The 144,179-nt window shown below is 45.1% G+C and overlaps 2 protein-coding genes and 1 long non-coding RNA gene across 3 annotated transcripts; 2 read left to right on the top strand and 1 right to left on the bottom strand.

Annotated features, from left to right (window-relative positions):
- The first annotated feature begins 34,284 nt into the window (after positions 1 to 34,284).
- On the top strand, positions 34,285 to 39,333 carry LOC122733354. Its single transcript, XR_006353819.1, has 4 exons — positions 34,285 to 34,607; positions 37,249 to 37,386; positions 38,077 to 38,198; positions 39,062 to 39,333. It is a non-coding gene; the product is annotated as an uncharacterized LOC122733354 (long non-coding RNA).
- Positions 39,334 to 39,344: 11 nt separating this feature from the next.
- On the top strand, positions 39,345 to 41,135 carry GPR101 (G protein-coupled receptor 101; the record flags this gene model as incomplete). The annotated part of the gene is made up of 1 exon (XM_043974647.1): positions 39,345 to 41,135. A coding segment is annotated over one exon (1,146 nt), but the record flags the coding sequence as incomplete, so codon positions are not given.
- A 9,404-nt stretch (positions 41,136 to 50,539) lies between these two features.
- On the bottom strand, positions 50,540 to 137,244 carry LOC122733672 (transmembrane 9 superfamily member 2-like). The gene is made up of 17 exons (XM_043974273.1): positions 137,059 to 137,244; positions 127,419 to 127,486; positions 124,917 to 125,010; positions 123,287 to 123,414; positions 122,956 to 123,085; positions 90,318 to 90,445; positions 88,053 to 88,164; positions 86,423 to 86,502; positions 84,271 to 84,379; positions 82,908 to 83,040; positions 80,992 to 81,111; positions 80,722 to 80,779; positions 69,037 to 69,196; positions 66,150 to 66,301; positions 59,855 to 59,966; positions 58,166 to 58,337; positions 50,540 to 51,141 (listed from the first exon to the last, which is right to left on the bottom strand). Exons 1-17 carry the CDS (start codon positions 137,242 to 137,244, stop codon positions 51,074 to 51,076), a joined length of 2,010 nt encoding a protein of 669 aa, XP_043830208.1. The 3' UTR covers positions 50,540 to 51,073.
- Positions 137,245 to 144,179: the final 6,935 nt, after the last annotated feature.

Here is a 144,179-nt window from a genome sequence, read left to right as displayed (position 1 = left end):
TGGGTGGGGCAGCTAGGTGGCGCAGTGGATAGAGCACCGGCCCTGGAGTCAGGAGGACCTGAGTTCAAATCCAGGCTCAGACACTTAACACTTACTAGCTGTGTGACCCTGGGCAAGTCACTTAACCCCAATTGCCTCACCAAAAAAAAAAAAAAGTCACTGGGTAGTTCAGTCTGGGGTCCACTATGAACCTTGGTTATTTTATTCCACTTCAAATAGCATCTGCAAGCTGTGAAAGACTTATTCTCTCTTTCCCCTTCTTGTACATGTATAAAGCATAATCTCGTGCTACTTATCTTCCTCTTTGCCCCCACCCCCAAGGATGCAGGATTGAATAAAAGAGAAATGATTCAGGGCTAGAGCATTATTCATTGAGGAAACACAAACTACATTTTGAGCTCTTCAGGAGTCACTGTGAGAACACACACATACACACACACACACACACACACACACACACACACACACAAGCCCTGCCTTCAACTAATGGGGGAAGAAAGACAAATAAATGAATGAATGAATATATACACATACATACATACATACATACATACCACATGGCTTGCAAAGAACATCTAAAAAGCAATAGTGGATTTGGGGGAGAGAGAGGATACTCAATGGCTAACACACTGTCTTCAGTAACCGAGTGCTTAAAGATAGCTGGAGTGAATGAACTGAATCTCAGTGGATGGAGGGCAGCCAGGTGGAGTGGGATGGGCTGGGCTGGATAGAGTGTTGGACCCAGAGTCAGGAAGAGCTGAGTTCAAATCCTACCTCAGGCACTTGACAGCTGTGTGGTCCTGGACAAATCATTTGACCATTCCCAGTCTCAGTTTCCTCAGTTATAAAAGGAGCATAATAATAGAGCTACCTCACAGAACTGTTGTGAAGATCAAGTAATAAGTTTTCTTTTTTTTTTGAGGGGCAATGAGGGTTAAGTGACTTGCCCAGGGTCACACAGCTAGTAAGTGTCAAGTGTCAGGTCCTTCTGAATCCAGGGCCAGTGCTCTATCCACTGCTCCACCTAGCTACCCCTGTTGTGAAGATCAAATGAGATAATCTATGGCTATATAAATATTAGAGATTAATAAAATTATGAGCACCGAAGGGGCTGGCTACAGGTGATGTTGGACTGCTCGACATTTCCTATGCTTTCCATGCACTCAGGGTAAGTGAAGACAGCTCTCCCTTTGCCCCAGGCCAGACCAGATGGCTGCAGAATGCCTTCTTGACTGTTTGCCAATATCTGGGAGCAGTACCCACCACAGAATTTGGCCCTGTTTCCTCCCCTAAGAACTTGGGGAGGTCTGGGGCAGCAAAGTCCACAGCCTTGGAGGTTCGAGCTGACACACCCCTGTTTGTACTCCCTCCCCAAAAGTATCCACACATCGAAGCCAAAAGATTTCGCATCCTATGGCAAGTAGTAGCTACTCTGTACCAGTCAGACTGTTGGACATGGTCCGAAGTACTTAATCACAGATCATTTTATGGACCTGTGGGAACCTAACGAGCCTGCAGGTATAAATTGGACTCTGTTTGTTTGTCTTTTCTTTTATAGACCCAGCAAATGGCCATAAAACCCTATTAACCAAGGTTTAGTGATGCTCCCAGACTCCCACTCCATGTTGCTCCTCACTTCCACCTTTCAAATAAAGAAACTGTGAAGCTTGGGCTCAATTCCATAAATATTCACTAATAATAGCCTTTTATTTTTATTAATATAGCTATTTATATAGCCCTTTAAAATTAGCACAGCATTGCACATTATCTCCTAGCTAAACCCATTTTTTCAGAGGAGGAAACTGAGGCCCAGGGTGGTGAAGTGAATTATCCAAGGTCACACAGGCAATAAGCATAAGAAATGGGATTTGAACCCAGGTCCTCTGACTTCAGAGCCAGTGTTCTTTCTGCTGATTTTCACAAAAACCCTGGGAGGTAGGTGCTATTATTATCCCTAGGTCATAGATGAGGAAACTGAGGCTAAGAGAAGTTAAATAACTTGCCCACGATCATGCAACTAGAAAGTCCCTGGGACTAGATTTGAACTCAGGTCTTCCTGACTGTAGGTCGGTGCTCTATCCACTGCACCACTTCAAGGCCTCTGTATTTGGGAATGATGTCCTACCACCTGCAATGGCAGCCAGGACCCCCACCCCCAACCAGGGACTCACTCCTCCCATCCAGAAATGGTATTACTATAGCTATACAACCCAGCACAGAGACTGCCTACCATATATGTGGTAGGTGGTATATATGCGGGGGGGCCCACAGGACATATATCACATCTGTTGTATGTCCAGGTCAGCATTACTTCCTTCTGGGTGTTCTCTGGTCCAAGTGAGCCCGAGTGGGGAAAAGAGAAATTGAAAATGAGTCCAGAGCTGATCAGATTATCAGGAGCACACTGGCCACTGATGAAAACAGGCCTGATGCTATACTGGCTGGACCTGCATTTGAGCACTGAGCATGGCTTCCTAACCTTTGCTGGATATCCAGACCCCTCTGGAAGTCCAATAAAGCTATGGACCCCTTCTCAGAAAGAATTCTTTCAATTCATCAAATATAAGAAACCAGATTACAAAGGAAATGGATAACATTAAAATACAGTTATCCAAAGGGGACAGGGACCCACGTGTACAAAAATAGTTATAGCTGCTCTTTACGTGGTGGCAAGGAATTGGAAGTTGAGGGGGTGCCCATCAATTGGGGAATGGCTGGACAAGCTGTGGTATATGAATGCAATGGAATACTATTGTGCTGTAAGAAACGATGAGCAGGAGGAGTTCAGAGAAACCTGGAGGGTCTTGCGTGGGCTGATGATGAGTGAGATGAGCAGAACCAGAAGAACATTGTACACAGTATCATCAACATTGAGTGTTGATCTACTGTGATGGACTAGATTTTTCTCACCAATGCAATGATACGGAAGAGTTCCAGGGAACTCATGATAGAAGAGGATCTCCAAATCCAGGAAAAAAAACTGTGGAGTATAGATGCTGAATGAACCATACTATTTCTTTTGTTTTGGGTGCTGTTGTTTTTCTTTTTTTTTTTTTTTTAGGCAATGGGGGTTAAGTGACTTGCCCAGGGTCACACAGCTAGTAAGTGTCAAGTGTCTGAGGCCGGATTTGAACCCAGGTACTCCTGAATCCAGGGCCAGTGCTTTAACCACTGCACCATCTAGTTGCCCCCTTTGTTTTTCTATTTTGAGGTTTTTCGTCATTGCTCTGACTTTTCTCTTAGAACATGACTAATGCAGAAATATGTTTAATGTTATTATGTGTGTGTGTACATATATATATATATATATATATATATATATATATATATATATATATATATCAGATTACCTGCTATCTAGGGGAGGGGGCAGGGAGGGGAGGGAGGGAGAAAAATCTGAAATTGGAAAGCTTGTATAAACAAAAGTTGAGAACTATCTTTACATGTAACAGGAAAAAAATAAAATACTTTATTAAAAAAATACAGTTATCCAAACATTCAAATAATAAATTCATGCACCCCACATTAAGAACTCCTGATCTAGAAGAAGCAACCAGGTAAAAGGTAGTCTTGTCTGCCATGATGGAAATTCAGTGAATCTTGGTGAAGTAAATGAGGGCAGGGGCAGCCATGGGAGGAACTTTCTAGAAGGTCTGGAAGAAGCTGGAGGACACATAAGCAATCAATAAACATTCATCAAGTGCCTACTATGTGCCAGGTATTCTCCTAGGATTGGGCCTAGATTCATGTGGCTGGGCTTGACTGGACTGAACATTTAAGCCTTCAATTCATCCTGACTATATCTTGTTTGTACATAGTTGTCTACATGTTCCCCACACCGCCCCCCCACCATGATACTATGCGCTCCTTTGAAAGCGAGGACTGTCTTATAGTGTTCTTTGTAACCCCAGCACTTAACACATGGCCTTGCACTTAGTAGGTACTTAACAAATACTCGGTGACTGATTGGCTAAAAATCCCTACTATGGTTAGGCCCTGTGCTACATGCTTGGACCCCCCATACACACACACACACACACACACACACACACACACACACACAGAGTCACATGACCCAATGAAATAGCAAATAATCTGGTACTGAGTCCTGTAGATTTCACCTTCTATTGGCTGCCCTGTACATGACTCTGCTCCTGGTTCTCGTTCATTTGTCTTCCCCTCTCCCCGTCACACACGCTCTTTGGGCATCCCTTCTGCCTCTAAGTATTGAGCTCTGCAATCAGTAATCCTAGCAACCAACCTCACCTCCCACTTTACACATCACTCCCACCTTGCCTGGAACTCTGGCCACCATACCTTTGCCCAACCATACTCTGAGCCTGCCTCCTACTTTGCTCCATGCCTTGTATACAGTAAGCACATAATGAATGCTTTTTGAATGAACATATGAATGTTTTGTACCAGAATATCCCAAATGAAACCTACTCTCCACCGGGAAGCTTTAGACGGTATCATGGAACACATGTGGCCATAGACCCTGTAGGAACCCTAAGAGTTGAGCTGAGGAACACATCATTGAGCTTCACACACAGCATGTTCAGGGGACAGTGAAGCCCACCACCAGAGGAGACTTTGGGTTGGAGAATGGAACTTAGAAAGCCAGGATGAGGAATTTGGACTTGATCCAAATTGGTAATAGGGAGCCATTACTGGTTCTTGAGCTGGGGAGTCTCAGGATAAAAACAGTGCTTTAAGAAGAGTTAATCTAGCAATAGGTGAAATGGAATAAGAAGAGACTAAGGGCAGAAAGAACATTTGGCTGAAGTATCAGAATAAATACTCACTTTTCTTCTCTTGGAGAATTTATCAGACATAATGGTCCAGGTGTTTTGTTTCTTTCTCTGTCTCTTCCATTCCAGCCAGAGGCTATAGAATCTAATTTTTTGAAGTCTTTAGAGGAGGGTATTTATAAAATTCTCCAGCAGTGAAGGCAATGTTATTGAGCATCCCAGGAAATAACCAAGTCAAAGGCCTCTGAGCTTATCCTGTTTTGGGGGGAGGGAGTTGGGGTTTGTTTTTTGTTTTTCATTTTGTGTTGGGTTGGTTGTTTGGGGTTTTGTTTTTTGGCTTCCTGCAAATCATTTCAATTCCCAGACAACTACTTGCTCATCTGCAATGTGTGCTCATTCCTGTCTCCCAATGCTCACTTATTTACTTGGGACCCTATCAAAGATATTTTCCCTTAAAGAGACTTAGCAAATTAATCTTTTTTATTTCATATTTCATATTAAATGCATGGGTACATTCCATGCATTATTAAATGTGGCAGGGATGGCGTCCATTAATATCTAATCAAAACCTACCATTGCGTGGCAGACAAGAACCGTACTCGCCTCTGTAAAAAATAGCAGCTCTCACACACAAAAAATGGGATTTGCTCAAGGGAATTGGAAAGGGAAGAGGACATTTTAGAAGATTGTGTAATATTTCATGCATCTCCAGTGCTGACTTTTTCTGGGCAACATTTGCAGCAGTCATTGAAATAGAAAGTTTGATAGAGAGTTTCAGAGGTCTGGCTGGGTCAGTTGACTTTATAGTCCAGCATTTCAATGGCTCTGTGGGTACTCTGATGGTGTGGGGACAGCCTCCATTGGTATGAGACACAGCCTGCCCACCCCTGCTCTTCCTGTCTGGTTCTTGCCAATATTCTTCCTCAGAGCCTCTCCATCCATCTCCCCCCCTACCCCCGCAGCTGGAGGTATTCATTTTGTGCGGGTTCCATGACAGCATTTGGGCTTCTCGTCTGTGATGTCTAACCTCACCACATGACCAGCCTACTTCTCCCACCTTATACCATACATTTCCAATGGTATGAACCACGGGCACCTCAACTTCACCATGACCAAAACAGACCTTTCCTCTCAAGCATGTCCTCCTGACTTCTCTCTCTACTGTGCCACAGAAACCTCCTCCCCAAGAAGTTCATTCCACTCTTGGCCTACTCCTATTAGAAGTACCCTCCCACCCCTGCTGCTTCTCCATCCGATTGGCTGCTTCATCTCCAAACCTCCATTTTGAGGAGACCCAGACCAACCAACTCTTTATTCCTCTCTAGGCTGTACTGCTGACTCGTATCCGTAAGACTTTCTCTACCATGCCCCTGGCATAGTACCTTCCAGCCCCACTCTCCTGCTCCCCAGTTCCCTTTTATGTGTTGCCTTCCCCCATCAAAATGTAAGCTACTGAGGGCAAAGATTATCTTTGGGGGGGGGGAACGAGGCAACGAGGGTTAAGTGACTTGCCCAGGGTCACTCAGGTAGTAAGTGTCAAGTGTCTGAGGCCAGATTTGAACTGAGGTCCTCCTGAATGCAGGGCTGGTGCTTTATCCACTGTGCTACCTAAGCTATCCCCAAAGATTATCTTTCTTTTACCTTGCATTTGTATTCTAGGTGCTTAGCTACCACCTAGAATACAGTAAGTACCTAATAAATGCTACTGACTCTCCCAATCTCAGTCTCTTTTCCCCAGAGCTCTCTTTTCTCCCAAACTTCCCTTTTCCCGTTAAGGGTACCACTACTATACTCTTCTAGTCAACCAGGTTTGCAACTTAAGAATCATTCTCAACTCTATGCTCTCACTCTCTGGACACATCCAATCCATTACCAAGTATTGTTATTTCTACCCCCATAACATCCCTTGCATCCATTCCCTTCTTCCCACCAACACAGGCCACTCTAGTTCAGGCCCTCATCACCTCTCACCTGGATTATTTCAATACCATCCTTTCCGGGGCTCCCTACAGCCAGTCTCTCCCTTCTCTAACTTGTCTTCTACCCAGCTAGGAAATTTATCACCAGAAGCATGGGCCTGACCATGTCTCCCTTTTACTCAAAAGTTTCCATGGGTCCCTATTGCATTTAGGATCAAATGCCAGCTTATCTGTTGGGCATTTAAAGGCCTTCACAATCTGGCTTCAGCCCGTGTGGCCAAGCTAATTCCCCATCACTCTCCTTCCCACAGTGGATGCACCAGCCAATACTGACCTCCTTGCTGTTCCATCTCCTGCCTTCATGCTTTGGTCCAAGTTATCCATGTTCTTCCTCTTCCTCTCTGGTCTCTTGGAGCCACTGACTCTATTCAAGCTAACTGAAGGTCAACCTCGTTCAAAAGGCCTTTCCTGCTTCCCCTAATTGTTAATGCCCTCCTTCCAAAATGACTAGTTATTTCTGTACCTGTCTTTCATTGGCTTATTTGTGCATGTTGTTTCCTCCCACAGAATGTAAGGTTCCTGAGGGCAAGGACTGTCTCATGTTTATCTCTGTATTGTTGGCACCCAGCCCACTACAGGACCAGCAAAAAGCAGATGCTCCATAAATGCTTGTGGAATAGCATTGAATTGGTCCACCTCCTTATCTGAATATACATCTCCTGGAGGATGTAATCCCTTACCCTCCCACTACTTGTGCACAGCTCGGCATTGGGAATAGGCAACCATCTACTTGCACCCACTATGTCCTCTGTCACACCTAGTGATGAAGAGGAAAGTGAGAGGAGGGGAAGTAGAGGCAATGAATGTAGACAGCCTTTTCCAGGAGTTTGGTTATGGGTATGGTAGGATCTAGCAAAGATTTTTCCAGAAAGGAGAGTCTTTGGGATATAAAACAGATAGAACAAAAAGAGGAGATAGAGAGGGACTCAGGGAAAATACTACAAAACTGACAGGAGGGATGGGAGCATCAAGCACATCTGCTGGAATCTCTCTCCTCTCCTCTCCTCTTTCTCTCCTCTCTCTCTCTCTCTCTCTCTCTCTCTCTCTCTCTCTCTCTCTCTCTCTCTCTCTCTCTCTTTCTCTCTCTCCCCTCTGTCTCTCTGTCTCTCCCTCTCTCCCCTCTGTCTCTCTGTCTCTCTCTCCCTCCCCCCAAAACTGAATCATTGATAACTTCTTGATTTGTCTAAATGACAATTTCATCCTTAAAAAGATAGAGGTACCAACAAGGTGAGATTCTTTGCTGGGTCCAATTCTCACCAATAAAGAGGAACTGGTTGCTAGGAGAAAAATGATGGCAACTTGGGGAGAAAGTAACCCCTCCACTTTAGAGTTGTGGGAAAAGTCCAGCAAAAGTATGCCAGGCATCCTACATTTGGAGAGGACCAATTTCAAGGAGTTCAGAGGAAGGATAAGCAGGATCCTGTAGACTGGGAGTCTTCAAGGCAAGTTAGATCAGTTGGGATGGGTAATTCTCAAGAACTGTGTTCTGAACAAAGAGAAATTATTCAAAGGAGGAGGAGGAGGAAAAGGGGAAGTTGTCTAAAGAGATGAATCAGTGTGAATGCCCAGGGAACATTATGTGGCTCTCTATCACCTCTAGGATAAAATGCAAACTCCTCTGTTGGGCATTATTTTAAATCCTTCACAATTTGGCTCCTGCCTACCTTTTTTCCCACCTGCCTTTCTTTTGTTTTTTGTTTTTTGGGGTTTTTTTTTAGTGAGGCAATTGGGGTTAAGTGACTTGCCCAGGGTCACACAGCTAGTAAGTGTTAAGTGTCTGAGGCCGGATTTGAACTCAGGAACTCCTGACTCCAGGACCAGTGCTCTATCCACTGTGCCACCTAGCTGCCCCCTGCCTACCTTTCAACACTAATTTCACCTTGCTCCCCCTCACGGACTCTAATTTCTAGCAAAACTGGCCTACTGACTATTGTTCCTCACACAGGATGTTTGATTTCCTGCTCCTATGCCCTTACCCAGGCTCTTCCCCATGCGTGGAATGCCTTGCTTGCCTTCATCCCTTGGAATTCCTGACTTACTTCAAGGCTCAGATCAAGTTCTCTTACCTAAGGCTTTTTCTTGTTGTTAGTTTCTCCACCCCCACCCCCCACCCCCACTATGAAATGGAGACTGGAGAGAAGAAAAACCTCAAACCTCAGCCACTCTTTGGGGGGGGGCAGGGCAATGGGGGTTAAGTGACTTGCCCAGGGTCACTCAGGTAGTAAGTGTCAAATGTCTGAGGCCGGATTTGAACTCAGGTCCTCCTGAATCCATGGCTGGTACTTTATCCACTGCGCCACCTAGCTGCCCCCTCAGCCACTCTTTTGATTGCTTTTTTTTTCTTTTGTCCCTTCCCTCAAGAAGCTTAAGTTCTATATCATACACAGTATCAACAACATTGTGAGACAGACTTGATAGACTTGACTCTTCTCAGCAATACAATGGTCCTAAATAATTCCAAAGGATTCATGATGGAAAATGCTCTCCAGGGGCAGCTAGGTGGCACAGTGGATAGAGCAGCGGCCCTGGATTCAGGAGGACATGAGCTCAAATCCAGCCTCAGACACTTAAGACTAGCTGTGTGACCCTGGGAAAGTCACTTAACCCCAATTGCCCAGAAAAAAAAAAGAAAATGCTCTCCAAATCCAGAAAAAAAGAACTGTGGAATCTAGATGCAGATTGAACCAGACTATTTCTACATTTTTGTTTGTTTGTTTTTGTTTTTTCTTTTTTGAGGTTTTCCCCTTTTGTTCTGATTCTTCTTTCACAACATGACTAATGCAGAAATCGGTTTAATGGGATTGTACATATATAACCTATATCAGATTGCTTTCTGTCTTGGGGAGGGAGGGAGAAAATTTTGGAACTAGAAATCTTACAAAAACAAAAGTTAAAAACTATTGGGAAAGCTAGGTGGTACAGTGGATAAAGCACCAGCCCTAGATTCAGGAGGACCTGAGTTCAAATGCAGCCTCAGACACTTGACACTTACTAGCTGTGTGACCCTGGGCAAGTCACTTAACCCTCATTGCCCCCCCCAAAAAAAACAAAAACAAATCCCAACTCTCTCTACATGTTACTAGAAAATAATAAAATACTTTTATGATTAAAAAAAAGAAGCTAAAGTTTGATTGTAAGGATACTGTATTTTTTTAAAAGGATACTGTATTTGACAAATCAATACAGAATACACTAAAGAGGGAGGGATCAATTGATTGTGTGATATTGAAAATCTAAATTGTGGTCGCCTTAAATTAGAAGCTTCAGCACCAGTCTTTGGGCATTAAACATTTATTAAAGCATACAGGTATTCACATGGAGTTCAGAAAGTTAAGAAAAAGCTTATCTAGCATAGAGTTCCAGTCTGGTTGGGTTCTTCCTTGAGTCCTTCTCCAGGAGCCTGCTTTAATCAGGAACTCTCCAGCAAGCTGATTGTGGAAGCTTTTTATAGGTCTGGAACAGAGTCAGTCCTTACACATTGCTTCAAGCTGATTGGTTGGCATCATCCAAATCCATTGGTTTTGAAGGTGTTCTCAAGTTGAGTTCACAGTCTAGCTTCTGAGACCAATACCTTCTTAAGGGATAGCCAGGTGTGGTTACAATCCAATTAACTTGAAGTAGGCTTAATCAGAGTCAAGCACTCTCACTTGATTCAATCAGTATAGCTTAATCTCCAGGTGGGTCTTTGAGTATCTGCTAAATCTCATTATTTCATCACAATTGTTTTGGGTTTTTTTCTTTTTTGTGGGGCAATAAGGGTTAAGTGACTGGCCCAGGGTCACACAGCTAGTAAGTGTCAAGTGTCTGAGGCTGAATTTGAACTCAGGTCCTACTGAATCCAGGGCCGGTGCTTTATCCACTGCACCACCCAGTTGCCCAGGAAGGATCACTTGAAAGGAGCCAAGGATCCTAAAGGGTAGAGGTCAGAGTAGAGAAGCCCATCCTAGGCAAGGCAGATAGCTTGTATGAAGGAGGAAATGCAGTGTCAGTTGGGGGAACAGCTAAAAGGAATCAGTCTGGCTGGACTGCAAAGTACATGAAGGGGAGTAATGTAAAATCAGCCTGGAAAGAAAGTTTGGGAACCAGACTGTATACAGCTTTCAATGGCAAAGCTGAAAAGTTTATAGTTTATCCTAGGGGCAATAGGGAACCAGGGAAGATGTTTGAGTAAGGGAGTAACCTGGGAGTTAGTGGATAGCAGGCTGTTTCATGCCTGCCTTTCTTATTCAGTTAACCTAATCCCTTCCATAGAGCTGACATCTTGTGGTTCTCTAGTATTCTAACAATATTCTATTTTTTAACCAGCACCAAATAGTTTCAAGAATTATTGCTCTAGGACATTATCTGCCACCCACACCACCACTGTTTTGGGTTCCTTTGGGGGTGGAGGGTTCTGCTCCCTCTCTCCAGCTATTCCTGAGGCCTGATGATGCTCTAGGCCACACTGCTCCCGGAAACAGGCCTTCCCTGCCCTGGTCTACTCTCTGCTAGCAAGGCATCCTCTCTTCTTTTTCAATCCAATAGACTAAGTCTAGGAACTCAGCATGGTCCAAGCCTCATGAAGAGAAAGCAAAGAACTCTCAGAATCACTGAGACTAGAGCTTAGGCAAAATAAATGCCAGTGTTAAAGATCCCCAGGGACCAAAATCGGAAACAAATCGCCTATTAAAGGGAATCTGGCAGTGACCCAGCTGCAGTCCAAGCCCAGGATATCCATTATCAATATCTACTTAGTCTGTGATTGGAGACAATGCCAAAGTAATGCTGCTGGCAGCAAGCACTAGGGCCCAGCCTGCCTGCCCCCCAAACTTTCCTGAGGCTCGGGTGATTTTAGGGCGCAGGGAGGATTAGTTTTCATGGGACAGCCTTCCCCTAAAGTCCACAGTGTAGGCTCTGCCAGCTGAGGGGGGCGAGGCCGGGGGAAAGGGGTGGGGGGGGTTGACTTTCCTCCCAGGAGGGTTGTTTTCCTTGTGTGGTAGCTGCCTCGCTATGAAGGTGTTAAACCAGCAGATGGCAGTGGTGTCAATGCTGAAGACCCCCAGGGCTGGCCCCGGGGAACGTAATGGCGGCTGCAAAAAAAAACCCCACGTCCCCCCAAATGATCAGAACGTTCCCTTGGAACGTTGGAGGGGCCGAGATTCCATGGGCCAGAGCAGGAGCACTAGGGCTCATCAAACTGCAGTGTCCCGAATCAAGGGCAGCGGGCAGAGGAGCGAGCTCGGGCGGGGTGCCCCCGCCCACATCCGCAGCCCGCCGCAGCCACTGCGGCTGTAGCTACAAAATGGAGGTTGGGCCCACGTGACCGGCTGGCAAAGGCGCGTCCCCGGGGAAAAACAAAGCGATCGTGCCCCCCACCCTCGCCAAACCGCCCACACTTCCCCTGCTCACCCCGCTCCCCTCCCATCCCGCGGCCAGGTCAACGTTCAATGCGAATTGATTTGCCCTTTTGTTTTTAATGGCAGCCTTCTCGTGAAAGTGACCTGGTAGACCCTACTCGCCCCCCCACCCCCGCACGTAACTAAGCAGCCATGTTGTGCTGGTACCAGGATGGCCGACTGCATTCGTCAATAGAGGGCGAGGGCTGCAGCGACGTGTCGTGGACACCAGATGGTGCTGTGTCCACAGAATTGGCGCTCTTCCCTCCCCCTCCTCCTTCCAGTGCCGGCCTGGAGCCCAGGCTCCACCTGAGCCAGCCCAGGCACTGCGGGTGGGGGAGGGGCGAGGCCTGATTCTGGGGTTCGGGGTGGACCCTAGGCCCCCCGCTCTGCTTTAGGCTGCCCAGGTGAGCGAAAAAGCAAAGCCAGCTAAAGCTGGAAGGGAAAAAAAAACTGCACAGGAGAGACTGATGAGACAGCAACAAACCCCAAATCTGAAGAGGGTTCATAAGGGGAAGATTCCACTGCTAGCACCCCTACCAAACCACCGAGGCCATCTGGATTTCACTTATGAATCATCTCGCCCACCCTACCTAAAGCAAACTGGCCCAGATTTCATTCCCCACTCCCTCTTAAGACAAGAGGTGATTATTCTTTCTACCTCTCCCCTCCTCATCCTCCACCCCTCCCCCCAGTATCAGAATCACTCTCCCCTACATCCGGCTGGGGCATCTGTCTTCCAATGTTCACCACTCCTCCACCCCCTCCAGCATGAAACACTCCTGCAAACCCCCAAATTAGCCAATAGAGCCCTAGAATCCTCTTCCCCAAAGCTGAGACACTCAGGTATGCAAGGAGTTGGTCTAGGCCAGCCAAGCACATCCCAGGAAGTCACTGTTCAAACCACCTTATAAAGCAATATACCTTACCATCATTCCTGCTCATTGCCAAGTCAAGGAACTTACTAGGGACCACATGACTAATTAATGTCAGAGGCAACATTTGAACCCAGGCTTAGCACTCAATCTACTATACCCACCCCCCCTACCCACCCCCCCCTACCCCCCCTGGTCAGTAAAGAGCAGAGCTGGCACTTGAACCCAAGTCTTTTGATTGGAGATCCAGCAGTTTTTCCACTGTACCACACCGTCTCTCCAAGAAGAACACTGAATTGGGAGTCAAAAGATCCAAGTTCAAATTTTACTCTGCCACTTATGTGACTTTGGGCATATTACTTTAGCTTCTTAGTCTCCAGTTTCCTTATATGTAGAAAGGTGGCTTCTAGATGGCTCAGTGGATAGAGCACTGGCCCTGAAGATGAGAGGAGGAACTGAGTTCAAATCTCACCTCAGACACTTACTAGCTGTGTGAACCTGAGCAAATATCCGGAGCCATCTCCACTTATTTGGAGATATGTTGCCACTGGACCCAAATGGCTCTGGAGGAGAGAGTGAGGTTGAAAGATGTCATAGTCCTCTTCGAGAATGAAGAATCTATAGAAAAAGAAGGCTGGATTTTTGTTATTGCTCATTTGTTTTCAATCATAACCAAATCTTCCTGACCCCACTTGGAATTTTCTTGGCAGAGATACTGGAGTGGTTTGGTATTTCCTTCTCCAGCTCCTTTTACAGATGAGAAAACTGAGGTAAGCAGGGTGAAGTGACTTGCCCAGGGTCACACGGCTAGTAAGTGTCTGAGGCCAGATGTGAACTCACAAAGAGTCTTCCTGACTCCAGTCTCAGCACTCTATCTACTGCACCACCCAGCTGCCCCTAGTTGCTGGATATCACTGGGGAGGACATAGCCACCTGGCAGCTACAGGCACTTCAAACAACATGTCAAGAACTGAGAATCAAATCAACACTGCCATTATTTCTGGAATAGGTCAGCATCAATTGACTCCTCCTCTCAAATGTCCCTGAGACTTCCTAGACTCCTAGGACACCCCTGCCTGGCCAGCAGGCCCTTACATGTGTTGTCTTCTATTAGAATATAAGCTCTCAGGGGGCAGGGACAGTATCCCCTTTGTATTCATATCCCCAACACTTAGCACAGTGCTTGCTGCAAGGTAAGCTCTTAGTAAATGCTTTTCATTTATTCATTCATTCTTCCCTAACCTGCCCCCTTCCCATCTTCCCTCTCTGTTGAGAGCTACACCATCCTTCCACTCAATCAAGTTCCCAACCTCTGAGTCATCCTCACTTCTTCACTCTCCCTCACCCATCATATGCAATCAGTTGCCAAGTCTTTTCAAGTTTACCTCTGCATCTCCCACATCTGTCTCCTTTTCTCTATTCACACAGCTCAAACCAATATCACCTCTACCCCTAGGCTATTGGAGCAGCCTCCTGGTCTCTCTGCTTCCAGTCTCACCCTCTCCACTCCATCCTCCACATAGTTCTCAAAATAATTTTCTTAATGAAGTGCTCTATGTCACTCCCCTGTCCAAAAACCTGCCATAGCTCCCTATTGCCTCTGGGATAAGAAGTAAACACCTCTTTATGGTTCTTCACAGTTTGGCTCTAATCTGCCTTTCCTGGTTTAGTTTATACTACTCCCCTTCATCCAACCTATGTTCCAACCTCAATGAACTAACTCTTCCTCATTTCCCTCAAGCCCTCTCCCAGTTTGACATTCTCCCAGGCCCCCACCACATCTTTTCCTGGTGAATTCATTCACTTGGCCTTCAGGGTCTCATGAGCCATCTCCTCCCCTATGGCTTTTCTTCTCCCCTGCTCCTCCCAACTATATTTTCTCCCTCCTCAAATTCTTCCAACAGCTCTCAGGCACACCCCTTACCTCAATCATTTGAGTCAAGATTGGTCAAGTTCTGGTCCACCTCTGACAACCAAAGATGTAGAAGATTATCTATCATACACAGGAATAAGGGAGAATAGCACCCATAGAAAATGCTGTAGAAGGGGCAGCTAGGTGGCACAGTGGATAAAGCACTGGCTCTGGATTCAGGAGGACCTGAGTTCAAATCTGGCCTCAGACACTTGACACTTACTACTGTGTGACCTTAGGCAAGTCACTTAACCCTCATTGCCCTGCAAAAAAGGGGAAAAAAAGAAAATGCTGTAGGGGGTACTTCTCTATACCTCTCCAGATCCAAGCCCTCACCTCCCCTAGAGAGATGCTAGAGGATGGAGATAGAACTCCCAGCCATCTAAAATGAGAAACAGAGGTTGCCAAAGGGTCTTTGTGAAAGCAAAATAAAACCAAGCATGCTAATACACTGTTGGTGGAGCTGTGGATTGGTCCAACCATTCTGGAAAATCATTCGCAATTAATGTGAAGAAAGTGACTAATGCAACCATACCATTTAACTCAGAGATTCCAGTGCTAATCACCTACCTCCAAGGAAGTCAAGGACACAAAAAAGGTCCCACAAATGCCAAACTGTTTATGGTAGCACTTTTTGTCCCAGCAAATCTTTTTTATTTAAGTTATTCTGACATGACTTGTTCTTGACAAATCCATGCTAGCTCCTGGTGACTGACCATTGCTTCCTTTTCTTCATTTTAATTCAACATTCTTGAGTTTTGTCAACAATTAGAGTCAAGCTCACTGGCCCAGAGTAGGCAGACTCCATGTCACCCAATACCTTAAAATACGGTTCCCCCAGGACAGCTACTTGACTTCATCAAAATTGTCTAGGTGCTCTCTTACTCCCTCCCTAGTTATATTGGATGTTAGCTACCTGTTAGCCATTTTTGTCTGTCTTTTGTTCTAAGGAACATTCTACTTGACAGATAAGACAGAATTGATCAGCTTTACTTACTCTCTGTTGTCAGTTCTCATTGTCCCATCTACCCTAAACCCAAGCTGGATTGTTGGCATGGGTACAAGTGCCAAGAGAACTGGCTCTGACCCTCCTTACCCTTCTTGGAGCTCCTTAAGGAAACTATCTCAAGGTAATCTGTGGGAATTTTTCATTGAAATTAATTTTTAGTTTTAGTTTTCTTTTTTTTTTTCCTTTTTTAAGTTCTATTCATGCTTTTTTTCTTTTATCACAGCCATCCAAATACTCAAGATAACTACATAAACATGATGTCCACACAAATATGAGAGACCAAGAGCCAATCCCCAATGAATAAGTTGCGAAAGGATCTGAACAAACAATCCTCAAAAGAAAAATTGCAAACCATTAACAATCATATGAAAGACTGCTCCAAATTACTAATAAGAGCAATGCAAATGACAGCAACCTGGAGGCTTCATATCATACCCAGAAAATACCAAAGATGACAACAGATGAGAAGAGTTCATATTGGAAGGGCTGTGGAAAGACAGGCACTCTAAAATGATGTTTGGTAAAGCTGTGAATTGGTCCAGCCACTCGAAAGCAGTGTGCGATGATGTGAAGAAAGTGACTAACGTATCCATACCATTTAACCCAGATATCCCAGTAATCATTGTATACCCCAAGGAAATCACAGATAGAAAAAGAGGCTCCACATATGCCAAAATATTAATAGTAGCACTTTTTGTTACCAGGGATGGAGCACCGGATGAAGGACAGAAGAGGCATCCATTCAGGAATGACTGATATAAAGATGAAAAGCATCTGTAAAAGTAAGCTGAAATGGGGGCAGCTAGGTGGCGCAGTGGATAAAGCACCGGCCCTGGATTCAGGAGGACCTGAGTTCAAATCTGACCTCAGACACTTGACACTTACTAGCTGTGTGACCCTGGGCAAGTCACTTAACCCCAATTGCCCCACAAAAAAAAGTAAGCTGAAATGGTTTTAAGTTTTTATTGGTATCTTTTATTATAACCTCACAGTCATACCACTCCTCAAAGTGAGCCTTCCTCTGGAACAGAGAAAAAAGCAACTGAGAAAAACCAACCAATAGTTTGACCACATCTGCCATATTCCACACCCAGCACTCTGTCCAAATAGGGGAAATCTATGTCCTCATCTCTTCTGGCTCCAGGGTAATTTGAATAATTCCACCCAGGGGCTTCTTGGGAAGATAGAGGACACAGAAAGCCAAGTGGGGAGAGAAAGGGGGTGCCCCTCTGACCCCAAGACTGAGTGGGAGGTGCTGACACCACAGAGAGGCACTTATCATGAAGCTGGGGGAGAGGGGACTGACTCACCATGAGCGGGAAAGACTCACTCAAGGATAAAGGCACGGAGGCTCCAGTCCTGTCACTTCTGGAGAGACCTTTGTGGGGAAAGGTTAAGGGATGAGAAACTCCAGTGTAGAAAAGAGGATTGCCTTTGCTTAACTTTTTTGGTTCCCAAAGTGAATTTGCAAAGAAATGGAAGCAGTCAGACACCGATGTTGGCACTGAAGTATGCTTGTGAGCTGTAAACAGAGACCGAGACTCCCAAGTAGTTGCTCCATATGGGCCAGCAGCTAGAGAGCTGGTCCCCAGGGGAAGGCAATGAGTGCCATCTGCTAGAGAGTGGGAGAATTGGGAGAGTCAGCAAGGAAGCGGAGAGGAGAGAGCTTCCTTCTCATGGGGGAGCAGTGACTGGTGGCTCCTAGGGAGAGCTGTCTAGAGGGAAGAAAGACAGCATGGTGCCTGCAAAAGCTCCCTGGCACAGAGAGCCTGGAGGGGAATGCCAAAGTGGAATCACTAACCCCGGTGCTGCCACAGAGGTCATTGGAGGGAGGACGGGTGACCCACTGGGGACCACTCTATCTTCCATGGGCTCCTACGCCGCTACAATACCAATAAAAACTACCATTTACATAGGGCCTGAGTGTTTGCCTAGCACTTGACATATTATCTCATTGGAGCCTCACAACAAGCCTGTGAAGGAGGCATTGTGAAGATTCTTATCCTCGTTTTTCAGATGAGGAAATGGAAGCATAGAACAGCAGAGCAAAGTGCTCGTTGTTACACAGCTCATAACTCACGAGTAGGATTTGAACCCAAGTATTTCTGACCCTGGGTCCGACACTCTAGCCACTGTACCATATTGCCTCTCTAAAGACAACATTTCTGTGTTGAGTCTTATGAGGTTCCATTCTAATAAGGAGAACTAATGGTTCTCCTTGGGATGGGGGGGGCAGATAACAAAGTTCTGGGGTTCTACCTCAGTAGGGACAATGAGCCAGGGAAATGGCAGGGTCCCAAATGCCCCCCACCCCCACTTTGATGCTTCTGACACCAGGATTCTGGAGCCCTACAGTACATAAGAACAAAACATTCTCCCCATCAATAAGGATTGGGCATGGAGCCAGAAACTCAAGAAGGGGAAAACAACAGTGGGCAAGCATATTGGGCCTCCAGCTTATCAGGGAAACACACGAGTTGGGCCTAATGCAGCAAAAGCTGAAAAGAGAGTTACATTTAATTTCCTTTCATTTCATGTAATTAATTTAATAGCTGGCATTTATGCAGCACTTTACACACATTATCTCATTTGCACCTCACAAAAACCCGGAAGGGGAGGGAGGAGGGTACAGGTGCCATTAGCCCCATCTTCTGAATCCCTGGGAAGGAGCAGAATTGGAAGGGACCTTAGAAGGAGGCTATTTAATAGACCCTCATTTCATAGAGGAAGAAAGGAATGCTCAGAGAAGCTAAGAGACCCGTCCCAGGCCATGCAGCAAGTGCCAAGAACAGTAGAGATTCAAAGTCAAGACCTCTGACTCCAAGGAAATGCAGAATGAACCTGTGATTTCATTGACAGGAACTCACAGGTGCAAAAACTTCTCCCATCAATTCAGATCACACCTTTTGTGCCATTAGATTGAGAGCTCCTTGAGAGGCGCAACTGGTCTTGGCTGGATTTTGCTTTTCTTTGTGTCACCAGCCCTTGACACAGTGCCTGTGGCTTTAAAGTAGGCTCTTTAATAAATACTTATTGAGGGGCAGCTAGGTGGTGCTGCAGTGGATAGAGGACTGCCTCTGGAGTCAGGAGAACCTGAGTTCAAATCTGACCTCAGACACTTACTAGCTATGTGACCCTGGACAAGTCACTTCACTCCAATTGTCAATAAATAAATATTGAATAAGTAGATATAAATATGACTAGATAGAATAGAGATTGGACCTGTGATTTCATTGCAAACAAGGAGGTGAGGAAATTTCCTCCACCAAATCAGGTCTGTACCTTCTCTGCAATTTATAGTCTGAGGAGAATTGCCTAGAGCATAGGTGCCCAACACAGGGTCGCTGACCACAGGCTGCAAGCAGACCACAGCACTCCTGAGTCTGTCTTGGATCAGATTTAAATGTCATTGGAAAATATTTAACAAAATAAATAAAAGGGGGCAGCTAGGTGGCATAGTGGATAAAGCACAGGCCCTGGATTCAGGAGGATCTGAATTCAAATCTGGCCTCAGACACTTGACACTTACTAGTTGTATGACTCTGGGCAAGTCACTTAACCCTCGCTGCCCGGCCCAAAATAAATAAATAAGCAAACAAACAAATGAATGAATGAATGAATGAATAAAAGGACAACAAAAGATAGATAACATTACATTTTCAAACTAAGTCAGTATGCTGCCCCACAGGGATCCTTCTGTATGGTTTAGTGGCCCCTGTTTCTATTGGAGTTGGATCCCACTGGCCTAAGAGCACTGAGAGGTCACAAAGCCAGTCAGTATGTGTTGGAGGTAATAACCTAGAAAATACTTCTGGAGCCCAGAGTTGTCCATAGTGCACTGGGAAATGGACTGGGCTCAAATCCAGACTCTGCCATTTCTTAGCTTCATGGCCTCGGGCAAGCCACTTAACTTCTCTGGGTGTCAGTTTCCTCATTTGTAGAATGGTTTGAACTTGATAGCTGCTAAGGTTCCAACTCTAAATCTATGTCCTCTGGGTTATTTGTTTGGTTTTCTTTCATCATATGAACAAATACATACCATTTGTCCCAGTGCCTGTCTCTGTGGCTTCCTATTACTAACCCATCCCTGACCAGCTCCCCAAAATGGTACATTGCTCTAGAAAAGCAAAGTGCTTGACTTGGGTCAGCCAAGAACTTCCCCTGCCCCTGCCCCTGACCCAAGTCCCAGTGAGGGTTTTTACACTTGACACACCATAGCTCTTAATCTCTAGCCCATTCCCTCTATTTTTCAGGGTTAAGAACAAGGGGAGCGGGCGGCTAGGTGGCGCAGTGGATAAAGCACCGGCCCTGGATTCAGGAGTACCTGAGTTCAAATCCGGCCTCAGACACTTGACACTTACTAGCTGTGTGACCCTGGGCAAGTCACTTAACCCCCATTGCCCTGCAAAAAAAAAAAAAAAGAACAAGGGGAGATCTATTATACTAATGGTGCAGATGTGACATAATTAAGTCCAATTAGCCAAGCCCTTTCCTTGCAGTCTGTGGGCTCCCAAGGAGCTTTGACTTGAAAGGTTTGGGGGTTTCCCCCAATGGCCCTGGAAGAGCCAAAGCTCTCCCACTAGCCCAGTCTCCTAAAAGCTGCATCTCCTCAAGTGTTCTGTGTGGGCACCAGCAGTCACCCATGGTTAGCCTTCTAAAGAGCCTCCTTCTGAAGGCTAGGAAGGAGTCCAAACTAGGCCTCTGGGCCAGGCCCTACTTTGGCCTTAACTCCCAGAAGCCCAGGGCGACGCTAGGTTTTTCCACACGGTACTTATTTTATGTCTCTTGGCCTACAGTCACCCATAGTGCTAATGGGAGAATTTCCTTGGGGAAGAGAAAGAACTGTGTCTCTCCTTCCAACAAGAGGCAAGATGTGGAGAGCAATCCTCTCCTGCTTGCAGCCACTCCGTCATTTCTAGATCAACACCTTTTCCAAGCTGTTCTGAGCTCAGATCAGGTCTTCACCCTCACAAATGCCACCATGTTGCATCTGGACATACTTTCCCCCTCAATTGAGCCTTTGTCTTGCTTGCTCCTTTTCCTGGCTGCTCTCCATCGAATTTGGCCGGCCTAACAGAAAGCCATGGATTCTCCTCCCCATTTGCCAGCCAAAGAAGTATTTCCCAGCCACACCTCCCAGCAGCCCCTCCCCTCTCCCCCACCCCAAAAGAATGTTTTTGGCCTAGCATGCTGGGAGAGTAGGCCTGCTGGGAAGCCGGGGGGAAGCGGGAAGGGACCTTAGCCATCCCAACCCAGAGAAGGACAGGGACTTATCTTATTCTTCATTACTTTTTCAATTCGTCTGCTCTTGGGCTGATTCATAAAGGGAAATGTTCTTGCAGGTGAAAGCAAGTTTGGAGTTCAATTAGGTTGCTGGCTGATAACTTCATGCTGGAGGCAATTTGTAAACTCATAGGGCCAGAAGGAACCTGGAGGGATCATCTGGTTGGAGCCCCCAAACGCTTTCTTCCATGGAAAGGCTATGAGCCTCTGTGGTGGGTTCACACAGTGGCATCTTGGAGAAGAGAGAAAGAGAAATCACAGCTATAACCAGCCATGACTGCATTTGGGGCAAATTCCTCTGGGGGAGGGGGCCAGTGGCACCAAAGAGTCTGGCCCCCATAGCCACAAGTGCCATGAGGATGGAGAATGGGAAGGTGGGCCCAGAAAAGAGATGCCACGATGATGGGAGCTCGGAGGTGGTGGCCCACAGTTGGTCACATCACTCGGCACCAGAAAACAGCCGTGTGAGGCCTGAGGATAATAGTTGCCACGGGGAGCGAGCCAGCGTGCCTTGCCTCAAGTTTATCCAAACTCTGTCTGTCCTGGGCTAGTGATGACTCTGCCAGAGACTGGTAGACAGGGCTAAGTAAAAAGGAGAGCCTTATATCCCCCCTTTTCTTACTGGGCAATGGGGGTTAAGTGACTTGCCCAGGGTCACACAGCTAGTGTCATGTGTCTGAGGCCGGATTTGAACTCAGGTCCTCCTGAATCCAGGGCCGGTGCTTTATCCACTGTGCCAGCTAGCTGCCCCCTTACATCCCCTTATAACTGTTCCATCATGTCCTCCAACGTAGTACTTGGCTTCCCAACCCTGCCACTTAATCCCTACCCCAGAAATGGGGGACCGTTAAAAAAGGCTTTCGATTACACAATGGAAGGACTAAAATCCATCCTTATGGTAGGACTAGTCTGTCCTACCCCAGCACTTTTCCCACGACCAAGGGAACATGTTTGGCAGGACTTTGCTGATGGGAAAAGGTGGCCATCCAAGCTGGAGAACAGACCAAATCCTTTCCCAGTCCTTGACCTTGATCTGCCCCCCTCCAACCAAACAGCTGCTTGGCATCATTGAGTATGCCCAGAATCCTAGAATGTTGGAGTGGGAAAGGCCCCTTAGACCAGAGGATCATCTAGTCCAATCCCTTCCTTTTACAGGTGAGCAGACAGAGGTCCAGAGGGGAGAAAGCATTGCCCAAGGGGATGCAACTGCTTGTGGTAGAGTTAGACCTGTATGCCAGCTTCCTGCCTCTCAGCCCAGATCCCTTGCCCCTGCGCCATGCTGAAACTTGAGTTGGAGCGAGACAAACTCACCCAGAATTGGTCAAGTATGCAGGCCCCTCCTACCATGTGTTTCCTATCACTCACAGCTCCTCCCAGGAGCACCCACGGCCATTCCCAGAAACATCTGCAGGTTGGTGATGGGAGGCAGGCTGGGGCACTAAGTGGAGTTCTGGACTTAGAACTTAGACTTAGAACTGTTTGATCCTGGGCAAGTTACAACTTTTTGGAGTCTCTGTAAAATGGAGATCACAAGTCACAGGGTCATTGTGAAGAAAACAATTTGCAAGATTAAAAGTACTGTAGAAATTGGAGTTAGGATAATTATGGACCTTGACTCATCTGCTCCTGAGGGACGGCGTCATTTCTTTCCTTAGAAATCTTTTGTGGCACTCCCACACACAAGATTGTGTCTGCCCTACCTTCTTCCTGCCACCAACCTTAGAACTGGTAGAAGAGTCAACTGGAAGAAAAGAACCTGAAGGCAATGGTGACATTTCCTCCGCAAGATTGGGTGACATCGGCCAGCTCTGAGTGACTCATTTTGTTTCTGTGATTTCATCAGTGTGGAGAACTCCCATTGTGGAAACTCCTTCCACCAATGCAGCTGGTCATCTCCTCTGAAGTTAGTTCACTGGCTTTTGTTTTTTGGTTGTTTTTTTGTTTTTGTTTTTGTTTTTGTTTTGTGGGGCAATGGGGGTTAAGTGACTTGGCCAGGGTCACACAGCTAGTAAGTGTCAAGTGTCTGAGGTCAGATTTGAACTCGGGTCCTCCTGAATTCAGGCCTGGTACTTTATCCACTGCACCACCTAGCTGCCCCGATTCACTGGCTTTTGGATGCAGCGGAGAGAGCACTGGATTTGAAGAGACCCTGGGCTCTTATCCCAACACTACTTCTCTGTTACTTTCTATCTCTAGGACCTTGGACAAATCAATTCCACCTCCAGGGCTTCAACTGTGCCATCTGTCAAATGTAAAGGTTGGACTAGATGACCTCGGGGGTCACTCCCAGCTCTAGATTTCTGATGCTGTGGCCTGTTTGTTAGCTGTGTGGCCTACCTAGGGCCATAGGATTCTAGACCTACAGGTAGAAGAGGACCACAGAGGACATCTAGTCCACACTCCTCATTCTGCAGATGGGGAAACTGATGTGTCCAAAGCAAGACTGGAACTCCCTGATTCCAAGGCCAGCTTGTCATTGGCCATTGGCCATTTGCATCTGCCTCTTCTAGGAATACTGTCCCTAAGGTCCCGCCCTCCTTTTCATAGAAAGTCTTTTGTCGGGGCAGCTAGATGGCACAGTGGATAAAGCACTGGCCCTGGATTCAGGAGGACCTGAGTTCAAATCCAGACTCAGACACTTAACACTTACTAGCTGTGTGACCCTGGGCAAGTCACTTAACCCCCATTGCCTCACCAAAAAATTAAAAAAAAAAAAAGGCTTTTGTCTTTCTTATTTTTTTTGCAGGGCAATGAGGGTTAAGTGACTTGCCCAGGGTCACACAGCTGGTAAGTGTCAAGTGTTTGAAGCCGGATTTGAACTCAGGTCCTCCTGAAACCAGGGCCGGTGCTTTATCCACTTCACCACCTAGCTGCCTCAGTCTTTTGTCTTGAGAAGACTGAACACCCCCTAGATTTAGAATCAAGAGACATCTTGCCATCCATACTTACTAGCAGAACTGTGGACCTGGGGGGCAAATCACTTAACCTCTCTCTGCATCAAATCCATTTTCTCAGCTCTGAAGTAGAGATTATGTTGGTACTTACCAGCCAGGGTTGATATGAGCCTCAGGTAGGATAATATTTTTCATCACTTCAGGCTGAAACTTAGGACCTGAGAGAGGGCCCTGGGCCACTGAGCAGTTAAATCACTTGCCTGGGGTCACAGCCATTGTGTGGCCAAAGTTGGACTTAAACCCAGGTCTTCCTGGCTCCTGGGCCAGCCCTCTGTCCAAGGGTCTTTGCTGTCTCCAATCACTATCCTGCTCTTCTCTCAGTTCCTGAGTGAATCTGGGGGCCATAGAAACTGGTACTCTGATCAAGGTCCTTTTCCAATCTGCTCTCTCCATGTGGCCTTCCCAGACACCTTTTCTCATTTAGGTGGCAATAATATAAGACCTGGAAAAGAAAATGGCATACCTCTCCAATATCCTTGCCAAGAAAACCCCAAATGGGGTCACCAAGACACAACTGAAAAATGACTGAACCACCACAAATATATATGTGTGTGTGTGACCTTTCAGCACTTTAGAGGTTACAGACCACTCCTCTTTCAGTTGACACATTGAGGTGCCCAACACACATATTATTATTTATTCATTTCACAGATGAGGAAACTGAGGCTCAGAGAAGTCTGAAAACTTGCCCAGGGTCACAGAATCATAGCTTTGGAGCTGGAAAGGTCCTTTGAAGCCATGTGGTTATGAGTCAGCTAGGTGGCACAGTGGATAAAGCACTGGCCCTGGATTTAGGAGGACCTGAGTTCAAATCCGACCTCAGACACTTGATACTTACTAGATGTGTGACCCTGGGCAAGTCACTTAACCCTCATTGCCCCACCAAAAAAAAAGAAGAAGGCATCTGGTCCAACCCCCTCATTTTCCATATGAGAAAGTGACTTGCCCAGGGTCACACAACTAGTGACAGAGATACCATTTAAGCTCAGCTCTCCTGTCCCTAAATCATCATTCTTTCTCTTCTACCACAGCCAAGCAAGCTTTCTTCTTGTTCAAGTTTGGTTTTTAATCTCAAACAGTGATTTCAGCAGTGCAGGGAAGTCTCCCTGCCATGTGGGCATGCAAAGTCTCTCCATTGAGGCAGACTGACAGTAGTAATTTATAGTTTTAGAGAGCTGCCTTGAACTGAGAGAGGTTAGGGGACTTGCCCAAGGTCACACAGTCAGCATGTGTCAGAGCAGGACTTGACCTGGCCTCTCAGGCCCTCCCTGATCCCAGTGGCTGCCACTTGGGAATAGTCTCTCCTTGCTAGTTTTTTCCTATCGGGGAGGGGGAAAGAGTTACTAATCCAATTAAAATGTTTGAGCCGATAGGGATGGCTTTCTCTCTATTACTGCTATCAGAGCGTGACAGAAATATTTTCCTAGATGAAAAAAAAAGACATACACACAATCTCCTTTTCGGTAGAATCTATTTCAAGCCCCTTTATTCAGTTTCTTTCCAGCAAGTCAGCCCGCAACAGCAGAAATCTAAAGCAGGCACCTGGGAGCCGTTGATTAATCTGTCCTTGTATTGTAAACCAAGGGGCCCCAGGGCCCTATTCTGATTACTTCCACTGCTCTCTGATGTCAGCCAGCCCCGGTGTTCCTTATGGTGAGCAGAACATAAATTACCCTGGCTAAGAGCGCATTGAGTCTTCATGCCACCTCCACTATCCCAGGAAGGCGCCAAGGGGGGTCTGCATTAACCATTCAATACTAATTCGTATACATGAGCTGTTACAAAGCAATGCCTGAATCCAGAAAGGAGAATATTATCTGCTGGGGACTGGAGCTGTCGCCATCACTCCAGGTACCAGATGTTGAGCCGGGTCTCTGCTGCCAGATTTCTCAAAGGCAACTCATTCTACTTTTAGATGACTCTGACGACTGGGAACTTTCTCCTTCTATCAAGTCCTCAATCTGCCTCTCTGCAACTTCCGACCCATTATTTCTGGGTCTGCCCTCTAGGGCCAAGTCCGACAAATCAAAACGTCTTCTGCAGAGAGCTCTTCAGCTACTCTAAGACAGCATCCCTTCTTTCCACCCCCAGTCTTCTCTTCTCCAGCCCCTAAACATCTGCAGCCCCGTCAACACATGGCCTGGACTCAAGGACTTTCCTAACCCTGGCTGCTCTTCTCCAGACACCCTCCGGCTTCAAATTGGGCACCCAGGACCAAGCGCAATACCCCAGGCAACAAGACTGTGAGAAAAGCACGCTGCATTTGGAGGACCTATCCCAGTCCTGTACCTTCCTACCTTTGTGACCTCAAGCAAATCGCTTCCTCTCTCTCCATCCTTCAATCTGCTCATCTGTAAAGTGGGGAGGTTGGGGGAAGGGGGTGGGGGACCCAAAATAGCCTTTCCAGCTCAGATTTTCTGAGATGTGCTCTGTCTAGGGCAGACGATAGCAGAACTCTTAATTTCCTAATTCCTGGAAGCTATGCCTCCCTTCACCACATCACATTGATGACTGAGCTTCTGGTCCACTAAAACCCCCAGATCTCTTTCAGACAAACTGCCATCTAGCCCCTCCTTCCCATTGGTGATGGGGGACTTCCATTATCCAGACATCTACTGCAACTCTCTCTCTCTCTCTCTCTCTCTCTCTCTCTCTCTCTCTCTCTCTCTCTCTCTCTTTGGGGAACTTTGGAGGGACATTGGTGGCATTGGTGACTGCTTTTTCTGAACTAAAGTGTATCCCTCTTGTTATATCTTTTTTTTGGCCTTTTTTATTTTTTTTAAAGTAATAAACATTTTTATTTATAGTTTTGGGTTCCAATTTTTATCTCTCATTCCCTCCCTCCCCTCCCCCTTCCCTGAGGCAGTAAGCAATCAGATATAGGTTATAGATGTACAATTATGTAAAACATTGCCATATTAGTCATTTTGCATAAGAAAACTTGAATAAAAGAAAAATGAAAGAAAGTGAAAAATAGCCTGCTTCAGTCAGTTCCATCAATATCAGTTCTTTCTTTGGAGGTAGATAGTATGTTTCATCAGTAGTCCTTTGGGATTGTCTTGGATCATTGTATTGTTGAGAATAGTCAAGTCATTCACAGTTCTTCATCAAACAATATTGCTGTCTCTGTGCACAATGTTCTCTTGGTTCTGCTCTCTTCACTACACATCAGTTCATACAAGTTTTTCCAGGCCTTTCTGAAACCCTCCTGCTTGTCGTTTCTTACAGCACAATAACATTCTATCACCATCATGTACCACAGCTTGTTTAGCCATTCCCCAATCGATGGGCATTCCTTTGGTTTCCAATTCTTAGCCACCACAAAAAGAACTGCTAGAAATATTTTTGTACAAATAGGTCTTTTTCTCTTTTGGGGGGATGTCTTTGGGATATAAACCCAGCAGCAGGTATTCCTGGATCAAAGGGTATGCACATTTTTTTTGTTTGTTTGTTTGTTTTTTGTCTTTTTTTTTTAGGCAATGGGGGTTAAGTGACTTGCCCACGGTCACACAGCTAGTAAATGTCAAGTGTCTGAGGCCGGATTTGAACTCAGGTACTCCTGAGTCCAGGGCCGGTGCTTTAACCACTGCGCCATCTAGCTGCCCCTAGGTATGCACATTTTTATAGCCCTTTGGGCATAGTTCCAAATTGCTCTCCAGAATGGTTGGATCAGTTCACAACTCCACCAACAGTGGATTAGCGTCCCAGTTAAGTTATATCTTAATAGTTTCAGCCCAATGTATTAAGCTGGCTCTGACAACATGCATCCACTATATTAACTCTCCCTCCCAGTGTTTGTGTCATCTGCAACTTTTATAAACCTGGTCTTCATCCAATTTGTTGTTTCCCTCTGTGTCTTGAGCATCACCCATCCTTTCAGGGCTGCCTCCCTCTGTCCTATTAGAAATCTCCTTTCTCAAAGTCTAGGGTTCATGTCAGACTCTGCCCTGCTTTCCTCACCTCAATCACAAACTCTGGGAGGAAGTGGTCACTTGAGCAAAAAAGTTCCACTCCTTCCCACCCAGCAACCAGGTCCTCTAGGATTTTGTAGCATAGATTTTCCCCTTGTTGATTCCTCTCCCTTTTGAAAAATGAAATTATCACTAAGGCAAGTCAGAAAGTTATTAGCTGGCCTGCTTTTGGCAGAGAGAGAGAAAGAGAGAGTTCCAGCAGATGTCTAGATAATGGAAGTCCCCTATCACCAATATATCATACCTCTGTGCCAGGGTTGTGATGTGCTTCCTGACCTCATATATTTCCTTTCTGTCCAGGTGATCTGTAGCATGCCGGATGACAAAATTGCTTCTATTTCTCCTCCCACTGATATTCACCCAAGTGCTCTCTGCCATACTTCCAACCTTGTTCTGGTTACTAGATCTGCCCAGAAGTTTGCCTTCTTAATGTGTAATGCTTACTGTGCCTTCCCCATTCCCCAACACACACACACACACACACCACTGCCCACCCTGTCTCCTTTGAATAAGGAATACCCCATTCAGAGTCACATTCCAGTCCTGGGGCTCGTCCCACTCTGTCTCAGAGATACCCGTAAGTTCAAATAGCACGAAGACCTCTTCGTCTTGCTTATTGCCTAAACTTTGGCCATTGGCATGCAAACGTTTGCAGCCAGGGGTTTTACCACGGCTCCTTTCTTGGTTTATGTCTCCTCTGAACTGCTGGGTTTGTCTCCTGCAAACTGCTCCTTTTCTCAGTGGTTATTCTTCCTATGCTGCCGCTTCTCTCTATGGTAACTGGCTTGATGGACCGAGGACAGAGCTCCCTCCCTTTCTCCCTCCCTCCCCGCCCCCACTCTCTCCTTTTCAGTTGAAACCCCCTTAAGGAGGCAGGGTGATACCATGCCCCTTTGGAGGATGGAAATCCCCGAAACACAGGACCCCGGGGCATAGGGTCACCTACATCCAGCCAGGTACTCCACTGGATTCTTTCTCATCCCTCCCCAGTGTTGCTTCTTCCTGCAGTGCAGTAGGCTATGTGAGTGAGCTCTCCGCTTTGGTGTATGGTACACAGTTTCCTTCCTCCCTCTTCCTTTTCACTATCCACCACAGAGGGTAGCTACTGTGTCAGAGAATAAACACTGAGGATTGAGAGAAAATTGACTGCTTCGCCTGCTGATGAACGTATGTGTATGCTCGGAGATCCTGTCCCTCCGTGTACTTCCATCCTCATACAGGTTATGTCACTCCCTTGCCACCCTTCCTACACTGAACCACATCCAGCAGCATCTTTCTTTCTTTCTTTCTTTCTTTTTCTTTCTTTCTTTCTTTCTTTCTTTCTTTCTTTCTTTCTTTCTTTCTTTCTTTCTTTCTTTCTTTCTTTCTTTCTTTCCTTCCTTCCTTCCTTCCTTCTTTCTTTCTTTCTTTCTTTCTTTCTTTCTTTCTTTCTTTCTTTCTTTCTTTCTTTCTTTCCTTCCTTCCTTCTTTCTTTCTTTCTTTCTCTCTCACTCTCTCTTTCCTTCCTTCCTTCTTTCTTTCTTTCTTTCTTTCTTTCTTTCTCTCTCTCTGTCTCTCTCTTTCTTTCTTTCTTTCCTTCCTTCCTTCCTTCCTCTTTCAAGAGAAAATGTTTTCTTGGTGCCTTTTTTTCTCCTGCATCTTGGTCATGTCTGAAGATCATCGCCACTTCCCTCCTCACCCTAGAATCGAACCTTCCCTTGTAGCAAGGAATGATAGTTAAGCACACACACACACACACACACACACACACACACACTCGCACATACCAGCGCACACACAAAACAAGCAGTCACTATAGTGACTCTGATAACGTACATGGCATTTTGCTCTTGTAGCCTCCTAGCTCTCTGCTGTTTTGAAGAAGCTAGTTTTCATCATTTATTCTCTGGGTATGTCATTGGCTTTGGGGGTTTGGTTTGTCTTGCCTTACTTGGAACCTGATTTTCACTTAATGGTCCTTTATTTACATTGTTGTACTCATTTTGTCTCTTGTTCTTCTGATTTTGATTCTGATTAGTTCTGTCTTTTTTAATTATGGATAATTTTGGTCTTTATATCACCTTCATTTTGGAATGTCTCCTTCTCCCCCAACCAGTGAGTCACTCCTTGTAACAAAGAATAAAAAGGAGGAGGAGGGGGGAACAGTTCAGCAAAACTGGCCAACACATCCAATGAATCTGACAGAAGATACCATGTTCTGCATTCACAGTTCTTCCCCTCTGGAAAGAAGGGAGGAAGGTGCATTTTCTCATCTCTTCTCAGCCAGGCTGGGTCACAATAGAATGGGAGCTAGCTGAGGGCAGGCACTGTCCATGTTTGACTTTGTTTCCCCAGTGTCTAGCACACAGTGGATACTTAAATGCTCCTTGCTTGGGGGGCAGCTAGGTGGCGCTGCAGTAGATAAAGCACTGGCCTCGGATTCAGGAGGAACTGAGTTCAAATCCAACCTCAGACATTTGACACTTAACTAGCTGTGTGATCCTAGGCAAGTCATATAACCCTCATTGCCCTGCAAAAAAAAAATGCTCCTTGCTTGCTTGATCTATTATAAACATATCATTTTTCTTCTTTCCATTTCCACCCTTACCCATAATGCCCGTGTTATTTGCCTGTTTCTGGTTATTTTGCTTTGCATCCTTTCATATGCCTTGCCCTGCTTCTCTGTATTCATCATATTCATTGTTTCTTATGGCACAGTAATATTCCATTCCTTTCATGTACCACAATTTGTTTGGCCATTCCCCAGTCGATAGGCATCTACTTTGTTTCCAGTTCTTAGCAGTGAGAAGTGCTGCTATGAAGATTTCGGTATATCTGGTGCCTTTCTTTGCGTCTCTGATCTCCTTGGGGTATAGGACAGGCATGCTTTCACTCTGTTCTAGGAGGAAATGGCTGTCTATACAGTGTACTGCTTGCCCTAGCTCTCTGCTCCCTTCCCTGTAACCAGCATTATGGATTCTTTCCCTTCTCCCACGACTTGAGGACTGTTTCTCCTATAACAACTGCAGTGCCTCTTTGATTCTCAATATGACAATTGTTCAATGCAGGACCCCCCCCACACACACACACACACATACAACACAGACATACAACACCCCCCTCCCCACCCCCGGCTGCTCCTTGCTACAGCTTCCCCCTCTGGATTGCTGATACATTCTATGATTCTAGGAAATGAAGAAGTCAGTGTGCGTGTAGCATTTAAAGTACCACGGGGAAAAAACCAGTGTGTAAATGAATCCAGGATTTAAGCTGTGACCACATAATCAAACTAGCTTGGTTTTGTGATTTACATCACAGGATCCTAAGATCAGAGGTATCAAACTAGAAGGGACTTTGGAGGTCAGTTCACTGCAATGCAGAGAAAAGAGTACCAGATTTGATGTTGGACAACAGAAGCCATCTGGTCTAACCTGTACCTTCTTAAACTGGGCCACCCAGAATTGAACACCATCCTCCAGCTGGGATCTGACCAGGACAGAACAAAACAGGACCATCACATCCTTATTCCTAGAGGCTGGGCCTAAAATTCGTGTAGCTCAAGATCTCAGTTTACCTTTTTTTGGGGGGGAGGCTGCCATTGACTCTGATTGAGCTTGTAGTTCACCAAGACCCTCAGATCTTTTTCAGGAAAATGGTTGGCTGACCATATCTTCCCCATCTTGTAGCAGAGAAGCTCATTTATTGAAACCCTGCATAATACTTAATACTTACATTGATTGTTTGGGGTTTTTTTGTGGAGCAATGAGAGTTAAATGACTTACCCAGAGTCACACAGCTAGTAAGTATCAAGTGTCTGAGGTCAGATTTGAACTCAGGTCCTCCTGAATCTAGGGCCAGTGCTTTATCCACTGCACCACCTAGCTGCCCCTCACATTGATCATTATTGAGTTTCAAGTAAGTTATTCAAGAAGATGACTTTCTCCTCTGGTTCCTATGGAGTTAACCTGTTGCCATTCTGTAGCAGGGTTTATATACCATGCAGCCTGACTACTGCATATTTTTAAAAAATTTTTTGCATATTTTAAAATATAACATTTGAGTCAGCTCAAAACACAATTGGAAATGGAGAGGACTGACTTCCCAGGGTTTGGTTGTTTTTTTTTTTAATTCTTCTTTTTGTTGGTAATTTTTGTTTTTATATGATCTTTATTTTCAAATATATCCCTCTGCCCTCTCCTACCCAGAGAACCTTCCCTTGTAACAGATTTACAAAGAGAAAAAAAGCAGTTCAGCAATACCAACACATTAGTTATGCCTGCCTGTGTATATACTATTCTATACCCATAGACCACCACCTCAACTCTTCTCTTCTTTCCATAGGCACATGCTTAAGCACATGCTTGGAGGAAATGTTATCAAGTGGAAAGGGGAGTGGATCTGGAGTCGGGAGACTTGGGCTGGAATTCCAGCTCTACCACTTGCTGAATTTCTGACTATAGGCAAGTCATTTATTTGACTACTGTGAGCCTCCATTTTCTCATTTGCAAAATATGAAAAATAATAGACTCCATAAAGGAAGCAATGAGGACACAGGGGGGGAAGAGTGCTGGATGCAGAGTGAGAAGATCTGGGTTGGAATCCCTGTTAACAGCCTGTGTGACATTGAGCTCTGTGCCTCAGTTTCCTCCTCTGTCAAATGAGGGAGATGGCCGTGATGATCTCTGTTCTTTTTTTTTCTGGCGGGGCGGGGGTGGGGGGTGATGACGGTTAAGTGACTTACCCAGGGTCACACAGCTGGTAAGTATCAAGTGTCTGAGGCCGGATTTGAACTCAGGTCCTCCTGGATCCCAGGCTGGTGCTTTATCCACTGCACCACCCAGCCACCCCTGTAATGATCTTTGCATCCCTTCTTGCTCTCATCTATGATCCTGTGAGCCCAGCTCAAATGAGGAAAAATACTTTGTAAACTTTTAAAATGCTCCTGAAAAGCAAGCTATTATCAATAATAGCTTAATTATTGTTATTACAGATGATTATCATGGAGGTTAATAACAGCAATTAGCCCTCAAAATGTGGGTTGACAAAGGAATTACTAGGGGGACTCTCAGTCTAAGAATATTTTAGAAAATAACTATTGTAAGCTGGCCGAGGGTAGAGCCATAGGAACAGCCCAGATGTTCGGCTGGCCAACAGACCAGATGTTTTGCTGCTACTTGATAAAATGAGTCATGAAGTGGAACCTATTGGCATAGTGGGGCCACTCAGCAGAAACTGCAAAAACATACACCGAAAAAAATAAACAGGTTTGTCGATTAGCTGAGGAGCTCAAGGGACTGTGGAAACCAAAGAACATCAAAGAAAAGTCAGCAACTGGGATAGTCATCTTATGAAGCTGAGGCCCTTTCCTGGGTTGGTGGCAATTCCAGACACTTGCCATCTCTCCGAAGGTTGTCAGCAAATCAATTCGACACACACGTCTTAAGCACCTATGACACAGAAGTCCCCCCCACACACACACACACACATACACAGTTTCCTGGTGTCTGGGCTGGGGATACAAATGTGAAAAAAAGGCTGACCCTGCTCTCAGAGGATAGTACTGAGAGAGGGAGGGTACCACACGAGATCATCAGTTTAGAGCTAAAAGGGATTTGAGAGGCCATTTTGTTCCAGCCTCTCATTTTACAGGTGTGGAAACTGAGACCTGGGGAGGTGAAGTCACACATAGGTCACACAGCAGATCCTAGCTTGAGAGCTGGAAGGAGCCTCAGGAGGCTCTCTAGTCCAATGCCTTTATTTTACAGATGAGGAAACTGAGGCCAAGAGAGGTGAAGTGATTTGCCCAAGGTGACAAATAATGAATGCTAAAAGTGGGATCCGGATCTAGAACCTGTTTCCCTGAGTCCCCAGTTATTCCAGTATATATCACACTGACACCTAGATAGATAAAATACAAATACAAGGTCAGGAGGGATGAGCCAAGGAGAAAGCCAAAGGGCTTTCAGTCTTAGAGAAGGAATTCAGGGGAGGGCGGAGGGGAGTAGACCACAGTCATTGTTGAGTGATGATAACCCTAGGAAGAATCTGGTACGCCTCCTATAGGAAGCCTTTCCTGATCTCCTTAGTTCACAGAGCGCTCTGCTCACTCTCTCACTCTCTCTCTCTCTCTCTCTCTCTCTCTCTCTCTCTCTCTCTCTCTCTCTCTCTCTCTCCCTCTCTCCCTCTCTCTCCCTCTCTCTCCCTCCCCCCCAAATATCCTGAACCTAATTGTATCCGAGCCTCGCTCCTCACAGCCAGCTCTTGGAGGGCAAACGGTGTTTCTTCTTGTTGTTGTTGTTGTTGTTATTGTTGTCGTAGGCGCCGTCGTTGCTGTTGTTACCGCTGTGGGTGCCTATAAGAACAGAGCCGGAACTTCACTGCTTGTTGAGAGCAGGAAAATTGGAGGCGGGAGCTATCACTTTCAGTTGGGGGGTAAGCAGACAGAATCGGAGATGCCTTTGAGAGAGAGGTTAAACTCGAACTGAGCTGGGAAGGAAGCGCAGCTTTCAACAGGCAGAGGTAAGGAGGCGGCGAATTGGGGGTCTGGAGAGCGGGTTCTGGGTGGTGGTAGAGAGCGGGATGAGGGGTCGCAATGGGAATGCGCCGGGGCTTGGGGGAACAGCTGCTATGGCCAGTTCGGACTCTGTGTACAGGGAGTGAAGGGGAGCGATCTGAAATGAGGTTGGAAAAGGAGGATTGGAAGAGATTTCGGATGCTATCCGGCATCCGACTCGGGCACCTGGCTTGCCCCAAAGCGCTAACAATTTTGGCCACGGCGTCTCTCAAAAAGCAGCCGTTAAGTTAAAGAGGGACTGCAATCTGCTTCTGCAGAGGCAGCACCTGCAACGAGAGGCAGAGTATTGAGGTCTTTTAGCTGTGTGGCCACGGAGAAATCTCTTAACCTCTCTGAGCTGCCGACAATTTCTGAGACCAGAAATAGTGGATGGCTTGGAATCAGCCTCAGTGGAGGGAGTTTGTGTGCACTGGTGAAATCCAAGTTGCTTAATGTGTTGCTGTATATTCATAGGAACAGAGATCTAGAGCTGGAAGGAACTTCAGAGGCTATGTGGTGCAACCCCCTCATTTTACAGAGGGGGAAACTGAGGTCCAGTCAGAGGAAATGTCTTGCTCAAGGTCATATAGGTGGCAAGTGGTAGAGCTGAGGTTTCAATTGAGGTTCTCGGGCTCCTGGTTCAGTGTTCGTTGGTTTGTTTCTTTCCACTGCATTGTCTCCCTGTCTCTTAAAACCCCCCTCCCAGGTTGGAGATCGATCGGGCTCTGCCCTAGTGGAGGGGTTTGTTATACGGGAGAAGATATAGATGCTTGAGAGAGTGTGGTATTGTTGATAATCAATATGTATGAGACGGTATGTTATTTGGATATTGTCTGTAATAGAGTGATTGAAATGAGTAAATAATAATAGATCATCACTGGGCTAGAGTGATGGAAGGAGGTACAATGGAATGAGCCCCGGTCTGGAGGCAGAGGACCCTGGTTCAAATCCAGCCTCTGCCCCTAATTACTTGTGTGACCTTGGATAAGCCCCCTCACCTCCTTGGGTCTCAGTTTCCTTCCCTGTAAAATATGTGTATCTGAGTGTGTGTTCAATTAGATGGTCTCTGAGATGCCTTCCAGCCCTAAACCTGAGTCTTATCAGCATAAGATTTCCAGTCAAGAGAGACTTGCATTTAAATCTGTTTCTGCCCCTTATTACTTGTGTGACCTTGGATAAGCCCCCTCACCTCCTTGGGTCTCAGTTTCCTTCCCTGTAAAATGGGGGGTTTCCAACTAAATGGTCTCTGAGATGCCTTCCAGCCCTATACCTGGGAGTTGTATCAACATAAGATTTCAAGTCAAGAGAGACTTGCAAAAAATTAAATTTAATTAAATTTAAATTAAAATAGAATAAAAAATAAAAAAGAGACACTTGCATTTAAATCTGCTTCTGCCCCTTATTACCTGTGTGACCTTGGATAAGCCCCCTCACCTCCTTGGGTCTCAGTTTCCTTCCCTGTAAAATGGGGGGTTTCCAACTAAATGGTCTCTGAGATGCCTTCCAGCCCTATACCTGGGAGTTGTATCAACATAAGATTTCAAGTCAAGAGAGACTTGCCAAATAAAATAAAAATAAAAAGAGAATAAAAAATAAAAAGAGAGACTTGCATTTAAATCTGCTTCTGCCCCCTTATTACTTGTGTGACCTTGGATAAGCCCCCTCACCTCCTTGGGTCTCAGTTTCCTTCCCTGTAAAATGGGGGGTTTCCAACTAAATGGTCTCTGAGATGCCTTCCAGCCCTAAACCTGAATCTTATCAACGTAAGATTTTAAGTCAAGAGAGACTTGCAAAAAAAATTTTTAATTAAATTAAAACAAAATAAAATAAAATAAATAAAAAGAGAGACTTGCATTTAAATCTGCCTCTGCCCCCTTATTACTTGTGTGACCTTGGATAAGCCCCCTCACCTCTTTGGGCCTCAGTTTCCTTCCCCTTAAAATGGGGGGTTTCCAACTAGATGGTCTCTGAGGTGTCTTGCAGCCCTAAACCTGGGAGTCTTATCAACATAAGATCTCAAGTCAAGAGAGACTTGCATTTAAATCTGCTTCTGCCCCTTATTACTTGTGTGAACTTGGATAAGCCCCCTCACCTCTTTGGGCCTCAGTTTCCTTCCCTGTAAAATGGGGAGTTTCCAACTAGATAGTCTCTGAGATGCCTTCCAGCCCTAAACCTGGGAGTCTTATCAAAGTAAGATTTCAAGTCAAGAGAAACTTGCATTTAAATCTGCCCCTGTTCCTTATTACTTGTGTGACCTTGGATAAGCCCCTTCACCTCCTTGGGCCTCAGTTTCCTTCCCTGTAAAGTGGGGGCTTTTCCAAATAGATGGTCTCTGAGGTGTCTTGCAGCCCTAAAGCCGGGAGTTTTTTCAGCATAAGGTTTCAAGTCAGGAGAGACTCGAATTTAAATCTGCCTCTGCCCCTCTCTTGCTGTGTGACCACCGGCCAGTGTCCCCCTCTGAGCTGCAGTTCCCTTGCAGTACAAAACGGGGTCTGCGGTCCCTCCCTGGAAAGGCTATTGTGAGGTTCGAATGAGAAAATGACTGTAAAACATCCTGGAAACTGCGCTCCAAACAACGGCTGCCTTCTTTTCATCATCGGCTTTCAGGCTGCAAGGGACCTCGGAGCCCCTCGTCGTCTCGCGGCTGCGGCGGCGGGGACCCCCTGAGAGCCGGGGAGGAGAAGCCGGGATAGACGCCAGCTTGAGGTCGCCCGGGGAGCCGGTGCCCACTGATCTCCGGGAGAAGTGAGTAAAGTGACTTGCTGAAAATCGCACAGGTAGCGGGGGGAGGGGGAGAGGGGGAGGGGGGGCGAGGGGGGGATGACTCGCTCAAGGTCACTTAGGTAGTCAGTGGCAGAGGTAGGATTCTAAACGTAGGCAGGGATTGTCCCTTACGAGCCAGCTTCCCGTGTCTGTCACAATTGGTCTCTCCGGGTGGCAGGGGGGAAAGACGGGAAAATCTCCCCAAGCCCCGCTCTGTAAAAGGACATCTTTCCTGCACGTAAAGCCGGAGAAGACCCTCCTAACTCCCTCTTCCCCCTGCTCAGGACCCGAATCCTGGTAGGTCATTCCCCGCACTGACATCATGGGTTTAACTGCCAGGACCCAAATCTTGTCACTGCCACCGTGGGCTAGAGCCGAGGCTACCTCCCATTGAAGCATCGGCTCCCGCAGAAAGCCTGGGCAGCCGCGGGAGCCGCGTCTCCCCGAGCCAGGCTCCGGGATCGGCGAGAGCGAGCCGACAGCAGAGGCTACCTTCCCGCCTCGGAAGGCGGCTGGCATTTGCCCCGAGAGCGGGCCGGCCGGCCGATCAATCGCCCGGCGGCTCAGCCCCCTCGGTCGCTACGCGCATCTCCCCGGTAGCAAAGCAGATCCGCACACCCCAAGGAAGCTGCTTGCTACCGAGAGAGGACGTGACAGGATTTTCTCTCGCAGCCTGGAGCCCAACTGAAACGCTCGTGGGCTAAGTGAGGAGGACACAGAACGAGGGGTCGTCGCTCGCTCGCCCTTTCCCCAGCGTGCAGAGCTGAGGCGGTCGAACAGCGGGGCATCAACAGGTATTCCCATGTCTATTAATTCACGGTGGGGGGGGGGGATTTTGTTCTGGCGATCGTTAGTGCACGCTGAGGGAGGGTGAGGGCTGCTAGCGTCAGTTACACGGGAAAGCCACATTTCCGCGGAGAGCCTGCCGCGGGGGACTTCAAAGGGTTAACGGGAACTAGTCGCCTCTTTTATGATTGACCACTTGCCTCTTTCCCGACTAGCCTCTCTTAGCAGCTGGACTCGAAGTAGATATTGTTTGCGAACTCTTATTCCACTCCGTGATGTGACTGGGAACATTTTAGGGGGTACCTGATGGGTTTTTCCCCTTTTTTCCCACTTAGCCTTTTTACCCCCACTACAGGGTCCCGCCCCGCCACGCGGGGCACGGCCAGGGTCCTGGAGGTGCGTACCTCCCCCTCCCCAGCCCGCTAATTGCCCCAAAGGGGAAGAACAGCTGGTCCACAGCTGTCAGTGGCCACTTCTTCATTTTTACCAGTTTCCCCCTCCATTTGGCAGCCTGTCTTCTCCCTGCATTCTTCAGTTGGTGCTGTTATAATGAGAAACCAAGAAATCGATGTGAGCCAGTGTTACAGTTAGGGCTGGTCTCCATGGTAAACTGCAGTACTGTACCAGAAGAGAAAAAGGCGAGTTAAGGACGTTAAGTAGAGAGAGCATGGGTGGGGGGCTGCTGGGGTGTAACCACAGTGTCAATTGAATTTCTCTCAGAGGTTTGTCTCGGGTCTAGGGGTTTCGCGGCAGTGAAGTCCCCTCTCGGGAGAGGAGGCGATCAGAGAAGTAAAGGCTATTTCTCATGCATGGCTAACTCTTCCCACACATTTGTCTAGACCCGTGGAATGAACATTAACCTCTCCTTCAGACCCTAGATGAAAACGGACGTGGAAAAGGCCTCCTCTGGCATCTGACCGTCACCGGCCGCATCACGCTCCATCGGACAAAAACTCAGAAGAGTCACGTGAGACGAGGAAGAGTTGGGAACCATGTCTCTGTCCCAGGAAGTCGCTAATTCCACTCATCTCCCAGGAGATCCAGGCAACAGCAGTTATGACAGCGGCCACGGCTGCATCAGCAGCGGCAACGGCAGCGGCGGCGGCGACAGCAGCGGCGGCGGCGGCGGCGGCGGCGGCGGCAGCGGCAGCGACAGCGGCAGCGAGGGGCACTCGCTCCTCAGCCTTTTCCACTGCATCGTCCGGATCTCCCTCATCTCTTCCTTCATCTGCGTCTCCCTCCTGAGCAACACCCTGCTGCTGCTTGTGTTCCGGCGCAAGCCCCAGCTGCTGCAGGTTGCCAACCGCTTCATCCTCAACCTGCTCATTTCAGATCTGCTCCAGACGGCCGTGGTGATGCCCTGGGTAGTGGCAGGCTCCCTGCCTTCCTTCTGGCCCCTGAGTCAAAGCCTGTGCACGGCCATGGTTACCCTGATGCACCTCTTCGCCTACACCTCGATCAACACGATCATAGTGGTGTCCATCGACAGGTACCTGTCCATCATCTACCCTCTGTCCTATCCCAACAAGATGACAACCTCGTGGGGATGCATGTTCATCCTGGGCACTTGGGTCTTCAGTCTGATTCAGAGCGTCCCACCGGCCATGGGCTGGGGGGAGATCATCTTCGACAAGGATAGCTCTCTGTGCATGGTCCTCTGGAGCGCAAGCCCCTCTTACACCGCCATGAATATCCTGCTGTCCTTCCTGTGTCCGGCGGCCATCCTGGTGGGATGCTATGGGATGGTGTTCCGAGCAGCCCGAAGGCAGAATGCCCTAGTGCATCCCATGCGGCCCCGGAGCCTGGGGGAACCGATGCAGGACATCAGCATTGCTGTAGAAGAGCCGAGTGAGGAAGAGGAGGAGGAGGATGGCGATGCCATCGTGCCCACCCCTCGCCTGTTCCAGAACAGCCCCCGGAAGCGCCGGACCAAGCCCAAGCCCTACCACTGCAAGGCTGCCCGAGTGATCTTCGTCATCATCGCCTCCTTCACCGTGTGCATCGGCCCTTACTGCCTGCTGGCTGCCGTCTCTGCCGGGGTGGGAGTGGCCCCTCCGTGGGTCAACTCGTGCATCTTCCTGCTCTTCTTCATGCAGTGCTGCCTCCACCCTTACACCTACGGGTACATGCACAAGAGCATCAAGAAGGAGCTCACCATGGCCTTGCTCGGCCTCTTCTGCAGACGGCCACTCCGGCGCCGGAACTCCAGCACCGACAACAACTTCCCCATGACCATGACCATGACCGAGACCAGGACTTTGCCTTCGCACTTCTCCCTGACCTCGGCCTGGAAATCCTAGATGGGCAGCCATCACCGCGGCCCAGGCAAAGACAATTCCGAACAGTTCATTACCTCTGTAAAGTAAATTAGTTGATTAAGAATGGAGGAGGCCCCGGGGGGACTTGATGCTGTGAGCCAAGAACTTTGGGACTCTGAGCAGGACTTTGTCCCCCCCCTCCCCAACTCCTCCAACTTTCACCCCCCCCCAAGATATTTAAACACCAAATTATTAGAGATAGCTCCTCATAGACTGACTCTCCATCTCAGAACTGTGCTCAGCATTTGGGCCTACTCCTGCAGTTACATTGTGTCAGCCTGGGTTCCCCTAGGAGCACCTGGGAGAGAACACAAGGACTTCTAGTAACCAGGACCACAGTAGGCCCCTGACAATTACCTGCCAGATGAAAGATAGGTAAACTTACTCATCAGTCCAGGTGAACTTTCCTTTCCAGAGCTTTTGAAATGGGCCACATGGGCCCACCATGGAAGAAGGCCACTGCGTCATGACCAGAGGCTCAGCGTGAGGATGGAATCCCAGGAAGATCCCGTGAGGCTCTGGCAGCATCAGAAAGAGTGGACAAAGCTTGTCCACTGAACAGGGGGAGGGAGGGAAGCACACCATCACATCCCATTTGCTGTTGTCTTGTTTTTGTGGAACGGGTAAGGCGTAAAGCCATGCCCTAAAAAAAAAAAAAAAAAAAAAAAAAAAAAAAAAAAAAAGGGAAATCTGGAGACTTGCCCTAAAAGGGCTGCATTGAAAGATATCTCCTATTTCCTATTTGAATGAGGTCAGAGAGGGCAACACTTTCAGTGTTTCTCCCTTTGCCCCTCATGAGTGGACCGAGAGGCCCCAAACCTAAATGGTCAAATATGGCTAAGTTAAATCTTCTCTGGCGGTCCCTTTTGTTTCCAAAAACAGGCACTTCAGCTAAGACAGCCCTTGATGGGAACTGGAAGATAGGGCAAAAGTCCTGTGCTGTGTTCACTGCCCACCAGAGTGATGAGACTCTCATTAGGAAACGTGACAGGTGTGATTCCGGCACAGTCACAAATCTGAACTGAGAGAGGGAAAGTTCTGGGCAGCACTGGGAAACAAACTGTAAGGAGCCCACTGGCCACAAAGGGACCGCCCAGGCCTCTTCCATGCATCCCCAGCTGTCTTCTTCCTCCCGCAGAGTTCCTAATAGCCTCCAAGCTCCCAGCAGGTAAGGGAGAGAGAGAGAGAGGAGGAAGTCTGAAATGACATCGGAGGGGAAAGTATGACATTCCCTGGTGAGTAACTAATGTTATAGCACCACATAGATGGTATGCTTAGCAAATTTGCAGCTGGCACCGAACTCTGGGAACCAACATGTTGTATAGCAAAGTCAGGCGATAAAAAGCCCAAAAGATGGGTCAGAATCCAATCTGGGGAACCGGATTCGAGATTTCTAGCAAAGCTGACACCTGGAAAAGTCACCTATGAGTCCAAGAGGGTAGGGGAGGCTAACCAACAGTTCTTGGGGCAAAGACATGGGGATTTTAGTGGGAACTCTAAGCTCCACATGAGACAACGAATTACCTTAGGGGCCATGTTCAGGACTTGAAGAGTCATTGCACTCTCGTCCTCTGCCCCTCTGTCAAACCACATCTGGAGCAGTTTGGGTGGGTGGGTGGGGACACTAATACACAGGAAAGCAACCAAAAGATGGGAATTGGTTTCTAGATGATGCCATATCAAGCCTGCTTCAACCAGAATGACTGTTACCTGGCCTTGTTCTGCTCGTTTGCCAGAGAGGGAGCAAGTGGGCGGATGTTTACTGCCCCATGATGTTCTGCTCCCATCTCAAGCTGGAAATCAGACCTTTCCAGTCAAAATTAGCCTGGACATTTCTGTTAGAAAAGGAGAGAGCTTTGGGGAAACCTTGACAAAAATCTTGATTTTGCCTTGGGTTAATAAAGGAGAAGGTTGTGTTACATACAGCAGGGGTGGGAAACCTTTTGGCCAAGTCTGCGCATCACTGTCCCTAGTTCCGATCACAGAGGTCTGATCTCTCTGAGGTCAAGTGGCCCCCAAAAGGTCAACCTGATCATCTGGGTTCCCCAATGACCATGCCAAAGCGAATCAAATTGGGGGAGGGGGAGACAAAGACAAATCACGACAATTCGACTGGAAGATTATGGTCAATTTAGTGGCCACAAAATAGGGCAATATTGCCAACCTCCAGCCCCATCCTTACGGAATTCCCATATCTCATTAGAACTCATGCTTTATTGATATTAGACCTCCACTGGCTATGTTCTCAATCATTTGCATAGCCCTGTATCCATTCCTCCTCACTGATTCTGACAGGAGCTCCTCTGGGGAAAGAGGTAAACAGCCCTGGAGCTGGGCTGTGAACAGCTGGAGGGGCACTTTGCCAGTGGTCAGCATCTGGAGGGAAAGAAGGAAGTGGCATTTAGCTAGCTGGACCTGAGGATGTGGGATGGATCTGTCCAGGAAAGCTAGGGGAACTCGGGATCTGTGATCATACAGACAGGGCCAGGGAGAGACTGAAGTTTCCTCTTGGCTTTCTGAAGCTAAACAGCAAGGAAAGGTGCTGTATGGCTGCTTTGGTTGCTAATGTGTAGCCATCTTGTTCCTCAAGCTGCCTGTCCCCAGAAGGTAGCTGAGGAAACAAATGGTCCCACCCAATGACCCACCTTTTGATCAGAGGAGAAAAGGGCGGGATTTGGGCTCAAATCTCAGCTTCTCCTCTTTGGAGCGGTGTGACCTTGGGCAAGTCACTCAAGTTTTCTGAAGCCCCAGTTTCCTCATCTGTAAAATGGGGGGGTTGGACTGGATAACCTGGGAGGTCCCATCCAACCCAAGATAGGGATTCTGTGATTTGGAGCTGTTTATGGTATTGGAAGCTGTTCTAGATCGACTGTCTTTTGGCTAGAGAATACGCAGTTAGGTAGATTGTATTTTAATCACATTCTTAAGGCATTTGTTGAAATCGAACCACTTGTTATTTTAAAAACTCAACTGCCAAAAACCATTTCAGAAAAATGCTTTGCCTGCCTCCTTTCTGCCTCACCTTCTCTCTCTTACCTTTGCCTCTTTCTCTCCCCCTTCTCTCCCTCTCCTGATTTTTTCTGTCCCCTTCTTCTCTCATCTCCCCTGCCATTTTCTCTCTCCTTCCCCTCTCTCCCCTCCTTTCTATCCCCTGCCATTTTCTCTCCCCTCCTCTCTCTTCCCCTCCTCTCTCTTCTCCTGCCTTTCTCTGTCCCCCTCCTCTCCCCTTTCTCCCCCTCTTCTCTCTCCCCCTCCTCTCCCCCCTTTTCTCTCTCCCCTGCCTTTCTCTCTCCCTTCCTCTTTCTTCCCCTCCTCTCTCTTTTCCTGCCTTTCTCTCTCCCCCTCCTCTCCCCTTTCTCCCCCTCTTCTCTCTCCCCCTCCTCTCCCCCCTTTTCTCTCTCCCCTGCCTTTCTCTCTCCCCCGCCTCTTTCTTTCCCCCTCCTCTCTCCTGCTCCTCTCTCCTCTGCCTTTCTCTGTCCCCCTCCTCTCTCCCCTCCTCTCTCTCTCCCCCTCCTCTCTCCTCTTCTCTCTCCCCTGCCTCTTTCTCTCTCCCCCTCCTCTCACCTGCTTCTCTCTCTCCCCCTTCTCTCTCTCTTCTCTGCCCCTTCTCTTTCTTTTGCTCTCCCACCTCTCTCTTTCCATCCCCCTGCCCCCATCATACAACCAGTATATGTCAGAGGCATTTCTGATTTCAAGGCTGACCCTCTCTACCCATTAAGCCACACTGCTCATCTTGCTTTTCCACACCACCCTCAATTCAAAACCATATTTCCAACCCATCTACCCTTTTGGGTCCATTTAACAATGCACCTGACATTCTCAGCTGGTGTGGAAATCCAGTGATTTAATTTTAACATGCCTTTTTCCCCATAGTCTTATTCAGTTTTCATTCTTTTGGTAAATATAATTTTTAATTATGGGAAAGATGTACATCACAGATCTTTTGGTTGAAGCAGAGACCTTTTTCATGTGAGAAGCGAAGAAAAAGGACCTCAGATCTGATAAGATTCAGCTTTGCTGCCATTTTTTTATTACAGAACAATTATGTGCTAGATCCAATAAAATCACTAACAACATTAGGAAGTTTTTCTGCACACAATATTCTGTCATTTGAAAATAGGTGAGCACAAAAAAAGTTAGCTTAGCCTCCCAGGCTTTCACGGGGCAGCTAGTATAATGGAAGAGTTCTGAATCTGGAGGGCTGGGGACCCAGATTGAAATACAGGCTCTGCCAATTTACTAGCTGTGTGACCTTGGGCAAGTCACTGTACCTCGGTAGGCCTCAGTTTCCTCATCTGTAAAATGAGGGGGTTGGACTAGATGGCTTCTCAGATCTCTTCCAACCCTCAATCCATGATGCTATATGTCTTTTGATTTTCTATCATCGGAAGATTGGTTGAAGGATGTTTACCTTGGAGAAGTTAAGATTTGGGTGAAGGGGGTGTGCTCCCCACAATATGGCTGTCATGTGGAGGGCTTAGACGCAGTCTACTTGCCCCCCCACACACCCCGGGGTACTAGAAGCATTGGACAGTAACTGCAAAGAGGTAGATTTCCATTTGATGTCAGGGAGATTTTCCTGACAGAGCTGCCCCAAAGCAGACTGGCTTACCTCGGGAGGTAGTGAGCTCCCCTTTCCTGGAGGGCTTTGGCCAAGGCTAGCCACCCCCCGCCCATCGAGGGGATTTTCATGCGGAATGAGTGGGAATCGCTGGCCTCTGAGGCCCCTTCCAAGCCTCCTGATTCTTTGAGGCTGTCTGATGGCTTTCTATTTTTTCAAGCTTTTGTGAGGCTCTATAATGACTTTCTTTTATTTTTTTTAAAGGCTTTTGTGAGTCTATCCAACGCCTTTCTTTTTTGTTTAAGGCTTTTGTGAGTCTATAGAATAACTTTTTTAAGGCTTCATATTTTGGCCTCTTAGGACATTTAAGCATCTCATTAGTTCCAAATATAGGAAGTAGAATAGATGTTAAAACTATTTTATTTAGGATTCTGTATTTAATAACTAATAGTAGAGCTTCTAGTTTGCCTGGGTATGAGCCGCTTTGACGCACATGCTATTTGAAAAAGCTTAGAAAAACAGTCGTGTCCCCACTTAGAGTGATGAGGGGAGCTATGTTGGGGCTCTTAGAACCCCCAGGTTTCCTTTTCTTCCCTATCCCTGTAATAGCAGTGGCTGGTGCTTTTTTGCCTCTTTGGTCATCCTTATTGGCGACTTGCCTTCCCAAACATCACCTGCCTGCCCTCCCTTTCCCTGAACCCAGGACCAGCTGAGGTTCACCCCCAAGGGTGAGACGCTTCCCCAAGGGACCCAGGAGCTGAAGGAGCTACCCTCAAACTGACAGATCTGCAAATACCTGAAAGCCCATGACCTTTCCAGTAAGTGAGAAAGGAGAAGGGAGGAAGGAGGAGGAAATGTGAAGGCAATTAAGTGAGTGCAGTCTGGGAGGTGGAACAGCAGGATAGGTAGCATATACAAAGGCCAAGGGGGAGCCAGAGTTGGGAAGGTAGAGGGCTTCTCAGCAACCTACGTGTCCAGGTTGCCAGAAAAAAAGGGCAATTTTGCATACATATCTGGCCATCTATAGAGGTGGCAGGGGGAGGGTAGGCATGGCTTAGGAGTTTGAGAGAGTGAATTATGGTTCTTTTCATCAAATTCTGAGAATAATAATAATAATAATAATTCTATGGCATCCAGGGGCTTACAAAGCAGTCTCTTCACCACAAGCATGAGGCCCCTAATAGAAGTATTATACCCATTTTAGCGACTGGGAAAACTGAGACTCAGAGAGAAGGGCAGTGAACTGAAACTATTTGCCTTTGCTCAACCTAAAATGATGCTTCAGTCCAGATGTGTGTGATGCATTTAGTGTAGCTGGCTGGATTCTCTTTGGGTCCTGTTCAAATCCTGCTGTGATAGGCCTTAGAGGCTCTAACTCTCCCCATCTCCCCAACCCCAAATGAAATCAGACCACCTTTTTGGCCAAAGATTGGCTTACAAGGGTACAAACTGAGTTCTGCTCCCTTAGTTTATCTGAAAATGCTGTCTCTACAATTATAAAAGTCATCTCTAGATGACCAAGATATTTATTTGAATGATTGGACTAACTCTCTTTTTCCAGTGCTAGGTTTGGAGTCCAAGGCTCTGGGTTCCAATCTTGCCTCTCCTAAGGTCACCTCTGTGACTTTGGGCAGGTCATTTCTCTTCCCTGGGCCTCAGTTTCCTCATCTGTGAGATAAGGGGGTTGTATAAGATGCTAGCTACAATCTTTCCAGCTTTCTGATCCTTATAATTCAATAATTTGTCTCTGCCAAAAATCTCTGGGCAATGTTTCGATTGCTCCACCACCTGGGGTAGAAACATTATAGTGATTAGTGGGACAAAAGGCAACATTCTCAGCGATTCTTAGCATGAAGTAAAGATGGCATTTATACCACTATAGTTAAGGCTCAGTAGCTCCCCCCCCCAAAAAAAAAAGCACAAATATCAAGAAAGATTTCCCCTCATACTTAGGTTGTTGGGTTTGGTTTTGGTTTTTTTCTGCTTTGAAATAGCAGCCCTGCTGCTGAGGGAATATTCCAGAAAAACGTGTTTTCTTCTTTATTTGAGCAAAGGCTTGGAGGAGCTGAGGTGGGGGAGGAGGGAGCTAAACACTGGCTCCAACAGCCCCCTCCACTTTGGGCCAGTTCCCATTCAAGCCTGGGCCTGAGCAGTGGGTAGGCAGGTGGTGCTCCGGAACTCAGGGCTGCTTACCTGTTCTGTTCTGATGGGTTTATCAAAGCACTGGCCTTCCAAATCACTGGAGACAGACCTCCCTCCCCCCCCCACCCCCAGTCCCTGCCACCTTTTAGAATCACGGGGTCATGGGGAGACTCTACCCCAGGAAATCGGATAACTTCTAAAGTCACTAAAGGTTTGCTCAGTCCATTGACTACTAAATATCTCTCATTCTAGAAGGTTGAAGCCAACAAGATGGCTTATCATAGGGGCTTTACTGTTTACAGGAGGATGGCAGACTCGGAGGCAAAACCTGGGTTCAAATCCTGCTTCCCAATATCACTTACATCACTTGCTAGCTATATATCCTTAAGCACGTAGCTGCTCTGCTTTTGAGCCTGTTTCCTCCTGTGTACCACCTCTAGCACCTCCTTCCCAGGGGTGTTTGTGAAGCCCAAGCTAGCTAATGTATATAGCGCGCTTTGCAAACCTTAACACTATATAAATGTGAATTATTATTACTGTTATTATTCCTATTACTATCTATTATATTGTTACTATTATAAATGTTCTTTGACAATGAAGGTGCTAAATATTAGAATTTGTGTCCGTGTAGCTAGTTGCTTTCCTATGATGGACAACGTATATACACATCGTGCTAGGAGAGCTCTTGAAGGATGAGGGGGTCAATCATTTCTCAATTTCTGGAGTAGAACAGCTCAGTTGTTTCTTTAAAGATGTGTACAGAAGAGAGTACAAGGGGTTTCAAGTATGGCTGAGAGGCCAGTGTCATCTGAAGGCTAGCTCCAATGTTTATTTTGAAACTACTGGCCAAATATGGAGTCGAAACCCTATTCTAAGACAACTGGTTATCAACATGAGCTAACTGTCGGTTGAAGGCCTAGCCGGCATTGTCCACAGCACAATGGGCACCTGTCACCCACCATCCCTCTCCCATTGACTGCACAACAAAAAATGGACAGCCAAGTCCAATCTTTCCCTCCTGGGAAGGGCCTCTTGGGGGTACCTGAACAGGAGACAACTTGGCACTGCCTAGGCCCACTCAACATCTGTCCATCTAGCACTTGACCAGCACTGAGATGTGTCCAAAGTAAAGCTTGTCCAGTCAAGCCTAGATTTCGGAATCCTGGAAACAATTGGGCATGACAAATCAACAAATTCCCTAGGAATTCACTTTCTTAAACTTGTCCCCTGAAAAACTACACAAGTTGTTTGACTCTGCCCTTCTTCTTCCTACCCCAAGTCCTACCACAAGCCCTCTGGCCCAGCCCTGCACTGACCGTTCGCACCTCAATTTCTCTAGACTATTAAAACACACACACACCAAAACCCCCACACACACACACACAGAGGCATAATGTGAGGTGAACGGGGAGGTCCTGCGATTGAGGGTGGGCATGGCCGGCCTCTAGATCACTTGCATCACACAAGAAAAAAAAAGAGAATTCGATGATTTCTGCTACTGCTAGGTTTAAAAGAAAAAAATGACTTCTATCTCCATTGAGTCCTCCTCAATTTAAAATCCTGGGTTCAGAACCAAATTCCACATGAGGCTCTCTGAGCCAGAAAATAACAGACGTTTATGCTCTTTACTATGTGGATTTTTCATTTCCTTTTTTTTTTTTTTGTAATTTTTAAAGATGTTAAAATATGTTTGTAATAGAAGTGCCTTTTCACAAAATTCAGTCCAACTCGGGACAGAGCTCCCAAAGGCACAGTGTATCTTTAACGGCACAAATTGGGCAGTCCTTCCTTTCTTCCCTCCACTAGAAAAAATCCCTTCACACCCAAATCACCTTCTTACATAATAGCAACTCACATTTCTTGAGCACTAGGTTAGCCACGGGACAGGGCATGAACCGAGGCCAAATCCAGAGTGTTTTTCACTATGCCATGCTGCCCATTTTGCCGTTTTTTGCCTAGCTAAGTTGGCCCAGTAGGCAGGGGTACTCTGTCAAAGAGCAGTAGGCTTGCTTTAATTGAGTCATTTATAAAAGGTTTTCAGCACACTTTTCTTGGACAGAGAATGGAATCCTGCTTGAAGAATGTATTTAAAGTAGATTAAGTAATGCTTATGTCTTTAAATATACTATTACACTATCTTTGCTGTTTTCTTCTGTAAACTCAATAAAGTCTAATTTCACATCTGAATTGGAAGTGGCTGAGACTTTCATTTTGACTGTATTTGAAAAACAGATGCACAACATATACCACACTTACATAATGGGCATGCCTGATCAGCATCGCTTGAGAGGGGGTTAGTAAAGGAAAATTCCTCAAATAAGGGTGCTCTGAACCCTCTTGTGATTCAATCAGGAGGGCAACTCTTGGGATCAAGTCCTCCCTCCCTCCCTCTCTCTCTCCCAGCTGGAACACCTCACTCTAATGAGTCTAGCTGAGAACTAGCAAGTGTCCAACATCATGGGCCATATCAGCTCCAGCCAATCCACCCCACCCCCAGCACCCCTATCCCCATTCACATCTTCTTGGCTTTCAGAGGGCTCAGAAGGGAAAGGCCCACGAGCTGGGAGGTAGGAAAATGGAAGGGGAATAGTACACCAAGGGACTTTTTCTGCTAAAGTAGACAGTCAGTGACCCCCAAAACCCCCTATGAGAGCAAGAAGTCATTACAGAAGATAAGCACGAGGTTGGGAGGGCCTCAGTCAGCTTTCTGCTGTACCTGTCTAATAGGATGTCCAAATATCTGGAATTAGGTTGGTGGCTCCAAGTTTTGTATCCACTTAAAGAGTTGGAAAGGATGTTAGGCATTATATAGGCTAACCTAGAATCTATAACAGGCTACCCTGAAGCATGAAATCCCTGCCACATTCCTGAAAAGGGTCGTTCATCCTCCAGATAAAGGCCTCTCATCATGGGGAACTCACTACGACTTGAGAAATAAGCCCATTCTGTTTCCTTAGATATCTAGGATTCTACCTTTAGAGGGATGCCTATGTACCTATGAGCGTTCCCCCAAGGCCTAAAAAATAAACCAAGACTGACTGTAAAAGTATTATTTAGGAAAAGGCACAACGGAATTTGTTTTGAACCACCATGAAAGGCACAGCTATTAACACGTTGAGGACCGTCTTGAAAGCAGTGACCCCAATCTTTTGATGGGGTGGGGGTGGGGGGAAACAGCCAAGTGTCCTGATTAAGGACAATATAAGCAAGTCCACTCATTCCCTGTTACTTACCCCAGCTAAACCTATAGCTTCTCCAAATCCATGAGAAGAGTGACCAGTAACCAAAGACAAACACAGGCCAGGCCCCGAGGCTAGAGGTATGCAGTTTTATTGAATGACAAAGACACCAGTGTTTGCTATTTCATCAGTGCTAACACCTTACTAAACAAATGGAATCTCCAAGCTATAAAGGGCTGAGGGAAAAGGCATGCTCAATTTCTGAGTTAGAAAAATTCACATTTGACACAAGGATCACTAGCTCATCATTCTGATGGAGTAGCCATTCGAGCTGAACAAAAGGGGTTGGGGTGAGGGGCAAGTGTGGGGGGTGCTGAGCATTGGGAAGAGGGGGAAACCAGTGAAACATAGAACACCAGTGGCCTCATGTTAGTTTAGAAAGAAACTGACTTTCAGTCACTTCTACGGTTTTAAATTAAACCCCTTCAGTGGAAAATTGTTTCAAGAAAATAACAAGTATAAACCTGCATTCCCCAAAGGCATTTTCCCCCGTAAGAGTGGTGTTTTATGCCACATAAACTATTCATCTCTGATGTCTCAAAATAAGGTTTCCTCACAAAACAGTTAACATTTCTTTAAGATGTCGACAGCAAGGACGATCGGAAAGATCTCTCAGTGACTTTTCAATCCACCTTCAGGACACTGTAAATCTTGCTAACAAACCAGAAGCAGGCAAAAAATCCAATGGTCCCTGAAATGAGATGAAAAATATCTTGGTTAACTAGCAATTCTTACAAATCACGGATGGTTTTTTGAAAACATAAAACATGGCAATTTCTAAGAGGGCTGCCGATGCCCCAAAAGCTCATGACTTAGGAAATCCAAAGAGTGGTACACTGGGGATAGAGCTCTGGGTTGGGAATCTGGCAGACCTGAGTGGAAATCCAGTCTCAGGTACTTATTTACTGTGTGACCTTGGGTAAGTCACTTCACTTTTGTTTCCTCCTCTATAAAATGGGGTTGTTGTGAGAATCAAATGTGCCTAACACAGTGTCTGGCACATAGTAAGCACTATATAAATGTTAGCTATTATTATTACTTAAGTGCTTTGCAAATCTTAGGTGCTATATAAATGATAGCTATTATTGTTATTGTTGTTGTTGTTATTCTATAAGATAGCAAAATCCTGAGCCATTAACTAAAACAGACTGACAATGGAGATTCTCTGAAGTGCTCCAGCACCCCTCCATGGAGGTAAACCCCATCCTGTAACACAGATCTTTGAGTTGCCTAGTTCTCCAGAGGTAGGTGTGAGTGACTTGCCCAGCTAGCACAAGGCAGAAGCAGGATTTCACTTCACTGAGGTCCAGCTGCCTCTCATCAGAAAAAGATCTCTTATTGAAGAAGTCAGAAATGATCACTTTTGCATCTCCCATTTAACCCCTGAATAACAAGTTCCTGGTTTCAGACGGACACTACCCTCTTTAATTAGGATGCTACCCTCTTTAATTAAGGAACTGGGAAGGTGTGCGTGTTTGGAGAATCCTAGTTGGTTCAAACAGATCCAAGTGCTCATATTCTCATCACAAACATTTGTATGGATTGGCAAAAGGGTAGACTGAGAAAAACATTGAACTTGCAGTCAGAGGACCAGAGTTCAAATCCTCCAGCAGCCACTTCTATACCTGGGTGACCTTGGTGAAGTTTTCATGGGCCTCACTCAGTTTACTCATCTATAAAATGAAGGAGGGGCAGCTAGGTGGTGCAGTGGATAAAGCACTGGACCTGGAATTCAGGAGCACCTGAGTTCAAATCTGGTCTCAGACACTTGACACTTACTAGCTGTGTGACCCTGAACAAGTCACTTAACCCTCATTGTCCCACCAAAAAATAAAATTAAAATTAAATGAACGGAGGAAGGAAGATAGAAAGAAAGAAAGAAAATAAATGATGGAACTGTACCAGATGGCTTCTAAGGTCCCTTCCAATTCTCTATCTAGTATCTTCCAAGGTTCCCTATGCCAGGAATTCCCTTCCTTTCCTCTCCTCCACTCTTGAAACCCTACATGTTTTTTAAGGCCCAGCTCAACTGCTACCCCCTCCACACAGCCATCCTTGATTGCCCCCATATAAGCTCAAAATTCTTCATACTTGTTTCACCTAAATGTAATTCCCTTTTTAAAAAGTTTAAAAAAAGAAGAAGAAGAAGAAAAAAGAAAAAAGTATACACACATATTTTTGTTTGGGGGTTATTTGAGAAGGCAATTGGGGTTAAGTGACTTGCCCAAGGTCACACAGCTAGTAAGTTTCATGGGCCGCATTTGAACTCAGGTCCTCCTGACTCCAGGGCCAGTGCATTAGAATATATTTATGCCATTATCTTATCTCCCCTATGAGACCACAATTTCCTAAGGGACTTGTCCCCATAGAGCTCTGCATCTAGCAGGTGCTTGTTTAATATTTGTGAGTGAATGGCACAATGAGAGAGATGAAAGGTGGGTCAGATCAAGGGGCCCTCCCACTGCAGTGTGTCCACTAAGCAATCAGTACTCAAATTCTGCGGGTACAGTCTCCAAAGGAGTTGACTGGTCTTGATAGGGCAGATAGGATGTGGCAGAGCAGAGAAAGGGGAAGGCACTGCTGAATGAGCCAAGGCAAAGCAAGTCTGGTTAGGTTAGCAGAGCCCCTTTTCATTTCAAATAACAACTTCCAGTTTTCAGATGAAGAAATCAAAGCTACCTATTGTCATATGAAAAAATGTTCTAAATCAAATAACAACTTTCCTTCAATGTTGCACTTTAAAAAGAGATCACAAGATAGGGGTGCAACACCAAATAAGCACTTACATTTATATAGGTTGAAGATGATTAAGCCCATACATTATTTCATTTGAGCCTCAGTAACAGACAGCACTGTGAGTTATGGGATGGATCACCCCATTTTAGAGAAGAGGAACACTGAGGCCCAGAAATTTTGTTAAAACAACTTGCATAAGGTCACAATTCTGGCAGAGCTAAAAATTTAGACTGAAGCCTTCGGGTTCCATACCCATTGCTCTTCCTGATAGGCCATGCTGTCTCTATGCTGGGCCTACTGGTAGATAAGCTTCATTTTCCCAGCTCTCATCTGCTCCTCAGATTCTACACACAATTTATCCAGAAGCACTAAATACCATTCTAAAAGAATAGCAACTCAAGACTGGCAGAAGGGCGTTTTGAGGGATTGTCACCAGGCATACCTAACAAGTCATGCAGACACATACAAACACTGAACTTACTACTCAACCAGAGAGATCGGGTTGGGCATTAGGCCAAACTCGCCGATTTACAATCATTACGGGCAGGCCTGCAGCATCTAAGGTATCTCAAATTGGAGTAAATCCTTTGGGCTTGCGTGCCAGAACACACACTACTGTCAGCTTCTGCAAGTGTCCTCTGATTTCTTATGGCAATGAAACAGCACAGTGGGACAAATTATTTTGACGTCTTTTCTTAAAACTCAAGGCTTCAATGAGTCGCAAATAAAATCTTATGAGCACCACAAATCACAGCCATGTGCTGCTAGTGGAGTATGGATATTGACCACAAATGGTTCATGGGAATCCCACTCAAAGCAGAATCAAGAGCTGAATCTGTTATCATTTCAATACCTAATGTACTAATTTTTTAAAAAAAAATTCTTAACTTTAAAACTCATAATTGACAGGATTTGATTTTTTATCTCCAAATACAACTATGGTGTCATTATAAAAGGCTGAAGCCCTTAAAATTATGAAGATCATTTACAAAGGTTTAAGCTTCTATTTTTAAATCTACCAGTTTTCATCTTGTCGGTTAAGGTGGTAAACTGGTATGCTTTTTTATTTTTTTTTGGTTCAAAATATAATTAATGCATTTCTAACTAATCTATAGGGTTTCCCCCCTAGAATTGCTCTCATTTGCCCAGTATGAAGCAAGCTTTTGAGTACAATCCCATTTTAACTTTCTAATAATTTAAAACTAAATCAAGCTGACTTTTCATTTTAAAATGACTGAGGAATGAAAAATCAATGAGGATGCTAGGAGGGGGGTTTGTATAATGGCTGGGTTTTAGCTAAAGATTTTCAACTGCTTTGCTCCCCACGGTCACTATTTTTCTTTGGAAATTACAGTGAGTCAAAGAATAGCTCTTAGGAGCCGCCCCCGCCCCCTCCCTCCTTGGTAGAGGTGGGAGGTCCATGGGCTGCCATAGGACATATCTTTTCAGTCTATTTCAATGTAGTCATTGAATTTGCTGGGGTTTTTTATCTTCTTTTTTTCTTTTTAAAAAAAAAATATTTGTTTTGAGATGGATCTCTGGGAGGTAGAGGCAGAAAGATAGCCAGAAAGAATTTTTAGTGAAATTTTTTAAAAGTTAATAAAATTAATTTTTAAAACAAAATTTAATACCTGCTGTCTTGGGGGGGGGGTGGGGGGGAAGGGAGGGAGAAAAATTCAAAATTAGAAATCTTATAAAAACAAATGTTGAAAACTATCTCTACATGTAACTGGAAAATAATATAATACTTTTATAATTTTAAAAAAGACTTCAAAAAACACAAAATTTTTAAAACTTATAAAGGAAAAAGGAGAAAAATTAGTGACTTTTTTTTTTTTAGTGAGGCAATTGGGTTTAAGTGACTTGCCCAGGGTCACACAGCTAGTGTGACTTGTTTTTTAAAAGATTAACCCGGGGGCAGCTAGATGGCACAGTGGATAGAGCACCGACCCTGGAGTCAGGAGGACCTGAGTTCAAATCCGGCCTCAGACACTTAACACTTACTAGCTGTGTGACCCTGGGCAAGTCACTTAACCCCAATTGCCTCACTTAAAAAAAAAAAAAAAGATTAACCCAAGTGTTAGTGACTCATTAAAGAAGCAAAACCCCAGCCTCAGACACCTGACACTTACTAGCTGTGTGACCCTGGGCAAGTCACTTAACCCTCATTGCCCCGCAAAAAAAAAATTAAATAAATAAAATAAAATATAGATAGATAAATAAATAAATAGAAATAAAGAGGCAAAACCCTAAATTGAGATATGTCCAACTCCAAGCAATGTTTTCTTGGACTCGGGTCTAGTACTAACTCTGTCATCAATATGCTGTGTGAGTTTGGTCAAGTCACTTTCCCTCTCTGAGTTTCTCTAACCCCAAATTCTTCCACTATGAAGCAAGAGGGATAAAACAGGTGATGTTGAAGGAATCTTCTTTCCAATTCTCCTAAGGCTATCTGGAGGTTAGGACTTCTTAATCCTCTTTCTACCAGTGACCACCCTCCCCATCCCCAGTGCCCAATGCCCTTTTCTGACAGATCCCTGATAATCTCCAATGAATGACAAGCGTGGGGAGATGCTGCTTCAGTACACACCTCAGCCCTGACTCGAAACACGTTGAGGGGAGAGCCCAGAAATAGAATCAGATAGGAAAGGAGAGTGTTTGATTAACTTTCTAATAGCAAACACTGGGAAGAGGAATCATAATTTAATAAAATGCTATTAGGAGATCTGGATGGGAAGATGGTAGGAAAAAAAAAACATGGACCTTTACTTCCCATCACAAGAAATACCAGCTATTTCAATGAGGGTTTTTGAAATATTTTTTAAAGTAAGCAGAAAAAAATTAATAAAAAAATAATAAAAATAAAGTAAGCAGAAAATAACCCAGTTTACCTATGCCAAATATAGGCAGGAAATAAATCTTTATCAATCAAACATAAAAGGAAGAAATTACTGGGACTAGTTAGATGGGTATAATCACCACATTGGTCCAAACATAAGACCGCATTCCTAGAATGAAAGAGCTTTTAAAGGAGAAAAACAAACCAGCCCTAGATATATGGGTTCACTAAAAAATAATTATGCAGCTTAATAAATAAATAGATTTACTGTGAATTTTTAAAAACATTCCTTTCCATTCAAATAAAGGTTTGCAGATGAATGCTTCATTGTGTCTCTTTTGTTATCATTCTCCTTTACTTAGAGTATAATTTTGGGGCACAGTCAGGTTTTTTACAAGCTAGATTTAGGGGGGGCACCTATATTACTCCACTTGGCTGATGTGAGTCGGCTGCAGCATATTACTGTCCATGACTCAAGTCCAAGAATTATATTGAGTGACATCAATATATCAAGGATGATTTTGAAAGAGAGAGGAGGCAGCAGGGGCCAGTCATATGGTGAGAACAAAGGATCCGAGAGAGCCGGCCCCTAGAGCGACACATACCCCAGACTGAGGCAAATCAGCCAAGGGAGGCCCCCAAGCCTTCTTAAGAAATCCTAGAGGGAGGCTTTGCTGTAAGAAAATCAGAGCAGGGGAGGGTGTAGAAAGATTGTGATTTGTATTTGTGAAGGGAACAACCTCACAGGGAACAAAATATGAGGATGTTGTACTGTGAAGAACAGCTTAACTGAGTAAAAAAAAAAAAAAAGGAATGAAAATATTAGGAAAAAATGTTCACAGTGAAGATAAGATCAAGGTCTGACATACAGAATTTATGGAGAATGGATACAAATCTATCAAGGCAAAGAATATCTAGTTTCAAATAGAAAAATGGTCAGAAGATATAAATAGGCAATTTAAAAAAGAGGAAAAACAGATCATAGAAAATCCAAAACCAAAAATTCCAACCAAAAAAATAACCTTTGGGAAAATGCTCAACCTCACTAATAATCAGAGACATAAACTTGAACAATTCTGAGGTATCCTCTGATCCCCATCAAATCTGCAAAAATAAAAATGACAATGACGTTGGCAAGGCAGCAGGGAACAGGTACCCAGACTTGCCAAAGAGCGATTCTGCCGTACAAAACAAGTCATAAACCTCAGCAGACCCTTTGATCCAGTCGTTCTACTGTTGGAAATCATTTTCCATGAGGAAATAAATTTAAAGAATTATCTCTGTGAAAATATGGTTATGGCTACATTCTCTGTAATAGTGGAAAGCTAGACAAAAGCCTAAAAGCCCAACAGTTGGTGAATGGCTGAACAAACCACTGTTTGGCATAATGCAATTGAGTACTAGAATCGTCATTAAGAATGACAAATAGGAGAACTCGAAAGAAATATGGAAAACCTCTCTGAGAGCCTGCAAAAGCAAAAGCCTGGGCAGAACAGTTGGCTAGAACTATATAATAAAAACAATGGAGATGTTTTTCCAGTTTTCTGAATACACAATAAGTTGAGAAGGCATTTCAAGGGAGCTGCTGATAAAATTACACTGACATTTATGTTTGTGGGGGTTTTTTATTGTGAATAGGTTTGAATATCGATCACTACGACTTTGGTTATATAAAGTTAAGTTTCATAATGCAGTTATTCAGAAGTTGGGAAAAAAGAGAAAAGAGGAAGAAAAGCAAAGAGTCCAAAGCAAAACAGCCCCAACATGTCAAGATTTCTATTTATGTTCGCAATGTGGCTGAATAAAAATCATTTCTACTCTTTTTAAAAGGTGCTCGGTTCAGTTAATTTTCATAGTTGGCCTCTATTCAAAGGTGAATTTTTGTGTAGGATACAAGAACAAAACGGAACTCGAGCAAGCCTTTGTGTCCTGGAACATTTCCTTAATGTTTCAAGAAGACAGGGTAGGGTGGCCTTGTGTGCAAAGCACAGGAAGTTTCCAAGCATAACCTTTTCCGGAACTTTCCCCACTATGACAGAACTAATGAAAGGAGGCTTTTTGCACTATCGCCCTTCCATAAATTAATTCCTCTTGGGGCTACTGCAAGTATCTTATATGTATATAGCCATTCTCCACTTACCTGTGAAGAGGAAAAAAATTAGGACCATGATCATGGTGTACCCGAAGTATAAAATGGTGCTGGCGGTTCCTGTGATTTGGAGTTTTGAGAAGAAGTAATGGACTGCATAGATGAGGAGATACATGGCTGTAAAGCTGCTGGTGAGGAATGCCCTCCACCACCAGTGGTAATCCTGAAACACAGCAGAATGGGAAAGGGTCGTCTGGGTGGACAGGGATGGGGGGGAGGAAGGCCACACACCACTGCAACGAATAAATGCCCAACCAACCTACTGTGAGAAAGGCTCCAGGATTTGTGTCCTTGTGGATGTACTGAAGCTTCCCATCTAATAATGGCCTCAGATGCTTTGAGCTCTGCAGAAATATTAAAGAGCTAAATCTGTGCCATGGGTTGGCCAGTGTTTTCGCCCTTAAAGGATGGGTCATGAGAGGAAAATACTTTGGAAACTATTATCTAAAATGATCACATCCCAACTTTTCCCATTCCCTCCCATCTCTAAAATTCAGATATCCTAAGCTACTAGCACAAAATAATATTTACTGTTAAAAAAAATTTGCTCAAACCCATTAGGCCCCAGTCAACATCTAAGTACCAGAGAAGTAGGGTGGTGAGAAAATAGCTTCTCAAACCCACGCCAAGGCTAAGACAATTTCTGCTTTGTGTCTGGCTTTTTTTTTCAACTGTACCATGGTATTCCTGAGAAGAAAAGAGGATAAGCAATGCCTAGCAGATGACTACGGTTATCAAGGTAAAATGGCTGCACCCCTGTCCCAGAGTTGTTACTCCCACTGGGCTGGGAGGAGGTTTGCCACGCACAGCACTAACAAGTGGATGGGCAGGAGAGCTGAAAGGGATGATGGCCATAAACTTGGGGTGGGCAGCACCATCAGAGGCAGAAGTGGTCCCTCCGTACATGGACATCCCTTCCCAGAGGTGACCACTCTTCCAACCGAGTGTGCGTGGACTTGGGAGGGAGCAAATCCAAGTGTCATATGGCAAACGGGCTATTCTTACTTTGTTTACATTGCTACTATTATTGCTGTTGTTACTTCTTTACTGTTGACTTTGGTCTATGGCTGACCAACCCAAAGATGTAGGCCCAGGGGCTGGTGGGCAAAGGTTCAGAGAGTGCTCTGACCCCCAAAGAGCCTGCGATAGCTAACTGTGAGGCCAGAGCAAGGAGAAGTCCATGGGCTTCCAGAATGTAGTTCGATCCATCGTTGTGACTGTGCGATCTCCAGATGCAGCTGGCCAGCCCCTCCACATGTTACAAGGCTCGTTAGGCTGCATCAGCCTCCCCACCCCCACAGCCTCCCAGCCCCACCTCTGCTGATGAGGTGCAATTCTTTATACCTGCACTATCAGACAAGCCCTTATCTTTCCATGTTAGAGGATTAATAGGAGGCAGCAGCAAGAGCCAGAGAGAACGGTGTTCTGTTTCTATTCGCTGTGTCTAGCTTTGACTGCATAACTACATTAGAGTCAAAAGACATCATTTAGAAAATCTATCCCCCTGGCACCGAGGACCATGGCTGCACACTAGCCAGCATCCCCCTCCCACCAGCCCAGCCCCTCTGCAGCACACCAAGCACTTTCAGAACAAAAACTTTCACCACCAAACTGGTTTTGCTGAAGGCTCCCTGCATGCCCTGCATTGCATATCTAAAGCAAAGGAGACTTGGTCTTTACCTCTGCACACAAGTGGAAATAGCAGAGCAAGACTGTAGCTTCTGAGCAGGTGATGAGAAGAATGATAAAGACCAGGAAGAGGAAGCCAAACATGTAGTACATCTGATGAGACCTGAAAAGCCAAAACAGGATAGACTTAGAGATCCATCTTTAACCTTGAAAACACACACACACACACACACACACACACACACACACACACACACACACACGGTTGCATGAAATCAGTGTCATGATGAAAACAGAAATTAACCAGTAATCTGTGTCAGATCAGTTTCCCATTTCTGCTGCTGCTAAATTTGTTCTGTTCTTGGACAGACTCTGCATGTTGGTTTTGCCAGCTGCTTTTCTTAGGACTACTGCAATGACCTTCCTCATTGGCCTCTGTGCTTCCAGAGAAGTGAATAATCCTAAACATAATTCTGTCCATGGCACTTTCCTGCTCAAGAAGCCTCACTGGCTCCCTATTGCCTCTAGGGTCAAATATAAATGCCTAAGTATGTCATTGAAAGTCCATTACACTCTAACTTACAACATGATTGCTCTAAAAAATGTCCAAATAATGCCATAGGAAAGTCCATTACAGGGGGCAGCTAGGTGGCTCAGTGGATAAAGCACCAGCCCTGGATTCAGGAGGACCAGAGTTCAAATCTAACCTCAAGACCTCAGCTGTGTGACTCTGGGCAAGTCACTTAACCCTCATTGCCCCATAAAAAAAAAGAAAAAGAAAAAAAAGAAAGTCCATTACAAACATTCTAGCTACTTTTCTAGACTAATTTCACATTATTGCTCAGTTGTATACTTTATGCATCAGCCTATTAGTTTTTTCCTGCATATAACATTCCAATGCCCACCTTTGTGCCTAGGCTCTCTTTCTTCACTTCTACCTCTTGGAAGCTAAGCCCTGAGCTCCTTTCAAGGCTCAGCTTAAGTACCATCTCCTACAAGAGGCTATTCATGGTTCCCTTACTGGCTAGTACTTTGTTTCCCTCTTCCCCATAACTCTTAATTTTACTTAGATTGTTGTACTTGTAGTCAATAAGATCTGAGTTCGAATCCAGCCTCAGATACTTACTAGCTATGTGACCCTGGACAAGTCACTTCACCCCTGTTGTCCCCAGTTTCCACATCTGTACAATGGGGCTAATGATAGCACCTACCTACTGGGGTTGTTGTGAGGACCAAAAAGGTCCCATATCAAAAGTGCTTTGCAAACCTTAAAATGCTACAGAAATTTAACTTTGTCACTGTTCAATCCCCCAGTAGAATGGAAGAATTTTAAGAGCAGGGCCTCTAATTTATGTCTTTCTAGACCCAGGATTCCCAGGGCCGAGCACAGTGCCTGGCATAGAGTTGAGACTTGCTACTACTGTCTGTCTCCTACACTTTTGCTGCCCAGTACGCCCTCACCTAGAGTCCATCACAGTCAGCAGCATTCAGGCTCTGCCTGTTGAAAGAGACACAATCACTTTTCAAAGTGGGAAACTGCAGATGCTAAGCCCTGGCAAGCCCAAGCTGCAAGAGAAAGCCAGTGGGCGGCATCCTGGGGACCGTGGGAAGTAGATGGCAGCAGGGGCCTTGCCAGGGTGGCGTAAGTGATTCGGACACAGCTGTGCCATCTCTGACTTACATTTTCAAGATACACAGGTTGCTAGCAAGTTGTAAAATGAAAATTAAAACAGCACCATGGTACCCTTAGCCATCTCTCGAATGCTCAAATAGAAAAACAACACAATCCAATATTGGTGAAGCTGGGAGGAAACAGGGATGCTGATGAATTTAGGGGGGGTGCTGAAAACGCTTCCGGCTTTCAGGAGAGCAATCACGTTCTCTATGGATGTTTATTTACCATACATATAGAGATGTATAGCACATATATCTATATATATGTACAGTACACACACACAAATACATACAAACATAAAAGTATTCAACAAACATCAAACACCTACCAAGGCACTGTGCTAGACACAGGGGATACAAAAACAAAACAATCCTCGCCTTCAAGGAGATTACACTCTACTGGGAAAGGGGATATAATACGTATCCAGATGAGTATAATAAAAAATAAAAAAATAGAGCAGCATAAAAACCAATACTAACAACTGGAGTGGGGGGAGCATGGGGAAGGCTTCCTGGAGGAGGCAGTGGCTGGGGTGATTACTGCCAAATACTCTAAGAGAAAAAGGTGAAGGACAATTAGCATCATGGCCAGGGGTGGGTGGGACCCTCCATGGAGATGCCTTAGCAAGCTCAAGCAGAGCCCTTAGTCTGGTTTGGCTACAACTATAGACACCAAAGGGATCTGGGAAAGGGAGCAGGATGAGATAAAGGCTGAAGGGCAGGAAGGAGCCAGGCCGAGGAGCTGGGAATGGCAATGGGGAGCCATGGAAGGGGGTCTGATAAGGAGAAGAGTATGATCAGGAGGGAGCTCTGGGGCTCAGGCCTTGAGCCAGTTATTCATTCTCCTAGCTGTAATAAGACCAAAGGAAAGATCCACAATATGCCTGGCCCCGAGCCACTGCCTCCTCAATGAGCTTCCCCGGAGGCACAGTCTCTGCCTGGCCTCGGTTTTGCTCATCTGTAAAATGAATGGGTTGGATTCAATGACTGAGCTCTGGTCTCAGCTCTAATGACCTATGAGCCTATATTCATGGGGAGAAACTAGAAACGAGGCAAATGTGCCGAATAAAATGGTCAGGCAAACTTGGGTACATTAACATGATGGAATACTAGTCTACAGCTATTCAAAATGCCAAGTATTGGGGTTAGAGTGATAGATGAGAAATAATTAAAATGTTAAGTGAAAAATGGGAAAGCCAAAGTATACAGATACTCTAATTACAAGTGTCTACAAATATATATTAAGTATAAAGCATATTAGAATATATAATATACATATGAAAATTAGAGACTGAAAGAACTAGAGGAATGTAAATGTTTGCTAGTTTTCCCATGCATGTGAACACACACACACACACACACACACACACACACACCAGGAGCCTGTGACTTCAGCATAGGAACTCTTTCCACAGGGGCAGCTCGGTGGCACAGTGGATAGAGCACCAGCCCTGGATTCAGGAAGACCTGAGTTCAAATCCGTCCTCAGACCCTTGACCCTGGGCAAGTCACTTAACCCCAATTGCCTCACCAAAAATAATAATAATAAAAAGAAAGAAATTGCCCAGACATCTCTTGCTGGTTGATGGGTTATGATTGAGAAACTCTCTCCACAGAGAGCAACCCATCTCAGAATGAGTCTGGAAGAGATCCCTGAGGCCCAGAGATATTAAGTGATTTGCTGGGGGTCAGAGATAGAACTGGAAGCCAGGTCCAAAGTCCAACATTCTCTCCATGATGCCATGCTGTATGCCCACCCCCTTCTCCTGCACCTTTCCCTCTATAGTACAAACAATTATCGAGTGCCTACTGTGTGCTCTGAATGTACACTGAGCTAGGGACTGGGAACACAAAGACAAAGAACAAAACAATCCCTTCTCTGGTTGGGGGAGACAAGTACATATAAAATACATACATATATATATATATATAATAAACGTGAAAGGAATAAATCCATCTATCTACAAAGCAGTTCAATATGAGGTAGTCTAGGGAGAGCAGCCAGGGACTCAAAGTCAAGAAAGGCTTAAGGCAGAAGGTGGTGGGTACCTGGAGCTCCCAGTGAAGACAGCAATTCTGTGAGAAGGGTGAGAGAGGAAGCCAATGTGGATACCGTGGCAATAATCTATGCAAGAGAGGATGAGGGCCTGTGCTAGGCTGGTAGTGAAAAGAATGGGCTCGATGCAAGAGACATTGTGGACATGGATGGGGCAAGATCTCACAGCTCATTGGCCACATGGGATGTGGGAGAGTAAGGAGTACAGGGAGATTCTGAGGTAGTGGGCCTGGGCAACTGCAAGCATGGTGGGGTCTTCAGCAGACACAGGGAAGTTTGGAAAAGAGGTGAGTTTTGGGGAAAATCACACACACACACACACACACACACACACACACACACACACACACACACGGATTATTTATGGCTGACTTTTTTTCTTTCTTTTTTTTGGGGGGGTGGGGGGCAATGAGGGTTAAGTGACTTGCCCAGAATCACACAGCTAGTGTCAAGTGTCTAAGGCTGGATTTGAACTCAGGTCCTCCTGAATCCAAGCCAGTGCTTTATCCACATATGCCTGACTTTCTTTGTTTTTTTGTCTGTCTGTTTTTAAGTGAGGCAATTGGGGTTAAGTGACTTGCCCAGGGTCACACAGCTAGTAAGTGTTAAGTGTCTGAGGTCAGATTTGAACTCAGGTACTCCTGATTCCAGGGCCGGTGCTCTATCCACTGCGCCACCTAGCTGCCCCTAAAGATTCTTGTCTTTGTTTTTTTTGTTTTGTTTTGTTTTTTAAAATGATGTACTTTTGTTTTTTTTGGTTTATTTTGCAGGGCAATGAGGGTTAAGTGACTTGCCCAGGGTCACACAGCTAGTAAGTGTCAAGTGTCTGAGGCCGGATTTGAACTCAGGTACTCCTGAATCCAGGGCCGGTGCTTTACCACTGCACCATCTAGCTGCCCCACCTGACTTTCAATCCCAGGCTGATTTCTGTCAGTCATTCAGAACATACTAGATCCTAAGGGACCTAAAATAGTTCTAGCAAAGGCTGAAATCTGGGGTGGGGGGCATTGTTGTCCCACCATTTGGAAAGGAAAGGAGAAAAGAGCACTGGATCACTGATTCAGGCACTCACACCCTCATAAATAAGAGCTTCTAGAACCCAGTGAGAAATATGAACACTCAGGACCTAATTCTCCCCCGACCCCCACCGGCTCCCTACCTCTCCCCATTTCCAGCTGATATTTACTGCTATTCCCCTTCATTAGTATCCAAGTGACTACACTGGGATATGAGGTATAAATTTTACAAAGTCTTCTGGGGATGAGGGCAAAAAACCATTAAATGCAAACCTCACTTTTGAGAAATCACATTTAAAGTTTATAGTCTCATTCTGGGGAATAGGTGGAATTTCTTTACATGGCAAGTATAACCAAAGTACATATTTTTTACTGGCAAGGAACACTAAATTCTAAGGAATTTCTCAATTTTGGCTTAAAAAAGGATTGTTCCATCAAAAACATCTGGAAAATACCATTCCCATCATCTGTTGTGCAGCCACGTTACAGGCTTTCCACCTTCCACACCTTCTGTGCCTCCTCTGGGCTGCTCAGGCTAAGGTGGGCTCTGACTGGTCATGATCAGGCCCAGTTTCTAAGGGCAAACACAATTAGCTTGCTGGAACTACTTGGGGCAAAGGCACAGAGCACCTCCATGTACACCAGCACTCCATAGGGGGGCACCTTTGCCCCAATCGCCACAAATCCAGCCACAGTAGGAACCCCCCACTTAGGCAGTTACTGGCAACCTCGGCCTAAACCCAGCCAAGAACCAGGAAGTAAACAAAAAGGCCCTGGAGCTTGGGCCATAACTCAAAGCCAGGGAACTAAAGCCCTTTCACTCTACTCGGCAGGAGAGGCCCTCATGCCTCTATTCAGAGCTACTGACTCTGAATTTACATGTAATTCTAACAACCTCAGGGAAGGTATTGTTCAGGCCACTGGGGCTTAAAAGCAGCATATAAGAAAAGGGAGAGGTGGCGGGGAGCTGTTAGAAGCAGGTCCACCTAGCCCAGATGTGGCACCTGACATCTGGGAGGGGTGGCCCCTCAAAAACAAGAAGCCCCACAAGCCAGAAACCACCCCAAAGTTGAAGGGTCCAAAGAAGTGGTGCCGCCATGACACTGTGACCCTGAATCATGAAGAAAAGGGTAAACCATATTCAGAGTCCTCAGTTTACACTTTAAAAAGATTTTGATCCCAAAAGAGCTTTAGAAAAGTCTTATGGGTTTGTTTTTTTTTTTTTGCTGGGATCCGCATGTGTCACAAGGATTTTGTTTTTCTTTCTTTTTCATTGGGGGCAGGGAAGAGAGGGTGTGTGGGAGGAAGAGAGAGAAGAGGGATTTTTGTGCATTGAAAGAAAAATTACATTTAAAAATATGTTTTTGTAAAAGGAATATGAAATCATGTCAAGACCCTGAAAAGGTCTGGGTGTTTGGAGGAGCATCGGTTACCTGGAAAAATCCCCTTTGGGGTAACACCTCATTTCTAGACTGTGGGGGAATAAGGTAGTTACTGTAGCCAAACTGATAAATTCTCAAAAAGCACAGGCATAGCCAACTCAGCAAATAAGAAGGTCCAGCTAAAACAATGTCTCCAATAAAGCAGAATCAATACTCACCAAATACTGTTCAGAATGAAAAAGAGTTGAATGAAAATACAGCCAAAGGGTAAAATGCCACCCATGATGATGCCAGGAAAGGGCTTCGTAAAGAAAGACTGCTTGGGGATCTGCCGAGGAATCTGGTTTGTACGAACTGGGTGCTCGATTGGCTTGAAGAGAAAAAGCAGCACAGGATGAAATCAAACCAACTTTGCACAAAGATAATCAGCACCAAGAATCTTAGAACATAACAAAACCCCGGACGCCTAGTACTTATCTACTCTAGCTCCCATTCCTGGAAGCACTAGGCCAACAATAACAGACACTTGTACATCCTATTTAGATTGCACAAGACCCATTACCCAAGTTTGGCCAGTAGATAACCTATCACAACAGGTGACAGTCCACAATGGCAGAGTTTTTCTTTAGAAATAAGCTCCACTTGCTATCCCGATGGTACAAGGTGTAACCTTGCTCTTTTCTGTCCTCCGGCAGGGTTAGAGTCCCACTCGAACGTCGTTGGCTTTCTGGAGTTTGTCCCAGCAGCCTCTGGCTATTTCTTTCGATAATTCTTTCATGACCTGGCCAGATTTGTATTTGTGCTTTTGGTCTGTTCTCCTTTCCCATCTGTGGGATCGGCTAACCCCAAGCCATAAACTGTTTGGATGGCTGCTTCTCTCTGGCTCTTGTACCTTGGCCCATTTGCCCACTGTATACATCTATTGCATTCCTGGGCTGGTAGGAGTCAGTTTTCCTACAATATGTTTTCTTAATTTTGACACATCAGAAAGAAGATTCAAAAATTCCATAGTTTGGGAAACACATTAACATATTTGGAAAAACATAAACATTAACAACTATTTTTTATGAAATAAAAATATTTCTTAAAAACATTTCCAAATTATTTGCTGTCCAGTGTTAGCAAGGGAAGCAATTTTTCTATCATAGGTATATACAGAAAAGCTATGTGGTACCGTAGGTTGAAGGACAGGCATAGAGTCAGCAAGACCTGGTCAAACCCTCCTTCTGACATATACTTGCCTTGTAAGCTCTTGATCACTTACTCCCTGGCAGTACAAACATGTGCCCCCATGTGATTTATTGATAAATTACCTATATAGTCTATTATATGAATGATTTAGGGGCATTATAGCACTTATGCAGAATCTTAATTAGGTAGATCTTAAAAAAGGAAGAGATAAAATCGAAATGATATTTGATCTGATGCTCTCCACATCCAGAAAAAAGAACTGTGGAATCTAGATGCAGATTAAACCAGACTGTTTCTACTTTTTTTGTTTTTGTTTTTTCTTTTTTGAGGCTTTCCCCTTTTGTTCTGATTCTTCCTTCACAATCTGACTAATGCAGAAATATGTTTAATGTGATTGTACATATATAACCTATATCGGATTCCTTGCTGTCTTGGGGAGGAGGGAGGGAGGAAGGGAGAAAAATTTGGAACTAGAAATCTTATAAAAAACAAATGTTGAAAACTCTTTACATGTAACTAGAAAAGAATAAAATACTTTTATGATTAAAAAAAAGATATTTGATCTGAGTCAACAGGGAGCCACTTAAGTTTACAGAGGGCAGTGAGAAGGTCAGAACTTCGATGTAATGAAATCACTCCAGTACAGGATGGAATGGAATGGGGAGAGACTTGAAGCAGAGAGACCAATTACTTAGAAGGTTCAAAAGTAGGGTGGTAGCAAGGAGAGTGGAGAAAAGGGGACATGGCACAAGAGATGTTGTGAAGATAAAAAGCAACAATATTTGGCAGTGGGTTGGTCACGTAGGCCGAGGGCAAGTGAGGAGTTAAGGATGACACCGAGGTTGTCAAGTTAGGTCACTGGGAGTCTGGTAATCTGGTCTCACCAGAAATAGGGAATTTGGGAAGAGGTGTGACGTTGGGGGAGGGGGAAGCACATGTGATTGCTCACCCTGTGCTATTCAATCCCACCAAAAACAACAACAAAACAACCAAAAATGCATAAAGGTAGGGAGAGTAGGGCTTACTCACTAGCAACTAGCAAGCAGAGACAGTCATAGAGGGGCCCCCACTACAGTACTCTTTCTTTCTTTCTCTTTCCCTCCTTCCTTTCTTTCTTTCTCTTTCCCTCCTTCCTTTCTTTCTTTCCCTCCTTCCCTTCTTTCTTTCCCTTCTTCCCTCCTTCCTTCCTCCCTCTCTCCCTCTTTATTTACCTACCTACCTACCTACCTACCAGGCAAGGGTAGCTGTGTTGGAGATAAGCCCATGACTGGCTATGGAGGGGTGGAGAAGCGAGGGATGTGACCTTTCTTCTCATCCTTTCATTAGTTAACCACACAGTCCTTGGAGGTTAAGCCACCAACCCTCTAGGGTTATTCCAATGCTCCCCACTTTGGAGAGCATGGTTCTTCGCAAACGTTTAAGACTCTTAAGTTATAAAAGGGGTACTGCTACAGCGGGGAAGTTTCCCCATTGGGAGTCCCTACGCTGATGAAATGATGGGCATCTAGAGACCCCCAAAATAACAAACACATCCCCTAAAGTCCTCCTGCAATGCCTCCTCATGCTGTGGAGGTGACATCAGGCCATCTGAGCAGAAGCCTGGCAAGAAAAGCTCTGCCTATAAGCTGGGCAATGGACCATATGTCTTTCATCAGAGAACCAGCCTAGCTAAACTGAGAGAGGCTCATCAGTAGAATGATGATGAATTTGTTCAGCCACAGCCACTCATGAAAACTGTCGCCTAAAGTGTAGAGAGGCGGGGCCCTGCGTCAGCAGCACAGCCCCAGGGAGTACCTGGCACCGCAGTGAAGGCCCGGAGACTGGAAGGCAGGACCAAGATAGCCGCAGTACATCAGTAAAGACATAGCTTTTCAGATGCTATTTAATGGTCAAATGAATAGTGCCAAAGCTTACCTGTTCCTTGAATCCAAAATATGCACCAATAAATGTTAAGGGGACTGAAATGCCGAACCACATCGCAAGGATGGCTACCAGGGTATCAAAGGGGATCGCGGCCGATGATCCCTTCACCCAAAGAATGAGATTCATGATGAAGAAATCCGCAAAGACGATGCTGGGGGAAGAAAAGTTTTGTTTTTGTTTTTTTTTTTTACAAAAGGATCTTCAAGAAAGTAGTTTCAGAAAAATGTCAGATATACTTGATACAAATGCTAAAGCTGCTTTTGGTAGGGAGGAGGTAATGAGTGGTAGCAAGGTCACACTTTCAACTGGTATTAAATCAAACCCTGCCAATTAACCACATGGTGGAGGCTTAAATTCAGTTAATTTACAGTGAGAGGCGTCGGCTTCCAGGGGCTTTTTAATTTAAATGAAAACAAAGGAAAAAACAGAAAAGAGATAGCAAATGAGAAAACATATCAAAAATCTGGAGGTGGAGACCCCCAAAAGGTCCTCTATCTATCTATCTAGTTCCCAGGCTCCAGTCAACTCAGAATCTAGAGTAGGGAAAGTCAAACAGTTGGGAACAATGGGCCAGTTGGGCAGGGTGGCCTAATAGGTGAAAGGGTGGCAGCTGCCACACTCACCTACCTCCCATCACCCAAGCCCACGGCACTGAAGGACCAGAGTTTGTGCCGCCGCCGTGCCCCCACACACACACACACACAATGGCTGAAGGCTAGAGTTACCAACCATACAAAAGAGAGCATCCCTAGGCTCATCTTTAGGCAGGGAGAGGAATGCAGCTTTCTTTGGGGGGTGCAGGTGTTCCAATGAAGCTCCTCCCCACAAGTACCAAATTCTACCTCATTGATCTGGAAGAAACTCAAATTTTCTTTGGTTTTTCTTGGGTCATTTCTTACCACAGCAAGTGACCTCATGGCTCTGTCTGCCCAGAATATACATATTTATACACTTACTACTCCTGCTGTCCTACAGGCTAGCTTGATGACTAAGAGGAAACATCTGGTCTTCCTTTTTTCTCCTTTTAGTATGAACTTTAAGCCCAAATCATGGAAACATTGGCTTTAGAATGCACAAGCCATGGTGCAACTGACCCCCAAAGGCCTCAGCAAGTATGAACTCAGGTCAAGGAGGAAGGAGTGAAATAGAATCGAAATGGGACTAAAACTGGAGTCCAGAGATCGGAGTTCAGATCTGTACTCTGTGACCATAGCCAAGTTACTCAACCTGAGTTTCAGTTTCCTCATTTGTAAAAGGGGAATAATAACCTTCCCACTGGCTCCATCACACGGTTGTTGTGAAGAGAGCACTTTGTCAACATTAACCACCAAATACAGTTATTCCATTCAAGAAGTGTCCCTGGTTCTTTTTTTCCCTACAACTTTTTTTAGGGGGGTAGAAGCATTCTTGGTATTAGGGGTGAAGGGAAGTGCTTATAGGGTTCAAATCTCCGGGCCTCAGTTTCTTCCTCTGTAAAATGAATAGGTGGGACCAGATGGCCTCTAAGGTCCCTTCTAACTCTAGGTCCTTTCCTAGATCCTGTCCATGACCTCCAATGGGCAGGTCACTTCCACCCCCTGGGCCTGTCTCTTCCAGCTCTAAAATCTAGAACTCTGTCCACGACCTTGAACAGGTCACTGCATCACCCCAAGCCTCAGTTTCCTCCTTTGTAAAATGAGACCAAATTGATAGCCTTTGAGACCCAATCTGACTCTAGATCTCTGAACCTGTGTGTGCCCTTGGGCAGGTACTTTACTTCACTGTGCCTCAGTTCTTCCCTCCTATCCATCATCTCACATCATTCAGCTGCCTTTGCCCCAAATCTAATTCACTATATTCTCTGAAGAGGTAGGACATTCTGGCTTGCTAAAACCCAATCTTCTACTTGAACTGTTGACCACATCCCCTCTCCTCATTTTCAGCAGATTTTCATCTTGGGGGTCCTGACTCTTTCCACCTTCCCCATCAGTTATCATCCTGTATCTGTCCTTCCCTCCCATCATCCTCCTGGGCACCTGGGCTCAGACCTTAGCATCACTTTCACTCACCTCACCAACCCACAAGCTGTTGCAGATTTTGTCTTCCTACCTTCACATCATCTTTCATATACATGACCTTCTCTCGCCCTCACACCATTAGGATCTTTAGGCCCTCATAAGCTCACTCCTTACTACTGCAGGAGGCTCATAATTCATTGGTCTCCCTGTCTCAAGTGTTCCTTCTCTCTAGTCTATCCTCCATTCAGCTGTCAAAGTGATTTGCCTAGGTCTATGTCACACACTCTCCTCAAGAAACTCAAATGGCTCCCTATTACCTGTAGGATCAAATACAGAGTCTGCTGTTTGGCATTAAAAGTCCTTCACAACCTGACCCCTTGTTGCTATTCCAGTCTTCTTACAACCCCCCTTCACACACACACACACACACTACAGTCCAGCCACACAATCCAGCTGTTCCTCAAAAATTGGACACCCCATCTCCCACCTCTGTACCTTTGCACTGGTTACCCCCAATGTTCTCCCTCCTCACCTATCAGTAGTAGTTCCCCTGGTTTCCTTCCAGAGACTTCCTGAGCCTCCCCATCTACTAATACCTTCCCATGTGAGATGACCTTCCAGCCACAGTGTATAGCTCTTATCTAGACTTTGTTATTTACATGTTGTCTCCCCCACGAGAACAAGGACTGTTTTTGCCTCTTTGTAACTTGAGCAGTTAGCACAGTGCCTGGAACGCAGGATGCACAAATGACTCCCTTGTTTCATGGAGCTGTTGAAATGCCTCGTTTGGTCATCATCACCCCATTACAATGCCATGGTTCTGTCTGTCCTGTAACACAACTTTGTTCTTTTTTATGACAAGCCTTCAGATTTTATTTACATTTTTTCCATTCTTTTCAGAGGATCTTTAATATAGGCCAACTCTTTCCATTTCTTGAAATTTTTTCATCAGAACAGTCCTTGTTCCCAGTCTTAAAGCCCTGGCAAAGAGAACACTGCCTCCAATTCCTGTGTTCCTTTTACCATCACTGAGATACATTTAGACAACATCCCTCCTGGGTGCAGCGCACAGCAGTCACCTTATTGTCTAGTTTAGGAGAGAGGATTCTGGGAATCTAGACTCCAATGCCAGCTAGGCCCACCCTCTCATTTGACAAAGGAGACACAGTCAGAGGAAAGGACTTGCTCAAAGTCATACACAGAATCCTGGATCTAGAGCTGGGATGTCAGAAGCCATTTGAAAGATGAGGAAACTGAGGCGTAGGAAATGAAGCTTGTCCAAGGTCACACAGGTGGTATGCAACAAGATCAGAATTCGAACCCAGGTCTTCTGACATCAGTCAGGTCTCTTTCCACTGTGCCAAGCTACAGGTAGCATCTGCTGAGGGCCATGGGAGTGTTAGCTATGAGGACAACAGAGAAGGGAGCAATCAGGGAAAACTGGCCCAGGGAAGCTTTTACCTGAGATCAAGATGGAAGTATGCCCACCCTTGTTCAGGGACCCAAGATCAATATGGCTGGTATGAAGGGCTCATGTGCTATATCGGGAGATACTACTGGAAAATTGAATGGGGGCCAAATGATGGGGACCTGGAATGCCAAAGCTAAGGAATTTGCCATTTATTTTCTAGGTAATGGAGAACCGCCCCCCCCAAAGGTTTTGGACCAGGCACAGAAAAAGGGAATGGACTAGGGGTGAAAAAGACAAGACTCAAACCCAAGATTCAGGTTTCAGCTCTGCTTCTTATGGAAGGAACAAAGGACCATGGAATTGGAATAGAAAGGGACCTAGATCATTGAAACCAACTGCCCCCCCCCAAGATCCAAGGTAGGGAAGTGACTGGCCCAAGGTCATATAGCAAGTAAGTGCCAGACACTGGAGTCAAGCCCTGATCCCTTTCTGGCTCCAAGCCCAACACCCTAGCCACTCCACTGTGCTGCTTCTGTACTTCTAGGAGGATCCACTGTCAAAAGCACTCAATGATTACTAAGATAGTGTTGTCAAGAGATGAATCTGGCAGTGAGGCCCCAGTTAAATTGGAGCTCCCTTCACTGGCTAAGATGGCGGGATGGATGTCCTAGCGGTCTGGACTGAAAACAGAGCTTGAGGGGTCCGGCCAGAAGTCAGAGGCTTGCAAAGCACACAGCTCTGGCCAAAGGAGTCCCCAAAGTTCACAAGTTTACAACCACCAAATTGTCCCAAATGCTTTTCCAGATGTTCTGTTCTTCTGAGGCAGTAGGCAAATCCAATGAGGGCTCCTAATGCTTTCTTCCAAGTCCCTCTTCTCCTCTCCTTTGTTTTAGGGGCTGAAATCACCACTACCACCACCACCACCTACCTCCCCAGTGTGTGCTACACTCACCTCCACTTCTGAGCCCGGAGTTTCATTTCTACTCTCCCTATTTATTACCCTTTCCCTTCGTTACTATTCCTTGAGGTTGCCACTTCTTTCCTCTCTACCTCACACAAAACAGTTTCTTCTTCTTTCTGAGGCTATCTTTTCCTTTTTCCTTTATGTATTCTCTTGTCCCTCTTTCCCCAGCTACCACCAGAAATCCACCTTCTCCTCTGTCTTCCTATTCATTCCCAAATCCCTCTTGTACTCCTTCTCCCTCATTTGGCCATACTCCCTGCATCCACCTGGCTGAGTCCTGGGACTGTGTACTCAGAGAGTTGATCTGGGGCCCTGGGAGCCAGGCTAGCTGTGCTAATTTCCCATACATCTTGGCCAAATCTCGAGTGGCTTCTATCTGTCCCCCTTCCTTCCCATGGAGACGATGAGGCACAATCCTTGTCCTCACAGCTCCTCAAGAGCCCACATGAAGGAATAAGTGAGCGTCATCAAAAGGCTGTGCTCAAGTCCAGCCCAGATGCCTGTCTGAATTGTACCAGCTGAGCCTCCCCCCAATTTCTCATCCTTAAAAAGGGGACATTGTTCAGCAGGCAATGGGCCCATGGCAACAAGTGCACAGGATGCGTCCCAGAACATCAGAAGGGGTTTGTGGTCAATGTGCTGGAGAACAGCTCTGTGTGGAAGCCCAACGAGCTGACCTGGGAATCAGAGGAAAGCTAGGGGAGTTGGCTTAAGCTCAGAGGAGCTCAAAGAGAAGACCAAATCCATGCCTGGGCAGGAAAAGGGCAGATGGAGAAGGCCTGAAAGGAAGTGATCTGCCAACTGACGAGCAAAAGCTGGGGCCAAAGGGACAGAGAGATAGAGACCCTAAGCCAAGGGCAGCCTCGTTCGGGACACCCCTGCTTCTGTTCCCCAGAGACTGAAACGGGAAGAGAAAAAACAGACTAATCCTTCTGAGCACTCTAACCACTGCCAACATATACCTCCCCAAAAGAGACTGAAGGAGGTTAATGGCTGGGTTCAGCCTAGTGGGGCTAATGGGATTCCAGAAGCAGTTTTGTCTCTCCCGAAATTCTTCACCTGCTTGCTAATGCTTCAGCTCCTTCAAGGATGGAGAAGCTTTCCATTCCCAATTAGGAGTCAAAGGCCGATTGACAACAGTTTTGTGTGAATGAGTTTTACAGAGCAATCAGTTAGTCAATAGACGCTTTTCCTTAAAGACAGTATCAGGCAGTGGCAAGAGTACAGGGCAAGGAGTTAGAAAACCTCAGTTCTAGGCATGGATGGAACAGCTGGAAGCTATGTGATCTCATACCAGTCACTTGACATTATCAAACCTCAGTTTCTTCATCTGGGAAATGGAGGTGCTAATTCCCACCCTGACCATTTCATAGGGTTATAAGGAGCCTCAAATGAAATAAGAGATGCCAAGGTTTGTTTTTTTGTAAAGTGCCGCTGTTGACAAGTGGGAGGGAGGACAGAGCCCAGACTAACAGAGGATGGCTGGATATGGCTGGGCTGTGATCCATATCGTATCTATCTCACAGGTACCCGGGTGTTTAGATGCTGTCTCACCCATCACAATGGAAGCTCCAAGGGAGCAGGGGCCATGTCTTTGTCTTTCTTTGTAGTCTCAGGGCTTAGTACTGTGCCTGACTCATGAGAAGCTTAAAAAACACTTGTTGACTGACAGGATGGCATCCTTGAAGGGAATCTCTGCATCAGTGAGAGTGCAGACACAGGTGAGTATCATTGGGGTGATTATCTTCTATGGCTCTTGAATATTTCTAGCTTCTCACCCTACCACTCTACTGTAACTGATCTCTCAGAGGTTAGCAAGCAATGCAACGAGGGAAGCAGCTTTGGCAAACCTTAAGCATTAGCTTTCGGTGGTGGCGGCAGCTCTTCACAGCTTAATGGCCTTTTCTGGCCTCATCCTTTCTGACTTCTGTAGCTTTTTGACGGCATTACTCCAAACTCAGCCCTCTTTGGAAAGTCCCTATTACTGTTGAAGGCACCACCACCCTCCTGGGTCCCCAGTTTTGAAAGCTTCTCACTCTCACTCACACCACATATCCAATCAGTTGCCAAATCTTGCCATATTGACCTCCACAAACTCTCTTGCATCCAAGCCCTGGACTCTCCTCACAAAACAGGACACTGAGGTTGTGAGCCTGGCTGACCAGGAGGACTGTGGGAGAGGAGGCTGGTAATTGGTGGGATTGGAGATCCCAGGGTGGTCAATGTGCTGAAAATGCTAAGGAGGAATGGGATCAAAGGTATGTGTGGAGGAGGCAGCCTTGACAAAAAGCAGACAGTCATCCCTTCAGAGTCTGGGGGGGGGGGGGTACAGTTAGTTGAGTGATGTGGAATCTGGATCAGGGCACAAGAGGGCACTCTAGGCAAATGGCCTCAGGTTTGTCAGGGAAGTAGGAGGTACGGTCACCAGCTGAAGGGGTGAGGGCAGGGGTGGGAGCCATGCCAGGAGAGTCTTGAGGAGAGGCCTGAGAGGCCAGGTTGTGAAGGGCTTTAAATGCCAGAGGCCTTTCAATTTGTGACAGGCAAGCACTAGTTTATTTGGCAGGGAGGGTGGGGAAAGACGTAATACAGCTAGAACCATGCTTTAGAAAAATCACTTTGGCAGCTAAGTAAAAGGAGGATTAGAGTGGGGGAAAGACTTCAAAGCAGGGAGACCAATTCAATGAGTCAATAAGAATTTCTTAAGCGCCTAGTACGTGCTGGGCAGCGTGCTAAGCAGTGGCTATTGTGATAGTCCAGGGGAGAGGGTAATGAGGGCCTGCACCAGGACGGTGGTGTGTCAGAGAAAAGAAGGGGACACACACAGCAAAGATGTGAATGAAGAGAAAAGCAAGAAAATTTGGCAGGAGAGCAAGGAGTCCCAGATGACACCAAGGCTGCAAACCTGGGTGACTGGGAGGATGATGGTGGTGCCCTGAACATTAATGGCAGAAAGGGGCAGCTAGGTGGCACAGTGGATGGTGCACCAGGCCTGGAGTCAAGAGGACATGAGTTCAAATCAGACCTTAGACACTTACTAGTTGTGTGACCCTGGACAAGTCACTGAACCTCAATTGCCTCCCAAAGAAGCCCACAATAATGGCAGAGTTTGGAAGAAAAGATAATGAGCTCTGCTTTAGAATATTGCATATGAGATGCCTGTGGGACACCCAGCTTGAAATGTGCAATGGTAGTTGGTGATGTGGGACCAGAGGTCAGGAGAAAGTACTGCAAAGGTATCCCCAAACACCCAGTACAGTACTTGGCATGAAGTATGCAAAGAAATACTTGTTGATTGGCTGATCACCCTCTCTTGGCTGCCATGACACTGCTCTCTTTGGCCATCCTGCCAGTCTGATTGGGCTTTTATATCCTGCCCTCTAAGAAGAGGCTCTATCCCAGGCCTCCTTTCTTCCCTTCTGTCCTCTCCTTAGTGACAACTGCTACCACGGTTTTGATTATCATCTACATACAAATGAGTTCCACAAGTGTGTAAATGAGCCCTCCCTGAGTGCCAAATAAATGCCCACTCGATATCACCTCAATATCATACTGACATTTCAAGTTCAACACATCCAAAAAACAATGCATCAGTCCTCCTAAACCCATCCCTTCTACCACATTCCTTACTTCTCTCCTGGCTCCCAGCTTCACAGTCAGTCATCTTGGACTCTTCCTTCTTTCTCACTGGCAACAATCAATCAGCCATCAATTCTCAGTGATCCCACACCAGCCACCAGAGCCACCATCCCCTTTTCTCACCTCACAGTGACTCTGCCTTCACTCAGGGGCTTAGCACCTCTTGCCTGACCTACTCTAACAGCTTGCTACTTAGCCTCCCTGCTCCCAGGATCTCTCCTCCACACAGCTGCCAAAGCAATTGTCCTCTGACTGTGTCACTTCCCCTGCTCCAAAGCCTTGGAGGAAAACCGGTGATTCCGTCCTCATTGCTTCCAGGACACAATCTAAACGTCTCAGCCTGCCAGTTAGGGCTCCCCAGAGGATGCCTCCAACCTGCTTTTCTGGCTTTCTTTCCTACAGAATAAGGAATGGAAGGGATCACAAACATACCTTACTCCTTGATAGCCAGCAACGCTCCAGCTCTCCACAGACCTATTTTGATCAGTGGGCGGGACTAGATACTCACTACCTGCTTCTCAGGAGTGAGTATCATACTGACCTTCCCTCTGCTGCTGTGAAGGGTGGGACAATCTACTGCCTCCTGGTTCCCCCCAGAAGTCCTGGGATTCTGGGTCATAAGCTACCTAGTCTAAATTTCCCTTTCCTGGCTACCACTCCCTGTTCCCTCATCCCTAGCCCTCTCACATCCCTAACCTGACTCTTATAGTGGCACAGTAGATAAGAGTGAAGGACTTGGGAGTCAGGAATACCTGAGTTCAAATCCTGCTTCAGGCATTAACTAGCTATGTGACCTTGGGTAAGTCATTTAAGTTGTCTACCTCAATTCCCCCATCTGTAGAATGAAGATAATAACAGCACTTACTTCCCAGGGTTGTTGTGAGGTTGAAATGAGATAATATTTGTAAAGGTCTCTGCAAACCTTAAATTGCTATATAAATACTAGCTATTATTAGCTAATATGTTGAGCAGCTACATACTGCATTCACCAGAACACTGGGCCTGAAGTCAGGAAGACCTGAGTTCAAATCCTGTCTCAGAGACTGCTTATTGGCTAGATGATCCTGGGTAATTCACGTAATCTCAATTGCCTCAAAAAAAAATCTCTCTCCTTCACGAATGCTCCCACCAGCTAACTAGCCTTGTTCTGAGGTGACCAGGTAGCCAGTATTCTCCTTCAAAAACAAAAACTCCTCTATCCTAGGTACATCAACATAGCTTGACCTAATATTACCTAGCTTCTATTCCCTCTGAGTATAATAGAGAATGAATGGAGAAGTCCTGGGCTCAAGCCTGGCCGTGGAACCCTGGCCAAGTCACCTAACCTCTCAGTACTCCCAAGAACTCTTTGACAGTCTAAGTCATCAAGATACGTTGCCTACCCGCAAAGGTCAGAGGTCTCTTCACCCAGGCGTTCCCTATACTCTCGAGACCTCTGGTCTGTTCCCATACCTATCCCTTTAATCACTGCCATTTTTTCCTAAGTCTTCTTCCAGTGTCTCTCTCTCTCTCTCTTGACAAGGTTGATCACCAACCCTGATCCAATTCTCTACAAGTGGCTTAAGAGCAGAAGAGCTCATGACTTGCTTCCTGCTCCTTGTTGGTCCTTTGAAAACAACACTGTGGATTTTGCCCCTATTTGTGGATTTGTGAGCCATTTGGGGTTAAGGTTAAGAAAAGGCCAATGCTGTCATTATAATATTATGTTTATAAACATTTAGTGCTTGATTTTTTAACTGCTTTGCTTTTTTTTTGGACAATAGTTGGAATGGAAAACACAAATTTAAGGTCTACAGCCTGAACTGCAACTCTAAAATATATAGAAATGTCTTCATGATTATAAACCTTGTGACTGAACTGGAATAATACAAGTAGAGGGGATAAATAATTTATCCAGCTCTTGCTCTGTAAATCAGATCTTTTAGATTACAAGTTGGGTGGAACAAGGTCTAATAATAAATAGCACAGTCTTTACTGTAGCTTCACAATCAAAAAAAAAAAAAAAGAAAAGAAAAGGCCCATGCTGGAGGCAAGTGACCTCTGGAAGGCCCCCAAGGACAACACCTTCTCACTCTCCAGGTCAGGCCTCATGTTCATTCTGTTTTACTTGCAAAATCAGGGAATAGAGGCAGATGATTCTGGCCCCCCAAAAAAGCTTTCTTGCCAAGTGGGCATCCTGCTGAAATGGCCACTATTCAAATCTCTGGATTCTGCCCCCATGCATGGCCCACAAACTCAGAGAGAAAGAAGGCCACAAGGTGACAAGAGCCAGTGTCTTCTATATCCCTCATGGCAAGTTGGCCTCTCAGCTTTGCATTTCAAGGCTGAGTCACCAACTGGCATAAAATCTCCCCACAACGAGCTCCTCTAATTGGCAAAGAAATCTGATTCTTCCTCCTGCACGGCAGAATGCCACCCACAAAAATGAGGGAGAATTTGTTTTAGCACAAGGGGAAGAATGACCTGCGAAGAGTTGCTTTTCCAAAAGGTAAACCCTTACTTTTAAAAACACATGACATGGGGCAGCTAGGTGGCACTGCAATGGATAAAGCACCAGCCCTGGATTCAGGAGGACCTGAGTTCAAATTTGGCCTCAGATACTTGACACTTACTAGCTGTGTGACCCTGGGCAAGTCACTTAGCCCTCATTGCCCTGCAAAAGGAAGGAAGGAAAGAAGGAAGGAAGGAAGGAAGGAAGGAAGGAAGGAAGGAAGGAAGGAAGGAAGGAAGGAAGGAAGGAAGGAAGGAAGGAAGGAAGGAAGGAAGGAAGGAAGGAAGGAAGGAAGGAAGGAAGGAAGAAGAAAGAAAGAAAGAAAGAAAGAAAGAAAGAAAGAAAGAAAGAAAGAAAGAAAGAAAGAAAGAAAGAAAGAAAGAAAGAAAGAAAGAAAGAAAGAAAGAAGGAAGGAAAGAAGGAAAGAAGGAAAGAAAGCCCACACATAACAGAATTTGGCATTTAAGGGATCACCAATTTATCGCTGGAGTAAGAAGACCTGGATTTCAGGTCTTTGCCACTTATCTGCCTTGTAACCTTGAACAAGTTCCTTCTCCTCCCTGAACCTCAGTTTCCTCCTCTGCAAAATGAATGAGTTGCACTTCATGGCCTCTGAGGTCCCTTCCAGCTCTAGGTCTAGAATGCTATGTGTGACCCTGAGCAAGTCACCTCATCTCCCTGGGCCTCAGTTTCTTCCTCTGTAAAATGCAAAGGGGGTGGTGGTGGTGTCCTAGATGGCCTCAGAGGGCCCTTCCTTTGATAACACTATTTTCTGACACTGAAGTAATTTTTCCATGACAGCTACAGGAATTAGTTAATAAGGATGGGCAGAAACTGCACCCCAATCACAATAACCAACTGCAAAAAGCAACAAGGGAAATGTTTTTCCCATGGTCCACGATTTGCCCTTCCAACGTGACACAGAAGGCATCTGAGAGTTTATGAAACTTCTTGAATGACGGCCTAGCACTGTAGCCAATAACTCTTCTGACTAAAGGCAAGATGTTCAATGCACAGAAAAATGAAGAGAACACGGAAATAACAGAAAGAGCTACTCGGCAAACATGGTAGCAATTAATCACTTCACTGCTTCCTCATTATTATCTATAATGATTTCTCCAAGGCAAAATACCCCCAAAAAGGATCAATTCCAAAAGATGGCACCTCAGATACTAACCCGGGGCATAACAGTGCTGTCAGCAAAACATTCGTCTTCCACTTTTCACCTCGAAATGCTGAGGAAGAAATGGAAAAAGTCATCATTACTCAAGAAACCTGATTAAGCTATTTTCCAAATATTTTATAGTGACAAAGGTACCATTTCATTCCCATAGCTATGCCACAATTCCCCTATTGACTTATAATTTGAAAAATGCTATTTTAAGGTCCTTTAATCCTGACAGTGAACACGCCGAGTAAGTGGAATGAGAACTCTGGCTATACTCACTCTTATACATCTTAGCAGACACATAGCCGGCAGGAGTTCCCAGCAGGACCCACAGTACGACTGCACAGGTCATTAATGCACCTCGATTGGCAGGTGAAAGAAACCCAAGGCAAGCTAAAACTAAAGGCATGAAAAAAGAATATTCAACCGGTGAAAATAATCACTTTGCAATTACACAGTGCTTTATAGTAAATTAAGTGTAACTCAATTAGGATTTCACGTTATACGCAGCAGCAACAAAGGAGATTCTCAGGGGGCCGATAAGTGAGTGGTACTTCAAACAAATTATAATAATTTAACTCACCTCTCACCATTTTTTTGTAAGGAAAAGTATGATTTTTAAAGAAAAGCAAGTGAGGTAAGTTTTGAAGTTGAATGAATTTCACATTTTTGCTTTGGGAGGTTCAAATTTAGAGAAAATATTTTCCCAGTGTCACCCCCAACCAATACCATAAACTCTAGTGAGAGTTTATTTTTCTCAAAAAGGTTCAAACAGAAATGGAGATGTGAGGAGAAGGAGGGGGGGAAATCAGTGTAAGAATAATGGTGAGAAAAAGGAATCTAAGGAATGTACAAGCCTAAGCAACAATATGAAAATCAGAACTAGCAACTGAAAACCAAGGAGGGAGGGAGAGAAGACAAAAAGAAGCCAACAAAGGAAGGTGAAAGGTGGAAGCCAGGGCATTTTCCCCCTTTCCTTGTATTAGGGCCTACCATACCCCTCCACAAAAATGGCAGACTTCTCTCTAGGCTTATGAATTAAGGTATTTCAAGATCTTCCACCAATCCCAGGCCCATCACAGAGGACATTCCACTGATATGTAAAAGAATTAAAAGAGGTAAGCTGATAAATTAAGGAAAGCACACAGCTACATTTAGCTAAGCCTAACAGTCAATGGTTTTAGTTTTATGATAAACACTATGCAAAAAGGAATCTATTTACTAGCTGTTTGACCCTGGGCAAGTCATTTAACCCTCATTGCCCCGCAAAAAAAAAGGGACTCATTTATCCTATTGCTTGCCTTCTCAATGGATGGGGAGGGGGGGGTTGGAGGGAGGCTGAAAGTATATATTAAAATAACAAAACAAAACAAAGAATATATTAAAAAACCAAAATATTTGGGCAGCTAGGTGGCACAGTGGATAAAGCACTGGCCTTGGATTCAAGAGGACCTGAGTTCGAATTTGGCCTCAGATACTTGACACTTACTAGCTGTGTGACCCTGGGTTTTGCCCTGCAAAACAAAACAAACAAAAAACCAAAATATTTTTAAAGGACTCATTTAATAACTGTATTTTTAAACATCTTATTTGGTATTTTTTAATGTTCAATGATAGAATTTATTTCATATTTATAGCATTTTTTACAAGAAAAGAGGATCATTGAAGCATTTTTTTAAATGCAGAGAAGAGAAGGGCAGAAGGAAAACGCATATAAGCCTGACAATTTGGAAAGTAACATTTTGAATTTATCATACTATTTTTAAAAAAAGCAAACCACAAAATTGTAATGTGTGGTTTAACACATAGACATGTTTTCTGTTTCCCTTTGTATAAGGAAATGTTCTCCTTTTGGGGGGATGTTTTGTTAAATTCAGGAAAAAAATTTTTAAGTATATAATTTCCCCAGAGTCTAACACTATTGGAAGGAAGGAAGGAAGGAAGGAAGGAAGGAAGGAAGGAAGGAAGGAAGGAAGGAAGGAAGGAAGGAAGGAAGGAAGGAAGGAAGGAAGGAAGGAAGGAAGGAAGGAAGGAAGGGAGGAAGGGAGAGAGGGAGGGAGAGAGGGAGAGAGGAAGGATGGAAGGGAAAGAAGGAGGGAGGAAAAGATTTGCACAAGTGGAGATTCAGGAGCTGGACAAAAGTCTCCTACTTCTGATACTATTTCTAAGAAAGTCAATTTCAAAATGCTACTCACATAACGTAATAAAGGTCATAATGAAAATTTGTGTTCCCTGACCCAGGAACACAGCCAACAGCATTCCCTTCTTTGGAGGCCTAAAGACATCTCCATGAACCAACTTCCAGCCAAACTCCTCTTGGGCATCTTCCTACACACGTGAGAGAAAATGTCTTTGATAAATATACAAGTTGCTGCCTCAGAAATTTGGCATGCATTTGATTCTGAAAATTATGTGAAACTAAATCTTCCTCCAAAGACAGATAAACTAGAAACAAGTGTCTCATTAGCCATGAAATTAGTGATGGAAAAGGACCAAAAGTATCACTGAGCACATTTCCCTAATTTTACAGATAAAGAAACTGAGGTCCTTGGGTGTTGGGAGGGAGGTGATTTGCCCAAGCTTATATGGCTATTAAGTGGCTGAGCTGAGACTAGAACCCTGGGTTCCTGACTCTCAGACTTCCACTAGAACATGCTGTTACTAGGTCCTTCCACTAGAACTTGGCATTGTCTTTGAGAGCTAGGTAGAGCACATTAACTAAGCAAAGACTAGAATAACAATTTTGTTTTTCTGACGGAATTGCAACCCATCGAGTGCTATAATGACATACTAAAGGAATTAAAGGTAACAACACATCTGTTCCCCCACTGATCTTTTTTTAAATTAAATTTCAAGATTTTTTCAATTAACAAGAATCTATTTTCTCCCGCTCCCACCTCTCCACCCCACTCCCCTAATTGAACAAAAAAAGAAAAAGAAGAGCTTTGTAACAAATGTGCACAATTAAGTAAAGCAAATTCCCACACTGGCCATGTCTAAAAATCTATGCCTTGTTCTGCATCTGGAGTGCAGAGGTGGGTAGCATGCTTCTGCCCACCCCTGCTGTTCTTTCAGACAAATGAAAACTATAAGACTCTACAGGTAATTACAAGAGTCAAAAAGTGAAAACAGAAGTTTATTTTAATCGAACCGAATACCTAGTGCTCTGCATCTCTCCGCATCTGCACAAATTAACGTAGCAGGCTCGACTGTGCTATTTCTGTAGAGCAATATTCTTTCATCTGCCCGTGACCTACGACCCCATGAAAACCGAACAACACCCACCAAGGAGTTGCTTATATATAATCAAGTCTCCATGGATTGGCTTCAACCTGGATGTTTTTATCTATTCAGCTCCAAGGCATTTGAGACTCACGATTTACTCATCATCCCCAAGGTAAACATAGATTATGAATGTCATTTAAAATTTCCTGTGTGCATGCTGGGTAATAGCGAAGGCATTTTACTCTAAAGACAAAGATCACATAGTTTCCCAGTTCCTAGGAAAATCGACCCAGCAGAATCTTATTCAGGAACATCTATGCAGGCTTTACTTACAGCCGAATCAATCTGATTGTATCTTGCAATATCTTTATGGAGAGTTCTTAGTAAAATCATGGCCACCATTCCAGATAAGAAAAGAACAATAACGAGGGAGTTCATTATACTGTAAGTAAAAAAAAAATTAATTTTAATTTCTTATTTGCTATGTTAAAAACAAAACCAAAAACAACCGAAGTCTGTGAAAAGGAAAGCCACTGAGTCAGTTTTCCTGGGTTTCAGTTCACATTTTTTTACTAGACCTGTACTCTTATGGATACAGAAAGCACCGGGAAAGAAATTCCCTTTCCCAAGATAGATCAACAACTGTTTGGCAGAGAGACTGAGTGATGGGTAGGGGGCCCCTAAAATCCAGACCTCTTCTTCCTGACTGAGGTCAGACCTTCAGCCTTTGTTAAAGTAAAACCTAAGTTTGCTATCTGGTGATATACATGGCTCCAAGTTTTCTCACAAAAGGTCATATGAAATGAGACACTTGAGTCCATGGAACTGGTCGCCTAAGGGGCCTCCCTTTTAAAAGCAACTTTGCATCCTTGCTTATTTTAATGAGGAGAAAAGCCTTTTTCAAAAAAAAAGTATACGAACTGTTTGCTGAAGGAGTCCTCTGTTCCAAAGAAGTTAACTGGATTCAGCCAACAGCACCCAAACTTGGTGGCAGACCTGGGAGCTAACCAGTAAATGGCTGCTGTGCTCTGGGGCCCTCGAATTTGCCCGGTCCACAGACACCTTCTGCAGGGCCAAGGCCACCCCGTGGTCTATTTTTCCCTCCCAACTTCCATTTGCTGGTTTATAAAAAACTTGAGCAGAATTAGTGAAAAGTTTGGCACTGCTCTCTATGAGACACCCAAACATAAGGATCCTGAGAACAAGAGCTGTCGGCAAATGAAGACATCCATCAATCAGCCCGAGCTCCAAGCCAAAGCACAGTCCCTGTTATGGCATCAATGCTGGCAGCCCACAGACCAGCTGGAAGTACTTCCCTTAGAGAACCACCATGGACAGGTGCTTTACCATCCAAATAAACATCTCAGAACAGCTCTGCAGAGGGGAGAGCAAAACAGCTCCAGGGCACCACCGAACAAAAGGCTTCCAAGGTGTTGGGCCACCACTTCCCACAGGGAGGGGAGGAAAGAAAGGGAGGGGGCCCTCTTCTCCCACAGGTCAGACCCAGATAACTGGGGCCTTCAATAACAGGGCTAGCCAAGAGGCTGAGGAAAAAGTAGGTGCCCTTTCTATGCCAGCAGAGAACAATAGCATTTCTGCCACATGTCCAGGCAGTGGGCAGCCGGTGTATGTATTTAAGTGGAATAGAGAATTCAGTTGTACCTGTATATGAGCCTGTCCCCTCATACTTCGGCTGACAAGGAAAAAGGAAGAAGAGAGCTAGGACTCTCTGAGAGGTTCCACTGAGCAGCACAGCACCCATAGCTGCCCCTCTCTGTGCCAATCTGACCTTTGTGGGAAGGGAGGTAGAAGAGTCGATGGTATGACTCCTCCCTCACCGGGCCCTCCTACCCCAGGCCAATTAGCATCATTGAGGAGTGCTCTATGCTAACACTATGCCTTCAGTTCAGCAGGACCTATTCACTGGCTAGAGACCACTCCCACCCAAAGGGTGGGCTCTGTACAGACATCAAAACGTGTGTCTAGGCCTAGGGGCAACATTTGTATGACTCTCCATTCACATTTATCTCCCTGAATGATTTTCTATCTTGTGGATCACAGCCCAGGCCAGATGTCCCACAGGGAAAACAGAAGACAGCTTCTCTGCCCTCCCCAACTCGTCCTTCTCCCTTCTCTTGTTGTCCAGTTTTCCAGTCTTCCACAATAAACTGAAATCTCGACCAGCCTATGGGGTTTGGACTGCCTTCCCTCCACATTTTTGAACTCCCTAAAGGAATGGTTCTTAACCTGGGGACTGTGAACTTGGTTTTTAAAAAAATATTTTGATAACCGTATTTCAAATAGAATTGGTTTCCTTTGTAGTCCTGAGTTTTATTTTATGCATTTAAAAACATTATTCTGAGAAAGGGTCCATAGGCTTACCCAGACTGCCAAGAGGTCCATGGTACAACAAAGGTTAAGAAAACTCTTGACTTAATGGCAAATATACATTTTAAATTTCCACTCTTTGTCGCAGAAAACTCACCTAAACCACTGGATGTTGGTATGAGGCATGGACTCCAAAATGTAATCCCATCGAGATGCCCATTTAATGTTATTGTTCTCCTAAAAAAACATATGTAGTCATACAGATGAAGTTGGGTTCTGCACATGTTGGGGATAGTGTCCCTTAGGGTAACACAGTTTGGGGAATAGTCCTAAAGGTAATGAGGTTTAGCAAAGCCCTCCAATCCCCGGGGGTCATGGTTATGGGGAATCCCCAAGCCCTGAGTATGCACTCTCTACTTACATGGAGCTGTCCCCTAGTAACCTCTGCTACTTAGCATGTAATTAACATTTACCCAAGTAGGTAAACAGGATGATTTCTGGGATGGAGTATGCTCAAAGAGGATGTGCCTTAGCTCCACACAGTGGAGAGGGAATAGGAAGGAGGTGGACCATGGGGCTATAAAAATCAAGACCCTTCCCCAGCTTGGCTTGCTTGGGGCCATTACCCAGAACATGCTAGAGCCTCCAAGTCCCTTAATAAAGCTTGCTCACTCACTCTTTACGGAGACTGACTGAGTTGTCAATTCTTTGGGAAGGGACCTCAGGCAATGACAACAATCTGACCAACCCACAGACTGACCTTCTGTTAGTTACAACTGTCAGATGCAACTCTGCAAAATCTCAGCATTCTTTTGGCTTCTATTACATTCTGGGCCATTCCACAGAGGTGTGAGTCTAGCCCTTTGACCTACCTATCTGGGTGTTACATAGATAGGTGAGTCAGGACTGGAGGGAAGGGCCTGAACTTTGAGGAATCTGAAATTTTCATATTTGAAAACCAGTGTAAAAGCACAACTTCCTGCAGATCAACTCTTGATTGGTTTGTCTAATGGAACCTCAGACCTTCTAGCTCTCAGCATCTGACATTGGTGTGTCCTTCCAACAGCATTTCTAAGCATTACTGTTTTAAAAAGGAGTCGTAGGGACAGCTAGGTAGCACAGTGGATAAAGCACCAGCCCTGGACTCAGGAGTACCTGAGTTCAAAGCCAGCCTCAGACACTTGACATTTACTAGCTGTGTGACCATGGGCAAGTCACTTAACCCTCACTGCCCTGCAAAAAAAAAAAAAAAAAACAAGAAAAAAAAGTCACTTAGTCACAACAAGGCAGGTTTTCTCCTGATTATGACTGTCACCACAGAGCTTGCAGTGCTCATGTGTGTGTGTGCGCGCGCGCTCGTGCGTGCGTGTTTGTCCGTGTCTGTCTGTGTGTCAACTGGCCCTAGGTTGGGGGGTTTGCCAGCACTGAGTTTTTGAGAAACCAATAAAAGATGCTAGAAGTAGGAAGAATAATCTCGACAGGCCACACTCTCAAGCCAAAATCAGATGTCAAATTTCTCAACCAAATATAATTCATTTGGCTTTGTGATACCCTCAGAGGGTACAGTCCTTTACCATTAGGTACTTAATGCTGCCCCATGGGACTCCCCACCTTTTAGCTGTCCTTTCAAAAATGTCATTTCAAAAATTTTCCTGTTTTGTTAGCTCCCTCACATGGGCTATAATCATGTAATGGGAAAAAGATTCAAGAAAGCTAGAGAGCAGTAATATCCTTGACAAAGGAAAAAAGGCAAGATAACCTGGCTATCATCAGAATAACATACTTACTTCAAATTTCACAGAGTAAGTATAGATTAGCTTGAGCTTCTTAGTAAAATCCCCGGGGATTTCCATAGGGGGGCCTTGACAAGTTAGTTGATCTTCATCTGTATGTTTATAGCTAAGAAAAGGGGAGAAAAATAGGGATTTTTTAAAAAGACCAGATCTATGAAATTTCTGCTATATAATTACTAAAATAATAACAACTTTTATAAAGCATTTTGAGGTTTATAAAGCACTTTACAATTATTATCTCATTTAGCTTCTCAACCACCCTGGGAAGCAGATGCTTTTATTACCTCCTTTTTTAACATGTGAGGAAACTAAGACAGAAAGAGGTTAAGTGACTTGCCCAGGATCACATAGCTAGAAATATCTGAGGCAGGATTTGAACTCAGGTCTTCTGAACTCCAAGTCCAGCATCCCACTGTGCTACCCAGATGCTTCTAAAGAAAATCCCAAGGACAGACTGAACAGGTAGTCTTCCATTTTGTTCCACATTTAAATATTTAATAACATAAGTAGTAGAGATTCTAAACATGTCCGCTGCTCACAAGAAAGTTACCACTGGACTCTAGACATCAATATCCATCTCCTGCTGCATAGAACAAATCTACTTCCTTTTCAACAGACAGTTATGGAAAATATTTTCCCAGTTAAAGGCTTTGCTCCTCAACTTTGATCTGCCCTTCAGCATCTTAAAAGTCTTACCTTGTAAGCAGAAAAAGCAGGAATCCCATCGTGAGAATCAGTTGCTATGTAAATGTTTACGATACGCAGGGCACCAAAAACCACCATGGAGAGAATCAGTGTGATGCCGATGGGGTGGGAGTGGCACAGAAAACCACAGAAGAGTCAGCCCGGAAGGCCCAGCTCGGCCACAGATTGGCTGCCTGGCTTTGCCCGAGTCACACACTATAGTCTCTCCCCAGGCTCAGCTAACATTTTATGGTTCTAGAGCTCACTTAGTCAAGTCCTTTCATGTTAAGAGATGAGGTCAGTGAAGCCTATACAAGGCCACAAAGCTCAGCAGGGATGAGAAGAACTCTGGGGTCCTAACTCCCAAGCTAATGTTCTTGGGGTCTGTCAGCTCACCTCAGTCAACCTTCAGAGAGTGTCCCTTTCCTTTCCTAATCGTCAGTGCTTACTTTATACATTCCAGACATACATATATATGTGTACATATATACATCCACACATATATATGCATATTGCTGTTCAGCTGCTTCAGTCTGTGTCCGACTCTTTGTGACCCCATTTGGGGCTTTCTTGGCAAAAAAACTGGAATGATTTGCCATTTCCTTCTCCAGTTTATTTTGCATATGAGGAAACCAAGGCAAACAGGTGAAGTGACTTGCCCAGGGTCATACAGCTAGTACATGTCTGAAGCCAGATTCAAACTCAAGGATGAGTCTTCCTGATTCCAAGGTCTGGCACTTTTCCCACTGTGCCATCTAGCTGCCTTATATACAAACACACATATGTGTATGCATATGCATATACATATACATATACACATACACGGGTAGCTAGGTGGCACAGTAGATGGAGTGCCAGGCCTGGAGTCAAGAAGACTTGTCTTCCTCTGGCCTCAGACATTTACTAGTTATGTGACCCTGGACAAGTCACTTCACTCTGTTTGCCTCAGTTTCCTCCTCTGTAAAATGAGCTGGAGAAGGAAATGGCAAACCACTCCAGTATCCTTGCCCCCAAAAACCCCAAATGGGGTCACAAAAGAGTCAAACATGACTTAAAAGCTACTGCACAACATGAACAACATACATACATATCCATATAGTCACCATTACGAGGCCTTCACCTTTCATGTCAGAAGAGACCTATTTCAGTTCAACAGATTTTGACTCGTGTTAGGCCTTGGGTGGCGGGGGAGCCAATGTGACAAATGTTACAAAATGTAGATAATGTCTGGTCTCTACCCTTAAGAAACTTAGGAATATGCTAGGGGAATATGGCACCCAAGTCACCATAAGATAAAACAATAGGTGATTAATCAATGAGAGGTAAAAAGAAATTGCTAGGACAGGGTTAAGGGGGTGTAGGCTATTACTGACTGGGGGTGGTTTAAGGACAGCTTCCCAGAGAAGGTAAAAATCCAATTCTTAAGTGCAAGTGGGGTCATTAATCATTTTTCCCCCTACTTTATTTTTTGCATTTATTTAAAAGGCTATATTCAAAAACTCCTGTGGTGTTTCTGTCGTATTTCTTTTTTTTTTTAAAACTAATCTAATTAAAAAACCGCACACTTCCAATTACCTTTTCGGCTCAAGCCTAGCAGTAACCAGCCGTGCTCCAGGCCAATTTTCATCTTTTGCACTGTGATATGTAATCGTGATGTCAACATGATTGAAGAGGTAAAATGTGTTTTTTTTGTTAAATTCAGACTGCCAAAAAAGAAAAAAAAATAGAATGTTTCAAGGCATTTTTCCGTTTTCCCTATAAGCAAAAGGTCTAATTATAATAAGAAATAAGATTAGCTACATTATCCAAAGCTGCTAAGAGAACTGAGTTTTATGACTTCTAAGGTCCCTTTCAGCTCTAAATCTATAAGCAATCATGCGCAACTGACCTATAAATTAAGCTGCTGGCTAAGTCTTGGGGAAAAAAATGCATTTTATTGATGCCTTCTGTCTTTACAACACAGTCAATTCAACCCGCCCACTGCCTGGTCCAGACTGCATCCTCCCTTGTGACAAAGAAAAACAATTAAGCTAAAACATCCGACACGGTGGCTGCATCTGACAATATATACCACATTCTGTCCTAGCAGTCCCCCGCCTCTCTGCCTTCAGGGGGGGAATGGATGTTCCATTATCTGTTCTCTGGGACCTTCACTGGTTTTTCAATTACTCAGAGTTTGACTTCCTGTTAGTGATCTTTCCACTTTCCAGCACTGCAGCCATTATGAATGCTGTCCTCTTGGTTCTGCATCAGTTAATACAAATCTTGCCATGTTTCTCCAAATCCCTCCCATTTGTCGCTTCTTACTGCATAAGATTCTATCATGACCTTCATTTACTACAGTTTTTTCAACTGTTCCCAAACTGAAGGGCACCCATTGTTTCCAGTTCTTTCCTCTCACAAAGAAGAGTGTTCTGGTATGTTACTTGACTTCCTTGGGGCCTACTAGGGGCATTGCCAGGTCAAAGTTAATGAGTTCTTTTTTGTTGCCTTTAATTCACTCTGAATTAATATCCAGAAATGTTTGACTACTACATTAGCTCTACCCACATTGAGATGCTAGCTAATTCTACTATCACTTGATATCCTTGTAAATCAAATATTTAACAAAATAGAAAGATTATTTCAAACATTGTTGTAAAATCTGCAGACTTTATCTTTGTACTTAACAGAACTGATAAACCACTGAAAGTAAACAAAGCTGGGCAGCTAGGTGGCGCAGTGGATAGAGCACCAGCCCTGGAGTCAGGAGGACCTGAGTTCAAATCCTGCCTCAGACATTTAACACTTACTAGCTGTGTGACACTAGGCAAGTCACTTAACCCCAATTGCCTCACCAAAAAAAAAAAAAAAAGTAAACAAAGCTAAAAATAAAAAAAGAGGGGGCAGCTAGGTGGTGCAGTGGATAGAGCACCAGCCCTGGAGTCAGGAAGACCTGAGTTCAAATTCGGCCTCAGACACCCTGGACAAGTCACTTAACTCCAATTGCCTCACTAAAAAAAGAAAAAAGAAAGAAAAAAGAAAAAAGAAAGTAAACAAAGCTAGGTCACATATCTGATGGTAAAAGTGAATGAAGCTCTTGTCAGCATGTAAATAACTATCCGTGGCTCCCTAGTACTTACAGATAATCTAACTTTGGGGCCTGGGGTCCCTTGACTCCACCTTACTTAAACCTGAGCAGGTCCCTAGGTAATCAGAAGACTATGACCCAATTCTGTCATTCTAGCTCCACAGCACCCAATGAAGCTCCCTATGGAGAAAGGAAGAAAACTTATCTGTTGCTGTGGTGTGGGGGGCATAAGAAAGAGTAGGATTCCTCTCTTGGTTCCATTTCCCCAAGATTTCATTCAATCCTTGTGCAGGATGCTAAACATAAAAGCTTTAGGAATAACTCTCTAGGGTTATTTCCTATTCCAAGTGACATTTTCAGAGGCTCAGAGTTGGAAGATATCTAATCCAACCTCCACCTGGGCAGCCTTTGACTAGGACCACCTCTAGTAAGGTTTCTACCTCTGTTAATGCAGCCCAAGATGGCATTAGGCTATTTTTACCTGCCATAAAACTGCTGGTGCATCTTGAGCTGGCAATCCAAAACAAGGCCCATCTTCTTTCTAAGGCCCACTGGGTCAGCCATGTTGCCCAAGCTCCCAACGTGGGCTGTTTATATGCAAGGAGAAATATTCTCTATTCTCAGCTCACCATCCCCAACACAGATATAAAAGTGAGGCATTTGGGGTTAAGTGACTTGCCCAGGGTCACACAGCTAGTAAGTGTTCACAAATATACTTCTAAGATATTCAGCTCCAAATGTTAAGACCAGTGACAAGCAGCACTTTACTTTTGTTTTCACATACATAGAGGGAACAGGATTCCTGAAGATAAATGAAATTCACAGATTATTACCCACCCACCCACTCTGCCACCAGAGATTCAACTTTCTCCTTTAGCCCAGAGAAAACATGGCCAGGCTAATGGTTGGGAGTTTCACTTCTTTTCCTTGCCTTTTTTTCCTTTTCTTTTCTTTCTTCTTCTTCTTTTTTTTTTTTGGTTTAAAACTACAAATCCAAAAGATGCTAAAAGTTCTTTTTAGGTCAAAGGGAAACCACAGAAGGCACAAATCCCAACTGCTATTAAATGGTTCTCCATCATTAACATACCAATTGACTGGTTCACCCACTAAATGCTCAGCATTAAGAGTCACAGGAAGTTCTGAACTTTCTAACTAAGTTCCAAAGGCACACTACCCCAGATCAAGCAAAAGCACAAAGAAGCAGGCCAAGCCTTACCCAAACAATAACATTGTGGAATGCCCTAGGTCAGTTTCTGTTCTCAGAGAAGTTCCAAAAGTAGCACTGGAAAAGATCTTAACAGTAAGCTGCTCTAACACCCTCCTAATCCAAAAGGGGAAGAGAAGAGCCTCTCAGTGGCCTGTCCCCAGCATGATGCAGCCTCCATTTGGCTGCCAAAGTAATTTTCCTAAAGCATGGGTCTGACCATTTTATCCCCCTAGTCAATAAACCCCATTAGTTCCCCATTACCTCCAGGATCAAATCAAAAGTCCTGGCTTTGGCTTCGAAGGCCTTTCATAATGTGGCCCCTTCTCGCTTTCCCAATTGTCTTCCACTTCACTGCCCTCTGAATCCTCTGAGACACAGTGCCTCTTGGCCTTCTTGCTCTTCCTTGTACATGAGCCTGCATCTCTGGACTCTGTGATCTATGACTGGCTACACGCCCCCATCCCCGCCGTGTTTGGCCTGGCATGTCTGGCCTTCCTGCCTCCCCTTCTTGACTCCCCCTGGCTTTCTACCTTCTTCAGGAGGGCCTTTCTCTATTCCCCCAACTGCTTGTGCCTTCCCTTGGAGACTGCCTTCCATTTACTGGGACTGGGCTTTGGCCTTTCTCTCTCCAGAGCTTAGCACTTCATAAATGCTTGTTGTTGTTGATGATGACGATTCGCCCAAGGTGACAGAAATGTCATGTGCTGAAGACACAACTCACATTCGAGCCTGCTGATTCCAAATGGGCTGCTCTTTTCATACCTTATAGACAACACCCAGATGAAGGCATCCTGACTGATTCACTCCCAAGCCACCAATGGGGCTAATCAAGATTGTGGAAAGAGGTCTGGTTTTATTCAGCTCTTGCTATGCCAGCCTCCAGAAAAGGCTCTTCCCATGCCTTATGGCAGTAGAGGTGGCCCTGAGATTTGCTCCACTTGAACGGCTTCAAACCAAATCGTGGTGACAGACTATGACTGCTTGAGAAGAGTAGCTAAGTCCAAAGATGCTAATGAAGCTTTTGGCCACAGCAACCCACGAATAACAAACAAAACTACAAAATGGCCCCTACTCGGCTTGTATAGCAACAGTGGCAGAGAAAAGGGTTACAGGCTACTAAGAATTACACAGGTTTTAGCTCAGGTATTCTAAATATGAGACCCTTGACCAGTGACTAACCAATAAATATACTATTGGACAAACTAAATCCTACCGACCTTGAAAGAAATGAAACCAGAAGACAAAAGGAAGTAGCAGTCAAATGGTTCATAGGGTCTCCTGAGAGAAGTAAAGAAAGGAGGTGGCAGAGTTGGTTTTGTCATGCATCCAAAAACAACAAGAAGCATTATTTCATGAGACGTTTGGTCCTCTAGCATCACAGTGCTCCTGACAAGCATGGCAGATATGAGAAAGCTGTGACATATTAGCAATGAAGATATGCACAGTACAAGCAGCATGAGGGGTTGCATTAGACAGCTGTATGAACAGAAAAGAGAGAGGGATACGTGATGGGGAGCCCATATGCTCCACATAGCTACACAATGTCAAGAAATTGAGAGGACAGCTCCCCTAGCACATCTGGTGAAGCCCCACAGAGGATTCACTGGAAAACATGGTGAAGCGATGCACAGGATGCCAAAGTATGGATGGGTTGGGACCTGCACCCTCACTGAGGAGATCACAGCCAACTAGGCTAGATCACTGGCAGGGCATTTAAGGATGAAACTGGAAGGACAAGGAACAGACAAGAAGATCTGTCCACAAATGACAGTGAATCCACTACCCCTGGATTTAGTCTCAGTCGTGCTGCATGAGAAAGGAGGAACAGTATTATGGCAAATAAAGATGGAAAGAAAAGTTTGCTCCCATGCTCAAGGGTACAATCAAGAAATGGATGCTAATAGATTTCAAGCTCTCAAGAAACTTTCAATTGTATCAACATTTAAAATCTTCAATAGTATACCAGGAATTTCTACATGATGTCAAATGTGAAAAGTAAAATTTAGACTTCCAAAGACAGGGGGAAAAAGATAACTGAGGTATAAGGCCAAATGAGCAGGCAGATCATTTTTCTGTGATCAATGTTAATAATATTCTATGCTGTGGATGAGCTATCAATAGGAAATTTTCTTTCGCTGGGTAACCCAAGCTGGAATGTTACTTCAAATGTTACCAATGAGTTTAAAGTACCTTTTTAGATAGTGTTAGGAATGAACCAACATCAATTGTAAATCAGAATAAAATCAGCAATAAGCTACTTCTACTAAACCATAATGCTGCTGACCAAATAAACCTTGGAGTAGGCATTAAGAGAGAAAAAGGACTAGCTGGCCAACAAGAACATTCCAGTTAGCTTAAAATTTGTTTCTCAGGGTGTGATGAAATAATGAGATTTAGCAGATACTCAAAGACCCACCTGGAGATTAATCTAGACTGATTGAATCAAGTGAGAGTGATTAACTGCTGATTAGCCTACTTCAAGTTAACTGGATTGTAATCACACCTTGAGAACACCTTCAGAACCAATGGATTTGGATGATTCCAACCAATCAGCGTGAAGCAGTGTCTAAGGATCCCTCTGTTCCAGACCTATAAAATGCTCCCACAATGAGTTTGCTGGAGAGAGTTCCTGATTGAAGCAGGCTTGTGGCAGAGGACTTGAGGAAGAACCAGACCAGACCAGACCAGACCAGACCAGACCAGACCAGACCAGACCAGACCAGACCAGACCAGACCAGACCAGACCAGACCAGACCAGGCCAGACCAGGCCAGACCAGACCAGACCAGGCCGGAACTCTAGGCTAAATAGGCTTTTTTCTTAACTTTCTGAACTCCATGGGAATATCTGTATGCTTTAATAAATGTTTAATGCCCAAGGACTGGTGCTAAAGCTTCTAATTTAAGGTGACCACAATCTAGATTTTAAACATCACAGGGTCAAGTGATAATTGGCTTTTTCCTGGACATTAATCTCATGAGTTTAGTAGCATGAGCTAGTTGTCCCATAAACTAAGCACCCCTGAAGAAGCTTGGTACCAAGGTCTCAAAGCCCAGACCCAGAGGGCTAAGGCACTGGACCTTGGACCCCCAATGATCCAACAGAGAATACCCAACAAGTTATGTGGCCTGGCTAGGGCTCTAGAAGTGCACAAAAACAACATGGGAGATCATAGATGAGCCTTTGTTGCTGAACTGATGCGATGCGATGCGATTATCCCTGGAATTAGGAAGACCACAATGGGAAAAGTATTCACACAACACGAGAGTATTCTACACACCTGCCATCTGTGAAGTCAACAGCAGTAGCAGTCAAATGTGATTTTGATTTTTAACTGAATGACAAAAATACATGATTCAGCAACAATGGGAGGGGGAGAGGAAGGCTGGAAAGGATGAGGCCAAACAGCAAGGACCAAAAGGTGAGGAGAAAAATTCGAGTTTGGTGGCTCTGAAGTGAGCTCTCTGTACAGCACCAGTGAGATCTAACCTGATGGTTGTTAACATCTTGACCTGCCAAGCATCTCGAAAGAGGTCAGTGTCACAAGTCACATTAACATTAAATGGCAAGGCAAGGTCACTTCCAACAAGCTGACCGGCTGCATTGAGCAAGACACGGGCACCAAACAGATGCTAGCAGAATCCCAAAAGCAGATGGGAGAACAAACGGGATGAGCTCCACCAAAAGGCAATCAATCTCAAGCAATAAAGCAGAAGTGTTGGCTGCTGCCTGGCACAGCACTTGAGAGATAAAAGTCAGAGAAAGGTGAGCATTCCACAGCAAAGACATCCAGCCATCACACCCCCTGAGGTGAAAACTTGGAGCTACAAACCAGAGGTTTTCTACACATCAGAATGTGAACTTCTCAGAGAGTAGATGCAAGAAGTAAGTCTCTGTGGCTGGAAAAGCTGAACGTTCCCACCGCTGGAAACCAGCTGAAGAAGAAAAAACGATGCAGACAGCCCTGGCCTGGGAATCAGTCGACCTATGTGACTTTCAAGCTAATCACCTCCCCTCTCAGAGTCTCATTTTCTTTCTCAAGAAAATGAGGAAATCCATCAGTCTGGAGGCTCTCTAAGGTCTCTTTCCAGCTGGGATATTTATGGTTCTAAACCTATACAGAGATGGCCGTTAGGTGCATGTCTAACGAACTACACTCTAAATTTAGCACTGATGTCGGTTCTCAAAGTCTCTCACCACTTCCATCATTAACCTCTACAGGAAAAAAAAACCTGCCAGTTTTTGAATAATTAAAAAAAAAAGGCAAAGACTAGATGGAATTTTAAAAGCATAAACTTGCTAATGGAGCATACTATAGGTAGTCAGTACAATTAGTGCGAGTCATGTATCCCCAAATGTGCACTATTCAAAGTTATAATTCTGTAAAATATAGTCTCTGCTTCCAGCCCAAACCACTTATGGGGAAAAGTCATTGTTTTCACTCATCAGGACCTAGGTATAATCCTGAACTCCCAAGACCTAATTAATTATATTTCCTATCATATAGGCTTCCCCATTCCAGAATTCAGAATACACATTTTCCCAATAATATTTATGCTTCCCAACCAAATGAAAGACAAGATTGCAGGTATGCAATTAGATTAGACAGATGGTCTTTGAGGTCCCTTCTCTTCAACTCTGAGAAACAGAAGTTCCCCAGAACAATCCAAAGCCTCCTTTCTCCTTTGAATCTCCAGCAAACAAACAAAAAAATTAACTCCAAGATGAATTTCAAAGATAAAACAATCATGAATTGATTGATTTCCCAAGAAGAAAAGTTTACAATGTCTTCATTTTCTTTCTGTTTTTCAAAAAAAAAAAAGCCATTAGTCCAAACCCTGATCTGTTACCTGCCTGATTTCTGGTGGCCCAGTTGGGATTGAAACCACTTGTCAACCCAGGAATGTCTATCTTCTTTTGGTTCTCTTTCTCCCATCCTCAACATGCCACCCATTCATTCAAGGTTGCCCATTTCGCCCTCTCTGTTTGGGGTAACACCAATTTAACAATACTTAAAAATGGAATACTGATTCCCACATCAGGATTTTTGTGTTCATTCAAACACAGAATGAAGCAGCCAGTAAACCTGGACTCAGAAAGATGGGTTCAAACCCTGCCTCCTACACTTACTAGCTGTGTGGCCTTGAGCAAGTAACTTCCCCAATCCAGGCCTCAGTTTTTCAACTTGTCCCTACCAGCTCATGACAGGACACACAGGGTTAACACATCAAGATTACACAAAGCTACCAATATCTAATGGAGCAGCTAAGCAATACAGTGGATAGAGTGCCAGGTCTGGAGTCAGGAAGACTCATCTTCCTGAGTTCAAATCCAACCTCAGACTATCCGTGTGGCTCTGGACAAGTCACTTCACCCTGTTTGCCTGTTCCCTAATCTGTAAAATGTGCTGGAGAAGGAAATAGCAAACTACTCTATTATCTTTGCCAAGAAAACCCCAAACAGGGTCACCAAGAGTCAGACACAACTGAAAAATGGATAGGCCAGGGTAATATTTCTGAAGAGTCCTAAGGCCATAATTTCTGAACTGGATCCCTTATTAAAAGATGACCTGGAACATTGCCCAAGTCATACTGAATACTTTTCGACCCAAATGAATACAGTACAGATGTAAGATAACAGCTACTAAATGTCTGAAATCAAGGACATTCAATTGTTCAGGAGAAATTGCTGCATCAAAAGGCATTTTTATCTATGCTAAACGTGTGATTCATCAATTTCAATACACTTCGGAAATGAGCTTATGGAAAGAGAAGATAAAATGTGCATATGGAGCAAAAGTCACAAAAGTATTATCTAGAAACTGGGGAATTTTACATCAAGAACAATAATTCTTTATAAATCTTCGAGGACTTTGTGTAGAATGATTAAAAGGCCACTGCCCAGGAATGAACTACAATGAGAGCTTTTGCTGCTGCCAGTATTCCTATCTGTGTAAATATATTTAAAGGATAGGTATGAGCCACCTGCAGTTGTCCTTAAATGGCTCCATAAAAACACAACTTTAGGCAAACAACATTACAGAGGACAGACAGTGCCTTAGGAACAAGGGAATAAATGAAAGATGACCTGCGAAGTAAAGACTGGCAGGTGTAGGGGTAGAGAGGCTAAGGCTGCTCTGGGAGGGGAGGAAGAGCATGTGAGGAGATAGTACTTGACTAACAACAGGGATGGGGAATGATGGAAAAAATGGGCAACAACAACAACAAAAAAGAACCTACCTGCAAAAAGATTCCTCCCCCCACCATTAATCACAATAAGCAAAACCAAACAAAAACCCCCTAAAAATCATCCATGTGCCCAAAGATTGGGGAATGGACACAAAATATATATGTTCAATAATATAATATAATAATAATATGCTCAATCAGTTGCCAAATCTTGCTGTTTCTACTTTATTGACATTTCTCACATCTCTTAACTTATCACCTTAGCTCAGGCACTCATCACCTCTCCCCTAGATTACTGCAGCAGCCTGCACACTGGTCTCCCTGCCTCAAGTCTTTCCCTTCTCTGATCTGTCCTACATACATTGCCAAAGCAGATTTCCTCAAACACAGCTCTGAACATGTGGCCCCCCTACTCAACTCCAGAGGCTCCCTCTTGCCCATAAAGAAAATATAAAATTCTCTATTTCGCTTTGAAAGCCCTACACCCTGGCCCCAACCTGTTTTTTCAATCTCATTGTGTAGTACTCTCCCACCTCCACTCTGGGATATAGCCAAACGGGTCTGGTATCCGTTCTTCACACACGGTACTCTTTTCCCCATATCCATCCCTTTGCATTGGGCCATACCCCATGCCTGAAATGCACTTTGTCCTTCCCTCTGCCTCACAGAGTCCTTCTCTCCCTTTACAACACAGCTCAGGACCATCTTCCTGGTGCCCCCAAGTTCTACCCATCCTTCCTCTTTCCCTCCCAAACTACCTTGTCTTTAACTGTACCCATTTGTGTGCCTACTTATCTCCCCCAGTAGAATGTAAGGTCATTGCTAATCTGGATGATTTCATTCTTTGTCCTTGTATCCCCAATACCTAGGTCTGGGTCCAGCACATAGTAGGCAATATCCAAATACTTGTTGAGTGACTTATCTCAATGTATAGAGGGTTAGGACTAGAGAACTGTGATCTGAGACACGGAGGGAGCTCCCAATGAGGAAACTCCTTCTACCAATCCAGGTTAGCATTTACTCAAGTCTTTGAAAGCGCTGGGAGATGGGCAGTCACCCAGCCAGTAAGAAACAGAGGCAGGACTTACAGGGACAGCGGAAGAAGTAAGCATTCAGTAATGGCCTATTCTGGGCCAGACACTGAGCTAAGCACTTTTACAATTATGATCTCATTGGATCCTCACAACAACCTGGGAAGTAGATGCTATTATTATCTCCATTTTACAGTTGAGGAAACTAAGGCAGAGAGAGGTGAGGTGACTTGACCAGGGTCATAAAGCTAGTAAGGGTATAAAGTCTAATTTGAACACAGGACTTCCTGACTCTAGGCCCCTGAACCCTCTCCACTGTGTCACCTAGAGGCCTCTCCTGTTATGATACCCATATGTACATCCTGTCTGATGTACATAGAAAAAGGAAATCGCTTTGAAATGAAATCAAAATAGGAAAAGCATATCCAGCAGAGGATGTGGTACCTCCTGTAGGATGGGAATTGTGCCTCATCGTCTCCATGGGAAGAAGGGCGAACACAGAGATAGATACAAACCATCTGAGATCTGGCCAAGATATAAGGGAGACTGACACAGTTAAACCTGGCTCCCAGGGCCACCAATCAACCCTCTGAGTGCACAACCCCAGGATGCAGACAGGTAGATGCAAGGAGTGTGGCCCAACAGGGGAGAAGGAGTACAAAATGGGCTTGGGAATGAACAGGAAGAAGAGAAAGTGGACTTCTGGTGGTAGCTGAGGAAAGAAGAACAAGAGAATACAGAAAGGAAAAGAGCAATCCTACGGAAGGTAGGAAGCAGCTGCCACAGAAGAAATTATGTAAGCTCTCATTTCTATAGCTCTTTATGGCCTAGCTAACATTTAACAATAATAGCTCACATTTGTAAAGTGTTTTAAGGTTCACAAAGTGATTTCCATATATTATCTCAATGCTGCAAGATACAGACACTTATTATCCCCACCTTAAAAGATGGAGAAACTGAGGCTGAAAAAGATTTAGTGACTTGCCCAGGGTAACAGAGTTAGTAAGTGTCTGAGGCCAGATTCGAACTCAGGTCTTCTTGATTCCAGTCCCAGTGCCCTACCATCCCCTTTGCTCCTCAAAAAATCCTATGAGGTAGATGTTAGAAGAAAGAGCAGACAAAGTAAGGGAGAATCTCAAGGTAGATGAAATTAAAGGCAAATTAATTAAATAATTGAATTGAATCAAACAATTAAATTAATTGAATTGAATTAAAGGGAGATGCCAAGAGGTCCTTGAAAACCAGAACAATTTCTTGTTTGTCATAGGCATTCTGGAACTATTGAGTTTTATTGCAAAGTAGCTTTGTAGTCACTATTTAAACATTCTGTTTTCTAGCACAAAATCATTTCTCCAACTTTTTTTTTTTCGTTTCAGAGTGTGGCCAGTGATCGGCTATCTAAAGGAAGCGTCTGGCACAGGGATTTGTGAGCTGCACATGCCCAAGGCCACCTGTAACAGAGAGTGTAACCTCACCAAACGCTAAAGTGGGCTTAGCACTCAAGGCCTCAGGGAGCTTACAGAAGACACAGCCAGGTACACAAACAAGGTAGGAAACATGCACAGGCAGGAGACACACTGCTTTGCTATTAAAGAGGCCTCATCTGCTTCAAGAACTCTGGCTGTTTTCTAATACAATTAGCTCAATAAGAGCAAGACAGTGGGCCACTCTGGACAATCAGCTGCCAACAGCCCTGTGGTTCCTGCCCGTTGGATGAGAGCAGGATGCTTCAGCATGGAAGACAGGCTGGTGCAGGAGGAAGTCCTATGCCTGAAGGCTACTGCCTTTTTCCCCACAGAAATCAACTGGAGAGGCTAGATGGCACAGTGGCTAGAGGGAGTCAGAAAGGCCTGAGTGCAAATCCAGCCTCAGACACTAGCCAGGTGACCCTAGGCAAGTCATTTAACCTGTTTGCCTCAGTTTCCTCAACAATAAAATGGGAATGATAATTGCATCTACTTCCCAGGGTTGTTATGAAGATCAAATGAGATATTTGTAAAGTACCCAGCACAGTGTTAGGCACTTAGTAAACAATATATAGATTGCTTTGTATTATTATTACATATTTATATTTATTATATGTTATCATTATACATTTATTATCGCATTTCACTATTATTATTATGGTAGAGTTGAAAAGGTACTAGACTTGGCAGTAAGACATCTGGGGTCTAATCTTGGAGCTGATACCTACTAGTCATCTAACTCTGGGCAAATCACAACCTCAGTTTTCTCATTTGTAAAATGAGAATAGTACAACTTGTTACAGCTCCCAAATACTATTGCTGCCAGGAAAGAATCTTACAAAGCTTCATAAACAGCTACCTAAATGTGAGTTTGTCACTCTCATCTCTCTCGTCCCCCTTATTGTGGTGGATTCAGAAGAACAAAAGAGCTGTCCCACAGCAGGATAAGTCCTGGTTGGCTCACACAGTCCTGGTACAATGCGTTATAGAAGGGTGTGGCTGTCATTCCTAAGATCTCCAAACTGTTGAGTTTCTCTGAACCTATTATGAATATGTCATCCACGATTCTAGCCTTAACCTTTTTCTAAGTCTATATCTTCAACCTATTGAAAGACAATATGGTATAATAGATAAGCTGGGTGGCCTTGGAGTCAGGACAACCTATCTGGGTTTGAGTGCCGCCTCTGATCCCTATTATCTGCATGACCCTGGGCAAGTCACCTCATTTCTCCATGCTCTAGGCAACTCTGAGACTATAAGCTGCAGAAAAGGTGGTACTCTGTACTGATGGAGTTATTTTCATCATTTAGGAGTTCACATATCCAGTCCCTATGCCAATTCTTATATTATGGCTTGAGGTAACCACTGTGTTTCCATTAATTTACCCTAATTTTTTCTCATCTAAATTTCAAGAGGCAAACCCCTTGTCTAGTACTCTGATATATAAACAAGTCCATATTTACTATATCATTCATTCAACAAACACTGATTGAGCAAATACTATGTGGAGAACACTAAGCTGGGCACTGGGGGATATTCAGAACAGTCCCTCTGCCCTTCTGGAGCCTGCAGTCTAGGAGGATGAGACACAAAGTGAAAGCCTTCAAACATATGACCTAAGTGAGATCAGAAGGCTTAAGGCCATTACCAATGCGGGGATCAGGAAAAGGCTTTGGGGGGGGGGTTGAGAGGAATGTGAAATTGAATTGAATGGGCAATACACAAGAAGTGAAGCAGGGGAGGGAAGACATTCCAAGCAGACACCAGGCCAGAGTAGCCCAGGTTTGGGTGTAGCCTGGAACAGTACGAGACAAGGCCAGGAAGGCAGGCAGCTACCACACAAGCAAGGGCCTTGAATGCCAGGCAGAGGAGCTCTCCATATGCTTGGCTTGATTAGATCAGATCAACTCCACTGCTACTCTCATGCCACCCTCATCCTGAACCTATACAGACTGAAGAAGTCAAATCCCTTGAGTTTAGCCTCAAGCAACAGTCTACCTATCCAATAAGAACTCACTATTTGACAAAAACTGCTGGAAAACTGAAAGATAGTATGGTAGAAACTAGGCATAGACCAACATCTTACACTGTATACCAAAATAAGTTCAAAATGGGTACACGATTTAGATATGAAGGGTGATGCCAAAGGTAAATTAGAAGAAGAAGGAATAGTTTACCTCTCAGATCTATGGAGAGAAGAATTTATGACCAAACAAGAGATAGAGAATATTATGAAATGCAAAATAGATGATTTTGATTACATTAATTTTTAAAGTTTTTGTACAAACAGAAGCAATGCAGCCAAAATTAGAAGGGAAATAGAAAGCTGGTAAACAATTTTTATAGCCAGTGCTTCTGATAAAGGCCTAATTTCTAAAATATATAGGAAACTAAATCAAATTTATAAGAATTCAAGTTATTCCCCAATTGAGAAATGGTCGAAGGATATGAACAGGCAGTTTTCAAATGAAATCAAAGCTATCAGGGCAGCTAGGTGGCACAGTAGATAAAGAACCAGCCCTGGATTCAGGAGGACCTGAGTTCAAATCTGGCCTCAGACACTTACACTTACTAGCTGTGGGACCCTGGGCAAGTCACTTAACCCTGTTGCCCCGCCAAAAATAAAAAAGAAAGAAATCAAAGCTATCTATTGCAATATGAAAAAAATTCTGTAAATCACTATTGATTAGAGAAAAGCAAATTAAAACAATTCTGAGGTACCACCTGACACCTATCGGATTGGCCAATATGACAAAAAAAGAAAATAATAAATGTTGGAGAAGCTGTGGAAAAATTGGAACACTAATGCATTGTCTGTGGAGTTGTGAACTGATCCAACCATTCTGGAGAGCAATTTGGAACTATGCACAAAGGGCTATGGGGTTGTGCATTCCCTTTAACCCAGTAATACCACTACTAGGTCTGTATCCCAAAGAGATCATAAAAAAGGGAAAAGGACCCACATGTACAAAAATATTTCTAGCAGCTCTTTGTGGTGGCAAAGAATTGGACATCAAGGGAATGCCCATCCATTGGGAAATGGCTGAACAAGTTGTGCTATAAGAAATGATGAGCAGGCAGATTTCAGAAAAACCTGGAAAGACTTACACGAATTAATGCTGAGTGAAATGAGCAGAAGCAGGAGAACATTGTTCACAGTATCAACAACATTGTGTGATGATCAACTGTGATAGACTTAGCTCTTCTCAGCAATACGATGATCTAAGACAATTCCAAAGGACTCATGATGGAAAATGCTCTCCACATCCAGGAAAAGAACTGTGGAATCTGGATGCAAATTGAACCATGCTATTTTTTTTCTTTTTTGAGGTTTTTTCCCCTGTGTTCTGATTCTTCTTTCACAACACAACTAATGCAGAAATATGTCTAATGTGATTGTACATATATACCCTACATAAGATTGCTTTCTGTCTTGGAGAGGGGGAAGGAAAGGGAGGGAGAAAAATTTGGAACTAGAAATCTTAGGAAAACAAATGTTGAAAACTATCTCTACACAGAAATGGAAAATAATAAAATACTTTTTATGATTAAAAAAAAAACCCAGTCTACCCATCTGTCCATTTGAGTGATCACTTGGTGAACCCAGCATCTGTGGGAGGCAAGGTAAGGTGCTGGGGAGCAGCAGCCAGGGGAAATGAGGTGAATAGGTCTAGATAAACAGGATTTTATCTCATGTCCTCTGTTTCTAAGAAAGAAATTAATCTTCACCCTCCCCAAGGGGGATCAGAGAACCTAGTATCCAGGGAAATATCTGGAGGTCAGTGGAGATGTGAAATGATGTGAGTAGACAATCATTATTATTATATAATGCTAACATGTTATATTAACATAAGAACAGAATATCAGTAATAGAACAATTATAATAATTGGAGCAGCTAGGTGGCTCAGTGGATAGAGCACTGAGGCCTGGAGTCAGGAAGACCTGGGGCTCAAATCTGCCCTCAGACACTTACTAGCTGTGTGACCCTGGACAGGTCACAACTCCTATTTGCCTCTATTTCTAATCATCTGTAAAGTAGGATAATAATAGCACCTACTTCCCAGAGTTGTTGTGAGGATCAAATGAGATAATAGTTATAAAGTGCCTGGCACCTTGTAAGTGCTAACTGTGTGTTATGATGATAGATAGATGTGTGTGTGTATAGGATACACATATGTGTGTATATGAGATTATGTAAAGCAATTTACAAATTTCAGTATATGAGTAGAGACGTATATTTCAAATGCATCTAAATATATATAGAATCTCTATATCTTTTTTTTGTGGAACAATGAAGGTTAAGTGATTTGCCCAGGGTCACACAGCTAGTTAGTGTCATGTGTCTGTAGCCAGATTTGAACTCAGGTCCTTCTGTATCCAGGGCTGGTGCTTTATCCACTGTACCACCTAGCTGCCCCATATATATATATATCTTTATACATTGCTTTAAAATTTATAAATCACTTTATATAACCTCATATATATATATATGTTTTATACATATACATTACATATTTGTATGTTCAGTCATTTTCCAGTCATGTCTGATTCTCTGTGACGCCATGTGGGGTTTTCTTGCCAAGGATAATGCAGTGCTTTTGCCTTTTCCTTCTCCAACTCATTTTACAGATGAGGAACTGAGGCCACCAGGGTTAAGTGACTTGCCCAAGGTCACACAGCTAGGAAGTATCTGTGGTCAGATTTGAACTCAGAAAGATGAGTCTTGACTCTGGGTCTGGTGGTCTATTCATGGCAGCACCATCTAGCTGCCACATCCATATATATGCATATACTTATGCATATATATCCATCATCATAACTTTTCTATAGCACTTACTACAGACAGACAGATACTGCTGCAAAGTTTGTAAATTGCTTTACCGAGTCTCACTACGAGAAGTCTCACAAAGAGAGTTGCTCAGAGTAGTAGGCCACAAGGATTGGCATAAGCTACAGGCAGCCACCCCTGTGCCTAGGGCCAATTTGTTTGGGGGGGGGGCGGTGAGGCAGGACAGAAGGAGCACTCAGCTGAGGCAAAGATCAGGCCTGAAGGTGATAGGCAGGAAGAGCTCTGCCCCAGACTGCTGCTGACAGAACCTCAAAACAAGGGCCCAAAACATGAGAGGAAGCATAACCTGCCCTCTGGGGCAATACCCTATTTGTCCCAATCTAGTAATGGCTTTGAGAGTTAGCCAAGAGGGGCAGCTAGGTGGTACAGTGGATAGAGCACTGGCCCTAGAGTCAGGAATACCTGAGTTCAAATCTAGCCTCAGACACTTAACACTTACTAGCTGTGTGACCCTGGGCAAGTCACTTAACCCCAACTGCCTCACTAAAAAAAATAGTGAAAGAGAGTTAGCCAAGAGAGCCACCAAACCGAAGTCAGTACCGTGGAACCATCTTTAAGCAAGTCTGAAGAGCAAGGAGAATTTGTCCTATGACCTTTACCAATGTGCCATGCTTGTTTGTGTCAGTGTCATAGAAGGCCTATGACTGACAAAGCAGACGTTGGCCTCTGTCCCACAGGAAAAAGTTTAAGGGCTGGAAAAATGTGCTCTAGGTTCTCAGGGAGAATAAAATATCCCTTGAGGGGGAAGCTAGGTGGTGCAGTAGATAAAGCACTGGCCCTGGATTCAGGAGGACCTGAGTTCAAATTCGACCTCAGGCACTTGACACTTACTAGCTGTGTGACCCTGGGCAAATCACTTAGCCCTCACTGCCCTGCAAAACAAAACAAAACAAAACAAAAAAACACATGGCAGCTGTGGGTAGAGTGAAACGTACACAGCACGGATGACAAAGAGTGATATGGAGAGTTTAACATTAAGAGACAAAGCCAATCTCAGTCAGAGGTGGTATTCCCTGAACCTCGGGGGAATGGGACGCAGGCCTAGACTGTCATTTGCAAAGGGCAGAACTTCTCCAAACTGAACAGGAAGAGCAGAACAGGGTATATCATGAACGTACACACACTTGCCTAAGGAAAGCCAGGAACCTGCGAGGAGCAACAGGACAGAGCGCATCTGGCTGAGGATTGGGGGCAAATCAGAAGCAACATTCTCTTAGGTGTACACTACAGGCCACCTGGAGGAAACAAGGAAGTAGATGAGGCATTTAGCAAATAGATTAAAAAACCTGGCACAGCAACACAATGTTGTCATGATGGGGGACTTCAAGTCTCCGGGCATCTGCTGGTGTGCTCCCTCTGCCAAAGGCACAGCAGATGAAATGTTTCTGACTTGCCATAACGATAATTTCATCCTTCCAAAGGTGGAGAAAGCACCAAGAGGATCCACTATTCAGAACAAGCTTTTGGCCAACAAAATGGAACTAAGTGCAGAAATGGAAGCCTGGAACAGAACCTGGAAGGGAAGTAAGTGCCCACTCTCCATCATCGAATTGTGGTGAGAGAGACAAAATGGCAAATCAAGCACCACCTAATGCATGCCCCAGACTGTTGGGGCTTCTGAGAAAGGCTAGGTTGGGAGGCAAATCAGACTTAAAAGCATGGAAAACTCTTTCAGAATCAAATGCTGACGACGCAGGCAGAAATGATTAAGATGAGGGAGAAATAAGGGAGCCCAAAGTGACCGATGGCGACGCACAGGAAATGCATTAAGAAACTCACATTCAAACGCCCCCCCCACACACACACACACATACATACATACATACACACACACACAGGAGATAAAAGTGAGAGTAAGAAGAAAGAGACAGGAGTAACTTGGTGCTATAAGAACTGCCGGGGATGCTCTAGTGGAAAAGGAGCTGCAACTGGTGCTGAATGCTGAACACCCACCCAAAAAGGAGCCTTTTCTGACTAGTTTGGAGGCAAGAGGAGAATCAAAGAAGGGATAAAGCTCACAGGGAGATGGAATGACAATAATGGCTGCCGGTGAGCAGGGAGAACTAACCAACACATACTGCTTCTGTTCTCGCTTTCAAAGAGGAAGATCTTTGGATGGAGAAGCAGAAAACAGAAATGGCTAGGGGCAAGAGGAGGGTGGCCAGGCAGCGGCGGCTTCTAGCTACTGTCAATGAGTTCACATCAATAGAGCTAGAAAAACCACATCCTCCAGTACGGAAAGATCTGGCAGAAGGCATTGCTGGGCAGCTGGCAGAGAGCTCTCTGAAAACTCTTGAAGAAGACCACTGAGCTTGACTTTGATGCCTGGCAAAATCCAGAAACACATCATTAAGGGGCTGGTTTCTGGGAACTCAGAAAGAGAAACAGTGAATCTGAAAAGCCAACATAGCCTCACCAAGAATAAGTTTTACCAGACTGACTTCATTTGAAACATTTGAATGCTCTAGCCACTGCTTTATTCCCCAATGCCCAAATGTCCTCCATCCTTAAATCACATTGCTCCATCTCTTCAAGTTTATCATTCTATTAACTCCTGGAGGGAAAAAAGCTCCCTGGCATCTGCCAACTGAAATTATCCTCTCCAAAGTTCCCAACAATCTATAGTGCCAAATCTAGTGACTAGTTCTCAGTCATCCCATTTTTTCGACCCTCTGTGGCATTTGACACCACTCCACTGGCCACTTCTTCCTTGTTTTCCTTGCTAGGTTTTCCTCGCTTGGTTCTCTGTCTGACAGCCACTTCCCAGTCTCCTTTGCTGGCTCCTGATCCCTAGCCCACCCCTTAGGGGTGACCCTGCCCAGGGCTCTGTCCTGAGCACTCTTCACTCTCTATGGAGAGCTCATCAGCCCCCGAGGGTTCAGTTCTCACCTCTATGCAGATGAGGGGCAGATCTACACATCCAGCCCCAGGCTCTTTCATAAACTCCAGTCCTGTATCAGCAACTGCCTGCTGTGTAGACATCTCAGACTCAACATATCCAAAGGAGAACTTTCATCTTTCCCCTGAAATGTCTGCCTTTAAATTCATGTAAAGGGTATCACGATTCTTTTTGTTTGTGTAGTCTCGGCACGTAAGCACAGGGCCTACCACATAATAGGTGCATCATAAATTCCTCCTGGATAATTTTCCTTTTTTGACAAGGTAATGAGACTAATGGATGAGGGAAAATGTAGAAATAGTCTACAAAGATTTTTAGCAAAGCACTTGACAACATCTGGATTAACTGGGCTGTGTAACTATGAGAAATGCTAATATCAGTATGTTGTTTTGCACGCCCACAGACATCCTGGTGTCCCCCCAGTGATTTGCAGAGAATGCAAATTGCTAACTGAGCAAAGGATGTATAGGTGGGCCCCTTTCAGAACTGGGCAGATTTGCAGGATGTGAGGGGCAGGTAGCAAAGGAAAGGATATGGAAGGATGAACCTCATTCTGACTTGTAATGGTCCCATTTGTTCCTTATAAACAACATTCCCCTTTCCAGATTTTCCCCACCCATCAAGAGTAGGAAACTTGGAGAGCATCATTTGCAAATGAAAAGTCCAGAAAAGAAAGTGAGCCCCCTATATGACCTTACCCCTCTGGGCTGAGCCAGCTTCCCACTCACCCATTTGCAAGGCTCAACAGGAGAGACTGAGAACTGGAAGAGACTGAGGAAGCCAGAATTCCCAAGCTGTTTGGAGACTGTTAGGAAAACAGCCACAGCCTGATATAGCCTCCACAGATGAACAATTCTGTGTAGCCACCATAAGTGAAAGTGAAGTCCTACACCAAGGATTGGGCTGAGCCCTGGACCAAGAAGAATGGTTGCAGGAAAAGCTTGACTGGGGGCATCTGTTTGCTGGGACCAATTTTTCTGTGACTTCTGGCCAGGAAGGACAAAGGAGTTAGACACGAGGTCCTGAGGGAGCAGAACTAGAGAGGCCTCTTCTTTTAGGTAGCAGCTTTTCTGAAAAAGACTGCCCCAGAGCCGAGGGCTTCCTGGTGAGGAGCAAGCCCAGCCTAAGGGGCCCACAAAACTGGGGGGGCGCTAATAATGATAGCTTCCCTCCTCACTACATAGTTGGGATGGGGACTAGTCTTATTATTTCTCTCTCACATTATTCTTGTGGGTAACAAAGTGTACACAGAAAGCACAATCAACAAGCACTTATTGTCTGTGTGCCAGGGCCTAAGCTGGATGCTTTGGGGAGGCAAAGACAAAAATGACCAGTCTCTGCCACCAAGAAGTTTACATTCCATACTACTGTGCTGTAAGAAATGATGAGCAGGGGCAGCTAGGTGGCGCAGTGGATAGAGCACTGGCCCTGGAGTCAGGAGTACCTGAGTTCCAATCCAGCCTCAGAATTTGACACTTACTAGCTGTGTGACCCTGGGCAAGTCACTTAACCCCAATTGCCTCACTAAAAAAAAAGAAATGATGAGCAGGGGGCAGCTAGGTGGCTAAGTGGATAGAGCACTGGCCCCAGATTCAGGAGGACCTGAGTTCAAATACATACTCAGACCCTTCACACTTACTAGCTGTGTGACCCTGGGCAAGTCACTTAACCCCAACTGCCTCACCCCCCCAAAAAAAAAAGAAAGAAAAGAAATGATGAGCAGGCAGAGTTCAGAGAAACCTGGAAAGACTTAAGTGGACTGATGCAGAGTAAAGTGAGCAGAACCAGAAGAAGATTGTACACAGTAACAGCAACATTGTTTGATGATCAACACTGATAGACTTGATTCTTCTCAGCAATACAATGGTCTAAGATAAATCCAAAGAACTCATGATGGAAAATGCTCTCCACATCCAGAAAAAAAAAAAGAACTGTGAATTTTGAATGCAGATTGAACCATACTGTTTCTGGTTTTGTTATTGTTTTTTGAGGTTTTTCCCTTTTGTTCTGATTCTTCTTCTAATGCAGAAATATGTCTGATGTGATTGTACACATATAACCTATATCAGATTGTTTTCTGTCTTGGGGATGGGGGAGAAAAGGGAGGGAGAAAAATTTGGAACTAGAAATCTTATGAAAACAAATGTTGAAAATGATCTTTACATGTAACTGGAAAATAATAAAATACTTTTATTATCTAAAAAAAAGAAAAACTAAGTTTACATTCTATAGGTTGGGACAACAAGTATATGGGATGACAGATTGAGAACTGGGTGGCCTCTCTGTAAGAGACTCAAGAGGCCCAAGATTCCAATTTACCCCCTGTCTGTGCACATATATGGGTAGAGACAGAATAAAAAACAGGTAGTTGGGAAAGGAGAGCACTAGCAGCTGGGAGGGCATCAGGCATCTGTTTATATGCCAGGCACTGTACTAGGCACTGAAAGGTAAAAAACCGGATCCCTGTCCTCAAGAAGCTTGCCGTCTTGGGGGCAGCTAGATGGCGCAGTGGATAGAGCAGTGGCCTTGGAGTCAGGAGTACCTGAGTTCAAGTCCGGCCTCAGACACTTAATACTTACTAGCTGTGTGACCCTGGGCAAGTCACTTAACCCCAACTGCCTCACTAAAAACAAACAAACAAACAAAAAAAAGAAGCTTGCCGTCTAATGGAGGAGACAACATTCCAAGAATTGGGTATGCATACTGTATAAATGGCAGGTAATGGCAGAGAGAAGGCAGGAGTAGTAGGGAGTGCAGGAGGAAGGGGTGAGTTGAATTCTGGAGCAAGCTAGGAGACAGAAGTGAGGAGGGAGGAGTTTCCAGCCATGGACACCAGCTAACAAAATTACTAATAGAGGATCTAGTATGGGGAACAGCAAGAAAGTCAAAAGCACTGGATCGTAGGGTATATATATATAAGAAGAGGCCAGGTTGTGAAGGGCTTTGCGTGCCAAACAGAGCATTCTGTATTTGCTCCTGGATACAATAGGGAGCCACTGCAGTTTACTGAGTTGGGGTGGGGGCAAGGAGGGGCAGTGACAGGATCAAATCTGAGTTTTAGGAAAATCACTTCAATGACTGAATGGAGAATGGACTGTGGTGGGGAGAGACTTGAGGCAGACAGCCCCACCAGCAGCTGTTGCAGTAGTCCAGGTATGAGGTGATGGGGGCCTATACCAGGGTGGGGGCAATGCCAGAAGAGACAAGGGGATGTATCAGGGAGATATTGAGGTCAAATTCACAGGCCTTGGCAACAGACTGGATTTGGGGGTGAGAGAGTGGAGTCCAGAATGCCGCCTAGGTTGTGAGCCTGAGCGACTGAGTTGATGTTAGTGCTCTTGACAATAATAAGGAAATTTGAAAGGGGAGAAGAGATAATGAATTCTGCTCCAGAGGTATGGCATTTGAGATGTCTACTGGACATTTAGTTCAAGATGTTCCGAAGGCAGAACTGAAGCTCAGGAGAGAGGTTAGGATGGACATATAGAAGGGGGAGTAACACACATAAAGATGAACACTGACAAAATCCCTAAGCAAGAAGGGGGCTCAGGTCAGAGGTGAGGAGCAAGGACATTGCAGGCATGAGGCACAGCCAGAGCAAAGGTATGGCAGTGATAGATGGAGCACCATGCTTTAGGAAGAGCAGGAAGGCCAGGTTGGCCGTATCACGGAATGGGGGAAGGCAAATAAGAGTAAGTTCATAAAGATAACTTAGGACCAGAATGTAAAGAGTCCTAAAAGCTAAAGGAGGAGTTTTAATCTTGCTCCAGTGACAACCCAGAGCTTCTGGGGTTTAGTTTGTAAGGAAATGACATGATCAGACATGTGCTAAAAGAAATCACTTCAGCAACTGTGTGGAAGATGGATCCCCGTGGAGAGGGAGCAAATAGGAGATAATTGCAACAGTCTAGGCAAGAAAAGACAAGGGCCTGACTTAAGGTGTGGGCTATGTGAAGGGTGAGAAGGGAAAGGATGAGAGAGATATTGTGGGGGCAAACAAGGCAAGGAGCAGCTAGATGACACTGCAGGGATAGAACAGTGGATCTGGAGTCAGGAAGATTTGAATTCTAATCCGGCCTCAGACACTTAGTAGCTGTGTGACCCTGGGCAAGTCACTTGACCCTGTCTGCTTCAGTTTCCCCATCTTTAATATGAGCTACAGAAGGAAATGGCAAACCACTCTAAGATCTGTGCCAAGAAAATCCCAAATGGGGGACAGCTAGGTGACACAGTGGATAAAGCACCAGCCCTGAATTCAGGGAGATCTGAGTTCAAATCCAGTCTCAGACACTTGACACTTACTAGCTGTGTGACCCTGGGTAAGTAAGTCACTTAACCCCAATTGCCCCGCAAAAAAAAAAAAAAAAAAGAAAAGAAAATCCCAAATGGGGTCATGGAGAGTCAGACACGACTGAAAACAACTGAACAAAAACAAACATGGCAAGATTTGGCAACTAACTGAATCTATGGGGTGAGGGAGGGAGAAGAGTCATGCTAGCACTGAGAAATGTGTGACAGACAATAGAAGATTCTGAACTGGCTGAATGACCAGACCCAGAGAGTAGCCATGAATAAGTTAATGTCTGCTTGAAAAATGGTCTCTAGTGGAGTGCCCCAGGGATCTGTCCTTGTTCTTATGCTGTTTAACAGAACGTCGACCTTACTTACAAACTTTTATAAAAGCAGAGAAAGCAAGCATCTGAAATTTGCAGATGACACCAATCTTGGAAGGATTCATAGGATCACAAAGTCAGGATCCAGAAAGATCTTGACAAAGTTGAAATAAGGGGCCAAAGAGAAAATGACATTTATTAGGGATTAAATATAATAATAATTACAGGTAACATTTGTACAATGTTTACCATGTATCAGGCACTGTGCTAACTGCTTTAAAATTACTCTCTCAAGGGAGCAGCTAGGTGGTGCAGTGGATGAAGCACTGGCCTGGATTCAGGAGGACATGAATTCAAATCCAGCCTCAGACGCGTGATAGTAACTGTGTGACCTTGGGCAAGTCACTTAACCCTCATTGCCCCACCCCACCCCCCAAATTAAAATTACTCTCTCATTTGATCCTAACAACAACATTTGGGGGAGGGGGGTTAGGTGCTGTTATTATACCCATTTTACAGATGAGGAAACTGAGGCAAATAGCGGATCAGTGACTTGCCCAGGGCTATACAGCTAGTAAATGTCTGAGACCGGTATTGAACTCAGATCTTGATTTCAGACTGGGCATTCTATCCACTGCACTACAAATCACCTTCAAGAAACACAGGGTGCAAAAGGTATGGTGAGACTACAGTTCCTATAAGGAACTATATCCTATCAGGGTGTTTTAGTTAGATTAAAGCAGTTGGAAATGGGTGTCCCCTCTCCCCCCCAAAAAATCAATACTATCCTAGGTTATCTTGAAATGGGCACAGAAAGCTGGAGGGAGGTGATCCCTGCTCTATCGCCCATATCAAGTCATGTATGGAGGACTGGGCTCAGCTCTGGGTTCCACAGTTAAGGAAAGATGTGAATATGTTGGAGTCTATCCAAGATGGCAGAAAGGACAACAATAGGCGTGAGAGCAAATATGGTTAAAGGAGTTGGATTTAGCCTGGAAAGAAGAAGACTCAATGAACACAACTCTGTGGAAGAGGGACTGGCCCCAGAGACCCAGCAGCTTCAGACAGCAGTCTCAAGTAGATCCCTTGTGCACCTGTTACAGAGGGGACAGGCTAAACTCAGTAGCCTCTGACACCCTTCCCATTCTGAGATTTTGTGATTTTCAGGTCCTTCTCTCTGGCCCTTCTTCAGCTTTTGAGGGGCAGGATTTCCATTGTGGGCCATACCATGGTTTTATCTAAGGATGAAGCAGAGACCTAGCTTGGCCTGGTGGGTAGAGTCCTGGACTTGGAGGAAGCAGGAGAAGCTGGGTTCAAGTCCCACCTCAGATACTTACTGGGTGCAGGCCCTGGGGGAGTTGCTCACCCCTTGTATGCTGTAGTTTCCTTAGCTGTAAAATGGAGGGTTGGCCTCAAAGACCCCTGGGAGCTCGGAATCCCTGATCTCACACTATCTCTTGCCCTAGTTAAGAGGCCCCTTCTGGATGATACCTAGCAATGTAAGATTTCACCAATCCTTTGGACCACAACGGCACCAAGAGATCTTCTCCACTGCTTTCTGAAGCCCTTTTCTGAGTCATAAATAATTCACTAGAAGTCAATCACCTTGGTAGCGAGTTCAGATGACGTTCCCTTAAGTCAGGACTTCACAGGAGAGTCTAATTCATTTGAGACATTAGCATATACCTATTCCTCCTGCTGACTTATGCCCTTATTACCTGCCCCAGCACACACCCCAACTTACAGGCTTTGTAAACTTGGGCCATGGTCAGCAGCTAAAAAGAAAGTTGAAGCCCCTGTGCACCAGGTCAGAAATTACATAGAGGAACCTCATTTATGCAGCAATCAAGAGAAACTCAACATCCTCCCCCAGCTTCCTTCCTTCTTCCTCCTTTTTTTGGCTTTCATTAAAGTCTGTTTGCAGAGGAATATTGTCTATTTGCTATGGGCAAATATGTTCTCTTACCCTAGAGACAGAAGTAATTTTTAAAAGGCACGAGAGTAGTTATGAAGGAATGCAGTGCCATTTATTAATGGGGGGTGGGGTAGGGAGCAATGCTAGTTTTGCTCATGAAACTATCTCCTGGCCACTGATTTCTGAACAAGTGTAACAGGGCTGAGCTGTCGGTGACCTGTGACCTCAGGCACAGAAATGCCTAAGAAAAGAGTGAAAGGAGGGAGGGAAGTTGGGGGATAGGGCTCACGAGGTACTGAACTATTGACAGAGTTATAATCAGTTGAGCCAAGCCCTTCAGTGGCCTCTGTTGTTGGAGGGTTTTTTTTTGGGGGGGGGGGGTGGTTTGCAGGCAATGGGGGTTAAGTGACTTGCCCAGTGTCACACCGCTAGTAAGTGTCAAGTGTCTAAGGCTGGATTTGAACTCAAGTACTCCTGAATCCAGGGCCGGTGTTTTAACCACTGCGCCATCTAGCTGCCCCTCTTCAGTGGCCTCTGGACCCAAGATTTGGGTGAGCTAGACCTGGTATCCAAGGCTTTCCCATGAAAACATACAACACGGGACACAGAAACACAGGTAATGCAGCAAGAAACAAGAGAACCCTGCCGCTATATCACTTGGCCACAAAGACATCTGGCGTGACAACTCTCAAACAAGGGTATGATGAGCCAGCCTATGACCCCTGCCCAAAGGGTCAGCCTCCTCCTGCCTGCTTTTTTCATCTGCTGTCTCTACGCAGGCTCCAAGTGAGCCAGGCTGATACAGTCCTCAGAGCTAGCACTTGGGGTCCCCAGAGTTCTGCTGCCCTGGCTTCCTTACTGCACCAACATAATGTGCAGGCACCAACAGAAATACATTAAAGCCACAAGTGCATGAAAGAAAATTGCTATAACTTTGAAATGGTATTGACTCATAAACAAGACAGATGTATAAAGAGAGATTTTAATTTAGCCTAAATTACTATATTAAACACTTTCTCCTATGTGTACTCAGACAGTGTGTGAGGGACCATGACCAAACCTGGCTCTCTCCCCAATGACAAGCCTTCCCTGATTCGACCACTGATTTGCCCCTGGGCAAATCCCAACATTAGGCCTAAGTTGTGCTGCTTTTTCTACTAAAAACAAACTCACAGAAACAACTAGCCTTGGACCCCCAAAAAAGTTCATTTTCATTTAAGCAGACACATCATTCATCTCCTCCCTCTCTCCTTCCCCTGTGGGAGAGGACAACCGAGCAATGGACATTTGAAGGAGGTGATAATTGCCAATCGCGGCTGGTTTTAATGATGGTCATTTCATGTCAGCAATTTACAGCTCCTCCACCAGAGTCCCACTCTAAAGTGTCAATGTAGCGTAGAGGTGACCCTGGGCTCTTAAAGGCTCCCTGCCAACACAACACAAACTCTGCAAGACAGCCACCCCAGCCAAAGAGGTTCCTCGGACTGCATTGTGTCCTGCCCTATCCTGTCGCATCCCACAGATCCAAGGCCCAGACAAAGGGAGGGGAGCCTCATTGCCAGAAGGCTGGCCCCAGCTAACAGAATGGCGAAGGCACGAAGGGGAACATCAGAGCTTATGATGAGGATACCTGCACCAAGGAGATCGTTTGAAGTAAGGAAGTCACGTAATGAAGCCATTAAGTACCATTCTTACTTCTGAGCAGGCCCCACCGAGTTTGTCCAGCCTGGGTTTAGTCTTCCAAAGGCCTCTGGCAGTACCAGAAAGCCCCATTTCAGACAGCCAAGCTCCTAGAAAAAGACCCATGTGCTCATTGCCTCTACTTTCCCACCTCAGCCCCTGGCAGCCAAGCTTCTAGACTCCCCACTCCTACTTAAACAACCAATGATCTTTTCATTGCCAAGTCCAATCATTTCTTCCCAGTCTTCATTCATCTCTCTATGCCAACTGAATGTTATTGAGCATCTTCTGCCCTCTCCTCCTCTCTCCTCTCCTCCCTCCTATCTCACCATTGCTCAGTCTTCTTTGCTAGGTCATGACCCATTCCCTAGCCCAGAACTGTGGGTCTCTCCCAAGGCTCTGTCCTATATCCTCCACATTCCTCTTGCTCAGCAATGGCATTGCATTAGCTGCCCTGGATTCATTTATCATCTCTATGCAAATGACCCTTACTTATATATCCTGCTTTAGTCTCTTCCCTGAGCTCCTGTCCCACATCACCAACTGTCTGTCGGACATCTCCACATAGATGACTCAAAGGCTCTAAAACAGAACCTTTCCCCCAAAATCCACCCCTTCCTCTAAACAGCCTTATTTCTGTTGAGGATATTACCACTCTTCCAATCACCTGGGTTTCTAACAGGGGTGTTTATCCTCAACTCCCACATATTCTTATCAGTCACCAAGTCTTGCTACGTCCCACAATCTCTCACACAAACATCTCCTCCTCTCCATTTAACCCCTCTTGCCTGCAGTCTTGTGATATTCTTCAAATGGGATTCCCAGCTTCCAGCCTATCCCCTCTGCCCACTGTTCCTTTAGCCACCAAGACAATCTTCCATAAACATAAGACTGCATGTTCCTCTCCAGCTCTAGAACTTTCAGTGGCTCTCTATGACTTATAGGAAAAAACACAACCTAGCTGCCCTAGCATTTAAAGTGTCTCATAATTCAGTTCCAAGCTACCTTTCTGGTCTTACTGTACATTATTCATGCTGTCTATGCTCCAACCACACTAGCTCTCCTGCTGTTCCCTGAACTTGGCACACCATCTCCCACCACCATACTTTTGTCTCCCATCTCTGCAATGCCCTCTCCCTTCATCTCTGCTACTCCGAATCTCTAGTTCCCTTTAAGGCTCAGCTTATGTGCCATTTCCTATAGGAAGTCTTTCCTAATCCTCTTATTTCTAAGCACTCTCTCCTGCCTCCTCAAATTAGGACTTTTATGCTTATCTGTTTCTAAGTTGTTCCTCTTCAGGAGAACATAAGATCCTTGAGGGTAGGGATTCATTTTGTCTTGTCTTTGTAGTCTCCACCATCCCTCACAATGCCTCAAATACACAAGGTGCTTGATAAAGTCTTTTTTTTGTGGGGCAAAGAGGGTTAAGTGACTTGCCCAGGGTCACACAGCTAGTAAGTGTCAAGTGTCTGAGGCCATATTTGAACTCAGGTCCTCCTGAATCCAGGACTGGTGCTTTATCCACTGTGCCACCTAGCTTGCCCCTCTTAATAAAGTCTTGTGGATTGGCTGGCCTCAAAGGAATATCTATTTATTCATTAATTCTCTCAGTTTGTTCATTTTCCCTAGCCCTGAAACACATCTGATTTTTTCTTACCCATCATTTCCCCCAGGGGATTAATGTAGTTTCCAAGAGCAACAAGAATTAATCTGAAATTTTCAAAGTCATCAAACTGACCTTTTTAGCTGAAAATAATCAACTGCTAAGTATTACTTGCTTAGTATGTGCAATATACATGGTCCTAACAAAACATAGTCCCTGCCTTCAAGAAGTTTACACTCTCCTGGGGCAGCCTTGTTGTTGTTTAGTCATTTTCAGTCATGCCTGACTCTTCATGACCCCATGTAGGGCTTTCTTGGCAAAGATACTGGAGTGGTTTGCCATTACCTTCTCCAGCTCATTTGACAGATGAGGAAACCAAGGCAAAAAGGGGTTTAAGTGACTTGTCCAAGGTCACACAGATAGTAGGTGTCTGAAGTCATATTTGAACTCAGGTCTTCCTGACTCCGGGCCTAGTACTCCATCCACTACAGTACCACCTAGCTGCCCAGGGCAGCCTTACTCAACCTTTTTAGTCTCAGGACCTCTTTACACTCTTTTTTTTTACACTCTTAAAAATTACTAAGGAATAGGGCAGCTAGGTGGGGGGGCAGCTAGGTGGCGCAGTGGATAAAGCACCAGCCCTGGATTCAGGAGGACCTGAGTTCAAATCCAGCCTCAGACACTGTCACTGTGTGACCCTGGGTAAGTCACTTAGCCCTTATTGCCCTCCCCCCAAAAAAGGAAAAATACTAAGGACCTCCCCCAATGGATTTTGTTTGCACAGGTTATATCTATTGATAATGATCACAAAAGAAAGAAAAACATCTTAGTCTTAAGATGAGACTAGTTTCTGATCTCAGAGACCTCCAGAAAGGGTCAGTGGCTATACTAGGGGAATATAACACGGAAACAGGTAAGCAAAAACAAGTTAATTTGAAGAGAAGTGAGAGAATGTGTATCACTAGGGGGATGAGGAAAGGCTTCCTATAGGAGGAGCCTTGAAGGCAGTCCAGGGGTCTAGGAGGCAGAAGTGAGAAGCGAGGGCATTCCAGGCTAGGGGGAACAGACTGTGCACAGATGGCGTTTTATGTTTCAGCTATTCTTCCCAAGCGTTTGATGGTTCCAATGGAGTGGGCTGGACATGAGAGTTTCTTGCTACGGACTGAAGCCCCTCTCAAGTTCCTTATCGGTAGCTAGGGCAAATGATCTGAATTGCCTGCTTGATTTCAGTGATATGGAGTCTACTAAAAATAAAAAAGGGAAGGGGGAGGGAAGAATCCATGCAGATCAATTCAATTATCTCTAAAATCACTTCCAGCGTTAACCTTATTAAGATCCGAAGTTCAGTACATTTTCAAGAGAATGTCATATTTTTCTTCAAGAAAAAAGCCCTGTGCCCTAAGACACCACGGTGCCCTCTGAAGCCTTTCATGTTTGCCTTCACAGTCTGCCAAGAGAACAATCACAAGGAAAGGAGAATCAATAAGGTTTTGCATGTGATAGAAATCAGTGAAGAGAGCAAAGCAGGGCAGACAAAAGTCACCCAAACAAAGTCTAGTTTCTACAGAGCTTGAAGGTGACACGGGTCTCACTGTCCCCAAGTGTGCAAAGGAGGAAATGGAGGTTCCGAGAGGTGACATGATTTGCCATCCAACAACAAAGTCTCAGTCTCCCCCAACTCCATCCCTGGCACTGAACTGGGAGAACAGAACAAACCAGCCGCCTGTCCCACTGAGAGATTCTCTCCTTTTGTTCCACAGCAAGTTAAAACCTCAATGGCCCTCGGGGCGGCTAGGTGGCACAGTGGATAAAGCACCGGCCCTGGAGTCAGGAGTACCTGAGTTCAAATCCGGCCTCAGACACTTAACACTTACTAGCTGTGTGACCCTGGGCAAGTCACTTAACCCCAGTTGCCTCACTTAAAAAAAAAAAAAAACCTCAATGGCCCCAAGACACTGAGTTCTACATCCTTACTTCCCCTAGCACAGAAATTTGGGTTCCTCAAGGAAAGCCTCTGGACCCCTGATCACAATCATGATTTTTAAAGGCAGAAAGTAAAATCCTGAGGATCACAAATCAGATTGTAATAACAAAGTGATCAAAAGGTTTTACAAATGAGGTCACAGGCCTCAGGTTAAGGACCCGTTTTGGGGGGACTTTTTTGGGGTTTTTTTTCATGGGACAATGAAGGTTAAGTGACTTGCCCAGGGTCACACAGCTAGTAAGCGTCAACTGTCTGAGGCCAGATTTTAACTCAGGTCCTCCTGAATCCAGGGCCAGTGCTTTATCCACTACCCTACCTAGCTGCCCCCTCAAGTACCCCTGTTCTAACACATCCAAATGTGGCCCCTCACTGTTATTTCTCCACTCTGTTCTCAGCAATTGGCATTTGCTCAATTCATTTAAGCTAGCTTTACACAAGAGGGAGGGAGGGGATAAGCATTTATAAGGTGCCTACTTTGTACTAGGCATCATGCTAAGCATTTTACCAATATTGTTTCATTTGATCCTCACAACAATCCTGCAAAATAGATGCTGTTATTATTTCCATTTTACAGGTGGAGAAACTGAGGCAAGGGGAGGTTTGGTTTTGTTTTGTTTTAAAGTAACTTTCCCAGGGTGACAGAGTAATACATGTGTGAGGCTGGATTTGAACTGAGGTTTTCCTGACTCCAGGCCCAGTGCTCTATTCACTATACCATCCAGCTACCTAGTTGAAGCAGCATGGTATTGTGAATAGCACCAGTCCAAAGCCAGTAAGAGTAAGATCTGAGTTCAAGTCCTACTACTGACACATCCTAGCAACGATGACCCTGGACAAGTGCTCTAGGCAACTCTCAAAGTCACAGAGAAGGTTCTACCCTGCATTGGTATAAAGAGTTTCTTTTTCAAATGAAATCATAATTCCAGCCCCTATTCCTGGCTTAACATACCTACTACACTCATCTAAATGATACCTTTAAAAAAAGATACCTTTCACATGGTAGTTATTGGGGTGCCGAAAAAGGTTTGCAAAACAGGTCACAGTTATTTCATTTGATCCTCACATGTTAACATAGATGACACTATGTGGTGGTATCCTCATCCCCACTTCACAGACAAGGAAACTGAGGCTGAAAAAACGTGAGTTGTCCAGGGTCATATGCCTAGAAAGTGTGTGAGCTGGGGTTTGAACTCATCTCCCAGACTCCAAGTCCAGCTCTCTGTCATTCTATCCCACCTAGCTGCCTACTAAGTTTCTGTTGAATGAATGAATGAATGAATATCAAACATAAGACATCTGCTGCCCTTGGACAGGGATAACAACTTTTAAAAAGAGATCCATCAAAGTGGTTCATTCAAGGGCACACAGTAATTTAGTGTCAGGGCACTGAATGGATGAGAATCTAGGCCTCCTGACTCCTGCTACAGTGCTCTTAATAACATTTTGTTGCTAAAACTCACAGAAAAATCTTTGCAACAAAATATTATAACCTTGCCTGGAGAGAAAGGGATGATAACCAGTTCTCTACCTTTAATTCAGCTATTACTCACAGTTCTTGGCCTACTCATCACTCACAGTTCCTATCTCAGTCTTATTTAAAAGGAATTATTAAGTAGTTTGCTTAAAAGATATAATGCTCAAAAGGAGAGTCAGTTGTTAGCAGGAACGGCGCTGAGTGGGTGAGGGAGTCCGTTGGCGCCACACTTACATTAATGTTACAAGCATCTTTCACTCTACCACTCGGAGTAACAAAGCACCCCACTGGAAATCCTGGATTACAATACTTTTGTCTGTCTTCCACCTCATAGCACCATGTTACCGGCATATTATCAATGATCCTAAGGGCAAAAAAGAAAGGAGTAAGTTACATTAACAAGCATTTTGAAGTGTCTCTGAAATGAAGGAATTTCTCATTTGACTTCATGAAAATCCAGCTGTAAAAAACAGCTGCAGTCTCACGAGTCAGGCCATCTGTAAATGTGACCCTAGGCCCAAGAAGCTGGGCGACGCCCACCACCTTCTCACAGGCACCAACGCACCAGTGGTGTTGGTAGTTCAGCTGCATTCCTTTCTTCAAAAAGGCCAGCTTCTTCTTTTCACTCTCGTTTCTGGGATCATAAGATTTTACACAAGCTTTCACACATGTTTCTTCACGCTTAAAAGTAAACTTCTCCACAAAAAAAAAAAGAAAAGATTATTCAAGCAATTTGTCAGATCTTCCTACATTTTATAAACTGAATATCAAAAAGCTAATACTATGTTATAGAGGGGTGATGGGGGGCATTTTCCAGCAAACTATTTCTCCTTTCCATTTTAAAGCAGAATCTAAATGGATACACATCCCTTCCATATCTATCCAATGTATTAAGTCTCTATCATGGTCTCCATAGTAAACCCAATAATTCGCATTCTTTAATTATGTGGGATAAAAAAGTCACTTGGGGCCACTTATACTGCTGCCCTTGGGTTGTATAATATGGCTCCATTATTACAGATAATAAGGGTGGCACCACAGGGGCATGTAGCCAATCCAGTGCATTAACCACCTAGACACTGAGCAAGGCTAAAGGAAGGGACAATCCATTAGGGCCACTTCACCTCCTGGTAATAGGACACTACAACCCTGCCCCGATGCTGTCCTGCTCAGCTACCCAGGTGCAAAATGAAGAAGCCGCAGCACGCACTTGCTCGGACAGGGCACTGGAACCCCAGAGCAGCAAGAGAGCCAAGCATCACTTTGGTTATTGGTGCCATATTGTTTACTGCATAGGCATAAACAGCATTCTTGTGGAACTAATTAACCACATTAGGTGGAGGCAGTCTGCATTCTGAAATTGCACTAACTGCAACACGAGCAATGATATCCTCTTTGTATGACACACTTGCAGTCCAGCTACCTCTGGCTAGCTTTCTTCTGTGGCTTGGCCAAGCAGTACTGTCAAACTTGGGTCCACTGAGAGGACGGCCCATTTGACGGTTGGGACAATGTTAGTGTTTGACAGTCTCTGTGTGTACAACTTTAAAATTGGAGGATCTTAGCACTGGAAAGGCCCTTCAAGGTCATATAGTATCCCACCACCCCCGCCCCCCACATCCTGCAGTAATCCTGTTGTTGTTGTTTGTCCTTTGGTCTTGAAGAGGACCATGACATCAGGAAATGATGTCAAAACTTGCAATGAATTGGATTTAAGTAAGGGAGGGCTGTGCAAGGTCACCCACCTCACTCTCTCCTCCAGAGCCATCTGGGTCCAGTGGCAAGATCTACATCAGGATGACTGGAGATGGCCTCAGATGTTTAAGGCAAATGGAGTTAAGTGACTTGCCCAAGGTCACACAGCTAGTAAGTGTCCTAAGATCCTAAGTGACCATCTAAACACCCATTCAGCACCACCCCCACCCTCCCCATCTCATCTGCAAGAAGGCAAGAGCCAAATTGCGCTTCCTCATACCATCCTGCCCAAGGTAAGATTAACAGTTTAGAGAGAAGGAAAAGCACTGCCGGCTGTATCACTAACAGCCAATAATTCAATGGCTTTCTTTAAATGACATTGACAACATGGGATTGTAGCTCCTTTGAAAGTGAATGGAGACTTTGTGCTGTCGGGCAGGAGGAGGTGGCTTTGAGAGGCTTCATCTTTCAAATGAGATTCAAAGGATGGGGTAGATAACCTTGTACGGCGATGATGCTATTCTCTCTCCAAACAGCACTTGGCCAAGATTTTCAGAAGGCCTTTTTTCTTCTGAGTCTTGACAAAAATCAAAGCTGAAAAATAGGAGTTTCACTAAGATATAAAATCAAGAAAGAAATCTACCTCTAAGATACATTCTCCTTTCAATTCAGCTAGACTCTCTCCAATAGGGTTAATAGCTCCATTGCTGGTGGAAAGCCTAATTGCTCAAAATTTCTGCCCTGAAATGGACACAATTACCCTAAAGGCTCTTCATTAACTGTTTCTCCAATCTCCAAAACTGTATCTTATATGGAAATAACAAAGTACTTATAGTACTATGGGACATGGGCTGCCATGCAGTATGGAAGACCCTTCCCTTCCGGCCCCCCAGAAACGAGATTGACTTTAAAAGAGTTTGGATCATAGCATTCAGGGGGACCAATTACAGGAATGACACGTTTTGCCAATTTCAAAGACCTACAAAGATCTCATTAATACGCCTTACGTCTTTATCCTTGATAATGTCTCCATTTGACAGCTCCACAAATGTGGTACAAGATTAAAACCTAGTTTTAGAACAATTCCAATATCAACCAAAGGCACTGCAGCACCAGTATAATCATCCTATTCCCAGTTAATAAAGCAACAAATATTGAAGTACCTGCCAGTGCTTTCTGTTTTTGGTTTTTCCTTTTTTTTTTTTTTGGCCCAACTCTGGAAAAAAGATGAGGAAATTCCCTCCAGCAATGCAGGCCACCAACTTCTCAGAGAGTTACCGGGGGCACTGAGACATCAAGGGTATTGTCCAGGGTCACACAGCTAGGATGTGTCAGAGGTGGGACTAGAACCCAGGTCTGCTTAACTCCAAGGCCAGCTCTATAGCCCCAGCATTCCAGTCAGCCTCTCTCTTTTCCCAAGAAAAGCTTTGAAATCAGTGCCCAAAAGACAAATCCACAAGAAAGTTTAAAATGCATACTAATTTCTGGGGCGGCTAGGTGGCGCAGTGGATAGAGCACCGGCCCTGGAGTCAGGAGTACCTGAGTTCAAATCCGGCCTCAGACACTTAATACTTACTAGCTGTGTGACCCTGGGCAAGTCACTTAACCCCAACTGCCTCACTAAAAAAAAATGCATACTAATTTCTATGGATGACATTGAGAAATGATAAATATCAGTCCCAAACGATAAAAGAACCAAATGTCATCACCACTCCCCCTCCTCTATCAACCACAAAGAGATCTAAGAAAACTGTAAATTAGATGTGCTTATGTCTAACATGCCAGTAAGTGCAACTGTAGCACTCTGAATAGCCCATATGAAGAAGCCACCTAACCTAGATGGCGACCATCACATAGTATGACTTGATTTTTTAAAACATAATTAAGGCAGGGAAGCTAGGTGGCGCAGTGGATAAAGCACCAGCCCTGGATTCAGGAGGACCTGAGTTCAAATCCGGCCTCAGTCACTTGACACTTACTAGCTGTGTGACCCTGGGCAAGTCACTTAACCCTCATTGCCCCACCAAAAAAAAAAAAAACATAATTAGGAGTAAAGTAATACCAGGGCAGTTAGGTGACACTGCAGTGGATAGAGTGCCAGCCTTGGAGTCAGGAGGACTCATCTTCCTGAGTTCAAATCCAGTCTCAGACACTTACTAGCTGTGTGACCCTGGGCAAGTCACCTGACTCGGTCTCAGTTTCCTCATCTGTCAAATGACCTGAAGCAGGAAATGGCAAACCACTCCAGTATCTATGCCAGGAAAACCCCAAACGGGATCATGAAGAGTCGGACACGACTGAAAGGACTGAACAAGGCAGTACAAGAGGGGTTCAGAGTCAGTGGTGTCAAAGTCAAAGAGAATCTGGGCCTCAAAACCATAAATAAGAATTCCTGCAGCTTCAGACTGATTCAGAAATCCACAGATTAACATTATCCGTGTTCTATTGGATTCTTTCTTTATTTTATCAAGTATTTTTCAGTTCCATTTTTACCTGGCTCTGCTCACTCTGAGTGTCATCATGACATCTCTGCCCTAAATCATTCTTTTTCTAAGACACATTTACTATTACTCCCAAATTCCCTATCACATATAATCTTGCTGCTGATGAGCAACAGACTAAGCATTTTTATATGCCAAAAAATTAGGTGCTGTGAGGTACGGTGCTCTTTTGAAAAAGATTTGAGGAAAATAATGAAATTTCAGAAACAAACATCAACAATTTCCAAAGTTGTTCGAAAAATAGTCAAATGTTTATAAACCGATTTATAACGAACCCTCCTGAGAAAGGGAAACTATAGAAAGTCACTTCCTAGAAATCCTGGCCAAGCATTTGTGTCTTGGTTTGTGCAGGCTCTTGAGATTGCCCTCACGACTTCCTTTGTTCCAAGGTTGCCATTACATTCGGATGAAGAAGCACTGTCATTTGGATGCCCTGATAAGAGATAAGGCACATTTTCACATGCTGAGCAATACTGCACAGATCATTCACGCCATACTTACGCATCATATTCATAAGGCAAAACTGATTCCACCGAATCCAGTCTGTTCACAAAGAGCTCTATTAAAGGCTGAAAAATGAAAAAATGTTTATTGATAATGGAAAGGAGACGAATATACTGAATTAAATTCAGGGCAATCAGGCCTATTGCTATCATAAATTGACAGCTCTGTACAGAGAAGCTTCATTTATCCAGCATTGTGAGCAATGAGGTATTTGAGATAAGTCAATTTCCCAGTTATCTGGGAATTAACCGAGATAACTGCAGTGTGCCACCATGTTTTAGTCATTTGGGCCAGTAGGGTTAGAGGGTGGACCTGGGATTTCATTGATAAAGGGTCTTCCTAGGTGAGAAAGCTTCCCCTACCAAAGGAGGTTGTCCACATCTTCGAGAGAGTTGCTTAGGACCCTCAGAGGGTAAGTAACTAGCTGAGGGTCAGTCACCCATCAAGAAAGTGTCAGAGGTGGGGCAGCTAGATGGCACAGTGGATAGAGCACCGGCTTGGAGTCAGGAGTACCTGAGTTCAAATCTGGCCTCAGAAACTTAACACTTACTAGCTGTGTGACCCTGGGCAAGTCACTTAACCCCAATTGCCTCACTAAAAAAAAATAAAAATAAAAAAAAAGTGTCAGAGGTGAGACTTAATCCTGTCCTCTGCTGTCTGACACTAGGTGGCTAGCCACCACACTGCACTGCCTTTCCCAAACACCAGTCTTTCCACTTTCATCTCTACTTGACATTTATTTTAGAACAAAATGATTGAATTTTTCTTGTGATTCAGAACCCTGATTACCACTGAGTGAGGGGGGGTGTGTGTGTGTGTGTGTGTGTGTCCTAAGACAGTATGCTCTGTGGGGCTTATTTGTTCTTCCATTAAATAGCCCCTGAGAGCTGTACCTTCTGGAAGCTATGGTCACTTGTCAAGTTTCTCTTGCTGCTGCCCATAATTTCACTCTGCTGTCATGGTGACTGACTCCAGTCTTGTCCTGCCCTCCCCAGCTTCCCCCTTGCCCCTTCCCCTTCAATCCTGATGTGGCTTCTAATCGACTATGGGCTAAGAAGCCAAGTAGCCAAGCTTCTCTGGATTGTGACTGGGGATTACAATGCTGGGGTGCCAGAAAGAACCTACAGTTAGACACTCAGGTCTGCAAATGACAGTTGATGTTAGCCAAGCCCTCATCTCTCAGCCTCATTTTCTGGACGAAACTGTATTGAGGCTCATGGGAAGAAAAAAGGGAGAACAGAAGAGCTACCTTCCAGTCCTGGCAGGGCAGCCATAGGGAAGATATATGTATTGGCTTCTAAGGGCAAAACCAGGAATGACAGGTAGAAATTCAAAGAGGGGGCTTTCAATGTGACATGAGGAAAGCTTCCTAGCAATTCAAACTATCCCAAAGTAGAGGCAATGCATTGGGAGGCAACAGCTTCCCAGTGACTGGAGGTCTTCAAGCAGAGGTTAAGAAGCCCTTATCTGGGATATTATAGAGGGCATGGTTTCCTGAAGCAGCATGGCCTAGTACAATGGGGTCTACCACAAACAGAAGTGGGAGCTACTAAACTATATAAGGGGGGAAACTAGGTGGCATAGTGGATAGAGCACTGGCCCTGATGTCTGGAGGATCTGAGTTCAAATCCTGCCTCAGATACTTGACACTAGCTGTATGACCATGGACAAGTCACTTAACCCCTATTTACCCCCCCAAAAAAAATGTATATAAGGATTCCTTATAGGCTATAAGCTGATTTAGTTTCAAAATATGTTATCTATGTCTTATTATTTTTGAAAATTTATTTTGTTAAATATTTCCCAGTTATATTTCAATATCATTTGGGTCATATTTGGCAATGCTGTGGCTGCATGCATCCCATGGGTCATTGATCTGATACCTCTGGCCTAGTGGAGAGAGTGCTAGACTTAAGGGTCAGGGAGACCCAGGTTCTAATCCCCACTGAGATATTTATTAGTTGTGTGACCCTGGGCAAGTCTCTTAACCTTCTGAGCCTCGGTTTCCCCATCTGTAAAATGGGGATAATAATGCCACTTCCCTCACAGTTTTGTTGAACTATAGAAATGCCAGTGATAGCAGCGGCAATAGATTCTATGACTTTGGAGGGCTTAAGCTTCTATCTCTAAAGTACAAATAAATTGGTTTGGAGCAAGGGCCTGAATTCCCTCCCTGGCCACAGAATGGGGGGCTCTAACAAGATGGTCTCTGAGAACCACTGTAGCTGCAAAGGCCATCCACCTGCAGCAGCCACGCCCTCCATGGGCTCCTGTCCTGGGCCATGCACCTCCTCAGCTGAGGGCTCCAGCCCTAGGTACTCACTCTGACTGTCCCAGAGGCCTGTGTGGTCACATCTCTCATTCGCCATGGAAAGAGCTGAGGAAGTCAGATCACCTCCAAACCTCAATGAGGCACTAGGGGAGGCTCTTAGCCTGCTGAACACAGCATCAGCAAGGTAGGCAACAGAGAGAGATCCGCTCACTCTGTGAAATAACAGAAATGTTCACCTCACCTAGTAGAATCTACTGTCTAGCATTTTAATTTGAAACCCCTTATAGCCCTACACAAAAGGAACAGGGAGGTTTAGATGACTTAAGAGGGGTGGTAACACATGCACAGGGGCACCGCTACTCAAAAACAGCCAAAGTAAGCAAAGCAGAAAGCATTCTCTTTTTCATGCACTAGGGAAGCTATCTACTTGCAAAAGAATTCAATGATAAATTCTTTTGTAAAGCAAAGGGTCTTCTTCGGACCCAAATAAATCACCCTTTACATTATCGACTTCACACATCTGGACAGTGGCACATGATTTTTCTTAAAGCCCAGCATAAGTCTGTGCTAATGAAGTAACAACACGACAAACCTTCCCTGACTGCAGAGGAATTTTCTCCTTAATACCACAGGAAGGAAAAAGAGTTGGGGGGTCTTTAAATAAAAATACAGTAGTAGAAATGGCATACTATATAGCCAATGAACAGCTTTTAGGGAAAGATGAGCAATAGGGGACTTCTTTGTCAATTGCAAGCAGCCAAACTCCAATCTGTCAACAGCAGAGAGAGCCGAATGCATCCCTCTGCTTAGCACTGAAATGGCTGCCTCCCATCCTTCCCCTCCTTACCCCCCAGTCTTTCTGTAAAGAGAATTGAAAATGCACAGTCTGAAAAAAATAATTTAAAAAAAAATTTTAAGAAAAAAAAAGAAAATCCACAGTCTGTGAGGTGTTATTCAGAAGATCAGACTGACCCTACCTAGTTTACAATCTACCATATGGTTGGGGGTGAGAGAGGGAGAGAAACAAAGACAAAGCAATACCACCATGGGAGGGCCCGACAACTGGTTTGGTGTATGTGAGTATTCTAGGAAGGACCGACGAATGGTGCGAGATTATCGATGCAGAGTTAGAAGGGACCTCTGAAGCCATCCAGTCTCATTTTACATTTTAGCCCTTCATTCGACAGATGAAGAAGCTGAATCTCAGAGAGGTTAAGTGATTTTCCCAGGGTCACACAAGCTAGTAAGTGTCTGAGACTGGCTGTAATAATAATACTACTACTAGCTAATAGCTACCATTTCTTTCTTTTTTTTTTTTTTGCAGGGCAATGGGGGTTAAGTGACTTGCCCAGGGTCACACAGCTAGTAAGTGTCTGAGGCCGGATTTGAACTCAGGTACTCCTGAATCCAGGGCCGGTGCTTTATCCACTGCGCCACCTAGCTGCCCCTAATAGCTACCATTTCTATAGGGCCTACTATGTGCCAGGCACTGTGCTCTGGGCCTTACAATGATTATCTCATTGGATCCTCACAACAACCCTGGGACGGAGGTGCTACTATTATCCCCAGTTTATAGTTGAGAAAACTGAGGGAGCTAGAGGTGCAAGAGATTTGCCCAGGTCAACACAGCCAGTAAGTGTGAGGCTGGATTTGAACCCAGGTCTCCCTGACTCCAGGTTCAGCGATCTACCCACTGCACCATCCAATTGTTTCTCCACTTCAACACGAAATCATTGCACAGCAATGCTGAGAGGAATCTTAGCAACCATTTAGGCCAACTCCCTCATTTTATAGATGACGAAGCCATGGCAGATCCAAAAAGGGAAACTGAGGGTTCTCTTAAGCACACAGCTGCTTAGCAGTAAGTGGGCACAAGTAGCCCTTCTGCACAGGTCTCCTGCCAGTTACTGTGGTCTTGTCGCCTCAGTGCTCAGCCTTCTACCAGGTATTATGGACGTAAGAAAATTAAGGAAATGCTTCCTAGCCAGTAGCAGCACCTAACGGAAAAGAGAAAATGTCTATATACTGACAAAAAAAATATGTGTGGATGTGGGGAAATGCCTGAGCACTCAAATGCAGCCCTGCTCTCCTTGAGGTGCATGTTCCCTTCAACAGTGCAGATGACAGCCCATCTTGGGCAGCTCTTGGCCATGTCCTCCATAAACTCCCTCTAGAGGCTCCACCCAATACACTGGGGGCCCTTCCTTCCTTCCTATCTCTTGTCCTTCAGAGGCTGTCCAGCTTCTACCCTGGTCCCTCACCTCCTCTTCTTATCACACCTTTTCCAGCTGTTCTTAGAAGTTCCTCCCTAGATACACTTTGCAGCCTGCTTCTCCCTATCATGGTACTTCTCTACTGACTTCTGTGTGAGGCCTTTGAGATTCATAGGGGCACGTGGCAGGTTCTAGGGGAGGTTCTGATGAGCAAAGCTTTGTATAAAAATAAGCTGGACTAGGGGGCGGCTAGGTGGCACAGTGGATAGAGCACCGGCCTTGGAGTCAGGAGTACCTGAGTTCAAATCTGGCCTCAGATGGTTAACACTTACTAGCTGTATGACCCTGGGCAAGTCACTTAACCCCAATTGCCTCACTAAAAAAAAAAAAGTACAAGATCATAAAAAAAAAAAAGCTGGACTGAAAAGAAGTAAATACTGAATACTATTTAGTCTGATGAAGCTTTGTGGCAGTACTTGTGTCTGTACTGCTAAAACTGTAGCTCACGAGCCCCCAGTGATGGGGTCACCTTCAATAAGCACCTGTTTGACACCACTCAAAGCAAAGGCATTTATTAAAACAGCATTGCATTAATAGCAGTAACAAGACATCCTCTCCATAAATCTACAAAAACACAGTGGGAAGAATGAACACTAGCAGAGAGGTGCGCACATACACAGGGAACACATGGCCAAGGCAACTCACGCCAACAGAGCTGCAAGACCCCAATGTCTTTTCCCTTCTCGTGATACCCATGCCCTGCTCCCTGCTGGGGAAGCTGCTCCACTGAGCTCTCTGCATTTGCTCAGCTGGCACAAGACTTCTGCAACTTCTCCCCAGCTTTGGGCTCAACTAACATCCTGACCTGGAGCAGTGAGGTGGCATAGTAAATAGGGCACCAGACCTGGAGTCAAAAAGAGCCAAGTTCAAATCTAGCCTCTGACACTGCCATGTGAACCTGGGCAAGTCACCTCACCCTGTTTTCCTCAGTTTCCTCATCTGTAAAAATGGGGACACACAGGAAGGAAATGGCAAACTACTCTAGTACCTTTGCTAAGAAAACTCCATGGATGAGTCAGACAAGACCGAATGACTGAACCGCAAAAACAACAACATCCTGGCCTAGGGAACTGCTACGCATTTTCAGAAAGGTCCAAGAACCTACAAGCAAAGACCAACAGGAATCTTAAGGCCCCAACCTGGATTCCAGCTTCAGACAAACTCATCTTCTCTCTGGACTACTTGGCAGGCTCCCCCGTGGGTCCAGGGAATGGGTGAATAAAAGAGACTTAGAGAATTTTTTAACCTTTTCACAGATGAACAAAACAGTGGTCCACACACATCTCCCATGGCTCCCTATTGCTTAAAGTCTCATATGAAGCTTCTGTTTGTCGAAGCTCTTCACCACCTGGTGCTGACCTATTGTTTCAGACATCAAACTATCCCTCACATAAGACATTTCGACCCCATGTCTCAAATGCACTTCCTCCTCACTCCAACTTAGAACTTCTAGCTTCCTTCCAAGGTCAGCTCAAATATCACTTGCTCCATGAGCGGGTCTTTTCCACATCAGTCACTGCTTTAGTTTGACTTCTGGCCAGGAAACATAAACTCTCCAGGCCCAGAGGAATATGCCCAGCATCTGAGAAGATGTGAGGGAGACCATGGCAGCTTTTGAACTCCCTGAACTTGCATTGCATCTGAGATCCAGTCAACTATAATGTACCATGCCAGGAATGCACTCAATCCTCACCTCTGACTTAGAAATCTTTCCAGTGGGATTCATTGAAACATGGTAAGGTAAGGAGATAGAAGACACACTAGTAGAGCACTGGGTTTTGCTTTCAACTTTTAATATGGAGATAATGTCTGCTACATTTAGAAAGCATTAGTCGCTAATGCTGGATAATGAGCAGGAAACCCTGATCACCTCTCCATCTTTGGACTTAGTCCCATGAACTGGGGACATTCCCCTCAACTTCTAAGGCCCACTTACCCCCTTCTTCTCCCACCAAAAAAGCTTCTTTGTATATGCAAAGTTGTGCCCCCTTTGGATATCGGCCAAAGTTTCAGTTTGGGAGAGTCGAAATTCTTTAGTAATGTAAAGGGAAAGGATTTCAGAAGCAAAATAAGTATTCCACACCTAACAAAGGGCTTAGAGGCTAGAATAGCTCTCCACTACAGATGAAGAACCCAGCAAGACAAGGAATTTGCCTGCAAGGTACAGACTGCATGGTTACCTTTGTCTCTAGCAACAGTCAACTGAAGAGCCCAAAAGCAGGCTGGGAAATGCTACTGGTTACACATCAAATTAAACCAGGGAGAATCCCTGAATGAGGGGATCTAGCTCTGACCCAGAAAAAAACCGTGGAATAGGAGCTACTAGACACCTCCTACCTCTGGCCTGAAACGCTTTAAGGGCAAAAAAGAAAGTCTTCTGCTAAGTCTAGGCTAAGGGTTATGGCCCTTGCTTTAAAAGCATACTAGTACTCCAACACTCCAGCCACTACTCCATTACACAGCATGCCCAGGGCGGGGTCAGCAGCGATGCTGCACTGGTGCCCAACAGCAGCATCTGAGCCTAGTGAGGAGCCAGCTTAGCAGCCCACTGAGAAATCACCCACTGAGAAAAGGAACTAGCCAGCTACACAGCAGTGACCTGCATCACCCATACCATGTCACAAAATTTGTAAGGTCGCTTTGGAAAAAAAAGAAAAGAGAGAGATCCTGAGGCCCTGCAGTTGCCACATAGCCATGTGCCTCCTTACCACTGCCCTTTAGCCACACCTCAACACCACACCTCAACAGGCTGGGGGGCGTGCCTCTATCTTGGGGCCTTCCCACTTGGAAAGATCTCCCTGCTCCAGTGGCCCCCTCTTTCCAACTGATGAGCTCTGCCCAGAACTCAGTCCTTACTAAAGGCTTCCTCCTTCACTCCTCTCTGGCCTCTGCACTCCTCTCAGCACCCTGTCCCCCACAACTGCTTTAAACTGCTTTTTAGCTCCCCCCACTAGAATATAAACTCCTTCTGGGCAGGGATTGTCTTTGTGCTTACATTTGTACTCCCAGAGCTTAACACAGTGCCTGGTACATACAGAGTGCTTAATAAATGTTGACTGAAGTGTCTCCCCTCCTCCCCCTTCACTTGATATTGTAGAAGAGTATAACTATTGTTCTTACTGTGCCACTTGTTCAGTTGTGTGCAACTGTTGGGCAGAGATTCTTCAGGGGTTTGCCATTTCCTTCTCCAGCTCATTTTTACAGATAAGGAAACTGAAACAAATAGAGTCAAGTGACTTGCCCTGGGTCACACAGCTAGTAAGTACCTGAGGCTGGATTTGAACTCAGGTCTTCTTGACTCCAGGTCCTGCATTCTATCCACTTTACCACCTAGTTGTCCTCCCCCACACACACACACACTTGACTAATGCTAAAGAATTGAGTCTACTGGCTGATTTTTTAAAGGGAAGCCCACCAGTGGGAACCTGTGAGCTAGTGTTAGGAGGATAGCCACCTATAACCTTACTCTTGATTCAAACCCTGAAAACAGTAAGAGCCACACCTCTAGGTATCCAACCAGCCAGTGCCAGAACCCAGATGTATGTGTGCATATATACGCGTGTCTATGTGTATACACTAGGGATCCAAAGACAATAAATACTGAAACAGTCACCTACTCCCCCTGCTTCCCCTTACATAATGTAAATTCCTTGACAGCAGAGCCAGTTTAATACTGCCTTTGTACCCCCAGTGCCTGGAACTGTGCCTGACACAGAGCAAATACTCAATAAATGCCCATCAATTGAGGCCCAGAGGAAAAGGACTTGTCCAAGGTCACCCAAACAGTAAGTAGCAGAAATGACATTGGAACCCAAGCCCTTTTGACCATAATTTTAGATTTCTGCCACCTGTACCACCTTAAGGCACCAGAACCTCCTAGAGGGAACCTCGAATTTAAAATGTGGTACCCCTAGCCTTCCTAATGGCATAAGAAGTTAGCAGCCAGGGTGCCCAAATCAAAAACTTCAATCACAACCCAAGGCTGGAGTGGATTCCCAAGGTTACAAGGTGAAGCCTAAAAAGGGGGAAGAAGGGGGGGTGGGAGGAGAGGATTGCAGTGTGTATCTAGGAGACCTCCAAATGTGAACTTTATCAGCAGTGCCACTCCTGATATTGCAGCAGGATGGTTAAAGAGGCCATTTTCCCTAATAGAGAGGTTTCTTTGGTGTCAGAAATAAGGAAACAGAAGAGGGAAAAAATTACTCCATTTCAGCCATCCCTTTATGCTATATGGGCCTCACAGGATGTTCACTCAATAAATAATTGATGATGCTTCTAGAAGGACACACAGAGTCAGCTCTGGGTTTTAATCATTGGGGGTTTTGTTTGTTTGTTTGTTTGCAAAGTGACTGATGAAGAGAGAGATGGGCTTTGTCAGCTAGGAGGGACTGGAGTGGTCCCATGAGCCGGGTAGAACTGGACAGGGCACCGGGCTTTCGTGGAGTTACTGGAGGAGGGGAGGGCAAGGAAAACTGTTTGCAGACAGATTTCTCAGCCGAGGCTCAGAGGGAAGTGCCACTGTTTGCACAGGCAATTCCGGGAGGATGGGGGGGGGAATGGGCGGCACGGCGTGTTTGCACAGGGAGAAGGCTCTGGCCAGAAAAGGAGAGCTCTAGATCGGCCAGGTGAAGAGTACCTGCCCGCATTTCCCCCAACAGGTTCGAGGGGAGCAAGCTTTCCCAAGTGAGGACTGCCAGGCGGGGCTAAACCGCTGTCCAGTCCAGTCCTGTCAGTTCCCACCCTGGGTAGTGCCCTCTTGTCCATTTCGTGAAGTGTGGTGCCGTCCGTGCCCGTCTCCTCCCTCACGATGCCGTCCAGCGTCGCCTCGGCCCATGCCACCCCCTGCAGTGCGGTCCGCTCCGCTCCAGTCCCTCCCTGCCACCCCGCAGGGTGCCGTCCGGGGCCGCCCTGCCCCTCCTATCCGGTCCCGTCCGGCCCCGATCGGTCCTGTCCCGTCCCCTCCCGTCGGGTCCCGTCCGGTCCCGTCCTGTCCCCTCCCGCCCCGCCCCGCCCCGCCCCGCCCCGTCCCGCGCAGGGCCGTCCGATCCCGCGCGCAGCCCACCCCGGCCTCGGCTCCGGCCGTCGAGCTCACCTTGCAGTTGGAGGTCTCCTTGCCCTCCTCGCAGAAGCTGACGGGAGCCAAGCCGGGCAGGTAGAAAGCCCGGGAGCCCCCAGGGGCCGCCCCGGCGAGCAGCAGCAGCAGCAGCAGCCGCCGCAGCCAGATCCCGGAGGGAGCGCGGCGGAGGCGGCGGCGCCCGTGGTTACCGGGTGTGCTCATGTTCGGGGCTCGATCACCCCGGGCCGGGGTGGGGGGGGGGGAGATTGAGGAGGGGGCAAAAGGCTGGGGAGGGAGGGGGAAGGGAGAAGGCAGCCAAGAGGAGGGGTCCCGGGGCGCCTGGCTCGAGTGCCGGAGAGTCTAGGGAAAGAGGCGGGGCGCGCGCGCGGTACGTGCGTGGGTGTGGGTGTGTGGGTGTGTGTGGAAGTGTGAGGAAGTGTGTGGAAGTGTACAAGTGCCCGCGGAGGGGCGGGGCGGGGCGAGGTGAGAGGGGGTGTGCCCGAGCGAGCGAGCGAGCGAGGGAAGGAGGGGGCGCGCGAGCTCCCTCCCTCGCGCGCTCGCCGCCTTGCCTGTCCGCGAGCTCGAGCCTCCGCTGGTGCGCGCCTCGGCGCTCCCTAGAACCCAGAAGGGCAGGAGAGGGGCGGGGCCCCGACATCACAATGGCCCGCGCGCTCCTGAGCGTGCCCTCCGCCTGGCACGTGGCGCCATTTTTATTTCGGGCACTGAAGTGGGGGAGGGGGGCACAAAGCATTGCTTCTTCCCCCCTCTCCCCTCCCCCTCCTCCTCCCCCTGCCCACGATGCCTTTTGCCTTCCAGGAAGTTCTCTCTTACCCCTACCGGACTTTCGGGAGGGGGTGTGTAGAGATTCCCCCTAAGATGCCCCTCCCGGTTGTCTCGTCTCCTTTTGCCAATAAAAGCCTCCCATGGAACAAACCAATGTCGGGGGGTGGGGGGTGGGGGGGTAGGGGCAGAATGACAAGGTAGGGAAATTCTAGTCAGGGAACGAGGGCGGGGGGTGGGGGCTGCCCGTGCTTGTCCCCTCTCCTAACAAAGGCAGACTCCCTTCTAGACGGCTTTCAGACTCGCTCACGACGTACACTTTACCTGTCTCGCATTTGATATAAAAGTTAAGAAAGTTAGACTGAGACCAGGTGGAGTTGGGAGGGGAAAGGGCAGAGGTGGGCAGATGTTCTCTGGTGCTGGGCAGCCGCCGCTGCAGGAGCTTACTGCAGCTTCCTCCTAGCAGGTCTGGTGATTGACAGGCTCACTTAAAGCAAGAACAAAGGCTTGCACCTCCTAACAGACCAAGGGGACCAAACTGGGGCTTGAGCCCCGAGAATGCAAAAATAGTAGAGGAATCCGGAGGGAAGAGGTGTGTGATTTATCACGCAGGAAGAGGGAAAGGTTAAGGAAGGAAAAAGATACCAGAGGATCGAAGAACCCTTGTAAAAAGATTTGGAAGGGCCGACTGGTATGGTTGGATTGGGTACTATTGTCCTGAGAAAAGGGAGGTGAGAGATAATCCAAAACTGGATAAGGGAATATTACAGGGACGAGTTCAGAAGGAAAAAAAAAGAAGGAAGACAAGTCATCAAGAGATTATATGTATATATTTTTAATTACACAAAGCATCCCCACCAATCCTATGCCCTCACTCCCTGAAGAATCATCAAACACTGATTCTGCTCATCCCCTGGCAAGCAAGGAGGAGAACAAATGGAAGAGAGGGAACAGAAGACGCAGGCAGTACAGGATTGTTTAGAAGAAGAATGAGCATCCTTACCAGAGGGAAAGGATGGAAACTCAGCTGAGTTCTCCTCCCCTCCAGGAAAGTTTACTCTGGCTAGGCACTCCAGTAAGAATTATCCCCATGGGGGAGCAGCTAGGTGGCTCAGTGGATAAAGCAATGGCCTTGGATTCAGGAGAACCTGAGTTCAAATCCAGCCTCAGACACTTGACACTTACTAGCTGTGTGACCCTGGGCAAGTCACTTAACCCTCATTGCACCTGCCAAAAAAGAAAGAAAGAAAGGAAGGAAGGAAGAAAGGAAGAAAGAATCATCCCTACGAGGAGCCTGAGGAAATGAAGGGGGAGGAAAGAGCCAAAATGAGGTGGAAAACCAAGATAGGGAAATTCTAGCCAGAGGGGGGCGGGGCAGACAAACAAGTGGGAATATGAGAGAAAAGTTGAAAGGCAAAATGGCCGAGAAGAAAAGCCTAGCTCACAAATAGATAAGCCAACAGGCAAGATCATATGATGAGGGAAGATGAGTAAAAGAAACTATAGAAAGTCCACAACACAAGGATCAAGTATTATACTGTGAAGGTATTTGAACCCAAAGAGTAGACTGACTCAGGTGGCCAGGGATGGTGGTTCAGACCTATCCTCAGCTAGTCCTCTTTGGGTGGTTCCAGGAGAACCATTGTAGGGGGCAGGCAGTTAGTGCCATAGGACCAAAGTGATAGATGGGGCATTCCTGGGGCCAACATGGATAAATGCCAGGGAGAAGGGAAGACTCCAGGAATCGTAAAGGTACAGGCTATATGGAAAAGAGCTCTACATATAAAACATCAAAAAAGGGGCAGCTAGGTAGTGTACACAACTAGTGTCAAGTGTCTGAGGCCAGATTTGAACTCAGGTCCTCCTGAATCCAGGGCCAGTGCTTTATCCACTGTGCCACCTAGTTGCCCCCCTTTCACTTTCTTTTTTTTGTTTTGTTTGTTTGAGAGGCAATGGGGGTTAAGTGACTTGCCCAGGGTCACACAGCTAATAAGTGTTAAGTGTCTGAGGCCAGCTTTGAACTCAGGTCCTTCTGAATCCAGGGCCAGTGCTTTATCCACTGTGCCACCTAGCTGCCCCCCTTTCACTTTCAATCAGCTCCAGTGGTTCCCTATTACCTCCAGAATCAAAAAATGTTCAGGGGCAGCTAGATGGCGCAGTGGTTAAAGTGCTGGCCCTGGATTCAGGAGTACCTGAGTTCAAATCCAGCCTCAGACACTTGACACTTACTAGCTGTGTGACCCTGGGCAAGTCACTTAACCCCCATTGCCCTGCCAAAAAAAGAAAAAAAAATGTTCAATCCTATTTGCCTTAAAAAGCCCCCTTCATAACCTGCCCCCTGAAGACTGGAGTCTTCTTACACCTTATTCCCCTCCACGCATTCTATGAACCAATGATTCAGGCCTCCTTGCTGTTCTTTGAACACATTGTTCCATTTCCCACCTCAGTTCATTTTCACTGGCTGTATCCCCTCCCCTCTGCCTCCAGAATTGGTTACCTTCCAGTCTCAGCTCAAATCTCCCTTCTGTAAGAACCCTTAGCTGATCCTCCTTAATCTTGGTGCTTTCACTAAGGTTATCTCCAATTCATCAAGAATCTATTTGGTTTCGGGGGCAGCTAGGTGGCACAGTGGATAGAGCACTGGCCCTGCATTCAGGAGGACCTGAGTTCAAATTCGGCCTCAGACATTTAACACTTACTAGCTGTGTGACCCTGGGCAAGTCACTTAACCCCAATTGCCTCACCAAAAAAAAAAAATCTATTTGGTTTGTCTGTAGCTGTTTGCCCAGTGGTCTCTCAGATTAAAGTGGGAGCTCCCTGAGGACAAAAACTGGGTCTTTGCTTTTATTTGTATCCCCAGCAGTCAGCACCAGTCACATTGTAGGTACTTAATAAATAAATTGTTGAAGGAAGAAAAGAATTTCTACAGGGCAGAGATGTAAGGAAAACCATTCCAGAGCTAGGAAACCAAATATGCAAAGCCATAGAAATACCTGAGATAGAATTCAAAGAAGTGATAATTGAAACAAATTCAGCATTTGGAATTTGTCAGGGACAGGAAGGAAATTTTTAGAAGAAAATTCTAACATCTCACCCCCTTTAAACAAAAAGCATTGTCAAAAGAACAGAAGGCACAACTTTTAAAATACCATCAAAAATAGGGGGCAGCTTAGGTGGCACAGTAGATAAAGCACCAGCCCTCAATTCAGGAGGACCTGAGTTCAAATCCGGCCTCAGATACTTGACACTAGCTGTGTGACCTTGGGCAAGTCACTTAACCTTCATTGCCTTGCGCAAAAACAAAACAAAACAAAATGGCAAAAATAGCAAAAAAATGTATCAAATCCAATGTTGGGAAGGGTACAGAGAAATGCCCTCTAAGACACTATACATGTGACTCACTAATCAGGAGCAATGCCACAATAAGACACAAACCACAAAATGTCTCATAGTTTTCAATGCCACGTTTCCCTGGCTCAAACAGTGATCCCAAAAAATGTCAGGAAAAAGAAAAGAGGACCTAGTTGTACAAGAATATGCATAGCTTGTAATAGCAAAAACTTGGAAACTACTTACGTGTGTCCAACAATTGGAGAATGTATTAATTCATTTTGTCAAAGTGATGTGTAATGCAATGCTTAGGTACCATCCAAGAAAACCACAACAATAAAAATTAACCATGAAAGAGCACCTAGAAAGGGCTGAATTCATGAAAGAATCAATGTAGGAGAATTAAGGTGTTTAAATGGGGCAGAGGAGCTAGAACTTGGAGTATGGCAAAGCAGATTGCTAGGAATACCCAAAGATGAGGATTGAAGACAGGGTTTATAACAAAACACAGGGAGCTATGAGACTTCCCTTGATTGAAACTACTTAATGTGAAAGAACCTTTTTATATAATAACTTAAAGTCCAGGGGGGCTAGCTAGGTGGTTCAGTGACCCTGGATTCAGGAGGACCTGAGTTCAAATCCGACCTCAGACACTTGACACTTACTAGCTGTGTGACCCTGGGCAAGTCACTTAACTCTCATTACCCTGCCAAACTAACTAAATAAATAAATAACTTAAAGTCCAGGAAGTAAGTTTAGGAATCTTTGGAAGGGGATAGTTTGTTTGGGGGAGATCCCTAAAACAAATCAAGACTCTGGAATTGACAAAGATTGGTCAGGGCTTATCTTTCCCCTCCGAACCCATTCTTCTGCTTAACTCCCCCTATTTTTCTAATAGATATCAATTGCCATACCAATTCACAACCTCATAGTCCTCTTCAGTTTGTCTCACACACACACACACACACATCCAATAAGATTCCAAGCCTTGTTGACTCTCCCTTCCCAATATCCTTTGTATCCATCCCTTTCCAGGCATACAGCCACCACCATAGTGCAGATCCTCATCACCTCTCACCCTCAATTTGTCTCATAGAATGACAGGACCTCACATTAGGAAGGGACACACCTGAAAATAGCCCCTGCCTGAAGTCCTCCAATGAGGGGGAACCTATCACCTCCCAAGTCAGCTCTGTTAGGCCTAAATTCACCCTTCTGAAACTTCCTCCTATTGCTCTCAGTTTGCCCTTCTGGGGCTAAAGCAGAACAAGTCATCCTTCTTGACCATATGAGAGCCTTTCCTTCAAATACAAGCCTTCCCTGAGGTTTCTCCAGCCTAACATCCCCACCTCTTTCAACCAGTCCTCACAGGATATGGATTCAAGGCCTCTGACCAACCTTGTTGCCCTCCTCTGAGTGCTTTTCAGCCTCTCAAGCTCTTTCTCAAACTGTTCCTTACACCTCTAACTGAAAACAGTTATCCAGATGTAATCTGACCAGGGCAAGAGAGAGAAGAACTATTACTTCCTCATTTCTAGAAAGGGTACATTAGTTCTGGCATCTTCTGCAAGTCACTAAAACCCAAAGACTGTTTTCAGCCAATCCTGTACTTGTGAAGTTGATTTTTTGAAGCTGAGTAAGACTTTACATTTATCTCAAAATGGCAAAAGTCTTAAACAGCATGAAGACTGGCAAAGACCCCTGAGACACTCCACCAGAGAGACCTCCCACCAAGCTGCCTTTTAACCATTGACCTAGTACTAATCTTTGAGTGTGGTCATTCAGTCAGTTTCAAATCCATGTAATTATACTATAGCCTAGTTCATATCTCTCCATCTTTTCCACAAAAACGGTATGAGATATTTTATCAAATGCTTTGCTAAAAATCAAAGCACAGGGGCAGCTAGATGGCGCAGTGGATAGAACACCAGCCCTGGAGTCAGGAGTACCTGAGTTCAAATCTGGCCTCAGACACTTAACACTTACTAGCTGTGTGACCCTGGGCAAGTCACCTAACCCCAATTGCCTTACTAAAAAAATAAAAAACAAACAAACAAAAAAAATCAAAGCATATACTTACAACACTCCCCCCACTGATTCACTAAGCTCGTCAAAAAAGGAAGCAATGTGAGTCTGGCATGACCTGTCCTCTTTTGTATTTGACTTTTAAAAAAATTTTAAATGTTTAGCAGTATCTTTTGCTTTCACATCACCTTCATTTCCGTGGAGATAGATTATCGACAGAGAGAGGAAGAGAGAGAGAGATCCATCACCTAAACAGCAAACTATCTCTCTTTTTTCTTTTTTGGCGGAGCAAGGAGGGTTAAGTGACTTGCCCAGGGTCACACAGCTAGTAAGTGTCAAGTGTTTGAGGTCAGATTTGAACTAGGGTCCTCCTGAATCCAGGGCTGGTGTTTTATCTACTTAGTCACCTAGCTGCCCCCCCAAGCTATCTCTTATAACAAAGAATAAAAGGAGGGAAAAAAAGCAATTCAGCAAAACTTACCAATATACCAACTGTCTATCAGTTATACAATGTTTCACACCCATACTTTCCCACCTCAAACAAAAAGGGATGGAGATGCATTTTCTCATCTCTCCTCCAGAGACAAGCTTGGTAATTATAATTGCATAGCATGAAGTCTGAGGGATTCTGTTCATTTCTTTTCTTTTCTTTCTTTTTTTCTTTTTTTTTTGGCAGGGCAATGAGGGTTAAGTGACTTGCCCAGGGTCACACAGCTAGTAAGTGTCAAGCGTCTGAGGCCAGATTTGAACTCAGGTCCTCCTGAATCCATGGCCTGTGCTTTATCCACTGTGCCACCTAGCTGCCCCCTCTGTTCATTTATATTGTGCATGTTGTTTTCCTGGCTTTCCTTATATTGCTCTCTGTTAGTTCATGCAAGCTTTCCCCTGCTTCTCTGAATTCTTCCATTCATAATTTATTTTTTCCCCAAATTTTTAAAACATTTTTATTTAAAGTTTGGAGTTCTAAATTCTATCCCTCCCTCCCCTACTCCCTCCCTGAGTTGTTAAGCAATCAGATATAG

Source organism: Dromiciops gliroides, chromosome X, assembly GCF_019393635.1.
Source record: "Dromiciops gliroides isolate mDroGli1 chromosome X, mDroGli1.pri, whole genome shotgun sequence".
Taxonomy (NCBI): Eukaryota; Metazoa; Chordata; class Mammalia; order Microbiotheria; family Microbiotheriidae; genus Dromiciops; species Dromiciops gliroides.
This window is presented reverse-complemented; position numbering and strand designations above follow the sequence as displayed.

Bases quoted from the DNA above. Each gene is read 5' to 3' on its own strand.
- LOC122733672 (XM_043974273.1), bottom strand. From the start codon at position 137,244: ATGAGCACACCCGGTAACCACGGGCGCCGCCGCCTCCGCCGCGCTCCC. The intron at 125,011-127,418 runs GTAAGTATGGCG...CCTATTTTTCAG, and splicing joins TTGCCTTATGAATATGATGC to CTTTGATTTTTGTCAAGACT. The intron at 123,415-124,916 runs GTTATCTACCCC...TTTGTGGAGAAG, and splicing joins TAGCATCATCGCCGTACAAG to TTTACTTTTAAGCGTGAAGA.